At 52.5% G+C, this 141,832-nt stretch overlaps 2 protein-coding genes across 3 annotated transcripts; one reads left to right on the top strand and one right to left on the bottom strand.

Annotated features, from left to right (window-relative positions):
* Positions 1-19,528: 19,528 nt before the first annotated feature.
* On the top strand, positions 19,529-36,658 carry DEGS2 (delta 4-desaturase, sphingolipid 2; the record flags this gene model as incomplete). Its single annotated transcript, XM_080707549.1, has 3 exons — positions 19,529-19,610; positions 35,089-35,831; positions 36,512-36,658. The coding sequence occupies 3 exons, from the start codon at positions 19,529-19,531 to the stop codon at positions 36,656-36,658; spliced, it is 972 nt and encodes a 323-aa protein (XP_080563675.1).
* Positions 36,659-38,746: 2,088 nt separating this feature from the next.
* Positions 38,747-95,845, bottom strand: EVL (Enah/Vasp-like; the record flags this gene model as incomplete). 2 transcript variants are annotated; one of them, XM_080707848.1, is made up of 13 exons in its annotated part: positions 95,681-95,845; positions 87,728-87,905; positions 55,929-55,992; positions 53,533-53,594; positions 51,955-52,184; positions 51,249-51,370; positions 49,099-49,159; positions 44,864-44,927; positions 42,604-42,670; positions 42,455-42,517; positions 40,355-40,421; positions 40,023-40,080; positions 38,747-38,784 (listed from the first exon to the last, which is right to left on the bottom strand). In XM_080707848.1, exons 1-13 carry the CDS (start codon positions 95,813-95,815, stop codon positions 38,747-38,749), a joined length of 1,209 nt encoding a protein of 402 aa, XP_080563974.1. In that variant the 5' UTR covers positions 95,816-95,845. The 2 variants fall into 2 exon arrangements, with proteins under 2 accessions (XP_080563974.1, XP_080563975.1); XM_080707849.1 differs by lacking the exon at positions 42,455-42,517.
* Positions 95,846-141,832: the final 45,987 nt, after the last annotated feature.

Below are 141,832 nucleotides of genomic sequence, written 5' to 3'. Positions count from 1 at the left end.
TTGCTTCCTTTGCAATCCCCAACTCAATTTCAACATTACACCTGGTACACAAAACCCAGGAGGATTTTTTAAAAAATTTTCTCTTTTTTTGTTTCTGTACCCCTCCTTGAGCCCCTGTGACTCCCCTCAGGAGCCCTCCTCTTTACTCCCGTAACGCTCAGTTCAAGAAGTTCCCAAGACCACCAGGGAGACCGTCACCATATACAAAAGCAAAGAGCCTTTATTTGGGCTTGAGCTCGGACTCTCAGACCCCACCGACCCAGCAGATCCGTACTGGGAGCCCCGAGCAGCAGCTGGACAAAGCTTTCATGGTGATTGGGGTAGGGTGGGGGAACCACTTAGCTACACGATTGGGTGACTTTTGAGCAAGGCTGGTCTGGCGCCAGGGGATTGGGTATACTGTCTACATCAACTTAAACTTTTTAAGCGCAGGTGTTTGGGTTTTAATAGTCAGCATTCAGCTGAGCTGACAGCCAATTCTTGGCTGACCAAGGTATGTCCTGGCTGCAGTTCTTGGCTGATAGCTTAGAGACGGAGAGAAGGATTTTGTTCTGCCTGAGTAGAGTTCTCAGGGTTGTTCATTCTCCCCTTCTCTTGTAGCAAGGCCCAATCATGGCTCTTGGATATCAAACGTCTCTGAGGGTTTGTATTGTGACTGCAGAACCAGTAGCTGTACTGCGTTTACTAGTGAATTCTTTTTGTTAACCGGATTTTTAGGGGATTGGTCGGGTCTTTGACGAGCTGCCATCGCTGTAGGTTGTCTGCCTCGGCGTGGGGGTCAGCAGGTCAAATGTGGGTATGATGAACCCAGGCAGCAATCCCGTCGACTTTGACTGCGGTGGGTGTGCTCAGGATCACAATGTAGGCTCCTTTCCAATGTGGCTTGAGGGTTTCTCGGCAATGTCTGTGTACAAAGACCCAGTCTCCTGGCCGATAGTTGTGAGGGGTAGCAGGAGGTGCTGCTTCATATATAGCTTTAGGACGTGGCCACAATTTTTTTTTTGGCATGAGCTATCTTTTTTTTTTTTTTTTTTTGGTGGTACTCGGGGTAGAACCCAGGGGCTTTCTACCTCTGGGATATACTCCCAGACCTATTTTTTTATATTTTATTTGGAAACAGAGTCTCACTAGGTTGCTGAGAGCTTCACTAAGTAGCTGGGGCTGGCTTCGAGTCTGTGCAATCCTCCCGTCTTAGCTTCCCAAGCGCAGGGATTAGAGGCGTGCGCCACCACGCCTGGCTATGATCTATCATCTTGAGAGAATCAAATAGTTGTTGATTACCAAATTCAGCAACCAATTCAGCTTTTAGGTTAGGCAAAATGGGGGGTGTTCTCCTGAAAATAATTTTATAAGGAGTTAAACCTAGTATATAAGGAGTATTACGAACCCTGTATAAGGCATAGGAGAAGAGCCACCCAGTCCCTGCCAGTCTCCATGGTTAACTTAGTAAGGGTCTCCTTTAGAGTTCTGTTCATACGTTGTACCTGTCCTGAACTCTGGGGCTTGTATGCACAATGTAATTTCCAATCTGCCCCAAAAATTCTGGCTAATTTTTGTGTTACCTGAGAGGTAGACACTGGTCCATTGTCTGAGCTCGAGTGTAGGCATACCACACCTTGGGAAGATTTTTTTTTTTTTTTTTTTTTTTGGTGGTACTGGGGTTCCTGGAAGCCCTTCTGCCTCCGGGCTACACTCCCAGACCTATTTTATTTGTGGAAACAGGGTCTCCTAAGCCAGCGCGGCTGGCTTCGAACCTGCGCGATCCTCCTGTCTCTGCCTCCCAAGCGCGGGGATTACAAGCGTGCGCCACCACGCCCGGCCTGGGAAGATGTTTTCTAGTCTTTTTTTTTTTTTTTTTTTTTTTGTCATCGTCTGAGCCGTCTCCTGTTTGGTCGGGAAGGCCGTGGTCCATATTCAGGCAAGTCTGGCAGGGCAGGGGCACCTGGGTCTTTAGTGGCTACATCTGCCCTTTGGTTTCCCTGTGTGAGCACGCCTTCTATAGCTCCAGTCAACCACCAGTCTTTCTTAATTTCAATGAAGTCCATCTCCCAATGGGCTCCAGGCTTGTGCCAACCGGCTGGGCAAGATTATCATGGGGTGGTGACAATAACAAGTTCTTGGCCCAATGTCAGCTTATCAGCATCTTTGACCAGTGAGGCAGTGGCTGCGATGATTTGCAGACAAGGGAGCCACCCAGCTGCCACCAGGTCGAGCTTCTTTGAGAGATCGGCCACGGGCCTGTTCCAAGGCCCAAGGGTCTGAGTCAGGACTCCCGTGGCTACTCCCTTCCTCTCATCAATAGACAGATGGAAAAGTTTTGTTAAGTCCGGAAGTCCCAATGCCGGGGCCGACAGGCGAGCCTGTTTAATCTGGGAAAAGGCTTTTTCTTCTATCCCAGTCCACTTAAATGGCTCTTTTTCCTCGGTGGCCTCATATAGGGGTTGAGCCCAATTCAGCAAAGCCAGGGATCCATAGACGGCAGAATCCTGCCGAGCCCAAGAATGCTGGGAAGTGGGAGTAGGGATCTTTAACACATTCTCTTTTCTGGCTTCAGACAACCATCTTTGCCCTTCCCTTAGTACATATCCCAAATAGGTTACCTCTTTTTGACAGATTTGTGCCTTTTTAGCAGACGTCCTGTAGCCCAGTGCTCCGAGCATGGCGAGCAGGTCCTCTGCTCCCTTTCGGCAATCTCTGGCAGTCTCAGTATCGGCGGCTATTAAAAGATCATCTACATACTGTGGGAGGGTGACGTGGGATGTTCTTGCCAGCACTCGCCCAAATCCTCACGTAAGGCTGACGGAGGACCAAGCCTGAGGAACGAAAGGTTCCGAAGGAGTTGAAGGAGATTCTACGAAAGGTGGAATCCTCCAAAACTCTGGGTGTGACTCCTGTCCTCTCCAGAATTTGCCCTCTAAGGCCCACCAGTGAGGGCAGGGGCTGATCTTAACCACAGTTTCTATAATGTTTCACAAGGTCGCATTGTCCTGCTTCATCCTCCCCCATTGTATTTTGGTATTTACTCTTTCCCAGGAAGATCTGATACTTAACCTAACTGGAGAAGGGTATAAAAAACTTAGTTTTAGAAAATAAAGTTGTCAGTTGCACGAGAGGCAATTGTCAGAGTCTTATTTCAGGCCTCTCCCTCCCAAGTCCCGGAGAGGAATCTCCACAAAGGCTTCGTCAAAGATGGTAGGCACATTTTTGAATCCTTGAGGTCGTCTTGTCCTGTTGCTCGGCGTCTCTCTCTCCCGCTGTCAGCGGTTGCAGCCAGCAAGGTCCTCACCACATTGTGAGTCTGTTTCCCGTTCGTTACAGTTATGGCCCTAACCGGCCTACCCTCAGGACTTTCTCTATTATTATATACGTTTTTGGCCACTGTCAGTAATTTCTGTAAAGTCTTATCGCCCAATCTATCTATTTTCTGTAATTTTTTCCTAACATTTGGAGCGGCCTGGTTTACAAAGGCCATAATAACTGCAGACTTATGTTCCAGAGCTTTCAGATTCATAGACGTGTAGGCTTGGAAGGCCTCCATAATTCTAAGAAAAGCTGCAAGGAGACTCTGTCTTTTCCTGTTGTATATTATTTACCTTAGCCAAATTAGTGGGTCACCTGGCTGCAGCCCTGAGACCCCCCCATTAGAGTCTGGCGGTAGACCCGGAGCCTCTCCTTACCTTCTGCCGTATTATAGTCCCAGTTTGGTCTGATCAAGGGAAAGCCTTCATCTATCGAGGCTTGGTTGGTTGTTGGGGTCCCATCAACGCCTGGAACCAATTTCCGAGCTTCAGTTGAGATTCCTTCTCTCGGGGTGGCACACGCCTGTAAGCCTATTTGGGAGGTTGAGGTAGGAAGATGATTAAGTTCAAGGCCATCCTAGGCAACTTATCAAGACCCTGTCTCAAAATATAAAAATAAAAAGGCTGGGGATTTAGCTCAATTTTAGAGCATTTGCTTAGCATGCACAAGGCCCTGGGTTCAATTCCCAACCCCCAGTACCACATAATAAAGAAAAGAATGTTTATTTTATAAAGTATTTGAAAGCTGGGCATGGTGGTGCATGCTTGTAATCCCAGCATTTGGGAGGCTGAGACAGGAGGATCATGGTTCACGGACAGCCTCAGCTACTTAGGCCCTCTGCAACTCAGTGAGACACAGTTTCAAAATAAAGAATAAAAAATAGGGCAGGGGGTGTAGCTTGGAGGTCAAATGCCCCTGGGTTCCATCCCCAGACCTGCAAAAAAAAAAAAAAAGTATCTGAAATGAGAAAATGTTATTGAGAAGCTTTACTATTCATGCCTTTTCTCTCTCTCTCTTTCTCTCTCTCTCTCTCTCTCTCTCTCTCTCTCTCTCTCTCTCTCTCTCTCTCTCTCGGTTTTGGAGAGAATACCAGCCACTAGAAAGTATGCCTCATTACATTTCTTCTTAATGGAGAGTTAGTCTGAATATTTTCATTGTAAGTTGGACTATAAGAAGTCTAGAGATTATCCGCTTGTTTCACATGCACCGAAAAATAATCTTGGAAAACATTTGAAACTGTCCTTTTTGTATATGTATAACTTTTGCCTAGCTAAAAAAAAAAATATATATATATATATAATTAAAACATTTGTTCTTTCTTTCTTTCTTAATCCTTTCTTAATCTTTCTCTTTCTTTCTTTCTTTCTTTTTTTTTCTTTTTTTTTTTTTTGGTGGTATTGGGGTTTCTAGAAACCCTTCTACCTCTGGGCTACACTCCCAAACCTATTTTATACTTTTATTTTTTAAATTTGGAAACAGGATCTCTTAAGCCAGCAAGGCTGGCTTCGAACCTGCACGATCCTCCTGTTTCTGCCTCCCAAGCGCGGGGATTACAAGCGTGCGCCACCAATCCTGGCCATTTGTAAATTTTAACAAACAAACAAAAAATATTCTTTCTTTCTTCTCAGTGGTGAAAAGAATCTGTAAGAGCTGCTGACAGTTATCCCAAGTGGGCTGGTGAGTAAACACTACAGAATCTAATAAATTTATTAACCCCGCTGGTTTTTTTCAGAAAACTTAGGGATCTGTCATGGTAAAGAAAAATGCAATAAGTGGAAATGATTAAGGATTTTCTCTAGTAAATAGTTTAAATAGTATCTATTAGCTGTGGGGATGATGAAATAACACTATTCTGAAACTGGATGAACACAAAGTTGAGAATAGAGGTTCTTAATATACTGGCAAGATTAAGACTGCTTGCACTAAGGTCTCTTTCCCTGAACATGCGACACTTGCAGCCCTAAAAGAAAACAAATCAAAACAAGAAGGAAAAGTAGAGGAAGCCCCACTCAAGTCAGCCTTTTGAGTCAACCTAACAAAAAACACCTCCATCAACCACAAAATCTCAAGCTTATAAAGGCTAGAAATTTGGTGAAACTCACTCCCTCGTCAGGACAGCTAAGTGTTTAAAAGAAGCGGTGAGCTGACAAAGTACAACTTAAAATATGCCATCAAATTGTCAGTGAACACAGCCGGGCGTGGTGGCGCACGCTTGTAATCCCCGCGCTTGGGAGGCAGAGACAGGAGGATCGTGCAGGTTCGAAGCCAGCCGCGCACGCTGGCTTAGGAGACCCTGTTTCCAAATAAGAATGTAAAAATAGGTCTGGGAGTGTAGCCCGGAGGTAGAAGGGCTTCCAGAAACCCCCGTACCACCCCCCCCAAAAAAAAATTGTCAGTGAACACATTTCAGACTCTGGCAGGATAGATGTGGGTATCCTTCAGAAAAGAGGGAAGGGCCTAGGGAAAGACCAGACATTACCAGCACTACTTTTCCACAGACACAGCTCTTCAAGTGAATCCCAGGACCCTCACTGACACTTTTAAAAGAATCAAACCTTTAAATACCAGGTTTAGAAAGTGACAATCTAGGGCCCATGAGTCCTCTGCTGGTGTGAGTCACACTAGGTACCACTGAGAGAATGCGCTAGAGATTGAAAGAGGCTGGAGAGGACGCCTCTGGGAGGCCAGACCCGGCCCCCTAAGACACCTCACCACAGAACTGCACTGAGAGGGAGGGGCTCTCATAGAGTGTATTCAAAATAAAATACTTTACAAATGCTTACTTTAAAATAGCATTAGAAATTCATATAATCCCATTCAAATTTTGTCAAGAAGTACTTCATTTAGTAAGTATGCAGGGTTTTTATCCCTTAAAGTAACTAAAAATGTCTAAAATCAGGAGAGGAACACAGAGGCAAGGGGAGAGGAGGTGCTCTGCAGGCGCAGGCAGAGAACACTGGAGCCAGCCCACCACACAGGTCCCAAGGAACCAACACAACCGAGGTCAAGTCCCCGAGACCATTCACTGGAGGCCATTCACCACCGCGACAGCGCCACCCTGTGGGAGGGGACACACAGCACCAGCAAGGCTGAAAACCATCGCCGAGCAACACTGGTCCCCTGCTCTCCCCTTCCACAGACACTCAACAGCGGTACAGACGCAGAAAGTAAGGCGAAATAACCAATCCTCCTGGCACCCAGAGGAAATACCTGAAATGAGACGTCGGCCTCTTGCTGCAGCACAGGAGTGACCCGCTTCGTTTCCTACCAAACCGAAAAGGGACCTGTTTCCTACCGAGTGGGTCAGGATGTCTCCCAGATCCCACGGCCTGGTCCGCCTAAACCACCTACAGACAATTTCCAAAAGGGCCCGACAAGCCTCCTAACCCGGGAACGGAACCTGCCGAGGGGTTAGGGCGGTGCTGGGGCCAACGAGGCTGGCATTGGAGCCTGCCGTGAGGCTAGGCCGGTGCTGGGGCCTCCGAGGCCGGGATTGGAATCCTGCCAAGGGGTTAGACCGGTGCAGGGGCCAATGGCCAGCATCGGAGCCTGGCGTGAGGCAAGTTCACTCCTGCGGCCTCCAAGGCCGGGACCGAGGCCAGCTTAGGGGTTAGACCGGTGCAGGGGTCAGCGAGACCAGAACTGGGGCCTCCCATGAGGCAAGGCCGCTGCTTGAGCCAGCGAGGTCTGGATCAGTCCACTGAGTAGCCAGGCCACTACTGGGACCATCAAGAGTGGGATCGGTACTTGCAACGCAGCATGCACAGAGAAATATCGCAGAAAATATAAATCAGACGCTTCTCTTAATCAGCAATAACTAGGAGGAAAAGGGCAACAGGAAGAGGTTGAGCTATAGAAAGGGCCCTATAGTGAAGCAACTAATGTGACCAATCAGAGGGTATGTAATGCTGGAGGACGGAGCCTCTTTAAAATGCAGGAGGTACATAAACAAATGTATCGAAGTAAATCACCAAAGAAGCGTGGGATGGAGGGAGGGGGAGGGAATGGGATGGGGGCTGGAGGAGGGCTAATTGGATGATGTGTGCTTGTATATCCTCTCAAGTCTTGTACTCCAATGTGATTGATATATGACTACAATGCACCAATTTAAAAAATAAATTAATAAAAAAAACAAAAAACAAAAAAACAAAAGGGCCCCACAAGAGAGAAGATAATTTAGTCAACACACCATCAAGACAGACAACAAAACAAGTATCCTTACCGGTCGGCAATAGGCTCCATGGGTAGGGGGTCCTGGGGAGGGGTCTTGGGGATCCTGTAAGAGCCCCCAAATGTAACACTCAATTCAAGAAGTCCCCAAACACCACCAAGAGACTGTCACCGTATGCAAAACCAAAGAGCCTTTATCCGAGCTTAAGCTCAGACTCTCAGACCTCACCAACACATGTGGGCTGCTTCCCATAAAGTGGTTAATTATGATAAACTTAAGAAAATCACCCAAGGTCCAGATGAAAACTCAGCTGTTTTTCTTCATTGGCTTCAGGAGGCTTATACCCACTTAGATCCATCTACTGAGGCAGGATGTGTGGTGTCGGCAACCCATTTCATTGGGCAATCAGTCCCTGATATTCAAAAAATTAAGAAAGACTGAGGATGGCCCTCAGACCACTATCCGAGATTTGGTGAACATGCCAGTTAAAGTCTTTAATTCCCGAGAGACTGAAATGGAGCGTACGGTCCGACTTTGCCAAAAGGCAGATCCTTGGTAGCTGCCCTGTGGCCATCAGTGTTGGCTCAGCCCTCTGGAGCGCCACCTAGGGGCAGATGTGCCGCACCCTCCTGAACAGAGCCTAGATTTTCTGGAATCCCCGGTGACAAGACCTGTGTCTCACCACCCAGGAGGCTCCACCAAGACACCCACAGCTCCTGCCACAGGTGGACACCAGAGGCTTCTGCAAGAACCTGAGGAGGGCGAGGACTCTGCGGGGTGCTCGAGCAGCCAGGGACTTGGGACCCAGAGGGATGAAAGCCAGGATGTCCCTCAACTCCTTCTCAACTATGATCACTGCTAGACCTTGGCAGAGAGCCGGGGATGAGAGTATCTCATTTCCCTTCTCTTTCTTTCTTTCTTTCTTTCTTTCTCTCTCTCTCTCTCTCTCTCTCTCTCTCTCTCTCTCTCTCTCTCTCTCTGTTACTGGGCATTGAACCCAGAGGTATTCTACCTCAGCCCAATTTTTATTTCTTATTTGGAAACAGGGTCTCGCTAGGTCTTGCTAGAACCTGTGACCCTCCTGTCTCAGCCTCCCAAGTACAGGAATTACAGGCATGCACCATCTCACCCAGCAGGCAACTCTGTTTCAAACTAAAAATTAAGAAGGGATGGGTGTGTAGCTCAGAGGTAGAATGATCCCCAACACACACCAAAAAAAATCATGTTTGATACCATCTTACTGAAGCATTCCGGAAGTTTTTTCAGCCACCTTTGTCCCAGAATCCCAGAATTCCTATATGAAACCAGCATTGCCTGCTGCCATCAGGGATAATCCTGGATCCCCAGTTGAGCCTCCTCCAGTGTCCTGGGCCCAGCCCAACAGGGAACCCAGAAATAAACCAAGCCTGTCACTCCTCACCCAAGATGGGAATGGCTGCTGCTGTTTTTCTGCTGGGGATGCCATCGGAACCTCCAGGGCGTGTGTGTGTGTGTGTGTGTGTGTGTGTGTGTGTGTGTGTGTGTGCGCACGTGCGCACTACTAGAGATTAAACCCAGGGGCATTCTACCTCTGAGCTATACCTCAGCCCCTTTTCATTTTTATTTTATTTATTTTTATTTTATTTATTTATTTGGTGGTACAGGGTTCCTGGAAGCCCTTCTACCTCCGGGCTACACTCCCAGACCTATTTTTTATATACTTTTATTTGGAAACAGGGTCTCTTAAGCCAGCGCGGCTGGCTTTGAACCCGTGTGATCGATCCTCCTGTCTCCGCCTCCCAAGCGCGGGGATTACAAGCGTGCGCCACCACACCTGGCGCCTTTTCATTTTTAATATTTAAATTTTTATTTTTTTGTGGCACTGGAGATTGAAACCAAGGGTGTCCTAACTCTGATCTACATCCCCAGCCCTATTTTTATTTTTATTTTTATTTTTGCGGTAATGGAGATGGAACCCAGAGGCATTCTACCTCTGAGGTACATCTCCTGCCCTATTTTTTATCATTTATTTTGAAACCAGGTCTCACTAAGTTGCAAAGGCCCTCACTAAGTAACTGAGGCAATTCACAAACTGCAATCCTCTGGCCTCAGTCTCCTGAATGCTGGGATTACAAGCATGCGCCACCACGCCCAGCTCCTCAGCTCTATTTTATTTCTTACTTTGAAATAGGGTCTCATTAAATTGCAGAAAACCTTGGTAAATTGCTGAGGCTGGCTGCAAATCTGTGATCTTCCTTCCCAGCCTCTCAAGTACTGGGATCACAGGCATGTGCCACTGCAGACCGGCTTCAGCTTTTTTTTTTTTTTTTTTTTTTTTTTTTTTGGTGGTACTGGGGTTCCTGGAAGCCCTTCTACCTCTGGGCTACACTCCCAGACCTATTTTATACTTTGTATTTAGAAACAAGGTCTCTTAAGCCAGCACGGCTGGCTTCAAACCTGCGTGTTCCAACTGTTTCTGCCTCCCAAGTGCAGGGATTACAAGCATGTGCCACCACGCCCGGCCTGGCTTCAGTTTTTACTGGTCAAAAATTCAGAGACAGCTGGGCGTGGTGGTAATCTCAGAGCTTGGGAGGCTGAGACAGGAGGATCGCACAGGTTCGAAGCCAGCCTCAGCTACTGAGTGGGGCTCTCAGAAACTTAGTGAGACCCTGTTTCTAAATAAAGTATAAAACAGAAGCAAGATGACTCCCGCCACATTGAGAGTGTCACAAGAAAAGTGATATCTGGAAGAACACCCCAGAAGACATTAGAGAAAAGACCGCTTCAGCCATGCATGCTTGGGGACTCTTCTTAATAGCACACCTTGTAAGAAAAATAATCCTGGCGTGGTGGAGGGTGCCCGGCAGCGCCGGGCAGGAAGCTGCACTGCGTGTCCCGGGCAGCTCAGCTCAGGGACGGGAAACCCAGCTACCACCACTCACGCTGGGGAATTTGGGACAACATGCTGTGTGAATAAGGTGCTCGGAAAAGAACCGAGAAGGCTGTGGCAGCGGCAACTGTGGTTAGTATTGGGTAGAGGCAGAGATTCAATCCAATCTGCCTCATAATTTTAAAGAAATACGCTCAAAGCTATACTGCTACTGCCATACATGCTCGGGAATTCTGGAAAACAAACTGTGTGGGAAAGGTGCTCAGGAGAGAACCGAGATGGCAGTGGCGGCAGCAGCGGTGGTGGTGACTAGAATTTGGAGGGGCAGACAGATCCAGTCCAGTCCACCTTGAACTTTTGAGGAAATCTCCCCAAAAGTAGACTGCTCCTGCCACACATGCTTGGAAATTCTGGACAACATGTAAAGTGGTAAAAGGGTTTGGGGGGTTTCAGAGGGAGCCCCGCATAGTCAGGATGGGCCGCCACACTGCATGTTCTGGGAGTCATCAGCCCTCATGGCCACCGTGCTCCTCTGCGCAGAGCGGGAGGCCAGGGTGCATGTGGAGCAGCAGAGCCTGCTCTCCAAAGAGAAGCTGTGGACCTCTGCCTTTGGAGGGAAGGCAAAATTCATTGACACTAAGTATTTGAGGTCACAGCTTTCGCAAAAGACATATACTGCTCTCTCATATTTAAAAAAAAAAATTGAAGAACACCGGGTGTAGTGGCGCACGCTTGTAATCCCCGTGTTTGGTAGGTGGAGACAGGATGATCGCCCAGGTTTGAGGCCAGCCTCACTGGCTTAAGAGACCCTGCTTCAAAATAAAAATATATTTAAAAAATAGGTCTTCGGGAGTGTAGCCCGGAGGTAGAAGGGTATCCAGGAACCCCAGTACCACCAAAAAAAAAAAAAAAAAAAAAAAGGTAGAAAAAGGGAACATCTGTAGACAACCTGCTCATAGTTACAGAGACCAGAGCCCGATACACAGCAAGGCCAGTGCCGGGGCCTCTGAGGCCAGGATAGGAGCCTGCCAGGTGGCTAGGCCAGTGCAGGGTCCAGAGACGCCGGGATCAGAGCCTGCCATGAGGCAAGACTGGTAATGGGGCCTCCGAGGCAGGGATCAGAGCATGCCAAGGGGTGAGGCCTGTGTTGGGGCCAGTGAGGCTGGGATCAGAACCAGCCTTGAGGCAAGTCTAGATCTGGGGCCTCCAAGGCCGGGACCAGAGCCTGCCGAGGGGTAAGGCCAGTGCTGGAGCCAGCTAGGCCAGTGCTGGGGCCTCAGAGGTTAGGATTAGAGCCTACCCAGGGGTGAGGCCGGTGCTGGGGCCAGTGAGGCCGAGTTTGTGGCCTACTGTGAGGCTAGTTCAGTGCTGGGGCCTCAGAGACAGGGATTGGAGCCTGCCGGGGTTGAGGCTGGTGCTGGTGCTACCGAGGCCGGGATCGGAGCCTGCCATGAGGGAAGGCAGGTTCTGGGGCCTCCGAGGCTGGGACCGGAGCCTGCTGAGGGGTGAGGCTGTTGCCAGGGCCAGTGAGCCCGGGATCGGAGCCTGCCGTGAGGCAAGGCTGGTGCTGGGGCCTCCAAGGCCGGGATTGGAGCCTGCTGAGGAGTGAGGCTGGTGCCAGGACCAGCAAGGCTGGGATCGAAGCCTGCCATGAGGCAAGGCCAGTGCTGGTGCCTCAGAGGCCAGGATTGGAGCCTGCTGTGAGGCAAGGCCAGTCCTTGGGCTTCCAAGGCTGGGATTGGAGCCTGCTGAGGGGTGAGGCCAGTGCCGGGGCCATCATGGCTGGGATCGGAGCCTGCCATGAGGCAAGGCCAGGACTGGGACCTCAGAGCCTGGGACTAGAGCCTGCTGAGGGGTGAGGCTGGTACCGGGGCCATTATGGCCGGGATCAGAGTCTGCTATGAGGCAGGCCTGGTGCTTGGGTCTCCAAGGACAGGATGGGAGCTTGTCAAGGGGTGAGGCTGGTGCCAGGGCCACTGAGGCCAGGATTGGAGCCTGCCAAGGGGTAAGGCCGGTGCTGGGGCCAGCGAGGCCAGGATCGGAGCCTGCTGTGAGGCAAGGCTGGTGTTGGGGCCTCCGAGGCTGGGATTGGAGCCTGCCGAAGGGTGAGGCTGGGGCTGGGGCCAGCGAGGCTGGGATCGGAACCTGCCATGCGGCAAGGCTGTTGCTGGGGCTTCTGAGGCTGGGATTGGAGCCTGCCTAGGGGTGAGGCTGGGGCTGGGGCTAGCGAGGCTGGGATCGGAGCGTGCCGTGAGGCAAGGCTGGTGCCGGGGCCAGCGAGGCCGGGATGGGAGCCTGCTGTGAGGCAAGGCCTGTGCTGGGGCCTTGGAGGCCGGATCGGAGCCTGCTAAGGGGTAAGGCTGGTGCTGGGGCCATCATGGCCGGGATCGGAGCCTGCCATGAGGCAAGGCAGGTGCTGGGGCCTCCGAGGCTGAGATTGGAGCCTGCTGAAGGGTGAGGCCGGTGCCGGGGCCATCATGGCCAGGATCGGAGCCTGCCATGAGGCAAGGCCGGTGCTGGGGCCTCCGAGGCTGGGATTGGAGCCTGCCTAGGGGTGAGGCTGGGGCCAGGGGCAGCGAGGCTGGGATCGGAGTGTGCCATGAGGCAATGCTGGTGCTGGGGCCTCGGAGGCCGGTATCAGAGCCTGCTGAGGGGTGAGGCCAGTGCCAGGGCCAGCAAGGCCGGGATCAGAGCCTGCCGAGGGGTTAGGCCAGTGCTGGGGCCAGAGAATCCAGGATCAGAACCTGCCATGAGGCAAGGCCGGTGCTGGAGCCTTGGAGGCCGGGATCAGAGCCTGCCGAGGGGTGAGGCGTGTGCTGGGGCCAGTGAGGCCCAGATTGGGGCCTGCCATGAGGCATAGCTGGTGCTGGGGCCTCCAAGGCCAGGATCAGAGCCTGCCTTGTGGTGAGGCTGGTCCTGGGGCCAGCAAGGCTGAGATCAGTGCCTGCCTTGTTGTGAGGCCGTAACTGGAGCCAATGAGACTGGGATAGGAGCTTGCCTTAAGGCAAGGCCTGTGCTGAGGCCTCTGAGGCCAGGATGGAGCCTGCCATGAGGCAAGGCCAGTGCTGGAGCCAGCGAGGCCGGGATTAGAGTCTGCTGGGCAGCCAGGCCAGTGCCGGGGCCTTCAAGAGTGGGATCAGAACTTGCAATGCGGCATACACAGAGAAATATCACAGAAAACAAACAAACAAAAGAATCAGGTGCTTTCCCTAATATGCAAAAACGGAAGAAATGGGTAATAGGAGGAAATCTGATTGAAGAAGAGGCCCTATGGAGGAGCAATTAAGGTGACCAATCAGAGAGGATGGGATGGGGAAGATGGAATCTCTTTACAACACGTGATGTATGTAAACAAATATATCAAAGTCAATCACTAAATCAAGTGTGGGATTGAGGGGGGGAGGGAGTGGGATGGGGATGGATAAGGGCCAATTGGATGATGTGCTTGGAAATCCTCACAAGTCTTGTATTCCATTGTGATGTTTGACTACAATGCACCAATAAAAACATATAAAATAAAATGAACCAATAAATAAATAAATAAAACAAATTAGATAAGGTGGGCATTATCTACCCAGGGGCCTTCTACCTCCGAGCTACACTCCTAGACCTATTTTATATTTTATTTGGATACAGGATCTCTTAAACCAGCAGAGGCTGGCTTTGAACCTGCGCAATCCTCCTGTCTCAGCCTCCCAAGCGTGGGGTATTACAAGCGTGCGCCACCACGCCCATAGACCGCAAGGACACGCTGATGTCACAAAGGTGGTTCCTACCCTGGGGGCTTTGTAAAACTGCCTGCAGCACCGAGCTCCCTACGCTGTGTTTTTACTAATGATTTATTTTGGCACTGGATATTAAACCCAGAGTTTTTCTACCTCTGAGCTAAACCCTCAGCCCCATTTTTTTTTTTTTTTGTAACAGGGTCTCACTATGATGCCAAGGATCTCGCTAAGTTGCTGAGGCTGGCCTTGAACCAGCAATCCTTCTGTCTCAGCCTCCCAAGTGCTGGGATTATAGGTGCGCGCCACTGTGTACCTAAGTGGATGCCACCTGCCAGTTGCTGCAGGTCTTGTTCTTCTGCTGTGAGGTCTTCCAAGAGGCTGCCCTCTGCTGTCAGCCCTTTTCCCTGTCCTGGGTTTAATTAGTGGCAGGAAAGCAGGCAAGGTCTCTGGGGTTGTACAGCTGAGCTCAGGGGTCTGTGGGTCTCGGCCATAGAGGTGCCTGGTGGAAGTGCAGGCAGACTCTTGGGTGACGCAGCCTGTGGGGCACACACCGGTGAAGACACCCGTCCCGCCCTGCAGTAGTGAGCCAATGTCTGGGTGGTGTGTAGCCTCACTGGGTGAGTTTTCATTCAGTGTGTGTGTGTGTGTGTGTGTGTGTGTGTGTGTGTGTCCTGGGAATTGAAATCATGGGCATTCTACTTCTACCTTCTACCCCCAGCCCTTTTTATTTTCTATTTTGAAGCAGGGTTTTACTGAATTGCTGAACCCAGGGGCATCCTACCTCTGAGATATACTCCCAGCCTATTGTTTATTTCTTTCTTTATATTTTGTGGTACTGGGGATGGAACCCAGGAGCATTTTAATTCCAAGCTACACCCCCGGCCCTATTTTTTAAAAAAATTCTTTATTTTGATACAGGGTCTTACTGAGTTGCAAAGGGCCTCACTAAGCAGTAGCTGAGGCTGTCCTCGAGCCGCGATCCTCCTGTCTCAGCCTCCTGATTACAAGAGGGCACCACCCCACCTGGCTGTTTGTTTGTTTTTAGAGGAAGGGCCTCACTATGGTGTATTTTGCCTGGAGACTCTTGGGCTCAAGCGATCGTCCTGCTTCAGCCTCGCGAGTAGCTGGGACTACCCTGCCCTCTGCTTCGCAGTGATTACGTTTACCTCTGTACACTGCTGTTTCAGACAGGTACAGGGCCGCTGTTTATCCGTTTTCCCGCTGGGGAACATTGGCATTCTCTCCAGGGTCCGGCTCCTCCCAGTTACGGCACTATGCCCGTTGTTGCAGATGTCTTTTGGTGGAGCACACGTGTTCATTTCTGTTGGTTGCAGACCCTGGAGTGAGATTCCTGGGTAAAAGGCTCAAAGGCTATCGCTGAAGAGTTTCCCAGAGTGGTTGAAGCAAGACTCGGTGTTGATACCCTTGGGTATCTCAATCTGCAGACTCAGGTCTCTCTACTAGCTAGCATCGTTATTATACATTCCTCCTCCTCCTCCCCCTCCTCCTCCTCCCCTTCCTCCTCCTCCTCCTCCTCCTCCCCTTCCTCCTTCTCCTCTTCCTCCTTCTCCTCCTCCTCTTCCTCCTCCTCCTCTTCCTCCTTCTCCTCCTCTTCCTCCTCCTTCTCCTCTTCCTCTTCTTCCTCCTCCTCTTCCTCCTCCTTCTCCTCTTCCTCTTCTTCCTCCTCCTCTTCCTCCTCTTCCTCCTCCTTCTCCTCTTCCTCCTTCTCCTCCTCCTCTTCCTCCTCCTCCCCTTCCTCCTCCTCCTCCTCCTCCTCCTCCTCCTCCTCTTCCTCCTCCTTCTCCTCTTCCTCCTTCTCCTCCTCCTCTTCCTCCTCCTCCCCTTCCTCCTCCTCCTCCTCCTCCTCCTCCTCTCCTCCTCCTCCTCCCCCTCCTCCTCCTCCTCCCCCTCCTCCTCCTCCCCCTCCTCCTCCTCCTCCCCCTCTTCCTCCTCCTCCCCTTCCTCCTCCTCCTCCTCCTCCCCCTCCTCCTCCTCCCCCTCCTCCTCCTCCTCCCCCTCCTCCTCCTCCTCCCCCTCCTCCTCCTTCTCCCCTTCCTCCTCCTCCTCCCCCTCCTCCTCCTCCCCCTCCTCCTCCTCCTCCCCCTCCTCCTCCTCCTCCCCCTCCTCCTCCTCCTCCCCCTCCTCCTCCTCCTCCCCCCCCTCCTCCTCCTCCCCCTCCTCCTCCTCCCCCTCCTCCTCCTTCCCCTCCCCTTCCTCCCCCTCCTCCTCCTCCTCCTCCCCTTCCTCCTCCTCCTCCCCTTCCTCCTCCTCCTCCTCCACCTCCTCCTCCTCCTCTTCCCTTTTCTTTTTTGCAGTACTAGGGATAGAACCCCGGGCCATTCTACTTCCAAGCTACACTCTCAGCCTGATATTTTTATTCCTTACTTTGAACAGCGTCTCACTAAGTTGCGGAGGGCTGGCCACAAACTTGCAGTCCTCCTGTCTCAGCCTCCCAAGTACTGGGATTACCAGCGTGCGCACCACCACGCCCAGCTGTACCCATTCTTCTCTAGCACATCACTATTAGAAACACTTCCTTGGCCAGAAATTGTTCTAGGCATTGGGGATTCCAAGGATGATTCCCAGAGAACGAGAGACCCCAGGGAAAGGAAAGTATTATCAGCAAGCACCAGGGCATTTCACTGCAACCGTGGTCCCATTCGATTTGAATGGAGCTGAGAAATTTTTATCATCTGGTCAGGTAGCTGCTATAGTGTTAGATCAAAAAGCATGACTCACCTGTTTGTGGTGACGCTGGTATGGGCAAACCTCTATTTCCAGTTGCATAAAAGTGTAGCACATATAATTAGATTCCATGTGTATTACTTGATAATAAACCATTATGTGACCAGGGGGGTGGCGAACACCTGTAATCCCCGTACTTGGGAGGCTGAGACATACCTGGATCACAGGTTTGAGGTCAACCTCAGTAATTTAGCAAGACCCTCGGCAACTTAGCAATATCCTGTTTTTTTTTTTTTTAAATCTTTTATGTAGTACTGGGGATGGAACCCAGGGGCATTCTACTTCCAAGCTATATCCCCAGCCCTTTTTTTATTCTTTATTTTGAAATAGGGTCTCACTAAGTTGCGGGGGGCCTCACTAAGTAGCTGAGGCTGTCCATGAACCACAATCCTTCTGTCTCAGCCTCCCCAATACTGGATTACAAATGTGTGCCACCACGCCCAGCTCCCTGTTTTCAACCATAAACAATAAAATAGGTTCTAAATTGCCCAGGCTGAAGCCAGGCATGATGGCACACGCTTGTAATCTCAGGATTCAGGAGGCTGAGATAGAAGGATCGCGGTTCAAGGACAGCCTCAGCTACTTAGTGAGGCCCTTCGCAACTCAGTGAGGCCCTGCTTTAAATTAATAAAAAATAGGGCTGGGGTGTAGCTCGGAGGTAGAATGCCCCTGGGTTCCATCCCCAGTTCTGGGGGAAAAAATGCCTAGGCTGGCTTTGAAAATGTGTTCTTCCAGTGTCAGCAGCCCAAGTCCTGGGTTCCAGGCATGTCACCTCAGCCAGCTGAGTGTCCTGGGTTGCACGGAGAGGCCGGAGACCTCTGCCACTGAGCGCTCAGGAGTGTTGCTGAGGTTAAGTAATCCTGACTGTAAATAACAACTCGCTGGTACCAATTTGTATCAGATAATGATAGCCATAATTCCATATAATTAATTACAATTAGAACTTCAGTGAGATGACTCCATGAAAAATGACACTGGACACGGACGTTCACGTCGCCTCTCCTCCCCTGACGCCTTGCAAGCCAGTTGTCTGGGCTCTAGAAGCCGTCCCCAGCTCTCTTCTCTCCCGGGCCCTTTCAGGAGAGGGATTCCTTCCTTCCTTCCTTCCTTTCTTTCTCTCTCTCTTTCTTTCTTTCCTTCCTTCCTTCCTTTCTTCTCTCCCTTCCTCCTTCCCTCCCTGCCTTCCTTCCTTTCTTTTTGTGGTACTGGGGATGGGACCCAGGGCCATTCTACCTCTGAGCTGCACCCCCAGCCCTATTTTCTATTTTTTTTTCTTTATTTGGAAACAGGGCCTCACTCAGTAGCTGAGGCTGGCTTCAAACCATGATCCTCCTGTCTCAGCCTCTCCAGTGCTGGGATTGCAAGTGTGCACCACCATCCCCGGCCGGTGGTGTGAAATCGGGGTTCCATAGGGCCAGCTGCCCTGGAGTTTCGCCGACCTCCAGGAGAGGGCACAGAACCTCTGCCCACTCCCTCTCCCCCACTCCGGTGTGCCCTGCATCTCACGCCCTCTGGGGTCTCCATTTCCTCATCTGAAGAGTGAGGGCCTAGGGTTAGCGTGCACACAGGCCGTTCCCAGGAGAAGCGTGTGGAGGGTGTTTGGATCCCTGTCCTGGGGCAGAGGGATTACAGCTGGGACCCAGGGACAACGTCACAGTGGAGATCTTTGGGCTGCCGGGTCCGAAGCCTAGGGCAGGCTCTGTTCCAGCAGTGCCCTGGCTGTTTCTGGCCTCAGTTTCCTCATCTGCAAGGCGGCAGCTGGTAGGTGGCTTCTGAGAGCCTTGGGCTGGGAACGGAGCCGGCTGCCTGTGGAGTCGTGAGCGTCCTGTCTCTGGAGGTGTGGAAGTCCAGCCGGTGCCCCGTCTTCTGCACAGGGGTGGCACCGCTGGCTCTGTGGTTGGCCTGCTGAGGGGGACACCAGCCTCCGCGCCCACCCCCTTCCCCACACTGACTCAGGGCCCGGTCCTGTGTCCCCGTGCAGGCCAGGCCTCCCTTGGGCTCTGGGCTGCAGGAGGCCGGCCAGGTGGGTCCTGAACTTGCCGGGGAGAGAGGGAAGCGCACTCTCCAGCCCAGCCCGGGGCCTGCCTGGCAGGGCAGTGGAGCCAGCCTCTGGTCTTCAGTAGCTGTACACCCTCCTGAGCCCCGAGGGGGCTGGAGGAGGAGGTGAGGGGCCCTGTGAAGGGGACGAGCAGACGCCCCCACCTCTGGAGCCCCAAACTCACCTCCCACCTGGAGAATGCCTGGGTCCTCCTTGGTTCTCAGCCTTGACACCGGCGTCAGTTCCCTACTTTTGTTCCCGGCTCTTGAACTCCTACTCATCCTACGCGGCCCCATGCAAGCCCGGCTCGGCTCCTACCTGCAGGAAGGCCCGGAATCACTTCCCTAGTCTGTCTTCATGGACACCTGGCTTCCTGAAACCCAGGCGGTCTGACTCACCTGCCCTGCCCCTCCCTCGGCCCCACTGCCAAAGGGCGGTGCGGGGGAAGGCGCCCACCTCCCCAGTCCTCCGCGTCGCCGGGCTCAGGGCCGGGGCCAGGCACGAAGGTGTGGCCGGAGTCCCCGCGCGGGGCGGGAGCCTGGCCCCGGCAGGAAGAACAGGTGCGCCGCCATCCCGGCGGGCGCCGCCCGTCCTGGTCCAGCCAGCGCCGCCGCCCCGCCCCGCCCCGCCCCGGACCCCAAGTAGCCGGCCGGGCGCGCAGGGAGCCAGCGAGCCCCGCCATGGGCAACAGCGCGGGCCGCACCGACTTCGAGTGGGTCTACACCGACCAGCCGCACACGCAGCGGCGCCGGGAGATGCTGGGTGAGCGGGGCGCGGGGAGGGCGCCGCGGGCGGCGACGCGCGGGTTCGAGCCCCCGGCCCAGCCGGTGCCCCGGCCGAGCAGGTGCCCCGGCCGAGCAGGTGCCCCGGCCCAGCAGGTGCCCCGGCCGAGCAGGTGCCCCCAGCCGAGCAGGTGCCCCCGGCCGAGCAGGTGCCCCCGGCCGAGCAGGTGCCCCGGCCCAGCAGGTGCCCCGGCCCAGCAGGTGTCCCGCGGGCTCCGGGGCTCCGCGGCCCCGCCCCGGGCCGCCCACCCGGCGTTTGATGTTTCGCCCATCTGCCCGGCTGAAACAATACTGCTTCCTGGCGGGCTTAATTTGCTTTTATTTCATGTGTTGTTTTCAAATTTTAGTGGGTCAAACAGCCAGAAGTTATCTTCTCTCTTTTTACTGAGGGTTGAGCCCAGGGGCGGTCTACTCCGGAGCTATACCCCACCCCCCAGCCCTATTTGATTTTCTATTTGGAAAGAGGCCCACCGAGTTGCCGAGGCTGGCTTTGAACCCGCGACCCTCCTGCCTCAGCCTCCCAGGGGCTGGGAGACAGGCGTGGTGTGATTTGTCTCTTGCTATCGTAGAAGCGTGCATATCGTCTCGATTCAAGACGACCCAGTCGGCCTTTTATTCTTTTAGAATTTTTCACTTTGGTGTCTTCCTGGCCCGCTCCAAGACTAGAAATCCTCACCCAATGGATTTCAACCCTTTATTTTAATGAGCACGTGGTACTGGGGGTGGAACCTAAGAGCAGTCTACTTCCAAGTTACACCTGAGACCTGTTTTATTCTTTATTTCAAAAGACAGGGTCTCACTAGGTTGACGAGCTTCTCACTACTTGCTGAGGCCGTCCTCAAACCTGTGATCCTCCTATCTCAGCCTCCTAATTACCAGGATTACCAGTGTGCACCACCGCACCTAGCTTGGACTTAAACCTTTTAAACACATGGTGCCCGAGACAGAGTCCGGCTGCATTTAGGGGCTGGGGTGCTGGGAATCCCTGTATGAGTTTGTGACCTTACCTTGGGAGGGAAGCAGAGCCACCCTTCCCTACACCTTGAGCCTCCCAGCCTGCACCAGAGCCCAGAGTCCTGCTCGGGGGAGCGGCGGTGCGGCTGAATTGTGATCGCAGATGAGGAGAAGCCCAGTGTGGTACCTGGGACTCCAGGACGCGTGGCGGGGTCCCTTAGGGACTTTCTTCCCTGGAGATTCAACCCAGGGGCCTTCTACTGCTGAGCGCCACCCCAGCCCCCTTTCTTTCTTTCTTTTCTTTCTTTCTTTCTTTCTTCCTTCCTTCCTTCCTTTCTTTCCTTCCTTCCTTCCTTCCTTCCTTTTCTCCTCCTCCTCCTCCTCCTCCTCCTCCTCCTCCTCCTCCTCCTCCTCCTCCTCCTCCTCCTCCTTTCTTTTTGGTACTGGGGATGGAACCCAGGGACATTCTACCTCCAAGCTACACCCTCAGCCCTATTTTTTATTCATTATTTTGAAACAGGGCCTCACTGAGTTGCAGAGGTCCCACTAAGTAGCTGAGGCTGTCTGAGATCCGCGATCCTCCTGTCTCAGCCTCCCAAATGCCGGGGTTACAAGCGTGTGCCACCAGGCCTGGCTTCACCCCCAACCCTTTTAATGTTTTATTTTAAAGCCGGGTCTCACTAGGATACTGAGACTGACCTTGAACTTACGATCCTCCTGTCGCAGCCTCCCAAGTACTGGGATTCCAGGGCTGGGCCACCTGGCCGGGCTCCCGGGCTGGGGAGATTGGAATGCACCGAGCTCCTGCCCCTCTCTTCTGCTCGGCCCTGGCCAGCTTGGTTCAGCTCCAGACCCTCCAGAAGCCCCGGCTGCCTCCTGGGCCCTGGCCCAGCTGAGGAGGGCTGTCCTCTGGGCTTCCCCTACAGAGCTCCAGCCCATCTGCCCCGGGCTCTGGGGCAGAAGTCCAGGGCCCGCGGTGGCGCTCACGCCCCAGCAAGGACCCAGCGCCCATGTGTGGGCTGTGGAGGGGGCTGAGTCTTGGGCAGGTGAAGAGCGAGGGCAGGAACGTGAAGCCCTGGGCTCAGGCCTCCCGAGGGTCGGGGGCGATGGCATCCGGGGCATCTCACAGATGGGCCTGAGAGTCCCTGAGGATGCCCACCCGGCCCTGCCTTCCTCAGGCCTGTGCCGCGCCCACCCTGGGAGGAAGCCCGTGTGTGAGCACAGCATGGAGAGGCAGCGGCAGAGTGCGGCTCAGAGAGGGAAGGTCACTTGCCCGGGATCACACAGCAGGGCGCAGTGGTGGGCTTGGTGGTCAGGTTGGCTTTTGCCCTACCTAGCTGACTAATGCAGCTGGTGCCAAGCTCCTGGGGACCAAGCAATGTTTGGTTAAGATCCTAATCTCACAGTCAGGTCCCAGGAAGTCCTCGTCAAGAGCTGACTCCAGGTGCGCTGTGAATGGGGCCAAAGTCCAGCTCCGGTTCCTCGGGGCTGGGAACAGGCTCCCAGGATGCAGCCTCCCAAAGAAGTATCCCGGGCCGGCTCCCTGGACCCAGGGGCGGGGAACCGAGTCACCAGGACAGGTCCCAGCTGAGGCCAAGCTGGGCGCGGCCAGAGGAACCAAAAGGAACATTTGGTTTTTTATTTTATTTTTGAGAACAAATAGCTTTGTAACCTTGTTTGCTTTTAAAAGAAAGATCGAGAAAACAGGGGACACACAGAATTAAACAGCAAATAAAAAACATTTTCCCTCCAAGTAACCAGAGGAAAACAAAAGAGGAAAACCAGGAAGTAGAACTCTTGGCAAATGTTGGATTATTTTAGGAAAAGGCTTGGCAGCCATCTCTCCATGCCAGGTGGGAAAAACCCAGCCGCCGCAGGGTGGTGCCCGCAGCCGGGCCCCTGCCCCCTTCCGCCCTTGTGTCTGGGGAGGGCCCTGGGGCCGCTTTGAGTCTGCCCTGGAGCTTGCTCATTGCTGGCCAGAGCTCTGCGGTTTCGTGGTCTGTGGGTTAGGGATGTGATGGCACGCTCCCAGCAACACGTAAGGGCAATGAGGAGCTGCTCTCTAGGAAAGGCTTGTGGGGGCCGGGGGGGCACAGGGGGCCCGTGGGGCCGGTACTGGGTCCTATTTGTCCTGATTGTGCTCCCCCTGCCCGGTCTGCAGAGTGTGCCCCGCCCCTGCCCTCTGCCCGCTTTGGCAAACATTGCTCTTTCTGCTAGAATTCTTTCCTTTTTTTTTTTTTTTTTTGGAGGGGGTACTGAGGTTGAACTCAGGGGAATTCTACCTCTGAGCTACACCTCCATCGCATTTATTTATTTTTCCTTTGGAAACAGGATGTCTCTAAGGTTGCAGAGTCTCACTGAATTGCTAAGACTGTCCTCAGATCTGCGATCCTCCTGTCTCAGCCTCCCAAGTACTGAGATTACAGGTGTGCCTCCAAACCCAGCTTCTGCTAGAATTCTTGTTTATTTATTTATATTTTCCAGTGCTGGGGATAGAAAACAGGGCTTTCTGCATGGCGGGCAAGGCTTCTGGCCCAGTCTCCGCTGCTGGGATTCTCTTTCCTTACTCTTCCTCTATCAGATCCCTGGGCACCTCCTTCGGGTCTCGGTCTACGTGTTCTTTCCAAAGAAACACTCTCTGAGCACACACACACTCGCACACACACTCACACACGCTCCCTCCCTCCCCGCGCCCTTCTCCTTTGGCCTGGCTGCGGTGCCCTCTGAGTTGCGGGGTGCCGGTTTTCCTCTGCCCGCTCCCCACGCTCACTCTGAGGCTCCTCCACGTGCCCGGCCCACCGTGGCTCCTCGCGGGGCTGAGAACCCAGGAGGCTGTCACGAAGGCTTTGCCGTCTCCTGCCATGCGCCGCCACACCGTGTCCTGGCCAAGCCTCGGCCCGTGGTGCCATATTTGGTAGCTGGCGAATGACCATTTCCTTGTTCACAGTGTGTGTGTGCGTGTGTGTGTGTGCGTGTGTGTGTGTGCGCGCGTGCGAGATTGAGCCAGGGGTGTTCTACCTCTAAACTACATCTCCAGCCCTTTTTATTTTGGAACAGGATCTCAACTGGGCATGGTGGTACAGCTAGTAATTCCAGTATTTGGGAGACTGACACAGGAAAATTGTAGGTTCAAGGCCAGCCCTAGCCTTGTGACTCTCAGCGACCTAGTGAGACCCTGTTTGTAAACAAATAACAACAACAACAAAGATTCTCAGCATCTTAGACCCTGTCTCTAAGTAAAATATAAAGAGGGCTGAGAGTATAGCCTGGAGGTAGAAGGCCCTTGGGTTCCATCCCTAGTGCCCCCCCGTCTGTCTGTCTGTCTCTCTTACACACACACACACACACACACACACACACACACACACACACACACTTAGACTGTGCTTGGTGCCCCTCCCCCGCTCCCCTTCCCCCTCCCAACAGTGAGCGTCCAGGCCGACCACGCTACATTCATACTTGTACTCATATTCGGGCGTAGCTCCTCCATTAGTCAACGTCGGCCTCTTCCTCTCCTACCCTTCCTTTCTAGCTTTGCTGAGGTTTCCCCTCCATTACCTGGAGTCCCTCTGGTATCCCCAATGCTCCCTAGTTTGGGCATTTTAGAGAACACATATGCCCCTTCTCTTTCTGTGCCTGGCTGACCTCACTTAACATACTCTTCTCCAGGTCTTTCCATCTTCTTGCAAATGGCATGATTTTGTTCTTCTTTAGAGCTGAATAGAATTCCATTGTGTGTATTTTCCATAATTTTGCAATCCATTCATCTGTTGATGGGGACCTAGGTTGGTTCCATATTTTGTCTATTACTAATTGTGCTGCTATGAACATAGGTGTGCATATGTTACTGTAGTTCTGATTTCAACCCCTTTGGAAAGATACCCAGGAGTGGTAGAGCCGGATCATATGGTGGATCTATTCCCAGTTTTCTAAGGAATCTCCACACAGATTTCCATAGTGGCTGAACTAGTTTGCATTCCCACCAACAGTGTAAAAGAGTTCTCTTTCCCATATCCTCGCCAGCATTTGTTGTTTTCTGATTTCTTTATGCTTGCCACTCTGACTGGGGTTAGATGGAATCTCCGTGTAGTTTTGATTTGCATCTCCCTGATGGCCAATGATGTAGAACATCTCTTCATGTATCTATTGGCCATTTGTATCTCTTCTTTTGTGAAGTGTCTGTTCAGTTCAATTGCCCATTTCTTGATTGGGTTGTTTGTTTTGCTAGTGTAGAGTCTTTTGAGCTCTTTGTGTATTCTGGATATTAGCCCCCTATCAGAGTGGTGGTCTCAGCCCTATTTTTTATTCTTTATTTTGAAACAGGATCTCACTAAGTTGTGGAGGGCCTCACAAAATAGCTGAGGCTGTCTGCCCTCCTCCTGTTTCGGCCTCCCTGATGCTGGGATTACAAGTGTACAACACCACGTTTAATTTTTAAACACTTTATTGAGGTATCATTAACATGCCATGCAATCCACTCGTTTTAAAGGCACAGTCTGATGCTTTTTATTAAGTTACATAACCCCATTTTAGAGCCTTTCATCACTCAGACCTCAGAATTCCCGGGTTCCTGAGTGGGCAGGTTTCCGGCAGAGTGTCCGGCGCGCTGGGCGTCCCTCTCCCCTGGACAGGCAGGCCAGGCAGGCTGGGCAGCCCCCCCCCCCATCTCTGCAGACCTTTAGCACATGTGCGTCCCTAGGGCGAAAAGCAGGTCCAGCAGGTGGCGCTGTGGAGGTGGCGCAGGGCCCCCAAAGCAACACTGGATCATTCCCCACACTTGCTGGACCCACCCGGGCCCCCAAGGTGCCTCCCACTCTCATGGGGTCAGGCTAAGGCTTGTATTTTGGCTGAAAGCGGAGGAAGCCGGTTCCCACAGCATTACTAGGCCAGAGGCGGAGTAATCTTAATCCTCTCCCTCCAGGGAGGAGGCGGCCCAGGAGGGAGAGGATTGAGAGAGCTTCACCTCTGGGAGAGGCTGCTCTGGGAGAGGCTGCTCAACACCAGGCAGGAAGGGCCAGGCTGTGCTCCCTGCTGCGGCCACCAGGTGGCGCCGCCAACACTGAGCAGCTTGGTGGCCTTGCCGGGCGCAGGTGAGTCGCAGATGGAGCAGGGGGATGTGGGAGCACCGGGGTGATGACCGGGGAGGTGAGGCCACCTGCCTGCTGCCAGCGAGCTACTGACATTTGCCCCCCCACCCCGTAAGTGGTAGGAGAATCCAGTTCTAGATGGTTCAGGTGCCGGGCCTGGGGGTGCAGAGGGGACCGGAGCCATCACAGCCCTGTCTGCTGCTCTGCCCCCTTATGAAGGGGTCCCCTAGCACCCTGGCACCTGATGTCCCTCCCTATTCCCACCCTGGGAAGGCCCCACCTCCATGCATCTTGTGGTCACAGCTCTGGGGCTGCCGGAGCCTTCAAGCTGGAGAGCAGCTTGGGCGAGGGGCAGGGCTTGCTGGGGCACAGAGCCATCTCTGAGCGTTATGCTTCAATGCGGCCCCCTGAGGACTGACCAAGGCGCTCTGCGGAGTAGCACTCCGCCCTCCTGTCTGGAGGGGCCAGTGGACATTAGGTGACATCGTTCCACCTTCTGGCAGCACCTTTGGGCATAGTGGTGCACTCCTGTAGTCCCTTGTACTTGAGAGGCTGAGACGGGAGGATTGCATGTTTGAGGCCAGCCTCAGCAGTTGGGCGAGGCCCGCAGCAACTTAGTGACACCCTGTTTCAAAATAAAAAATAAAGTAGGGCAGCCGGGCGTGGTGGCGCACGCTTGTAATCCCTGAGTTTGGCAGGTGGAGACAGGAGGATCACGCAGTTTCAAAGCCAGCTTCGCTGGCTCAATAAGAGACCCTGTTTCCAAATAAAACATAAAATAGGTCTGGGCCAGGTGTGGTGGCGCACGCTTGTAATCCCCGCGCTTGGGAGGCTGAGACAGGAGGATCGCGCAGGTTCGAAGCCAGCCTCAGCTACTTAGTGAGGCTCTCAGCAACTTAGTGAGACCCTGTTTCCAAATAAAATATAAAATGGGCCTGGGAGTATAGCCCGGAAGTAGAAAGCCTCTGGGTTCCACCCCAGTACCACACACACACACACAAATAAAATAAATTAATTAAAAAATAAAGTAGGGCTTGGGTGTAGCTGAGAGGTAGAGTTTCCTGGGTTCCATCCCTTGTACCAAAAATGTAAATAAAAAATAAAATAAAAAGAGGGGCTGGCCACCTGCTGGGCAGGATGTCAAAGCCTGGAAGAGGGGCTCAGGCTCCAGGTACTTAGTTCCTGCTCGTGTGGCTGGAGTCTGCACAGGGCCTGTCTCAGCCGCATGCAGTCTGGAGGCGGGGCCGAGTCCCAGTCTTGGTGCTGTGGGCCTTGTGTGTTGTTGGGCCCTTCCTGGAGCTCCCTGGGCTTCATGGCCCCCCTTTCTGTGTCATGCCTGGACAGAGTGACTTCTTTTCTTTCTTTCTTTCTTCTTTCTTTCTTTCTTTCTTTCTTTCTTTCTTCCTTTCTTTCTTTCTTTCTTTCGGTACTGGGGATGGAACCCAGGGGCATTCTACCTTGGAGCTACACCCACAGCCCTATTTTATTTTGTATTTGGAAACAGGGTCTGGCTAGGTTGATGAGAGTCTCACTACTTGCTGAGGCTGTCCTTGACCCTGCGATCCTCCTGTCTTGGCCTCCCAAGTACTGGGCTTACAGCTGTGCGCCGCCTCCCCTGGTGAACAGGGTCACTTCTAGCAACTGCTGCTGTCTGAGAGCTGCCGTGGCCCCACCTGGGGCCTTTGTTAGGAAGCCACTTGAATGGGTCTGTTTGTCTTGGGTTCCGGGTGGCTGTCCACATTGGGCTCCAAGCCACCAGAGCCTTTGAGGCACAGATGTAAGTCCATTGGCTGGAGGCTGAGTGGACACTGCACCTGAGGTCGGGCGGGCCGCCGGGCCGGCTGGGTGCTGCGCACCTGGCTTGCGATTCCCAATGGGGCTGCGTGTCCCTCTCCTCCTCCTCGGCCTCCTTGGACTGCCCGCCCCTCCTGTGGCTGAATGAGCCAGAGTCTGGGGCCACGGAGCCAGCGGCCCTCCCGAAGCCCACCCTGGGTCCCTGGGTCTCTCCCCTTGGGCCCCTGGAAGAGTCCCCGTCTGGAAGCCAGCACCCCTTTCCTTTTCTGTGATGCCAGCTCTGCTGTTTCCTGGCTTTCCCCTCTCCCAGTGTGTGTGAGTGTGTGTGTGTGTGTGTGTGTGTGTGTGTGTATGTGTGTGTGTGTATGCGTGTGTATGTGTGTGTGTGTGTGTGTGTGTGTGTGTGTTACATGGGATTGAACCCAGGGGCATTCTACCTCTGAGCTACACCCCCGGCCCTATTTCATTTTCATTTTTATTTATTTTTTATCTTTTTGTGGTACTGGGGATGGAACCCAGTGGCTTTCTACCTCCGGGTTACACCCCCAGCCCAGTTTTATATTTTATTTGGAAACAGGGTCTCACTAAGTTGCTGAGAGCCTCACTAAGCTGCTGAGGCTGGCTTCGAACCTGCACAATCCTCCTGTCTCAGCCTCCCAAGCGCAGGGATTACAAGCGTGCGCCACCACGCCCGGCTTTCATTTTTATTTTGAAACAGAGTCTCACTAGGCTGATGAGAGTCTCACTACTTGCTGAGGCTGTCCTGGAACCTGCGATCCTCCTGTCTCAGCCTCCCAAGTACTGGGATTACAGGCATGCGCCCTGTGCCTGGCTAGCCCGTCCTCTCTTCTTATGCCTGATCCTCCTTGGCCCCCAGTAGCAGGACACCTCCCACCCCGGTGGCCCAAGAGACCTCGGCTGACCTCTCCCACACTTGCATCTGCACGCTCCATGCAATGTCCCTGGGATGACCCCAGGCCTCCCACACTGGGGCGCTGGGAGTCTGCACCTGCAAGTGGGGGGCCCTGGCAGGACCCCACGGCGAGGGTGCAGTTCTTTCTAATGCGCAGTCCGCTGACTGCCCTGTTCCCTGGTGCGGTGGGTGCAGGGTAACCCCGCTCCTCAGGTGGGGTCTCCTTTAGAGGCTGTGGTGCTTGGTGAGGTTTTTCTGCCCAGCCCTTGTTGCCCCCAGGACCTGGTGGCTTTTCAGCTCCCGGGAGCCTTCCCTGCGTTCTCCTGGAGTCCTTGAGGGCCCACGGCCGCGAGTGGACTCCTCCTGCGCAGGGCAGGCGCGGGGTCTCCCGAGGCCTTGCTGCCTGCTCAGCTTCCTGGAGCTGTGGGACCCTGCCAGGGTTTCCTCCTCCTCCTCGGTCCAGCAAGTGCCCCCAAGCAGGCGAGAGGACCTGGGGCTCTCGGCGCGTCCCCCTCCTGGGGTCCACGATGCCCGACGTCCAGCGGCAGGAAGGTCCGTCTGTGGCACCCGACTCAGGAGCGTTGGGTCTGCTCTGGCCAGAACAGGCCCCGGGCAGACAGTGCTCCAGGACCGAGGTTGGCCTGGCGGGCCACTGCTGTGATCCCAGCACTTGGCTGAGACAGGAGGATCACAGGTTCAAGGCCAGCCTCAGTAACTTAGCAGGACTGTCAGCAATTTAGTGAGATCCTGTTTCAGAATAAAAGATAAAAAGGGCAGTGGGGGTATAGCCCAAGGTAGAATGTGGCTAGGCCTGAAACGCAGCAACACACACACACACACACACACACACACACACACACACACACACAATGGGACTTGTACTCTCAGATAGAAGGCTCAATGCGTCTGGTTTGTGTAAATGAGCGCTTGCTCTCGGGCCCAGGCCCGCCCACGGCCTCCCACGCCCTGATGGACACGCTAGAGTATTACCCGACTTCCCAGCTGAGGAGGCTTGGGCTGGGGAGGCACTGGGACGTGGGCGCAGGAGCCCTCGCCAGCCTGGAGGCACGCCTGGGCTCTCTCTTGAGCAAGGCCCTGCCACCCGTGCCGGTGCTGGGCCAGGCTGGACACTGCCCAGGGTCCAAGGGGAGAGTAGAATGGCGGCTGGGAGCTGGGCCCGTTTTGCCCCCGAGGTAAGGGCAAAGGCTACTGTCGGGCATAGCCGAGGAGGGCGACCTGGGGAGGGGAGGGAGCCCACAGGTGGGATGTATTAGCTCCCTTCAACTGATGGGGCAACTGAGGCCCACTGCCCCAGCCCTGGCTTCTGGGCTCTGCCGTGGCCCTGTGCCCCACATCCTGCCTGCCTGCGGAGGTGTGGCCGCCCCACCCTCTCCCCTGGGGCTTGGCCTCCTTCCAAGGGGGAGCAGGGGCCACTGGCCTTGGGCTACTGGGTCTGGGGGGGGGCTGCCCGCACAGCCTGCCCCTTTGTCACCAGGACCCCTCCCCAGTCCACCTGGCTGTGACTGCTGGACCCCCAGGGCCCCCCGCCTGGCCTCTCCTGCCGATGCCCACAGCTGGGCCGCCACCGGGCTGCTTCAGTTTCCTGGAGTTGCTGTGCCAAAGTATTTGGTGACTTAGAACAACATGTTTATTTTATTTTACCTTTTTTTTTTTTTTTTGGTGGTACTGGGGTTCCTGGAAGCCCTTCTACCTCCGGGCTACACTCCCAAGCCTATTTTATATTTTTATTTGGAAACAGGGTCTCTTAAGCCAGCGTGGCTGGCTTTAAGCCTGCGCGATCTTCTTGTCTCCGCCTCCCAAGCGCGGGGATTACAAGCGTGCGCCACCACGCCTGGCTATCTTTTTTTTTTTTTGGTACTGGGGAGTGAATCAAAGGGGCATTCTGCCTTTGAGCGACATTCTTAATCCCTTTCATTTTTTTATCTTGAAACTGAGTCTAAGTGGCTGAGGCTTTGTGAAGCTGCGGAGGCTGGTCTTGAACCGGTGATGCTCCTGTCTCGGCCTCCCAAGTGCTGGGATTACAGGCAGATGCCACTGTGTCTGGTACAACAATATGTTTTTTATTTTATTTATTTTTTTTGTGTTACTGAGGATGGAACCCAGGGGCCTTCTACCTCTGAGCTCCATCCTCAGCTCTATCTTATTTTTATTTTGAAACAAGGTCTTGCTAGGTTGATGAGTCTCATTACTTGCTGAGGCCGTCCTGGAACTGGCAATCCTCCTGTCTCAGCCTCCCAAGCACTGGGATTGCAGGCGGATGCCATCATGCTCTGCAGGACAATGTGTTTATTATCATCAGGTCTAGGGCCCAGGCGTCTGACGCGGGGTCTCACTGGTCGTAAGTCAGGGAGTCCGCAGGGCCGTGGGGATGGGGGGGGGCTGGAGCGGACTCCATCTCCTGCTGTCTTTGGTTTCTGGAAAAGCCACGTTCCTCTGAACGCCCCTCCCTCTGTGTCCTGAGCTGGCCGTGGCAGGACCAGCTGGCCTGTGCCACAGCGAGGTGCCCTCTTCCTTCTCCCTCTCACTCTCCTAAGGATCCTGGAGACTCATCTGCTATGGATGACCCAGGAGTCTCCCCACCTGGACCCCCTGATGAACAACCCCAGTGCCATGTGTACCTCGTTCCCCTCGCCCGGCAACTGACACGGCCACGGACTATGGGCTTCAGACGTGGACATCCTTGGCTGTCTGGTCTCCTCGCCTATCTTGAGAACACAGGTCCTTTGCCTGACCTCCTGTCTTCCTCAGCCTGTCTGGTGCACTTCTTGGGGATCCCTGGAGGCAGCCCAGAGCTGGCCAGACCTCCTCTCACGACCCTGCTCACCCAGGCGCCCGGTGGCCCTCCCTGTGTAGTGCTCACTGGAACAGGCCCATCACTGTGATCTCCGGCACCTCCTCTTCCTGGACGCACCTTGGGCAGCTGTGGGCCTCTGCAGGCCGGCTCCGGCAGCCTGGCCCTCAGCCTCGCCTCCTCCCTGCAAGCTAGCAAGGCCCCGTGGACTGTATCTCTTGGAAGCTAGGTTTTTTTCTTGGTGGTACTGAGGATGGAACCCAGGGGCATTCTACCTCTGAGCTACAGCCCCAGCCCTATTTTATATTTATTGCATTACTGGGGATGGAACCCGGGGCATTCTACCTCCGAGCTACACTCCCAGCCCTATTTTTCATTCTTTAATTTGAAACAGGGTCTCACTTAGTAGCTGAGGCAGGCTAGGGACCTGCAATCATCCTGTCTCCGCCTCCCAGGACTTCAAGCGTGCGCCACCACGCCCGGCTCTTTGTCCATTTTAAAATCTTTGAGTTGTTGGGGTTTTGTGGCCACGGAGGTGTAGGATTTCTTTCTATGTTCTCTGGATATTCAGCCCTTCTCTGGGGCTGGAGTGCAACCCTGGGCTGGCCTGCACCTGGTCTCCATCCCCAGCTCCTTGACTCTCACTTCCCTTGAGCGTCTCGTGGACCCTCCAGCCCTGCCTGGCCGGCTCTTTCCTGAGTTTACTTTTTTTTTTTTTTTTGGTGGTACTGGGGTTCCTGGAAACCCTTCTACATCCGGGCTACACTCCCAGACCTATTTTATACTTTTTATTTGGAAACAGGGTCTCTTAAGCCAGGGTGGCTGAACCTGCGCCATCCTCCTGTCTCTGCCTCCTAAGCGTGGGGATTACAAGTGTGCGCCACCATGCCTGACAATTTCTTTTGGTTTTTTTTAGGCCAGCTCCTGAGGGCAATAACTTCCGGGGTCAAAGGGCCCTGGCAGTTTGATGGAGGCCTGTCTCAGGCCTGGTGCTGGCCCAGGGGCAGGGGCCAGGGACACTGCTCTCCCCAGCTGCAGCCCTGGGGATCAGACCCAGAACTAGCCTTGAGGGGCCGATGGGGCCCTTCAGGCCGCCTCGAGAATGTCCTTGGGCTGCCACTCACTTGGTTTGGGGCCACAGCACATCAGTGCTGGTCATACTGGGTCATGCCAGTAATGCCAGGACTTGGGAGGCTGAGATAGGAGGATGGCAGGTGTAAGGCCCGCCTTGGCAATTTAGTAAGACCCTTAGCAACTTAGTGAGACCCTGTTTCAAAATAAAAAATAAAAACAAAAGGGTTTGAGAGTGTAGCTCAGAGGTAAAATGCATCTGGGTTCAATACCCAATACCAAAAAAAAAAAAAAAAAAGATGAGGTGCTAGCTTCACGGAGCTCCAAAGAACAGACTGGCAGGGGTGAGCTGCCACTGTGGTTATAGGCTGTGGAAAGCAATTTCTGCCTAACCCAGCACGGGCTGCCGAGGTGCAGCTCACCCTGTCATCTTGCACTGGGGATGCCAGGGGCCAGAGGAAGCTGGTATGCATCTTGACAGTGAAGGCAAGCCCCAGCGGGTTCCTAGGCCTCTCTGAGCTGGTGCGTGGCTTGGCAGCTCAGCAGAGGGTGTCAAGCCTGGTCTGCTGTCTGGGGCTGGGTCCCTCTGCACCTTTGCTTGAGCCGTTATTCCTGACAAGTTGTCTGTCCTCTTGGCACTGGAGAGCATGTCTGTAGCTTGCTGGCTGCTGTTCCGCTGGCCTCGGCCTCTGGCAGGTCAGGCCCTCAGGTGAGGTGAACTCAATGTCACCCTGGGTCCAGTCTCCTCACGTATAACTGGGCATGCCGGCGTGTCCCAGGCTGAGGAGGGCACAGGGCTGCTCTGGCCTGTGGACACATCACATCCCCATTCTGAGAGGACAGTGACTCTGGGTCATACGCAGGAGTTGGGGCAGGAGTCTACCTTGGCCTGGCTGGTCCTGGTCCAGGGTTCCAGCCCTGCAGCTGCTCACAGGGAGGGGGAGATGCAGGAGATCCTGGAGACCCTGCTTGCACCCTGGCACCAGTCCTTGCCCTGCTGGCCTCAGTTTCCCTGTTTGCTTGACAGCAGTGGACCTACCTCTGAGGGCCATAAATTCCTGCCAGGGGATGGGGGAGAGAGCAGAGCCGGGGCACCCGCTTCTGCTTGTGTGATGACCTCTCCTGCTCTGGGACGCAGCACCGCCCTTGCCCCAGCCCGAGCAGCTCTAGGTTTTCAGAAGGCTCAGCTCCTCCCGCCGAGTGTGCGGCCTCCCCTCCCGCTGCCTTGCCAGCAGGGCCGGCCGTCCTGGCCTCATTTCCTGCTCCTGGCTGACCCGCCTCTCCCACTGTTTGTTTTTTTTATTTCTGTCAAACAAAATACAGAAAAGTACAAAAATACTATACAAATACCTACTGCCTACAACAACGACATTCCACGTCTTATCTTATTTCCTGCAGTTCTTATTTATTTATTACTTAGTGTGCAGAGGATTGAAACCATAGACATTCTACCTCCTGCTACACTCTCAACCCTTTTTATTTTGAAACAGGGTCTCGTTAAGTTGCTGAGGCTGGCCTCAAACCTTTGATCTTCCCGTCTTAGCCTCCCAAGTATTAGCAAAACAGGTGTGTGCTACCATGCTTGGCTGTTGTGTGTGTGTGTGTGTGTGTGCGCGTGCGTGCGTGCGTGCGTGCGTGTGTGTGTGTGTGTGTGTGTGTGTGTGTACTGGGGAATGAACCCAGGAGTAGTTGCAAAAGGATCACAAGTTAAGGCTGGCCATTAACCTGCTATCCTCCTGTCTCAGCCTCTCAAGTACTGGGATTACAAGAATGTGCCACAGTGCCTGGCATCCTCGGTACTATTTTATTTTGTTTTATTTTTGTGGTACTGAGAATTGAACCCAGGGGCATTCTACTTCTGAGTTACAACCCTAGCCCTATTTTTATTCTTTATTTTGAAACTGAGTCTCACTAAGTTGCGGAGGGCCTCACAAAGTAGCTGAGGCTGGCGGGGAGCCTGCGATCCTCCCACCTGGCCTATTTTACTTTATTTTATTTTTTGCGGGTCTAGGGATGGAACCCAGGGGCATTTGACCTCCGAGTGGCACCCCCAGCCCTATTTTTTTATTCTTTATTTTGAAACAGGGTCTCACTGACTTGCAGAGGGCCTAAGTAGCTGAGGCTGTCCACGAACCGTGAACCTCTAGTCTCAGCCTCCCGAATCCTGGGATTACAAGCGTGTGCCACCACTCCCGGCTACTTTTTATTTTGATACAGGGTCTCACTAGGTCTCCGAGAGGCTAAGCTGCAGAGGCTGGCTTCGAACCTGTGATCCTCCTAGCTCAGCCTTCCAAGTACTGGGATGACGGGCATGTGCCTCCATGCCCTGCCTGGTTTAAGAACTGAAACATCTGGCCCCTCCAGGCACTTGATGAGTTTGGGGGTGGCTTCTCGTCCCTCTTGGGCATATCTGAGCGCCCAGCAGGGACGTGTGTGCTTAGCGGGCGGCACACTTGGGGCCAGGCAGCTCATACCTCTCAGCTGCCTTGATTGTAGCCTTACGTCTACATCTTTGTGGTGAGACGTGCTCTTCCTTTAGGCTGGTGGTGAATTCCCTCGCTCAGGGAAGTCTCCCCAGACCCACTCAGGTGAGGGGCAGGCGGGCCAGACGAGGCTCTTCCCAGCTCAGCCTCAAAGTACAGCGGCAGGTCTTAGAGGGTGACGTGTCCTTCCGTACAGATGTTGTGTGACAGGCGCTGGGTAGGAGCCGAGTTCATTTTCCAGGTCACTGCTGGGGACGTAGAGATGGCTGGTTGGGGGGTGGGAGAGGAAGACGCACCTGGGGGTCCCCGTGGCGCAGCTCACTCGTCTCCTGTCTCCCCTACAGCCAAGTACCCGGCCATCAAGGCCCTGATGCGGCCGGACCCGACCCTCAAGTGGGTGGTGCTGGGGCTGGTGCTGTTGCAGCTGCTGGCCTGCTGGCTGGTGCAGGGGCTGGCGTGGCGCTGGCTGCTTTTCTGGGCTTACGCCTTTGGCGGCTGCGTAAACCACTCGCTCACGCTGGCCATCCACGACATCTCCCACAACACTGCCTTCGGCACGAACAATGCTGCCCACAACCGCTGGTTCGCCATCTTCGCCAACCTGCCGGTGGGCATCCCCTACGCGGCCTCCTTCAAGAAGTACCACGTGGACCACCACCGCTACCTGGGCGGCGACGGGCTGGACGTGGATGTGCCCACGCGCTTCGAGGGCTGGCTCTTCTGCACGCCGGCCCGCAAGGTGCTCTGGCTCATCCTGCAGCCCTTCTTCTACTCGCTGCGGCCGCTGTGCGTCAACCCCAAGGCCCTGACCCGCATGGAGGTGTTCAACATGCTGGTGCAGCTGGGGGTCAATGCCATCATCTTTGCCCTCTGGGGCATCAAACCCATCGTCTACCTTCTGGCTAGCTCCTTCCTGGGCCTGGGTCTGCACCCCATCTCTGGCCACTTTGTGGCTGAGCACTATATGTTCCTGAAGGGGCACGAGACCTACTCCTACTACGGGCCCCTCAACTGGATCACCTTTAACGTGGGCTTCCACATGGAGCACCATGACTTCCCCAGCATCCCGGGCTGCAACCTGCCCCTGGTAGGTGCGAGGGGCCCAGGCGGGGCTGGGGCGGGCCAGGGCTGCATGGGGCATGGGCGTGGGAGGAGCTGGGGCGGGGGAGGGCCCCGGCTGCACCCAGGTCGCTTCTCCCCTCTGTGCGAGTCAGTGGTGGCCATCTTCACTTGTGTGGTCCCCGGGTGCTGGCTGGGAGAGGCACCTGGAACATGCCAGCGCAGGGCTCCAGGATAAGGGGCAGACCCGGGGAGGGTGTTTGGCTGGAAGAGGAGCCGCTTGAGCCCGCTGTGACATTTCCTGGCCGTGTCCTTTGGCAAGCCACCTGCCCTGTGTCTCAGCTTCCTCTTTTGCAAAATGGGGCATCTACATGTGAGGAGCACGTCTTCCTGTCTTACTCCTCTGTCCCTGCTCACGACTTGTCAGCCCCGTGTTGCAACAGGGGCCCCCTCCTGGCCCAGAGCTGGCCAGACAGGACAGCGTGTGCTTGGCCTGGCTCAGCTGCGGGGGAGGGAACCCTGGGTAGCATCCCTGCCTGGCAGCCCTGGGGCTCTGGAATTGGAGGATTCTGAATGAGAGAGGAGGAAAGGGGTGGAGGAGGAGGTGCCTGGGCGCTTTCCCAGCTGTCAAGGGCGCCTGCTCCCTGCCCGTGTCCCGCAGGTCCCCACCTCTGCCCGAGGTCCTCAGCTGTCCCACCCTCTCCACAGGTGCGGAAGATTGCGCCCGAGTACTACGACCACCTGCCGCAGCACCACTCGTGGGTGAAGGTGCTCTGGGATTTTGTGTTTGAGGACTCCCTGGGGCCCTACGCCAGGGTGAAGCGAGTGTGCAAGCTGGCGGAGGATCGGCTGTGAGCCCGCACCTGGCTCCATCCGAGGCGGCAGCGCCAGCCCTGTGCTGCTGGCTTTCGTGTGCCAAGCTGCCGGCCAGCGAGCGCCCCACAGCTGGTTTGGCTGCACGGATTCCTGCCCCCTGAGCTGCCGCTGTGTCCCCGCCGCAACCTGGTTGTTGCCATCAGCAGCCACATCTGGTGGCAGCTGGTGAAGGCCATGGCAGAAGCAGCTGGGTCTGCACGTGGACTCACTGGAGGCCCCTCTGGGCCTCACTCCTCACTGGTCCCCACGGACCGCGTGCTCTGGTGTTCTTGTGTCCTGATTAAATCCGGTGACCCCCAGTCTGTGCCTGGTCTTCTGGGGTGGGTGGTATCAGCCAGAGCCTGGGCTCCCAGCGAGTAAGGCCCCAGACCTAGGCAGGTGGCATCCAAGGCCTCGGTCGCCCCCTCTGGCCAGCCCCCAGTCGCACCCCCTCTTTGCTCAGGCACTTTGGGAGGGCAGCAGCCCCCAGGGCCCGGCTATTGTTGGTGGTGGCCTCAAGGGGAGGTCACCATCCTGCGGAACTGCCTCCCCTTGGCCTCCCAGGCTGCGGGATCTGCCTCCACACCAGCTCAGGAGAGCACCCCCAGATCTGGCCCCAGCTGGATGGCCAGGTGAGGCACAGGTGAGCTACAGCCCAGAGGGAAGCAGGCTGGCTGGCCTTGGAGCTGCCCCATAGCCGGACCAAGCTGGGGAGGACGCCCCCAGGTGTGGGTGGCGCAGCCGTCTGCTGGCCTAGGAGACCCAAGGAGGTCGGGCTGCAGCCCCAGCCCCTGCCTGGGGTGGTGTCTTGTGGTATCGCATGGCTGTCCCTGAATGATGACTGGGGGAAGAGGCAGGGACAGGAGCAGGGCTGCCGGGAGGGGAGGACTTTGCACCTGGGTGGCCCGTTCCTGCGCACACAACTTATCCTGGGCCCAGCACCCTGCCCCACCCACGCTGTCCCTCCGGAGCGCCTGGCCCCACAGGCAGTGCCAAGGGTCATGTCCAGGCCTGCAGGGCCCAAGGGCGCGTGGTGCGGATGGAGCTCCCAGGCCTCCTGGGCCTCTAGCCCTCGACAGGTAGAACATTCTCATCCCACTTTTAGGGCTATTGGGAACACTCAGTGTGATAAGCAGGCCGGGCCAGCAATGGCCGTCAGAGGCCAGCGCCTCCACCCTCCCACGGCCTCGGGTCACGTGGGGCGACGGGGCAGACGGCACACCAAGGCTGGCCGCAGTGGGGCTCCTGGCCACAGACAGTGGTTCACGAGGCCAACGTCAGACCCTGCTTCTGGCTCCAATGGAGAAGAGTGTCAGGGTGCCACAACAGGCCAGGGTCCTCGTGAGCACGCGAGGGAGTCTGCGCTGGGCAGAGAGCCCCCCCTCCCCCGGCCCGAGCCCCCGCAGCTGCAACACACAGGAGGCCAAGATGCTCTGCGGGCTCTGCCACGGCCCCCGCCGCGTCCTGTGTGTGTGGCTCCCTACGGCGCATAAACGGCAGGGCCAGAGCCTGCCCAGTGGCCCTCCTGGGTGCCAGGAGGCTCCGATTAAGCCCAGGTGCCCATGACAGGGCCCTGCCTGGCACCTACGACTCCGCTCAGGGTCCTAAGTCCTTCCCTGAAAAGGGGGTTCCCTGGCCAGGGCAGCCAAGAGCCGGCGCACTAGAGAGCCAGAGCCGGTGGTGTGGACAGTAAACGGTTTATTACTGTGTGGACATAACACGTGTTGTGTGGACACTGTTAACACCATGGTCGTCAGGGGCGTGGAGACGCCAAGCCCCCGGCTGCCTGCTGCCAGTTCAGGCGCTGCCAGCGGCACCTAGGAGAAATCTTGGAACCATCTAATGAATCAGGTGATCTGGGGGAGTCCTCTCTGAACCAAAAGAAACATACACTTAAATAAGCAAATATAAAATACAAAGAGAATAGACCTGGTCTTGTATCAGAGAGAATCTAAAAAAATCCAGGAGTTGGACTTGGTTTCCTCATTTTAATATTTCACAGGTTAAGATGTGAGCCAGGCGCGTCCTGCTTCGGCGGCGGCGCTGGGTGCTGGCTCCTCGTGCCCTCCGCCCTCCGGTGGCGGCGCTTCACGTGGTGCTCACCCCGCTCAGCTCCTGCCTGATGGCTGGGGGTGGTGGAGAGGGACAGCACAGCCGTGAGGAGGCCCAGGGCGCATCGCAGGGTGTGGGCGCTCTGCCCGATGGAGGGGTGGGTGCTGGCGCTGCCGACCACCCGGGGGGGGGGTGCCGGCCTTCTCTCCCTTCTCCCAGCTCTTCTCTCTGCTGCCCCTAGCGTTCCCTAGATCTGGGCCTCTCTCCTCCCTCAGGCTGCGCTCTCTGCCAAGGCCTTGGGGGGCCTGCTCTGGCTTGCTGACACCCCGCTTTCCCTGGCCTCTCAGCTGCCTGTGAAGCGGACGCGGTGGGCCTGCATGGTGGCCAGGGGATGTGTAGCTCCACCATACCTACCTCCTCCCAGCTGCCCCCTCTGAGGCTCTGAGACAGTCTGGCCATAAAGCAGGCACCTCAGTATTAGCTGCCCTGTGCCCTCTCCCAGCCAGGCCAGAGTCCTACTGGCGGGGAGAAGCCTGGCTCCCGGCAGGCCCGTCCAGGGACCACCCTGACTTCAGGGGACTGTCCTGCCTGGGTCAGCACGATCCCTGGGGGCCAGAGCCAGCCACAGGTGTGTGCTCCCCCTCCTGGGAGGGCTGATGTGGGAGGTGGCAGCAGGCTACACTTTGCAGCCCTGCCCAAACCTTCCCCTTCCTCTGGCTGGAGATCTGAGCCTGCTCCTCAAAGGCCCTGCTGGGAGCGGAAGGAGGAGGTGGCCGGGGAGCGTTCTGCTCTGGAGCCAGGCGCACTCTCGGGGGAGCATGTCTGTCCTCAGCCAGGGACAAAGCAGGTTATGAACAAGCTTATCTCTGGCTCTCCTGGTTCCCCTGCATGGCCAGGAAGGCTGTCGCCAATCAGAACTCAGTGACAGGTCAGAAAGGCAAAGTAAAGCCTGGCGTGGGGGCGCACGCTCGTAATCCCAGCATTCGGGAGGCTGAGCCAGGAGGATCGCGGTTTGCAGACAGCCTCAGCTACTTAGTGAGGCCCTCTGCAACTCAGTGAGACCCTGTTTCAAAATAAAGTATTAAAAAAGGGCTGGGCTGGGGGTGTGTAGTAAACCATCAGACATGGAGAAAATAACTTCAAAGACGCCCCGCCCCTCCACACCTCGCTCAGGGCCGCACTGCGAGGTGCAAGCTAGTAGGCAAGTTAACAAGTTCCTGAGCTTGAGAGGTGGTGCTGTGGGGGCCTGGCCAGCCGCCTCGCGCTGCCTGCCCGCAGGACCCCACCTGGCCGCGCGGCTAGGCCCACTCACCGTCGATGATCTCCTCCTTCACCTTGTGGAGCTCCCGGACCACCTCCTCCAGGATCTCCTGTGGGGCAGAGCCTCCGGGTGAAGGGGCAGGCAGCGGGCAGCCCTGCCCTCACCCAGGCTGCCGATGGCCTCAGCACCCTCCCCTGCTGGGTCTGGGGTGCCTGGGCAAGCCCTGCTCTTGCCGCCCCCAGGTGCACACTGGTGAATCCAGCGAGGGGGCTGCCCAGACGGGGAGGGGGAGAGGGCCCCAGAGCTCCTGTGTTGGCGCTGGCCGGCACCTCTCCTCCACTGGCCACTCCGGCTGCTCCTGAAGGAGGGCGGGATCCACTCACCTGCTTCATCCTGTCCAAATCGAAGACATCCAGGGCCACGTCGTTTACGCTCCCAGCCGGCTTCACCCTGGGGAGGGAAGGGCAGGTGTGGGAGGCAGGCGCGTGGGCAGCGCCAGTGCGGGCCACCCGCGGCTCCTGTGGCCTTCCTACCTATGGTCACTCTTAGGCTGCTGGGGAGGAAGCTGAAGCCTGTCAGCCTCAGAAGGTCCCGGTAGGTAGCAGACTACGTGTCCCGGCCTAGGAGCTGCCTCTGACTGAGCCTCGGAGGTGGTGTGAAGCCACCCTGCCTCCCCCCGGGGTGCAGCAGACAGCCTGCTCCTCAGCGCGGGGACTGCCCCGAGCGTGGTGACCCCGCGGCGTGGTGTGTAACAAGGCACAGCGCGGGGCCGTCCTGAGGCACCCCTTCCTCCCCTGGGCTTGTGACCGGCCCAGGTCTTAACTCCTAGAAACCACCCTGGACGTGGCTTTGCTGTTTGGAGGCGGTTCTCATGGGCTGTGTGCCTTCGGCAAGTTTCTGGACTCAGGTTAACTGACTTGGACTCAGTGCCCCTGGCACAGGCCTTCTCCCTGCGAGGCGTGGCTCGTGCGAGTCCAGGTGTTGGGGCTGCTGGAACATGATCATGATCTGGTGCCGCAGGGTGGACGTGCGGTCTGGACCCCGCCTCTCTCCCCTGGGGATGGAATGGCTGCTGGAGCCTGTGCTTTCAGGGCTCCAATGGGGCCGAGCCAGGTTCAGGGCTCATGGGCCGGGCTGTGGGGCTTGGCCTCAGGTTCCCCTCGGACGGGAAACCAAGGACTGACGCTCTCCGTAGCTAAGAACAGGGGTAAAAAGCGCAGTCCTGCCTGACTGCGCTGTGGTCCTGAACAAGGTTGTAAGCAGTGCTGGGTTGCAGGCTCCGCCTCTGGGCCTCAGCCCCGCCCGCCCCCATGCTCAGTGAAGGCCACGCCTGAGGGATGGTTGGAACATTCACTCTTTGAGGCCATCTACGAAAACTGGAGAACACATCTGTCCTGGAGCTGGACCGAGGCCTCATTCCAAACAGGCCTTGACTTGCCGCCTGGGGAGGGAACTGCCCCCCCCCCCCCAGCCCAGCACTTTCCCTCTCAACTTCTGGTCTGGCCTGAGTGTGTCTACCCTTCAGCCTGGGCTGTCTCCGCTGCCCGCCAGAGGCCTGCGCCCCCAAGCCCGTCCGTCCTTGTGCAGAGCCCGTGGGCCCGCAGCTGGCCTGTGAGCGGCGCTCTCCGGGCAGAGCTGGCGTCCTGGGACGCTGCTCTCCACCTGCTGGCCGGGGCCAGGCTGGAGCGCTGCCCTTCACCTGGCTTCTACCTGTGACGACAGCTGCTACCTTCAGCCTGGAGGGGACAGAGGGGGGCTCCTTGAAGTGGGTCTTAGAGGGCCTCAGACTCAGGCACGCCTGGGCTGTTGTCTTTGACGGGCAAGCTCAGTTCCAAATGTCCTGTCATATCAGCTTTTGTCACTTTTTTTGTGTGTGGTGCTGGGGACTGAACCCAGTGACATTATTCTACCTCCGAGCTACACCTCTAGCCCTACTTTATTTTTATTTTGAAACAGGGTCTCTCGCTAGGTCGATGAGAGTCTCACTACTTGCTGAGGCTGGCCTTGAACCTGCCATCCTCCTGTCTCGGCCTCCCAAGCACTGGGGGTTACAGGTGTGTGCCCCCATGCCCAGCCATACCACTTTTGATTTGGGATAGATGGTCAGCGAATCTGTGGGGCGCTGACGATGTGTGCTTTGCACAGAGGAAGGGGACGGAGCTGGTGCTGGAGGGTGGGCTGCCGGCTGCTGTGGGCACCCACGTGGCAGGGACTGAGATCTCACCGTGGCTCCCAGTTCCACGGCCCTGCCTCCCCGGACAGTAACCGTCCTCCAGGGCCTCAGTGTCTCCTTAGGGAGGAGCAGGAGCTGGCCTGCACCCCCCCAAGGTCCCTCAGGCGCCACGGTCCCCAGGCCTGAAGGAACAGACCACCCTTCCCAGAGCAAGGTGTTAAAGGCCACGACATGAGACGGCTTGGTGTTAGTCATGGGACAGGAGAGGAGGCCGCAGAGCTGGGCACGTGGGCAGGAGGCGGTTCGGTACCTAGAGTGAGGCTGCGGCTGAAGGGGGCTCTTAGCTTCGGGGCTCTGTGCCACAGACGGGGCTCTACAGCGTGGGATGAAACAGACACGTGAGCCCGCGCCGGCGCCCTCGGCTGCAGGCTCGCGGCGCGGCTCCCCGGGGCGGCTCACCTGGACAGCAGTGAGGACACGGGCTTCTCCACCGAGTTGCTCCGCTCCCAGGGCTTCCGGGCAGCCTCTGTCAAGTCATTCACAGATGAAGAGCCAGGGGCTGAGAGGACTCGGTGGTCTCCCAGCCTCTAAACGCCCTTCAGGAGGGTGGAGCCCCCTGCCCTGGCCCCCGATTCCCTGGCCCCTGTGGCCCAGGGCAGGCTGGAGGCTGAGGAGGCTCTGCTGCCCCCACCTGCCGCAGGCGAGGACTCGGGCCTCTGTCTGGCCCCTGCCATGACTTGGCCTCCCAGCTCCTCTCTCGGGCTGGCGCAGGGAACCAGCCAGGACCGCTACAGGGACGCAGGCGGGCCCTCCCGATCCTCCCGCCGCTGCTCCGGGCCGGGCACTGTTGGTGGGCAGTCCTCCCCACGGGCGGCTTCTGCTTCCCTCCCACCCTGGGTGGAAAGCTGGTTTCTTTTTAGAGCCAGCAGTACAGGTGGAATATCCTTTATCCAAAATGCTCAGGCCAGAAGTATTTCAGCTTTCAGGGTTTTTCAGATTTTGGAATATATGCACAGACTTTATATGAAACTTGTAAAAAGGCTTTGGATTTGGGAGTAGGTGGACTTCAGATGAGGGATGCTTGACCTGTATTAATTACAATTCTTGTACAAGAGTTATTTTTTGTGTATGTATGTGTGATACCCAGAGGCATTCTACCTTTGAGCTGTACCCCTAGCCCTTATTTCTTATTTTGAAGCAGGGTCTCACTAGGTTGATGAGAGTCTCAGTACTTGCTCAAACCTGCGGTCCTCCCGTCTCAGCCTCCCAAGTACAGGGATTAAAGGTGTGTGCCACCATGGCCAGCACAAGAGTTGTCGCTGAACTGAATTCCTTTGTTTAACAGAATAAGCAGAGACAGAAGACAAAATCCACGGGGCTGGGGATGAGGCCTCTGGGTCCTGAGCTAGATCACTTGGGTCGAAGGTACCTGTCCACCTCCGGGATGTGAACTGGGCCTGCAGACAGAGGTCTGGGAGCATAGCCAAGCTGCAGGTGCACGACCTCAAGCAAAACACTTTAGTACAGGCAGCCTCAAGCTTGTAGCCTGGGGAAGCACTTTACCTACCCAACAACTACTGTGTGTAGGCCAAACAAGGGCAGTGCCAGCAATTGTGTGCTCCAGCCAAAAACCTGCGGCCCCTGGTCAATCAACACCAGAGGCAGGGACCTAGAGGGAGAGGACCTGACTGTGCTCTCAGGGGGAGGCGGACACGCCAACATGTGCGCCGGCGCAGGCACGCAGCCACGAGTTCTGAAATGGGCATGCAGCTGGCAAAGCCGGGCGTGGTGGCGCACACCTGCTATCCCAGTATGTGGAAGGCTGAGACATGAGGATCGCAGGTTTGTGGCCAGCCTCTGCAACTTAGTGAGGCCCTGTTTTTAAAAACAAATAGGGCTGGTGGTATAGCTCTGCGGTAGAATGCTCCTGGACTCCATCTCCAGTACTAAAAAAAACCAACCAACCACCAAACAAACAAACAAACCCAGCCGGCAAGAGCCTGGGTGCGGGCAGCCCGGCGCCATCCACCTCTCTCTGCATGCTCCTGAGCCCAGGCCTCCCACACGGCAGGACAAGCGTCTGCCCAACACCGAGCCCCAGAGCCTTGGTGTTCCCACCTCCAAGCCCCCGCCCTCTGGCTGCAGAAGCCTGGGCAGGCGCGGGGGCTGCACTTCTGGTGACTCAAGACTGACAAGTATCTTTACACTGCCAACCTGGCATGTTAAGCTGGCACAGGACACACAAATTCTGATGGTTAAACTTTCTTCTTGGGCAGGAGTGTGGCTCAGTGGTACAGTGCTTGTTTAGCATGCGTGAGGCCTTGGGTTCCATCCCCAGCACTGAAGAACCCATGTAAAACAACAACAAACCATTCCTTTTAAGAGTGTTGGCCCAGCCTGTGTCCCAGCCCCGGATGCAGTTTCCAGCAGAGACTGGCGCCACGGCAAGCGCCTTTCCTGTGTGGGACTTGGGGATCTGCGGCAGAGGGGCTGGCCCGGAAGCTCCGATGCCAGCGAGGTCAGCTGGCTCTAATGGAGCCTCGCTCTGCTGCCTGACCGCCGGGCTCTGGGGCAGGCGTGGGGCTTAGGAGCCGGGCTTCCTAGGCCTGGCTCTCTTGCTTATACACAGAGTGAGGTAGTGGATCAGAACGCCTTCTAGGAGCCCCTCCCTCCCGCTCTAAGGCCTTGAGCCTCTTGGCTCAGACTGGTGTCTCCTTACCTGAAGAATTGAGTGGCTGGCTGGTGACTCGGGTCCCAGGGGATGGGGAGGTGCTAGGATCTTCCTAAAATGGGAAAGAAAGGTCCCTTCCAGTAGTCTGCTCAGGGAGTTGCTCGGGGCCAGGGCAGGATACCTTTGGCCATTGTTAAAGCCTCTTTCCAAATGTTCTCAATGAACACATATTAGTTTTACAATCATTGAAAGAGCACACATCATTCAAGAAGACGGCCTGAAGTCCCCAGAGGGAGGCAGTCAGGGAAGGAAGAGACTGCGGGCGCGGGCTCTCTGCAGAGATGTGCAGAGATGCCTTTGGGCACCCAAGCCCCGCCAGGTGCTGCCTTGTGGACATTTGGCCGGCGCCCTGTGCAGTGCCCACTGCTGCTCATGGGGAGCTCCGGCCCACCCACTCCCAGCTCTCCCTGGTGCTGAAGCCTGGGGGACCCACCTGAGGGTCCTGGCCCCTCCTCTCTGAGGCCCAGCCCCATACTCTGGTGAGTGGCAGGCCCACCTTCTGGGGGCTGGGGCGTAGAGCACATGTCCAGCTGACCAGAGGGCGTCCTGTGGGTGTAGTGGCCTGCGGTGGGGCTGAGGGTCACTAAGACCTGGCCTCAACACAGCCAAGCTTCAGTTTGTGGGAGACCCCAGGAATACTTCATTTCTCTTTCATCAAGAGAAGAGGAGCTGGGTGAGGTGGTATACACGTATAATTCCAGTACTTGGGAGGCTGAGACAGGAGGATTGTAGGTTTGAGGCTAGCCTCAGCAATCTAAGGAGACCCTATTAAAAAAAATAATAGGGCTGGGGGTATAACTCAGGGGCAGAATGCTCCTGGGCTCAATCCCCAGTACCAAAAAAGGAAAAAAAAAAAAAAAAAAAAAAGAAAGAGCAGAAACAGGGCTTGGTGGTACATGTCTGGTCCTAATTATAGACGTGCAAGTAGAGAGGCTGAGACAGGAGGATTGCAGGTTTGAGGTCAGCCTCAGCAACCTAGCAAGATCCGTTTCTAAAGTAAAATGTAAGCACTGGGCATGGTGGCACACACTTGTAATCTCAGTACTTGGGAAGCTGAATCTTAGTGAGAACTTATGAGAACCTGTTTCAAGATAAAGAATAAAAATAGGTCTGGGGGTGTGGCTCAGAGGTAAAAGAATGCCCTTGGGTTCAATTCCCAGTACCACTCACACAAAAGTGCTTGGGGGTGTAGCTCGGAGGTAGACTGCACCTGAGTTCAATTCTCAATACCAAAAAAGAAAAAATAAATAGAAAGAATAAAAAGGGTTCAATTATGGTTTATGTAAATAAACACATGTGCTTGGAGCCCAGGGCCCTGAGAAACCAATAAGAATGAAAGTTATTATAGGTACAGAGTCATTACAAATTAATATTATTCCCCCTCCCTGTATGAAAGAGAGCCCCGCGTCGCTTCCAGCTGGCAAGAGGCTCCGCTGCCGCGGCCCAGCCTGTGAAGCTGGGGCCTGCCGAGCCAGGCAGCTCTGACGCAGGGTGGAACAGGTCCTCAGGCTGCTAAGAGGATCGCTATCACCCGCACGTGGCAGGGTGCCCACCTGACTCCAGTGTCAGGACTCTTTTTTTTTTTTTTTTAAAGACTTTTTTTTTTTTTTTTTGGTGGTACTGGAGTTTCTGGAAGCCCTTCTACATCTGGGTTACACTCCCAGACCTATTTTTATATTTTTATTTGGAAACAGGGTCTCTTAAGCCAGCGAGGCTGGTTCCAAACCAGCCCGATCCTCCTGTCTCTGCCTCCCAAGTGCAGGGATTACAAGCGTGCGCCACCACGCCTGGCAGGACTCCTTTTTTTTTGAATAATATTTGTTTGTTCTCTGTTAGTTATAAGCCTAGTGCATGTTCACTGAGGGGAGTTTGGAAAATATAGGAAGGTGGGAGATATAGAAAGTCCAAGCAGAGCCAGGCGTGGTGGCGCACACTAGTAATTCCAGCATTCGGGACGCTGAGATAGGAGGATCACAGTTCGCGGACAGCCTCAGCTACTTAGTGAGGCCCTCCGCAATTCAGTGAGACCCTGTTTCAAAATAAAGAATAAAAAATAGGGCAGGGGGTATGGCTCAGAGGCAGAATGGCCCTGGGTTCCATCCCCAGTACTGCGGGGGTGGGGGGAAAGAAGCCAAGCTTAAGTGTTTCTGCGCACGGCAGGTGTCTGCTGGCCGGGGCCTGTGCTTTAGAGGTTAGCCCTGGTGTGAGCAGGGTCCGGGAGGACAAGAGACCCAAGCAACAAGGCCTGTTTAAAAGGAGGAGGAAGCTCAGCACAGTGGCTACTCCTAGGTAATCCTAGCTACTCAGGAGCCTGAGGCAGGAGGGTCGCAAGTTCGAGGCCAGCCGGGACAACTGAGTGAAACCTTGTTCAGAATAAAATTTAAAAAAAGGGCTGGGGACGCAGCTCAGTGGGAAGTGTCCCCGGCCTCAGCTCCCAGTGCCACAAAAACCGAACAGGGAGGAAAAGATGAGGCCTGAGGAAGAGAGCTCGGCCCAAGCCGCAACTCTCCTGGAATCCCTGTGGCATGAAACCCCTTGTCTTCTTGTGAAGCAGTAGGGGCTGCCTCAAGGGCCTACTGCTGCGGCCAGAATGGGGCCACCGGGTCCTGCCCACATGCAGCTCCTGGCCACGCGGGCCTCTGCCATTCCAAACATCTGTGACAAGACGGTTGGCTGAACGCCCGAGAGGGTGCAGGCCTGGGGCGAGGGCTGCGTCCCTGGGACTGCCTGTGGGACGCTGAGGCGCACGGCTGTGCCTGTAAGAAGGGCTGGGGCCAGGCCTGGCGGTCCCGGGGGCTGCACCGTAGGGAGGGGGCTCAGGCAGAGAGCACAGGCCAAGAGGGGCTGCTGGTGGGCAGAGGGACTCACGGCAGGAGGTGCAGTGTGGAGAGGGTGACAGCCGGGGACACCAGGCGGCCTGCACGTGTACACGCGTCCCTGGCAGCTGGGCTTCTGCTGAGGTGTAACCTTTAGGCCATCTGTACTTAGGGGTCTGCCTAATTATTATTTATTTGTTTGTTTATTATTTATTTTGTGGTACTGGGGAACTGAACCCAGAGCCATTCTACCTTTAAGCTATACCCCCCAGCCCCATTGTTTTTTTTTTTTTTTTCAGTACTGGGGATGAAACCCAGGGGCATTCTACCTCCAAGCAACACTCCCAGCCCTATTTTTTATTCTTTATTTTGGAACACAGTCTGAGTTGCAAAGGGCCGCACTAAGTAGCTGAGGTTGGTTGTGAACCCGCATCCTCCTGTCTCAGCTTCCCAAACGCTGGGATTATAAACGTGCGCCACCACGCCCGGCTTTTTTCTTTTGAAACAGGGTCTTACTAAGTTGCAGAGGGCCTAAGTAGCTGAGGCTGGCTGTGAACCTGTGATCCTCCTGTCTCAGTCTCCCAAGTACTGGGATTACAAGCATGCGCCACAATGCTCGGCTTATTGTTTGTTTGTTTGTTTGTTTATTTATTTATTATTTATTTATTTATTTTGCATGACTGGGGATTGAGTCCAGAGGCATTCTACCTTCGAGCTACATCCCCAGCCCAATTTTATTACTTATTTGGAAACAGAGTCTTGCTAGATTGATGAGAGTCTCATTACTTGCTGAGGCTGTCCTTGAACTCACAATCCTCCTGTCTCAAGCCTCCCAAGTACTAGGATTACAGGCGTGTGCCACCATGTGCGGCTCTAGGAGTCTATTTTTATAAGAGAGCTTAACACAGAGGAAAAGAGAATCAGCCACGGTAAGAGCAGGTGGACGTGGAGTGCCGTGTGCTGCCAGACGAGGCTGAGGCCGCCCCCGGGTCAGGAGCCTGGCTCGCCTGCAGCTCGCACTAGACTTGATGGTCTCAAGTACAATCCTTTGGATTGCAAATAACTTGAAAATGCAAACCACACCGGGTGTCCACCAGACTCCCTACAGCAGGTGCACTCGGAACCCCCAGTCCCTGATGAGGCCTGGATTGGGGCAGGCGAGGGGCTCTCGGGCTCCCCAGGGCTTAGGGTCCCCTCTCAGCACTCCTGGGCAGCTCCGGCTTTCTGCCCGCTCTCTACCTGCAGGGCCGAGGGCCCGCCCAGGAGGGCGGGTCTGCCTGGACCCGCGCCAGCCCTCCTGCACTCCTACAAGTCACCCAGCAAAGTACCCAGCACATGTACAGGCAAGCCAGGGCCCGCAAGGCCTTCCTGGCAGGTTGCTAGCTGGGCCCGGGGAGTGGTACCTACCGTCTGACTTTCATCTTCCTTCCGATCAGTGGGCTTGTCTGTCTGGGAGGCTGCTTTCCTCCTAGACAAGGAAAAGAAAAGATGCCCATCAGCTTCCTGAGGTCTCAGGTGACACATGGTGCTGACTGGTCCCCAGTCCTGAGTGCCCTGTGGGGACCAGGGTGCGTGTTCATGGGAGGAGGCCACTTGTCTGGCACCTGCTGGCGAGGCCACACCTGGGTGAGTGTGCAGGCCGTCTCTGATCACCTGGGAGCCAGGCTCTAAACTGATCTGAGAAGACGGGTGGAGGGTGGGATGTTCCCACTCTCCTTGGCTCAACTCGGGATGGTCACGGGGCCTGAGGGGTGGCTTGCCTGAACGGCAGCTATACTCCCAAGACACTCCAAGCCTGGCTACACGGGAAAGAAGTGGTTCCGGGTTGCAGCGTGTCTCTTGGCTGGGGTCATGGGAGCATTCTGTTGCAGACTGGCTGCCGGGAGAATAGACCCCAGCACCTTGCAAGAGGAGGAAGACAGTCTCTTGTAGAGGCCCTGTGTAGACCTAAGTTAATCTAGCCATGCCCTTCCAAATCTAGACCCCCCCCCAAGAGCGTAGAAAGGCCCAAAGAGCCGGGCGTGGTGGCGCACGCTTGTAATCCCCGCGCTCGGGAGGCGGAGACAGGAGGATCGCACAGGTTCGAAGCCAGGCGTGCTGGCTTAAGAGACCCTGTTTCCAAATAAAAATATAAAATAGGTCTGGGAATGTAGCCCAGATGTAGAAGGGCTTCCAGGAACCCCAGTACCACCAAAAAAAAAAAAAAAAAAAAAAAAGAGAAAGGCCCAAAGAGTCTAGTGGGGCCCTGAACTCAGTCCATGCATCTCCCCCATGGGCATGAATTCCTTTTTCACATATTCTAAATCCTCTCTCATATTTCATGCTCTCAATGGTCCTGTTTCCCTGGCCGCCTCTGAGTACCCTTGATAATTCCCAAAGATATGCTCCTACAGATTTTCAACTCTGTAGCCATCAGAGTATTTAACTCTCATAATTTGGGGTGAGCTGCCCATCAAGAATGAAGACCCGCCACTTGGAAGGCGGCTGGTGTGATGGCGCATCCCTGAAATCCTAGGACTTGGGAGGCTGAGACAGGAGGACAGCAGGCTCACGGACAGTCTCAGCAAGTGGTGAGACTCTCATCAACCAACTGAGACCCTGTTTCAGAATAAAAATAAAATAGGGCTGGGGGTTCAGCTTGGAGGTAGAGTGCCCCCGGGTTCAATCCCCAGTGCCACAAACAAGTAAACACACAATAGCTTGGCAGGCAGCGGAGGGCAGGAGAAAGGATGCAGGAATGGCACGGAGCAGCCAGGCACCTGCCCCGCCTCATCTCTGCTGGGCTTTCTCATGGCAACAGGGCGCATCCTGGCACCCAAGGCCTGCTCCTACACTTCCGGTGCCCAGGTCATCAGTGGCCTTGGGAACTCTGTATCAGCACATTCCTGGGATGGCCCACAGTTAGAACGAAAACCCAAGCTGGGCTTCCCTTTCAGTAAGGTTGCCGTATGAGCTTTCTGCTGTTCTAGTTTCGGCTGGGGAACAAAAGAGTTCGGCTGCCAGCCTCAGGCAGGCGGTAGCCACACCAACAGGTGTGGCTGGGGAGTGGATGACCAAGCCTGGCTCCAGGCCCAGGCCTGCCCATGGCACGGAGGGAATGTTCTCTTCCCGTCTCTCAGGGGAGACATCCTCTGGGGTCCCACCACTTCATAATTCCTTTTCCTGCACCCTCCATGATAAGCCCTGGAAAAGTGAGTACCTTCTGCCTGAGCCCTCTGCTCTGAGTTCGCCAGAGCTCTCTGCGAGTTTGGGGTTGTATCTCTGTTGGGATCCCAGGTGTAGGGACCAACCCCTTCCCCCTCCGAATGGGCCTCTGAAATCACCCCCATGCTTCCCTGCCCAGGCCAGGGCTGGTGGGCAGCAGATGCTTTAATACTTACGGAGCTAAAGTGACTTAAGGTTTAGAGGACCCTGACTGGTTGACGCCTCAGACGGACCCCTTGAGGGCAGATTGCAAGCAACACTTTCACCTGCTCGGCTCGAGCTGGCGACGGGGACCCTGCGTGATGGCGACATCCACGCAGGCCCGTGGGCGGGCCGGGGAGGCGGGGACCCACCTTTTGGCCAGCAGCTTGTTCATCTCCTCCATGAGTCCTCCCCCGCCGCCCCCACTACTCGCCCGGTTGGCGTCGGACTTCGTGGTACCGCTGGGACTGGAGCCTCCGGACGCATCCTCTGGCTGCGGGTACAGGAGGCCACGCGTGAGCTCCAGGGACATGGGGAATGTTTGGGTGGGCGAGAACTCCAGGGTGGGCGTCTAGCCCCATACCCCCCAGCCCCACAGGAGAGAAACGCAGAATCCAGAGAGGCGCAAGGCCAGCCCAGGTCACAGAGGTGACACGCTCTCCCAGGCCCACAGGCTGGTGTCCTGCCAGACCAGCTGCGGCGTAGGGTAGGGAGGAGGGAAGCTGAGCCAGAGGTCTGCGTTGAGGCATTGTATGTACGGCCACAGCTGTGCTGAGCCTCACTCCAGAGCTCACATTCAAGGGCTGTGCCAGACAGCGGGCGCAGTGAGGGACGGGCTCGGGAGGCCTGCAGCCCACCCCGCCCCCACTTATGGACGCTGCCCGCAACATACTCCACCTCGGTCTCCCCGCCTAGAGGAGGAAGGCGTCTGTGCCCCGCTCATGAAGGCCCACGTGGGGACCAGCTCGTGGGAGCAGGCAGCTCAGTTTACAAGCGCCATCCTGTACTTTCCTAGGGGCCCTTGGCTGAGGCTTGCCGCGCGGCTGTAGTGCCCGCCCGCCTGCCCGGAGCTCTTACCCGCTGCACTCTTCTGAGCTTGGCCCCAGCCAGGGCAGCCGCCAGTCCGGACACCGAGCTGTCATCGTGGCTGGCCCCCTGGGCTCCTCCAGCGGGCAGGGGAGGTGGGGGCGGGGGCGTGGCCCCTGTAGGTGGAGGCGGGACAGGGGGAGGGGGTGGGGGCGGAGGCCCACTGCAGGAGAGGGGGGCACCAGCTACAGATGAGGGGTGCCCTGGTGGGAGTGTGGGCCCTGAAACGCAAGGCGACTCAGTCAGCCTCCGCCCCACTGCTGCTGGTACGCCCGGGCCCAGAGGGCAGAGGGCTGCCAGGTCACGGCTGCCCCTTCCTGAAAGCCGTGGCCCTGCTGTGTGTAGTGGTTCTGGCCTCCTTAGCATCAGGGCCTGGCTGCAGCCATGATGTGCACACACACGTGCTCAACACCTGTGGTCATGCCAGGGGTGGCACAAACTATGCCTTTCTTCTCCTCTGTCCCTTCTATGCCCTTAGCTCCGCCCTGGGCGCTGGCACAAGTTGGTACTCAAGAGGTAACTGGGGCTGCCTTGGGGGCTGCGGCAAGAGAGTGCGGGGCCCAGGGCTGACCAGGGACGGGTGAGGGAGCAGCACCGAGTGTTGATGGGCTCACAGTGAGTCCGGTCAGCCGCCCTCTCCCGATGCTGCCCAAGCCCTGCAGTGTGCCGGGCGCTGTGCTGGGGTACTCTGCTCAGTGCTCAGAGCTCTGCGGCAGCGGCGATGCCTTGAGCAGCACACAGCCGGAGTCGTGAGCCTGCCTGGTGGAGCTGGGGCTGGACAGAGTGAGGAGAGAGCGCGGCCAGAGGGAGGGGCGGGAGAAGGAAAGGAGGGGCAGGTGCGCTCCAGCCACAGCGGGCCCCAGCAGTGGTGGGGAGGGCTGGCGCCAGCCAGGCTAGACCTGCAGGAGGAACGTGGCCCGGGTGGCGGGAGGCGCTGCCATGGTACCTGGGTGAGGCGGGCATAGCCAGCCTCCGAGCCAGCCAGGCTCCATCTCCTCATCCACAAAACAGGACCGTGCTCTCTTGCTCACTTTGGAGGGCGCTGGGGCAAGTTCAACAAGATGGAGGGTGCCAAAGCACTTGCCAAGTTGGGAGCCCGGCGGCTGCCAGTGAATACGGCATCCTCTTCTCTGCCGTGCTGAGCTGGGGTCAGCGCTCAGGACCCGGGCCTGGCACCCTCCGCTCTGGGTGCCCCACCCGATGCGGGAGCTCTGGCCTTCCTTTGTGCGCCACCTGCCCCTGTATTCCCTTAACATTGGTGTTGGGCTGAGCGGTGGCTGGACACTGGGCTCCTGGGGGCCAGCACGGGCTGCCTTGTCTGAGGCGTGCCCCAGCCTCAGCGTGGTGCCGGACATGCAGGAGGGACTCCCTGAATGTCCACTGAGGGACAAATGACGGGAAGGCCAGAAGGCTGGCGGGCAGGGCCAGGCCAAGCCGAGCACCTGAGCGCTGTCTCTTGTCCCCGCTGGCTGAAATGCTGGCGCGCTCTGAGGACGTGCGGGCCCTGGCCATCTGGGTGGGGCAGAGCTGTGGATGCAGACGCGGGGCAGCGGGGCGCAGGACGCTCACCTGTGGCTGACGTTCTTCTCTCCAGAGACTCCTGACGGTGCTGCTGCTGGTCCATCACTTGTCTGAAAGGCAACAGGGCAGGCAGTGACCTCTGTGTCCAGGCCCCCGGCTCGGGGGGCCTCGGAGCCACGGCTTCAGTGAGCGCCGGCTGCAACTTGAGCTCAGGCGCAGGGGCTCCGGAGGCGTGGGACCGAGTGTGTCCAGGCCCGCTCTGGCTCGGGGGGAGGGCGCAGGACGCGAGCTGTCTCTGAGCGGCAGGGAGGGCCAGTGTCTGCTGGCCACAGAGCCGCAGTCTTGCCGCAGTGAGCTCCTGGGTCCCTGATACAGCAGGCGCTAAGGCAGTGCCGTGTGGAGGGCAAGCGGGTGACCCGGCCGGGCAGGGAGCTCTCGGGCTTCTCTTCTGAGATGCATGTGACCAGGGGCCAGTCATTTCCCTTTCAAGGTGTTGTCTCTAAAAGGAACCCAGCGCCACCTGTTCTGATTCTTGTAAGGGGGATGCGCGTTGCCTAAGGGAGAGTGGGAAGCGCCCGAGGGTGCTGAAGGTATGTGACCTGCGCCTAGCAGCACCCACCGCAGCAGAACGAGAATGTGAAACGCATTGAAAAATGAGCTATGAATAAAGAAATCAAGTAACGAAAAATGCTGGTGAGGACATGGGGAAAGAGGAACTCTTTTACACTGTTGTTGGGAGTGCAAACTAGTTCAGCTACTATGGATATCAGTGTGGAGATACCTTAGAAAACTGGGAATAGAGCCACCATACAATTCGGCTATACCACTCCTGGGTATTTGTCCAAAGGGGTTGAAATCAGAGAACTACAGTAACATATGCACACCCATGTTCATAGCATCACAATTAGTAATAGCCAAAATATGGAACCAACCTAGGTCTCCATCAACAGATGAGTGGATTGCAAAATTATGGGAAATACACACAATGGAATTCTACTCAGCTATAAAGAAGAAAAAAAAATCACATTATTTGCAACAAGATGGAAAGACCTGGAGAACATTGTTAAGTGAGATCAGCCAAGCACAGAAAGAGAAGGGACATATGTTCTCTCTAATAGGCCCAAAGTAGGGACTATTAGGAATACCAGAGGGACTCCAGACAATGGAGGGGAAACCTCAGCAAAGCTGAAATGAGAGGAGAGGAGAGGAAGAGGCTGAGGTTGACTAATGGAGGAGCTACGTCCAAATATGTGTAAAAGTATGAATGTAGCGTGGTCGGCCTGGACGCTCAGTGCTGGGCAGGAGGAAGGGGAAGGGATGGCACCAAGCAGTCTGGATGTATGCCATTTTTAATGTCCCACATAAAAAGAAAAAAAGAAAATAAAAGCGAGCTATGAAGCAATGACAGTGTTGGTGTGCAAAGCAAGCTCCCTGTGCTTGGACTCACGACTTCTGTGTGGCCCAGTCAGTCACCTCTTGCCAGGCCTCCCAAGTCTGAAATGACCTGCAGCCCGGCTGCGGCAGTTCTCCACCTGACCACCAGGGGCCGCTCGGGCCAGAGCCAGCCCTCTGGCGCCCCCCCCACCCCCCCAGGGTTAGGGAAGGCAGCCGAAGGACTGTGCAGCAGCACCTGCCCCTGCGCTCGCTGCTTCCCAGGTGCTGGGGCGCACTCCTGCCTCCTCTAGGGGAGGCACTGGGGCCGAGCGGGCAGCTGTGGCTGGAGTTAGACTTGACTGCCAGCCTGGCTCAGGGTGGGCCGTTTCTATTTGGAGTTTCAGTTAGCTCAATGGGAAACGGGGTTAGTAAGGAGTGAAATGAGCCCGAGCGCGTAAAGGCCTTCCTAAACTGCAGAGGGCTCTAGGCTTGAAGAGCCAGTAGCCAGGCCTGTGGGTCAGTAAATACTTGTGGGTGACAAGAGTAGATCTCACACCCGCATGTGCGCTAAGACGCGTGTGCCCATCCAGTGCCTCTGTGCCTGAGATCAGGTCGAGACCATTTTCAAAGGGGGAAACGGCTACAGTAAGTTGCCCATGGCTGCAATGCAGCCTGCACCTTAACACTCCCTTGAAGACGCTCAGTTTGTGCCTCTGGGAGCGGCCTGGGTTTGAGGGCATTTCTTGGCAGTGTGGCCTTGGGGCAGCCACGCTGCTGGGATCTCTTCTGTGGACGCTGCTGAGGACAATGCGGGGCCTCCCAGGGCAGTGGACGCTCATTCCTGTCTTCTGGCCTTTGAGCCACAGCCCATGGGAGCTGCACCATAACTATCTTCTACCACGGTGGGAGGGTTAAGTTAAACTATGGGTGGCCAGCATGCAGGACGGTGCCAGGCTCGTCCCAAGGGCTGTATAACAGGTCTCAAAAACTGCCACCCGTAACTGCACATGTGTCCCGCTCGATGAGGGGTGCTACCAGGAGGCCACGGCCGCTGCTGGGTGTTGGGTTACCTTCTCTGGATGTCCATCTCCTCAGGAGAAGGGCCATTCTGCACCTGACGCTGGCTGGAGGGGCCTATGGAGCAGAGAAACAGGGTGGTCAGTGGACAGAAGAAAGGCCCAACAATGTTTTTTTTTTCTCTCTCTCTCTCTGTGTGTGTGTGTGTGTGTGTGTGTGTGTGTGTGTGTGTGTGTGTGGTATTAGGGACTGAACCCAGGGGTGTTCGACCTTTGAGCTACATCCCCAGCCATATTTTATTTTTATTTGAAAACAGGGTCTTACTAAATTGTGGAGGGCCTGGCTGAGTTGCTGAGGTTGGCTGCAAACCTGTCATCCTCCTGTCTCAGCCTCCCAAGTATGGGCATTACAAGTGTGTGCCACCATGCCCGGCTTATCCCTCTTTTTGAGCCAAGGTGTGACACAGCTGGTGGGTGTCAGAGCCACAGCGGAAACCAGGTCTCCATGTGTGGAGGGTCGTCTCTTCCTAGCCCTGTGCCTATACTAGGTCTCTGCAGGGTCCTGCATTGCTCAGGACTGACCTGGAGCCTCCCAGGTCATACCCGCCCTGTACCCTGCAGGCAGGCCGGGTGTGGGCGAAGCCTGTGGTCCAGCCTGGCATTCAGATGAGGGTGGGTACTGAAATCTGCATTAGTGAGCCCGTGGTACACTCAAAAGGAAACCCAGGCTACACCCCTAGCCTGAGAAAGAGTTGACTGTTCCCTTTCGTTGCCAGCTCAGTGTCCCCGGGACCTACAGAGTCAGGTGGCCAGGGGAGGGACTCGGGGCAAATGACCTTGCCTTCACCCTCAGGTAGGGCAACAGCAGCACACGGGCCACAGCATCACCACTAACACGGGGAAACCTCTGCCTCTCTGTGCAGAGACCTGCGCCCTGCCCTCCTGACGTGTGAGCACTACGGTACAACATCCAGGCATTTTTCTTTCTTTCTTTTTGAGGAAATGGAGATGGAACTCAGGAGTGTTCTACCTCTGAGCTACACCACCAGCTCTATTTTTTTCTTCTTTATTTTGAAACAGGGTCTCATTAAGTCGCAGAGGGCCTCACTAAGTAGCTGAGGCTGTCCGCGAACCGTGATCCTCCTGTCTCAGCCTCCCCAGTACTGGGATTACCAGTGTGCGCCACCACGCCCGGCTGTCCAGGTACTCTTCTTGAGATTTAATTCTAATTTGCACAACTCTTATGACAGCTCTCATGAGGACTTCAAAGAGCTCTCTGGAACCAGGCCCAGAAGGCTTGAGTGACTTGTTCAAGGTCTTGCGAACACCGAGTGTCAGAGCGGGACACACAGTTCTTGCAGAGTGCCACTCTAAAATCCTGATGAGGAGTGAGCGTGGGGTCTCACACGCCCACAAGAACCCAGAGCTGCCCTCGTGGTGCCGACACTGCCCGGGGTCCCCACCAGCCCTGACGAGTCGGAGCTTCTGGGGTGCACCACATCAACGTCCCGAGGCTCTGCTGCTAGCCTGGCCTGGGCTCTGAGTGCTGGCTCGGACAACTGGACTTCTGCCTTGCTCTAGGACCTGGGCTCAGCAACCGAGCTCTCGCCTGAGTCAGAGCCGAGTCCCTGCCAGGGCAGCCTTGTGCAGCCCTGGTATGGGGCCCGGTCCCTGTGCTAGGCTGAGGCTCAGGTGCCTGGGTCCTGCTGGTTGCTCCAAGGTCCTGGGTCCCAGCCTGGCATCGACCCCACATGATGATCTGTTTGGGCATGTCCTTTGGATGCCTCTTCCCACTGTGGGCCTCCTCCCAGCACCTTCCAAACCTCTCCTCCAGAGAGCGGGGAGGCCAACAGCAGCCCTGTCCTTCCCGGGGCCCCACTCCTATGCCCAAGACACGCTTCCTGGTAGCTGTCACCTTAGATGCCACAGAACAGGGAAGGAACACTTCATTGCCCGAGGCCTGTGAATGTGCTGGGTCATTTTGAGTTTTCTAACATCATGAAATACTGTTCTGGGGTGGAGAGCTTTATGGTCCAGTGGGAGGACAGGCTCTGTCTGCCGTCACCCAGGGCACATGTGCAGATGTGAGACCCCCACTGTCTCCTGACCCCTTCCACTCACGGGCGCACCTGCCCCGTGGCAGAGTCAGGACAAGAAGAGGGGGCGCATTTCTCCAGAATGGTGCTCCTCAGGCGGGGGCACTGTGCAGTGGGTAGTGCTGGCAATCAGACGTCCACCTGTCCCGGGGCTGGGCGGCTGCGGAGGACCTCCCTGCGAGCTGGGCCCAGGGGCCCCGGTGGAGAACGCAGAGTCACCTCTCGACTCCTGAGATGAGCCTGGGACCCAGGGCGGGAGGAGGGGGCCCTGGTGCTCCTTCCCCACCTCCCACAGCATGGTGCTGTCTGATGCCCGCGGGCCCCGCCCGGCCTCTCCGGCCTCTGTGTCTCCTGGACGCAGGCTGCGGGCTAGCAACAGGCTCTGCCTCCACTCCCTGCCCTTTCTCTCCCCTGACCTGAGCCTAACTGACCTCCGGGCACAGGGCTCTCGTCCCTGGAGGTCAGGTCCGAGGTCCCCATGCCTCCCCAGACCTCCCGTGGCTGCTTCGAGGTCCCCATGCCTCCCCAGACCTCCCGTGGCCGCTTCTCCTGGACACACCACGGCCGCTCACCTGCCCCTGCCACGACTCCCAGGCCCAGCCCAGTCACCCCGCGCCAGGGGCTGTGTCCAGGTCTTCTCACGCCTCCACGCACACAACGCTCACAGAAGCTCACTCCTAGCTCTGGGCTGCCTCTTCTACCCCAGGCCCAGCTTCTCCGGGGCAGAGAGCACGTCCCGCCCCCAGCTCACGGCCTGGTACCCGCGGGGGCACCGCAGGTTTTACTGAGTGAGGGAGCCCATGGCCACCCACCCTGGGTTGGTGGGTACAGCCCAACACGAGCGCGGGCAGGGGAACCTCACCCAGCTGCTGAGATGAGAGAACGAGCTGAACAGAAGCACTCGGGGGACTGCGGACGAGGCAGAACGTGGGACTGCGCAGCGGCCGGCTGGCTCCCGGGAGCCAGACAGGAGGCGCCTGTGCACCTGCAGGCCAGGCGGCCCGGGGCCTGGTGAAGGGCACTTTCCTTTCCCATGGAGGGCAGTGGCTCTGAAGTGGAGGGGCTTGCCCAAAGCCACGGGGCCTGGCCCGGCCACTGGGGACACCACCTAGGGCAACCCTGCCCCTCTCCCCCTCGCCTCACGCAGGTTTTGCCAAAGTAAAAATGAGGTGCATTTGTGTACACCTGAGATCAAGAGGAGGAACTTGAACTTGGAGCCTCCCACGGGCCCGGGGAAGGCGGGGAGCCGCGCAACGCTGGTGCCCCGCGGGTCCAGCCCACGATGCAGAGCTAGTCCCCGCAGCAGGCCAACCGGAGGGAGGAAGGGCAAACTCGGGCCTGGCCCCTGAAGGCCCTCCTCTCTGAGGGCAGAGCCTGAGCTCCACTCCCGGCCACTGGGCCACGCTGCTTCTCAGGGAGGAACTGACCTCTCGTCTTGAGGCCACTCCCAGGCCCAGGGCTGCCCAACAACTGGGCCTCGCAACACAGCAGGGATGGAGGAGGCCCTTTGTCCCCTGGATCACAGGCGGGGGTGGAGCGGGGCCTCCTGCTGGAGCCACTGGACAGGGAGCAACGGTGAGGACTAAGGAAGTGGACCAGGGCGGATGCGCTGGAGGACCGGCAGGCAGGGAGCCAGGAGGCGGAGGCCCTCAGAGGTGCTGTGGGCACTGGGAAGGGCAGATTCCGCCCAGAGTCACTGAGGGCGTCCGTCCCTGTAAGCAGGGAGTAGCGACCGCGCGGCCCTCCACAGGCTGCTCTGATGACGACGGGGTGGGGGTGGCAGCTGCCCTTCCTTTGCTTCTCAGGGACCTGGAGGCCACTTCTGTTGACCCCACTGGCCCGGTCACGTGGGCCTGTGCAGGTGCGCACGGTGGTCTTTTGATGTCAGAGGGCCAGAAAGTCCACCCTTGGATCCTGTTAGCCCTATTTTCTGAACATGGTTCCATAGAGCTGTAAAATGAGGCTGTCATTCCCATCACCCCTTCCCGCCTTAAAGCACCCTGCTCATAAGGCCGTCAGCGAGGCGGATTTGAGGCCTGTCCCTGTCTCCACACTTGGCGACCATGTACATAAACTTTTTGCTTCGTAAAATCCCTACCGCTGCATGGCAGGGGATGTGGGCCTGGCCAGGGCCGTCCACGCAGCAGCGTGCGGCACCTTTCCAAAGGGCTTCTGTAGCACCTTTTATTGACTTATTTTTGTGGTACTGGAGTTAAATCCAGAGGCATTCTGCCTCTGAGCTTTGTCCCCGGCTGTTTTTCTTTCTTTTGTTGTTGTTGTTTTTAAATAGTCTCCCTAAATCGCTGAGGTTGGTCTTGAATCTGCGATCTTCCTGTCTCAGCCTCGTAAGTACTGGGATTACAGGCATGTGCCACCATTCCCAGCTCACAGCACCTGTGTTTGACAGGAAGATTTGAGAAGACTCCAGTGTAGGATACTATCAACTCTAAGAGCACTGTCCTTGTGTTTTGGGAAGGGGCAGGGAGGGCAGAGAAGAGGGGAAGAACTTGCTATCAGTTTCAGGCAGAATGAACCAGACACAGCCAATACATCTTCTCCCCCATACCCTTGCTGCTTGGCCTGGGTGTTGAAACAGAGTATCACAGAGTGCGACTTGGGCCATGCATGGCCCAAGTGTGCAGGACTCTGTTCATGACGGACTTGTGTTCACTAGCACCTGTTACGTACACCTGTACACAGCTGGACAGACAGGAAGCAGAGCACAGGCAGCTGAACCGTCAGACTGTGCCTGCAGGGATGGTACGGCTGTGCTCACCTCCTGTTACGGTTTGGCTGCATGTCTCCTGGAATAGCTGATATCTTGGAGCCGGGGCATGCTAGAGGAGGCTGCCACGGGGACATGACTCTGAGGACTCTCTGTCCCTGGATCACACCTCTCTTACTTTCTCTGCTTCCTAGGGCCATGAATTTGGTGCACGCTTGTAATCTCAGCATTTGGGAGGCGGAGACCAGAGGACTGCGGTTTGCGGACAGCCTCAGCTACTTAGTGCGGCCCTTCACAACTCAGTGAGACCCTGTCTCAAAAATAAGACTGAAGCCAGGCGTGGTGGCACACACTTATAATCCCAGCATTGGGGAGGCTGAGACAGGAGGATCACGGTTCGTGGCCAGCCTCAGCTACTTAGTGAGGCCCTTTGCAACTCAATGAGACCCTGTTTCAAAATAAGGAATAGAAAATCAGGCTGGGGGTGTAGTTCAGAGGTAGAATGCCCCTGGGTTCCAGCCCCAGTACTGAAAAAAAAAAAAAAAAAAAAAAAAAAAAAAGAGCGGGAGCTGGAGAACTGAAGCGACATCCTCAAGGTCTCCGCAGTCAAGAGTGGAGTGGAGGACTCGGGACTAGGCGTGAGACCCAAGAGGCAGGGAGGAAGGGAGCCGCAGCCATGGTTTGAGGGCGGGGGGCGCCGCCCGCAGCACCCGCTGGCCTCTCGCCCCGGTGCCCCGGAGGAAGACGCCGTTCATAGGCACCGAGGGGTGCGCAGACCTCACGGGCCACGGACTCCGATCTCCAGTGCCGGGCTGACTTGTGTGCTGGCCTTAGTGGGCTGCTCTGAGTGGCAGAAAGTTTTCTTTCTAGTGGCCAGCACTGCCCTCACAGGTGCACAGGGCCAGAGCGGGGCTCACAGGCTGGTCTGCTGCTCAGGCAGGGCAACTGTGCTCCGTGCCCTCTGGCCCATCCCCGCTTCCCAGCCCTTCCCCACAGCTGGACTAATCCCTTTGCAGTCTTTGCTGGAGCTCTGCCACTACCTGGGTAAGTGGGTGGAGTCCTCTCTCTCTGGGCCTTGGTTTCCTATAAAGCAAGGGGAATGGAACCAAGGACCACTTAGCTCCACAGTTCCTCAATTCTAAAGGACAAAGAAGGAAGTATGCACAATGTCACTGGTGGCTCTTCTGGGATCCTGGGACCCGTAACTTCCAAGTCGTGTGAGTAGCAGGCACTACCTTTGGAATGGAGAACGGCCCAGGGTCCCCCTGCTCTCCACGCCCTGAGGCCTGGCCGGCCCTGACTCACACGCCCCAAGAGGGCAGATCTGGAGCACAGGCCTGCCTTCCGCCCGCCCTGCATAGCCGCGAGGGCTGGGGTACCAGCCTTCAGCTCCCCGGGGACAGAGGGACAGGCCAGGTTTCTAGTTCATCTGTCTAGGAAAAGCATCCCCTGGCCTCCTGAAAAGAGGGAACCTGATCCCAGGAGTGCCAGAGACAAAGGACCCAGCACCTGCTCGGTGACGCTTGATGGGCTTTCTGGCCAGAGAGCGGCGGCCACCTGTGTAGGAGCGGGCAGAGTCCCAAGCCTCCCGAGCTCCCCTCCCTGCCCTCTCCACCGACTCTCTGCTGGCTCCATTTCCTCTTCCCAGGCAGTGCCTCCATTTTAGAAGGAGCCTGGGCGGAGTCTTCCCAGACCAGGTCCCCAGCATGCCTTCCCGCCCAGCGCAAGGCCTTGCTCTCCAGGTACCATTCCTCCTGCCAAGCTGGCAGGCGTCTACGTGGGATGGAGTCTGAGCCCTGTTCTGGCCATTATCCTTAGAGATAGCTGGCCAAGGCCACACAGGGATGGGTGGCAGAGCTGGAACCAGAGCCCAGGAGGAGGTCTCCCAGTGCGGGCTCTGTTCCCACGGCGTGCCGATGCTCAGCCCTGGTAAACAAGGCGCTCCGCCTTTATGCTTAGAAAACAAAGGCCAGTGCCCCCAGCTCCCAGGCTAGGCTCAGACAAACATCTGCGGCCCTTCCTATGTTTTTTTTTTTGGTGTGTGTGGTACTGAGGATTGAACCCAGAGGTTCTCCCTCCAAGTTATACCCCCAGCCCAACTTTACTTCTTATTTGGAAACAGGTTCTCACTAAGTTACCAAGATTGGCTTTGAACCTTTGAGCCTCCCAATTACTGGAATTACAAGCGTGCGCCACCATGTCCGGCCACCCTTCCTATTTTAATGCCGGGTTGGTTGCCTGCTTAAAGGAACGCTGTGTGAGCTGTCCAGCCTAGTCTTTACTACGTGAATTTGGACTCACAGCAGTACAATCCACTCTGTTCAGATCACCAGCCCCTGCTTCTCGGTCAGCCCCAGGAAGCTGGCAGTCGACCCTCACCCTGAGCCCAGGCTGGGCTGTCACAGCCCGCTCCTGGGTGCCAAGATCAAGATGCCAAACACTGGGGAGTAGAAGGGCGCCACTTGCAGATACTCTGAAGGCGGAGGATGTCAAGGCCACACAGGGAGAGGCAACCATCAGCCTTTGCGATTACTCGCCCAAACTCCTAGGGCTGAGAGCAAAGGCCTTCTTCCCATGCTGGAAACGCTGGCCGGAGGCCTGCTGCCACTGAGCGGCACCCCGGCCCCGCCCCCTGTACGGAGGGCTCCTGAGGCCCAGGGTCAGGGCAGGGTGTGCCAAGATCACACTTGCTCCAGGGGAAATGGAGGGCGGAAGCCCACCCCACAGGCTCGGCGCTGCTCAGGCTGTCTCCTCAGGCGAGCTGTTCTCCTAGTAAAGTTGCTTTCCCCAAAAAACTTATCTTGAAATAAACTTCAAACGATAAGCTGCAGTGATGAGCTAGCACGCCTTTATGGTCTACAAAACATCTCTGCAGCACTTCTGGAGCCTAATCCGCCCAAATGTCCAGGGTGGGGCGTATTAGCCCACTCTACCGGTGGGGAAACTGAGGCTTGGGCCGGCTGACTGGCTCACGTCCAGCAAGCAGTGCAGATGGGGCAGCAGCCCAGGCCTCCCTCCACCCTGCCGCCCCCGCTGCTGCTTCTACCAGCCCCTTCCGGGACCAGACCGCACTGCAGGACAGCCTGCAGCGGGCAGTGAAATGCTCACCCGGCATCCCCGCCCGCTCCCGCCCACCCAGGAGCGGTGGAGTGAAAGGAGGCCCCGAGCAGGGGCAGGAAGGGGAGGGAGGGCGCCGTCACCTACAGGTCACTCTGCAAAGCACGGTGCAGCCACAGTGGCAGAAGCAGAGACAGTGGAAGGTCCACTCCCTGCTGACCATTACGGGCAGGGCTGCCGGGCACAATCCGTGAGGCGCCTCTCGCATCCTGGCCACTTACCTCTCCTCCTCGCTGCCTGGCAGGCGCAGTGGTAACTGATATGCCGCCCAGCCATCAAGTGGGCTTCTCCATGTCAATCTTTAATGAAGCTGCCCGGGGAGCCTATCAGAATCGTCTCACACGCTGACTCCAGCGAGCCCTGGACGACCGTCTGGGTCCCTTGTGGGGGCTTAGCCTGCAGGCCTTGGGGACACCAGGTGTCTTCCAGAGGGGCTCCCCACATGGCTCTCCATCTACCCCGTGGGGGACGGGACAGGACCAGGGTAGGCGTGCAGGCTCAAGGGAACAGGTGACCAGCCAAGGACTCCCGGGGCCTGCGCAGCCTCCTGCCTGGGCCCCTCTCTTCACCATCACAGTGGCTCTCCGTCTCTCCTGGCCTGTACCTGACACTCCCACTTTCTTTCCCCCCTCCCCGGCAGGCTCCAAGGCCTGCAGATTGCCCTCTGACCTGCCAATCAGCAGATCCCCATCCTGGCCCCCCTCCAGCGCCAGGCAGCACGGCTCAACCATGCCCCAGGCTCAGTGCTGCCCACCGGTGCAGTCGCCATGTCTTCTGGAGGGCCAGCCTACGCGCTGCCCTGGCCCGCCAAGTCCCGGGGAGCAGCTTTCCCCTGCGGCGCCCCTCGTGCCCCGTGGACATGGTAGCTGTCCCCTTTTCCACTGCAGCCCCGCATGCAGCCAGACTCGGTGCTCGCTGAGTTTGCTTTTGGGCGCTCATCCCTCTCTGAACTCTGGACAGTGTGGTCATCCCCAGAACACCAGAAAACCAGGTCAGTACTCTCACAGGAGGAGTGCCCCTCCCATCCTGACCTCGGTATTTCCTGCTCTTGGTCTCTACAGTTTTTTTTTGGGGGGGTGGTACTGGGGTTCCTGGAAACCCTTCTACCTCTGGGCTACACTCCCAGACCTATTTTTTATATTTTTTTAAAATTTGGAAACAGGGTCTCCTAAGCCAGTGCGGCTGGCTTCAAACCTGTGCGATCCTCCTGTCTCTGCTTCCCAAGCGCGGGGATTACAAGCATGCGCCTCCACGTCTGGCTGTTTCTACTGTTCTTGAGGATAGGCTGTCTCTCCTGAAAACTCTCTAGGGCCTGTCTGGACCTGAGCTTCACGGGCTGTTTCTTGGAGGACTTCCCATCAGCCCCCAGGGTCTCTGTGCCTCTGCTTGTCCTCCTCAAAGTTCTCTCTGCCATCCCTGGGTTACGGGTCCCCACTGGCTCGCATGGGAAATCCATAGTTGGGATGCGAGGCCCCTGAACTCAGCTGCCTGGCCCAGTCTCAACTGTCTCCTCTGCCTTGCGCTTCCGCTCCTAGTGCCCCTGCCAGGGCCAGGCACACGGCCACACTGAAGTCTCCCCGTCCCTGAGTGCACTGACTTACCAGAGTCTTCCCTCTGGACTTGCTGGAGCAGAAGGCAAGTGCGCAAAGTATGCTGGCATCTGTAAAGCGGCCCGCTGGACTTCACGTTCTCAGCCTGCCCGCAGCCGTTGCCCAGGAGGGGCCCCGCAGCTGCCCCGCTCGCCCACCCAACGTGGCGCTCACAGCGTGCCTGGCTCAGTCCTTCCCGCGGTGGCAGACTGAGCCTTGGTCCTTGCTTCCCACTTCCTCCTGGAGACTTGGTTTTCCCACCACAGGGGTGAGAGAAGCCAGAGGGAGGGGCGCCGGCTTTCACCAGTTACCCAGCGTTCACTCCCTGGGCTCTTGGTGTCTCGAAGCCACCACGTTGAATCTGAACCCTGGCTGCCAGGCCCCGGTCCAAGCCCTGGACCACCACACTCAGCCAGCCCACCTCTTCCTCAAGCCTCACCTGCATTCCGCCAACACCTCCCTGGCACCCGTGGGTACTCTTTCCTCTCTTTGGACTACTCTGCTCCTAGCCGGCAAACTTGTAGCTGCCCTCAAGACCCAGATCCATGTCCAAGCCCAGGTCTCTCCAGGAGCCTGCCTCTCCTCGGCCTGCCTTCCCAGTGCCCTTCTTGGCTCCTTTGGCCCACGCATTTCCCTCCATGGCGGCCCAGGACACCTCTTCTCCACCAGGCCGTGATCGTCCCTGTTCACCGTGAGCTGGTGCATAGACCAGAGCAGATGCGCAGTGACTCACCGATGCCCTCCACTCATTCATAAAAAAATATCGCTGTGCGGGCACTGGGGATAGAGGTGTGGACACAGATTGCTCTCCTTGAACTTAGAATCTAGAGAAGACAGGTGGGCAAGCAAGGACATACAGAAGAGAAAAATACAGCAGAGAGCAAGCAATACGGTGGCCTGCGTGTGCGTCCTGCTCGAGACAGGTTGACGCTGTGAGTGCCGGGGGATGCTGGAGCAGAGGCCTGGGGAGGCGAGGGGGCCGTGAGGTCGTCTGGGGTAAGGCCGTCTGGGGCACAAGGGGCACTAGGGCTGTGGCCCTCAGCCAGGAGTTCGCATGGCATGTCTGGAAAATTCCAAGAGGCCAGAGAGGCTAGAAGGAAGTGGGTGGAGAGGGAAGAAGAGGCAAACCTAGAGACAGCTCGGAGCCGGACTCAGCACTGCACCCCTGCTATCCCAGCTGTGCAGGAGGCCGAGGCAGGAGGACGGCAAGTTTGAATGAGCACAGCCTTGGCCACATGGTGAGATCCTGTCTCAAAAAAAAGAAAAAACCAAAAAATAGGCTGGGTGTGGTGGCGTACGCTTGTAATCCCTGCGCTTGGCAGGCGGAGACAGGATGATTGCGCAGGTTCAAAGCCAGCCTCGCTGGCTTAAGAGACCCAGTTTATAAGTAAAAATATAAAAAATAGGTATCTGGGAGTGTAGCCTGGAGGTAGAAGGGTTTCCAGGAACTCCAGCACCATAAAAAAAAAATAGTTTGGCAATGCAGCTGACCGGCATGGCACTTACCCAGTGTGTGCAAGGTCCTGGGTTCCATCACCAGTACAAAGACAAAGCAAAACAAAACCCCACGGTCAGGGCCAGAACGTGCAGGGCCATGCAGGCTTTTTGGGTAGGACAGAAGTCTTTGGCAGCCCTGAGCAAGGGCCATCCCTGTGCAGAGGTGCGAAGGTCCTGTACATGCTGTGTGGAAAGGGGCGCGGGTGCAGGCGAATTGAGTGGATGGCTGCAGGAAAACCCCACCTGTTTTTTGAATAAGTGAATAGAGGTGAGGGCCAGGTTGGCGGTGCCTCGGCGCTCATGGCCACCCACATTAGAAATAGAATGTTCGGACTTCCAGGAAGATGGCGACTGAGAAAAGCAGCATTTACGAGTCCTGCTAACATTCGATCTCTATTGCCACAAAATCAGCACTTTTCATAGCCAGAAAACACTATCAGCAGAGAAATAAAAACTGTAAATATGCCGGGCGTGGTGGCGCACGCTTGTAATCCCTGCACTTGGGAGGCAGAGACAAGAGGATCGCGCAGGTTTGAAGCCAGTCGTGCTGGTTTAAGAGACCCTGTTTCCAAATTTTAAAAAATATAAAATAGGTCTGGGAGTGTAGCCTGAAGGTAGAAGGGTTTCCAGGAACCCCAGTACCACCACCAAAAAAAAAAAAAAAAAAAAAAAAAAGTAAATACAAGGGACAGAGAAAAAGAAGACCAGAAGAACAACTAGAGACCAGAAAACAAACCAGCCCGCATTGTAGTGGCAGAGCCACGCTGACACCATCTTGCTTCACAGCACCAGGCTCCAGAGAGGAAAGGTAAACAAGGAGCTGAAGTGAGCAGCTGCGGATCATTTGGGTGTAATTCAGCAGTTTTTTCAGTGCAAAGAACGCCTAAAACTCCCAGTGGTCAAGCTCATCATGCCCTCCAGGGACTTAGAACAGAACTTAAAATCAGAAAAGAAATATGCCACCCTCACGGCCGAGGGCGTGACAGTGGGGCCATATTGCCAGCAGCTGTGGTGAGTTCACCACGCCTGCAACAGCGCCAGATCAGCGTGCACAACTGTAAGAGAAATTGCGACCCCTAAAGGAGAAATCCCAGCATTGCACCCCCAGGGACTTGCGCAGCTTTGATAATCTCCCTGGGTCTGAGATTTTGCAATCCAACCCAGTGAAGGAGTAGTGGTGGAAGAGATACCACAACCTAGTCGCAGCTCCCCGTGGGAAAACACCTAGTCCAGCACCCCACAGTTTCACTCAGCCTCGATTAACTCTCTGGGTCTGAGACTTTGCGATACAACCCAGTAAAGGAGTAGTAGCAGCTGAGATTACCACAAACTCGAGATCCTGAACACTCTAAGTGAAGTCGTGGTGACCCGGGGAAGAACCCAGAGAAGGCACAAACTTCTGAAATCATGAAAGGAGGAACAACAATGGAGCAATGAATGTCCACAACCCCACAATGTCAGAACCTGATAACACAGAAATTCAGAGATCTCCAGAAGATCAAATCAGTGATATAACTGTAGAAATAATACAGGACTTTAGAAAAGAATTTAGAGAGAGTCTAAAAGAAATAAAGGATGCAATCATTGAAGTAAAGGCATCAATTCAAACTATAAACAATTGATTAGACCACATGGAGAATAGAATCCCGCTCCTAGAAGATGATCACTCCAAAAACAAATGCATAATTTATAACTTAGAAAAAAATCTGACAGCAGGAATTTTACATTGAAGAAATATGGGCCAATTTTAAGAGAGCTAACCTAAGAATAATTGGAATAGAGGAGGGAAAAGAAGGTGAAACCAAAGGGATCAATAATCTCTTCAAAGAAGTCATAGCAGAAAATTTTCCAAATATAAAGCAAGAGGTCGATACACAGGTCCAGGAAACTTATAGAACTCCCTTTAGACAGGATCAGAGAAAAGGTTCACCACGCCACATAATTGTCAAAATGACCAATGTAGAAGCCAAGGAGAGAATCTTAAAGGCAACAAAAACAAAAGGCCAAGTGAAATTCAGAGGCAAACCAATTAGAATCACTCCAGACTCTCCAAACCAAGTCATAAAAGCCAGAAGGGCTTGGAGTAACATATTCCAAATTTTTTTTTTTTTTGGTGGTACTGGGTTCCTGGAAGCCCTTCTACCTCTGGGCTACACTCCCAGATCTATTTTTACATTTTTTTTATTTGGAAACAGGGTCTCCTAAGCCAGCGCACGCGGCTGGCTTCGAACCTGCGTGATCCTCCTGTCTCTGCATCCCAAGCGCAGGGATTACAAGCGTGCACCACCACGCCCGGCTATATTCCAAATTCTGAAAGAAAAAAATTTCCAGCCCAAAATTTCCTACCCAGCAAAACTATCTATCAAATTAGATGGGGAAATAAAAAGCTTCTATGACAAACAGAAACTGAAGGGATTTATGTCTTCAAAACCAGCGCTAGAGAAAATACTCAAAGAGATTAACTACAAAGAAGAAATAGGTAATACACACCAAAACCAGAGAAACAAGATTTTCCATCCAGCAGACAACTAAGCAAAGAAGAATAAACAGTATCTCAAACAGAAATAAAATCTTAACATGTTAGGAATTAAAAGTTATCTCTCAATAATCACACTGAATGTAAATGGCCTCAATTCCCCAATAAAAAGACATAAAGTGGCAAAATGGATTAAAAAACAGAACCCATCCAACTGCTGCTTACAGGAAACACACCTTACAAGTAAAGATAGTAACAAACTCAAGGTAAAGGGCTGAAGCAAGGTAATTCATGCTAACAGAACTCAAAGGCAAGCAGGAGTGGCAACTATGATATCAGACAGGTTAGACTTTAAACCCAAACTTATTAGAAGAGACAAAGAAAGTCATATTTTACTGGTAAAAGGAATAATCCAGCAAGAGGAAATAACAATAATTAACATTTATGCCCAAACACAGGTACAGCTACTTTTATAAAACAAACTCTTTGTGACATTAAGTCACACATAAATCCCAATACAATAATACTGGGAGACTTTAACACACCTCTAACGACATTAGACCGTTCTTCCAGACAAAAGGAGAGTAAAGATGCCTCAGAATTAAAGAACACCATTAATCAAATGGACCCGTTGGACACATATAGAATATTTCACCCAACTACAGCAGAGTTTACATTTTTTCTCAGCTGCTCACAGAACTTTCTCCAAAATAGATCACATCCTGAGATACAAAATGAGCACTAGCAAATTCAAAAAATGTTACATACTTCCCTGTGTCATTTTAGACTATAATGGAATGAAACAAGAAATCAACTACAAGAAGACCCAGAGAAACAACATAAACATGTGGAGACTGAACACCACACTTCTGAATGAAGAAGGGGTCATCGAAGAAGTAAGAGGTAAATCAAGAAATTTCTAGAAACAAATGAAAATAAAGATAAAACATATCAAAACCTCTGGGACACTTTGAAGGCAGTATTAAGAGGAAAATTTATACCACTGAGTGCTCACATAAGGAAAACAGAAAATCTTCGAATAAATAACATAATGACACACCTCAAAGCCCTTGAAAAACAGGAACAATCTAACCACAAAGCTAGTAGCAGACAGGAAATTATTAAAATCAGAGCAGAAATTAACAAAGTAGAGAATAAAAAAAAATACAGAAAATCAACAAAACCAAAAGCTGGTTTCTTGAAAAAATTAACAAGATAGATAAACCACTAGCCAACCTAACTAAAAAAAAAGAGAGAATGAACCCAAATTATGAAGATAAGAGATGAAAATGGAGATATTACTGCTGACAGTGTAGAAATCCAGATGATTATCAGAAACTACTTTGAAACACTATACTCCAACAAAATGGAAAATCTGGAGGAAAATAAATACAACCTTCCTAAACCGAGTCAAGAAGATATAGAACACTTAAGCCAACCAATAACAATCAAAGAGATTGAAACAGCAATAAAGAGCTTACCATCAAAGAAAAGTCCAGGACCAGATGGTTTTCCAAGTGAATTCTATAAAACTTTTATAGAAGAGCTAACCCCAATACTCCTCAAACTATTTTGTGAAATAGAAAAAAGTGGGACTCTCCCCAAAAATTAAGCCAACATCACACTAATACCCAAACTGAACAAAGTTCAAGGAAGGAAAACTACAGGCCTATATCTCTGATGAACTTGGATACAAAACTATTAAAGAAAATACTAGCAACATGCTTTCAAAACCACATAAAGAAAATCATACACCATGACCAGGTAGGGTTCATCCCAGGGATGCAAGCCTGGTTCAACATATGAAAATCAATCCATGTAATTCATCATAAAAACAGAATCAAAATGCCGGGCATGGTGGCACATGCTTGTAATCCCCGCACTTGGGAGGCGGAGACAGGAGGATCACTCAGGTTCGAAGCCAGCCACTCTGGCTTAAGAGACCCCCGTTTGCAAATAAAAATATAAAAAATAGGTGTCTGGGAGTGTAGCCTGGAGGTAGAAGGGTTTCCAGGAATCCCAGTACCAAGCACACACACACAAAATTAAAATAAACAGAATCAAAGACAAAAATCAGATGATCATTTCAATAGACACTGAAAAAGCATTTGATAAAATCCAACATCCATTTATGATAAAAACACTGTAGAGAATTGGAATAGAAGGAACACATGTCAATATCATAAAGGCAATCTACAATAAGCCCACCGCCAACATCATATTAAATGGGGAAAAACTTCAAGAATTCCCTCTAAAAACAGGAACAAGACAAGGATGTCCATTATCACCACTTCTCTTCAATATAGTACTATAGACTCTAGCCAGAGCAATAAGGCAAGAGAAGGAAATCAAAGGAGTACAAATAGGAAAAGAAGAACTCAAACTTTCACTATCTGCAGATGACATGATACTATATTTAGAAAGCCCAACAAAATCAAACAAAAGGCTTATAGAACTGATCAACAAGTTCAGCAAAGTGTGTGGATACAAAATCAATCTTAAAAAATCAGAAGCTTTTCTGTACACCAACCATAAATTCACTGAAAAAGAAATTCAGAAAACTCTTCCACTCAGGATCTCCCCCCCAACACACAAAAATACTTAGGGACAAACTTGACCAAGGAGGTAAAAGATCTCTACAAAGAAAATTATAAAACATTGAAAAAAAAATAGATCTTAGAAGATGGAAAGATCTTCCATGTTCATGGATAGGCAGAATAAATATCATTAAAATGGCCTTCAAAAAAAGATCTACAGATTCAACACAATGCCCATTAAACTACCAAGATCATGCCTCACAGACATAGAAAAATCAGTCCTTAAATTTATTTGGAATAACAAAAAGCCCAGAATAGCCAAAGTAGTTCTCAGCAACAAAAACCATGAAGGAGGAATCACAATACCTGACTTTAAACTATACTACATGCTGGGCGTGGTGGCACATGCTTGTAATCCCCGTGCTTGGGAGGCGGAGACAGGAGGATCACGCAGGTTCAAAGCCAGCAGCGCTGGCTGAAGAGACCCTGTTTCCAAATTTAAAAAATATATAAAAATAGGTCTGGGAGTGTAACCCGGAGGTAGAAGGGTTTCCGGGAATCCCAGTACCACCAAAAAAAAAAAAAAAAAAAAAAAAAAACACCAAAAAACAAAAAACAAAACAAAACAAAACCCCCCCCCCAAAAAAAAAAAAACCCTATGGTACTGACACAAAAACAGATACATAGACCAATGGAGCAGAATAGAAGACCCAGAAACAAGCTCACACACTTTCAGCCAATTGATTTTGACAAAGGGGTCAAAACATACACTGGAAAAAAGATAGCCTGTTCAACAAATGGTGTTGGCAAAACTGGTAACCATATGCAGAAAACTGGAAATTAATCCCACTTTTTCACCTTGTACAAGAGTCAGTTAAAGATGGATCAAAGACTTGGAAATCAAATCAGAGACCTTGAGGTTCCTTGAAGAGGACATAGGCCCAACACTGCAACACACAGGCACAGATAAACACTTTCTCAACAAGACCCCAAAGGTATAACAAATTAAAAGGAGAACCAATACGTGGGATTGCATGAAACTGTGGGATTGCATGAAACTGAAGAGCTTTTGTTCAGCAAAGAAAACTGTCAGGATCCTCAGCCGAGAGCCAACAGAATGGGAGAAGATTTTTGCCACCTACACCTCCAGATGGAGGATTAATATCTAGAATATACAGAGAACTCAAGAAACTCAACACTAAAAAAATAAATCATCCAATAAAAAAGTGAACTAAATAGACACTTAACGAAAGAAGAAATCCAAATGGCCAATAAATGCATTATAAAATGCTCAACATCACTGGCGATCAGAGAGATGCAAATCAAAACTACCCTGAGATTCCACCTAACTCCAACTAGAATGGCAATCATTCAAAACACAAACAACAACAGATGCTGGCGAGGATGTGGAGAAGTGGGAACTCTAAGACATTGTTGGTGGGATTGCAAATTAGTGCAACCACTTTGGAAAACAGTATGGAGAATCCTCAGAAGAATGGGTCAAATCTACCATTTGATCCAGCAATACCACTTCTGGGTATCTACCCAAAAGAAAGGAAACCAAACTACCAAACTAATGCATGTGTATCTATGTTCATAGCTGCACAGTTCACCATAGCCAAACTATGGAACCAGCCAAGATGTCCATCAACAGATGAATGGATTACAAAACTGTGGGATATGTACACAATGGAATTTTACTCAGCTATTAAAAAAACTCAGTTACATCATTTTCAGGGAAATGGATGGAACTGGGAGATATTATGCTAAGTGAGATTAGTCAGTCACACACACACAAAAAGAAATCAGATGCTTTCCCTTGTATGTGAGAGCTAGGGAGAAATGGGTCATAGGAGGAACTCTAGATGAAAAAGGAAATCCTATAGAGGAGCAAACAAGACAACCTAAATGAGGGGATGGGAGGGGGAAGAAGGAAATTCTCTAAAACACACAATGTACTTAAACATATCGAAGTCAACCACTAAGCCAAGCAAGGGAGGGAGGGATGGGGAGGGAATGGGGTGGGAATTGGGTGGGGGCTAAATGGGCGATGTGTACATGTATGTACACACAAGTTTTTTTTTTACCCCAATATGATGTATGAATATAATGCACCAATAAAAAATTAAAAAGAAAGAAATAGAATGTTCAGTCTCAAGTAGAGCTCTTGACTTTCTGAGTCCTGGGGATGGTTGTTTACTAAAATATTTGCGATAAACTTGGCAGAAGTCTACTTGTGAAATTACCATTCATCTTATTTATACTGGGGATTGAACCCAGGGGCATTCTACCTCTGAGCTACACCCCAGACCTCTTTATTTTTCATTTTGAGACAGGCTCAGCTGGACTTAAACCTGCAGTTTGTCAGGCTCAGCCCCCCAAGTACTGGGCTCACGGGTGTGCTCTCCTGGCCTTTCTCTAGTCTCAGGACAACTCTGTGAGGTGGTTACAATGTCTGTCTTAAAGGTGAAGGTTCAGCATGGGAGAAATGGCTTGCTCAGGATGCAGGACCTGCCTCCAGTCTGTGCCCCTCCGTCAGCCATCTGTGCCGCCCGGCTGGCCCCCACTGGCCTCACTAGGAGCACACCAGACAGACCCTGGGGCGGGGCAGCCACACGACGGCCTGCCCAGCATCTCACGGCCTACTGGGTATGTGGTGTTCAGGCCTATCTAGGGAGATGCTTTGAAAAGGCCCGAAGGGATTTTGCCATTAGTTAAGGAGATAGCCTAGGGCTGGTGGAGGCGGTGGTTTTTTTCCTTTCAGATGTAAGCTGCAAATGAGGACAGTGGTGGCTGGAGGCTGCGGGGATGCTCAGGGACACGGGCACCCAGTACTGCCAAGTGCAGGTGGAGACCCCACGGGCCAAGCAGAGACTCTTCTCAGACCTTGACCCGAGCTCCCAAACCCGACCACTCAGAGCTGGGCATGGCACCGCGCTCACCCACGGCCTTGTGCCAGCTGCATCCCTCCGGACGCCCAGCCACCCTGTCCCCGCCCTCGGCACTGCCATGGAGTGAGGGCGCAGTTGCCCCTGCAGGTGGCGAGGAAGGTCCACACCTATCATCTCAGGCCATCCCATAACATCCCCGCGAGGCAGGCGTGAGGACCGGAGCCCAGAGACGCGGCTCAAGGCAGCCACGTGGGAACCAGAGCTGCCGAGTCTGCGTCCGAAGCGCCCACAGCACGTCCCTCATCAAGCGGAGGGGTTTCCACGGGCCGCTGATGCGGGCACCAAGGCGATGGGTGCGATGTCTGTGTGAGACAGCTCACTGGCTATGTCCCTCAGTCACAGGCAGCACCCCTCACCTTGAGCCCAGGTCGCAGGCTGCCGTCCAGGAGGTCTGTCTTGGTCTGCAGAGGAGGGTGTGAGGGCAGCAGGCGTCGGTGTCAGGCATGGTGACAGTAAGCGGCAGGCTGGCTCACGCACAGGCCACGCGGTTGAAGGTTGGGTGCAAGTAACAGACATGGCAGCCCCGAGGAGCTCAGAGTCCAACCAGCCAGCCAAGGGTCCCAGCCAGCTGCATGTCACAGCCGGGGCCAGCACCCGAGCTGCCCTGCTCCATGGACACAGCGATGTTGAGGAGGAGCGGGTCCCCAGGGCACAGGCCAAGGAACCAGCGCAGAGCGCTGATGGCAAGAGCCCCGAGGCACGTGGCCAGCAAAGGCGGGCAGGGCCAGCTGAGGGCTTTGCTGACTGCACCGCTTCAGAGGCACCGGCGAGGAGGCCACACTGAGGGGCGAGGAGGGTGACCAGCGCCCCACACGGGGATGTGGTGGAGGCGCCCCAAAGCTGCCCAGCACACTGCCTTCCCCACCATACAGTCGGGTACATCTGGAGGCATTGGGGCTTGGGCCAAGGGCCGGGAGATGCGCTGCAGGCCCTGCCCCTATCCCCAGGTCTTGGTTTGCCGCAGCCTGGCAGAGGTATCCCAAGGGCTCTAAGTCAGGCTGCTGTTTTGAGGGTCTAGAGTTAAAAAGGACACTTGAGCCGGGCGTGGTGGTGCAATCCTGTAATCCCTGCGCTTGGGAGGCATTGACAGGAGGATCATGCAGGTTCGAAGCCAGCCTCACTGGCTTAAGAGACCCTGTTTCCAAATAAAAATATAAAGAAATAGGTGTCTGGGAGTATAGACCAGAGGTAGAAGGGTTTCCAGGAACCCCAGTACCACCAAAAAATAAGGACGCTTGGAATGTGTACTAGAACAAGAAGGTGTGTTGAGCGGTGTCCACTGTCAGGACACGGGTAAGAATATAGCACTGTTGGCTGCCGCGCAGGGAGCACACCCGCGCTGTGTGTGGTCTCACTGTATGAGAGCTTCAGCCGAGGAGTCCCGTGCTGGAAGGATTTAGAGTGTGGGGAAGAGAGAGGAGGGAGGGGTCAGGAGCATTCCAGCCACAGCACAGCGGGCAAAGCATGCTGGGTGACACCCCAACAACTGGCGTAAAAGAGTACAAAGGTGCGGCCACTTAGTCTCTGGGCACCATCTTTCTGTCCTCCACCAGGGGACAGCGGGAGGGGCCAGGAGGTTGGCAGAGTAGCCAGTCCCCTTCCCTCAGGGGGGACCACGGGGAGCCTGCGATCCCTGCTTACACTAGGCCCAGAAGAAAGCGTCATGGCCTTCAGCCAAGGAGATGATTATGGGTATTTCTTTTTTTTTTTTTTTTTTAAGGGAAAAAAGTGGTAATTGCCAACAAATTGAGTTTTTTAAATTTTTTTAATTTTAGGTACTGGGGATGGAACCCGGGGCATTCTACCTCCGAGCTACACCTCCAGCCCTATTTTATTATTATTATTATTATTATTATTTATTTTGAAACCGGGTCTCACTGAGTTGCAAAGGGCCTCACTAAGTAGCTGAGGCTGTGCTTGAACCGGGATCCTCTGGTCTCAGCCTCCCAAATGCTGGAATTACAGCATGCGCCACCATGCCCGGCCTCAAATCGAGGTTTTTGAGAGGCAAAACTTAACCACTCTTTGGGAAGCTCCAAGACTTCATCACGTTCCCCTCCTTCAGTGAGTAAACAGAACGGGGTCTAATTCTTCGTGCCAGGTCTGTCTAGAAGCCCCCTTCTCGGCTCTTTCCCGTGACTCTGCTTGTGTTGCAGCCAGTGGGCTCCTGGGCACCGATTAGGAACACAGAGAGCTGGGAATAACATTCCCAGCACCAGGAGAGCCCTCCCCCGACCTTCCCAATGACGTTATCACAAGCAAGCCAAGCACGGAAAGGGGGTGCCATCATGTTCCAAGAGGCCAGTAAAAACCAGCACTTCAGTCCTCTTTTAATCCAGCCAGTGTGGATTTTCATTAAGCTACCAGGTTTTTCTTCCTCCTTCCATCCATCACTTTCTTTCATTCTTTTTAGAGTTCCACTACCTAAGGCTGGGAAAGCAGAACTGTTCTGGTATCAAAGTGGAGCCCTAGGTACCCTGCAGGGCCCTGGAGTGCTTCAGAATAGCTGGTTGGAGATCCACTGCATCCAGCCTAAAGCCGAAACTACATGTCGACTAGACATGATTCTGCTCCTCCCGCCCAGCCCTCGGGACCAGGCCCAGCTTTCCCGCGCTTTGGCTTATGGTAGCAGGTTCATATCGTGTCCATGGCTTTTAAAAGGAAATGTACGCTGGGGCATGATGGCTTGGGAAGCTGAGACAGGACTTGGGAGGCTGAGACAGGAGGATCGCAGATTTGAGGAAGGCCTTAGCAATTTAGTGAGGTTCTCAGAAACCTAGTGAGACCCTGTTTCTAAATAAAACTGGTCTGTGGATGTAGCTCAGAGGTAGAGTGCCTCTGGGTTAAATTCCAAAAAAAAAAAAAAAAAAGATAGAGAGAGAAAAGTAAAATAAAATAAAAAATGAATGTATGCTCCCGCACTGAGCTTGGCAGCGCCAAGTTGCCAACTCCTGCTTCCAGGGCACTTGTGCTGAGGCTGCTGTGGTCCAGCTTGTCTTTAGAAGGCCATCAAGTGGGCGTGGTGGCACACACTTGTGATCCCAGTACTTGGGAGGCTGAGACAGGAGGATCACAGGTTTGTGGCCAGCCTCAGCTATTTAGTGAGGCCTTCTGCAACTTAAGACTCTATTTTAAAATAAAAAATAAAATCAGGTCGGGGATGTAGCTTGAGTTAGAATGCCCCTGGGTTCCATCCTCAGTACCACAAAAACAAACAAAACCAAGAACTCCTGCTGTCAGCCTGAGCGCTCTGGGCCGAGGGCTTTCACCCACAATCTCATTTCAGGGGCCCCCCTCCAGTGTTCCAAGACGCAGGGTGCTAGGGCTCTGGACAGCGTCCTTTCTCTCTGGGTCTGGTTCTGGACGTGGTAGTCTGCCTGACAGAGGTGAACGTTCCCGAGCCTCACAGCCTGCCTACTGGGAAGGTCAACTAGATTTCACTAGTGAGAACAGAAAGGAAAGACGGACAGAATCTTGTTACCTCCGACTCTGCTTCTCACGCGCTTCAGCCCTCTTCAAAAGCCCCACCTGGTCCTAGGCCTCAGGTGATTGTGTGTGTGTGTGTGTGTGTGTGTGTGTGTGTGTGTGTGACTGGAGATCGAAACCAGGGGCATTCTACCTCTGAGCTATACCCCCGGTCCTATTTTTCAATTTTTATTTTAAAACAGGGTCTGGCTAGGTTGACGAGGCTGTCCTCAAACAGGGTCTGGCTAGCTGCTGAGGCTGTCCTCAAACCTGCGATCCTTCTGTCTCAGCCTCCCAAGTATTGGGGTTATGAGTGTGTGCCACCATGCCTGGCTCCCAGGTGATATGTTTTTTTTTGGTGGAGGTGGTACTGGGGGTGGAACCCAGAGGCTTTCTACCTCTGGGCTATACTCCCAGACCTATTTTATATTCTGTTTGGAAACAGGGTCTCACTAAGTCACCGAGAGCCTCACTAAGTAGCTGAGGCTGGCTTCGAACCTGCGATCCTCCTGTCTCAGCCTCCCAATCAGGTGACCTTTTACGAAGGAATCGTTGCTTCACACCTAGGTTGCCTGCAGTAGTGGGAGAAACCTCAGGTGTGGTCGTAGCTTTATCCCTGATCACGGTGTGGCCCTGGGTCCCTCCCCTCACTGGGTCTTAGTTTTGTCATCTGCAAAATACAACTTGTTTCATGACCTCCTTCCCTCGTTGCGCTCCCCGGGCCTGTCACAGAGCCAGTGAGCTGCTCCCCCGCCACTCACTGTGGTTGCTGCTGCCACATGGGCTTGCTGAAGGACAGTGGCCCGGATGGCTGAGAAGTCCTGAGTGATAATGTAGGAGACTGGGTTTTCCCAAACAAAGCAACTCCTGGTAAAGTTATGAACAAACTCAGGTATCCTTTCTCTTTTTTGATGTATGTGTTAGTTCCATTCCTATAAAATTCACATACTAAAACTGGTTTAAAAAAAAAACCAGTGCCAGCTGGACGTGGTTGTAATCAATCCCGGTACTCGGAGGCTGAGACAGGAGGATAGCTGGTTTGCTGCCAGACTCAGCAACTTAGTGAGGCCCTGTTTAAAAATAAACAATAAAACAGGGCTTGGGGTGTAGCTCAGAGATAAGAGCCCCCCTGTTCCATTCTCAGTGACACACACACACAGACACACACACTCAGTACCTAAGGCAGCGGCACACGTGTACACTCCCAGCTCCTAGTGAGGCCAGCGTGGGAGTATCACAAGTTTGAGGCCAGCCCAAGCAACTTAACAAGACTGTCACAATGAAATACAAGTGTCTGAGGATGTAACATTAGAGTGCCCCTGAGTTTAATCCCCAGCACCGCACCCCCCCCCACACACACACGTACTTGGTGGGGCATGTAAAGCAATGCCCCTTGCACAGAGCCGCGCTGGCACTGCACGGTGCCCAGCCAGCCCGAGCCCGCCTGCTGTGCCAGCACACACCTTTCTGTTTCCACACTGCCCTGTTGAGAGCTCCTGGTGAGGGCGCCCCGCTGCAGGGTCTGGAACACCAGAGAAGACGGAACATACCTGAAGCCGCGTGCCAGGCAGTGTCGAAGTCAGAGCGAGCCAGCCCAGGCTCCTGACTTTCAGGCCGCGCGCGCTCTCTCGCTGGTTCCAGGGAACTGCTGAGGGCCGGCTTCCAGAAGCTTCGGGCATGGCACTGTGGGAGGCACCTCCTTATTCAAACGAGACCTGGCCAAGCTGCTGCGGCCTCTGCTCCTACTCCGGCTCAGGGTCACGGGCCTTCCTATCTGTGCTACGTGGCGCCCCGCGGGCCCCTTGTCTCCTTGGGCTCGAGGAGTGAGCGTGTGCCCCGGGTAATCACCCCATGTTACTGGTGAAGAGGCCCAGGCCCAGGCTGTGATTTGCCTGAGTCCCGTGTACGTAGCGGCACACCAGGCCTTGTGCCAGTCCTGTGCCAGTTCTCGTGCCGCGGCCTCTGGATCCCTGAGCAGATGGCCGCCCAGCTGGTACTACAGAGAAGGGCTGCCAGGCTGGTAAAAGTCTGCGGAGGATGTCCTCACTCCACATCCCAGGCCCACAGAGTTCCCTGGGTCTGATGGAGGCTACACAACCCGCGGATGGCGGAGCTAGACCAGGGCCAGGCCTCCTGAGGCCTGTGGCTCCTGAGCCTGGAGTGCCGCGCAGATCCGCAGGCCAAAAGCACGGCTTGGTGGGGCTCTCCTGGGTGTTCACACACATCTCCCTCGCGCTCCCTGGGAGGTGGAGGGCACCCAGAGAGCAGAACCCGGCCACCTGCGGGACAGGCAGGCGGGGTGCACCCGAACCACCAGCTGTCTGAGGGGAGCGCCAAGTAGCAGAAACAGGGCAGGGGCTGAGGCTGCTCTGCTTGGCCCCACCTGAGGGCCAGCGGTTCTCAAAAGCCCGCCTGCTGCCCTCCCTTCATCCCCTGCAGCGAGAGGAGTGGGTCCAAAGGTCCAAGGAGAGGTGTGTGTGCGGACCGGGTTGGACATGGCCGAGTGCCTTTCTGACTTGCAGCCTGTTGGTAAATGGAGCTCAACAGCAGGGCCGACCTGGCGGCAGGGCAGCCATATTTCCTTATCAGGTGATGGCAGTGACTCTTTCTGGAACCTTCCTCAGAGCGGGCAAGCCGACTTCAAAAAGGCCATCAGCATCGTTACTGTTCACGTCAGAAGTCTTCAGCACATGACTTGCTCGTCGTCACCACGGGCTCTCCAGGGTTTAGCAAACGAGAGGAAGAGGAAGGAGAGGAAGACGCCGACAGCGAGGAGCGCGCAGGCGAGGATGGAGCAGGGCACGTCTGCCCGCGGCCCCTGTGCTTGACTTCAGCACCAGGCTTCTCGGGTGCCCAGAGTGAAGCAGGAGCTGCGGGGTTAGGAGGCGTGGCTCTCGCCAGACCTCGCTTTGAGGCAGGGATCTCACTGATGATGGGCTTGACGGAGAGGAAGGAGGAACAACAGCTGTGACCCGCAGTGCCCTAGCCGCCCTCTGAGGACAGGCAGCGCCGCCGGGAAGGTCATGGTGAGAAACAGAGGGCCAGGCTTTGGAGAGAAAGCCTAGATGTCGATTCTCTACTTGTCCTGTTCGTCATTCACCAGGCCCCAACTTTCCACCCGAGCCACGGCACCATTCTTGGCCCTCATGCCTCGCCACGACACGTGGCACCAAGGAGAGCGGGGGCCAGCCAGCCAGGGGTGGCCCGACAGCACAGTATCCACCCATGAGCACTCCAGAGCCACCCGCACCCAGAGCTCCTTCCCCATGCAGCAGAGCCCAGAATCAGAACCAGACAGCCCCTCCTGGCCCCGACAACCTCCAGATGATGATTTCTGTAGAGAGAGCTCCAGTAAGCCAGAGTTCAGTGTCTCCGTCCGCTGAAATAGTCCTGAACCCAAAGCTTTGCTGGGACCCACGAAAACCCTACGATAGCTCTTGTACAACTCTCCTCCACCTGGGCAATTAAAACTACCAGGCGAGAAAAGCGGGGCTTAAGAGCCCCACTAACAACCAATCTCCATTACCACAAAATCAGCGCCTTTCATAGCCAGAAAACACCATCACCAGAGAAACAAAAAAATCACCAGGCTCCAGAGAGAAAGCGGACTAAGAACAGAGCTCAGAGCCACAGAGGAGATACACCAGCCTCACACCTGAGGACGCGGCAGCAGCGCCATACTGCCGGCGGCAGCGGCGAATTCACCGGGCGGCTACAGCAAGCCGAGGTAAGCCGTTGCGGAACAGCCAGGCGGGATCTTTCGGCGCAGGGAGCATCTAAAGCTCCCAGTGGCTGAACTCAGCACACGCTGCAGGGACTCAGAGTGGAACTCAAAACCAGAGAAGAAAAAATACGCCAGCCTCATGGTCGAGGGCATGGCAGCGGCGCCATATTGCCACTGGCTGCAGCAGCAGTGAATTCACCGAGTCCAGTACAGCTACATCTGCGAACTCAGGAACAGTGAGTCAAATTGCGGGCCACAGAGGAGAAATCCCAGTACTGTACTCCCTGGGACTTGACCCAGTGGGGGAGTGGCGGTGGCAGAGATATCACACCATAGGAGAACGTGCAACCTGGCACCACCCATAGTTTAAAGCAGCCTCTATCGACTCCCTGGGTCGGAGACTCTGTGATACAACCCAGTAAAGGAGTAGTGGGGTCTGAGATGCTACAGACTCGAGATCCAGAGCACCTTAAGTGAAGTCATAGTGACCCAAGGGAAGAACCCAGAGAAGGCACAAACTTCTGAAATCATGGGAAAGAGGAATAACACTGAAGCAATGAATGCCCACAACCCCACAACATCAGAACCCGATAAAACAGAAAATCAGAGATTTTTAGAAGATCAAATCAGGAAAATAACTGTAGAAATAATAGAGGTGCTTCGAAAAGAATTCAGAGAGAGCCAAAAAGAGATAAAGGATGCAATTAATGAAGTAAAGGCCTCAATTCAAAGCACAAACAACCGATTAGACCACATGGAGAACAGAATCTCGCTCTTAGAAGATGATCATTCCAAAAATGAACGCGTAGTTTCTAATCTAGAAAAAAATATCCGACAGCAGGAATCTGACATTGAAGAAATATGGGCCCGTTTTAAGAGAGCTAACCTAAGAATAATTGGAATAGAGGTGGGAAAAGAAAGTGAAACCAAAGGGATCAACAATCTCTTCAAGGAAGTAATAGCAGAAAATTTTCCAAACATAGAGCAAGAGGTCGATACACAGATCCAGGAAACTTATAGAACTCCCTTTAGACAGGATCGGAAAAGAGGATCCCCACGCCACATAATTGTCAAAATGACCAATGTGGAAGCCAAGCAGAGAATCTTAAAGGCAACAAAAACAAAGGGCCAAGTGACATTCAGAGGCAAACCAATTAGAATCACTCCAGACTTCCCAAACCAAGTCATGAGAGCCAGAAGGGCTTGGAGTAACATATTCCAAACTCTGAAAGAAAACAACTTCCAGCCAAAAATTTCCTACCCAGCAAAACTTTCTATCAAATTAGAAGGAAAAATAAGAAGGTTCCATGACAAACAGAAACTGAAGGAATTTATGTCTTCAAAACCAGCACTAGAGAAAATACTCAAAGAGATTAACTACAAAGAAGAAATAGGTAACACTCACCAGAACCAGAGAAACAAGAGTTTCCATCCAACAGACAACTAAGATTGGTTATCTGTGGAGATTCATTATTTATGTTAGTCTTTTACCTATTTCTAAACTGTATTGTTTGCCTTTATTGTTGTTAATTTTTAGGATTTCTAGTTGGAATATTAATATACCTTCAGATATAGCAATTGGAAATATTTTATCCCATTCTATTAACTGTTAACTCTGTTTACATTGTCTTTGGATATACAATATGTTTTTTATTTTTTAGGGAGTTTGTATATTCTTCTGTTGCCTGTGCCATTGAAATCATAACCAAGAAATCACTGCCAATTTCAATGTTGTGAGGTTTTATGACCCAGATTTTCTTCTAAAAGTTTATAGTCTTAAGATTTATATTTAGGTCTTTTATCTATTTTGAGTTAATACTTGTATATGGGATTAGGTAAGGGTCCAATTTTATTCTTTTCCATGTAATTATTATTTTTCAACAATATTTAGTTAAAAGATTATAATTTCCACCACCAAATGTTCGTGGAAACCTTGTCAAAAATAACTTGACAATATAGGGAAGAATTTAGCTCTAGGCTTTTATTTAACTCCAATGGTTTATATATCTGCCTTTAGAACAGTACTACACTGTTTCAATTATTGTAGCTTTATATGGTTTGAAATCAGAAAATATATATCTTCTAGCTTTGTTCTTTTTCAAGATCGTTTTGGGTATCTAGAACCCATATTCCATATTAAGATAGATTTTTTTCTGAAAAATAAATGTATAAATATATGATAGTTTCACCTAAAAAAATAGAAAAAAAATATTCTCTGGTAAGAAAAAAAAAAGAAATATTGAAATGTTATCTTTAAGTCATCAAAAGCTTGGTATCAGACAAATGAAACTGTTATGTGAGATTATCATTTTTAATTTTGGATAAATTGCTATAATACTAGATGTCAACCACTAAGCCAAGCATGGGAGGGAGGGATGGGGAGGGAATGGGGTGGGGATCGGGTAGGGGCTGACTGGGTGATGTGTGCATGTATGTCTACAAAAGTTTGTATCCCACTATGATGTATGAATACAGTGCACCAATAAAAAAAAATAAAAAATGAAAAAAATAAAACTACCAGGCTTCACGACTGTTGTTTTATTTATCTATTTTTTTTTTAATTCACTAAATTGACTTTAAGTTCCCTAGGCTGGTACTGTAGTTGACGAATGAGTGCACTGTAGCAAGAAGGCAGACTGTATAAGATACTGAGTAAATACGTCAGGAAATCAGGCATTTCAAGGCTCACATGCTGGGCATTTCTTCCATGTAGAAGTTAGGTAGCAAAAATATTACTTCACTGTGCCCACTCCCCCTCCAGAATAATGCTAAGAATCCCAGGCCAACAGTGGGTTCTGTAGAGAGAAAAGAACAAAAGAAATCACACCGATGTGTGGCCCTCTGCCCTGCTTTGGCACACAGACAGCACAGACCATGAGGACAAGAGCTGGCCGACCTGCGGCTGACTGTGGCGGCAGGGTGACAGGAGAGTTACTGCCGCTTCCCGGCCCAGAGGACGTGTCACTCCCCAGGAATGCGGGGAGGCAAGCCAAGATCACAGGGATGGGAACAGCCTGGTGTGAGCAGGGCCAATGTGGTTTGCTTTGAGGTCTTGTATCAAAGCCTCCTGCATGCCAGACCTGGAAGTCCCAGGAAGAGTCCAAGCCGTTGTCCTCACACGTACGGAGAGGTGGGAAATGCCGAGCCCGACCGAACCTGGGCAGATGCTGCCTCTTAGAGGCCTCTCAAGGTGGCCCCTAGAGGGCCCCAAGAACCAAACACCTGCCTCAGAAAACGTGTCAGCAGGGAGGAGAGGGGTCGGGGTGGATCCAACCCCCAAGGCCGGAAAGTAGGACTCAGACCCCATGTTACAAACAGCCTGGTGATTCCACACACCTAACACACTATGATCATACGAAACTCCAAAACCACTACAACAAGGCCGCCATTTGGAAGTGGACTTTGTGACTGCCGAGCCTTTTGGTGCTGCCGACGCTCTGTCGGATCTGAAGGGGTACTGGGGGTGCACATATGCAAAATCCCATCAGCTGCAGGCTTCAGGTCTGTAGGAGGTATGTCGGGAGATTCATTCCTTGGCTGAAAACAGCTGAATCATCGGGGCGCCCCGGGATCTCCCGCCTGCACAAAGGAGCCCAGCCAGAATGGGCAATTTTTATTCCTAATGAAAGCGTATAATCAGGCCACGTTCACACTGTGTCCACACATCAAACTATCTGGTGACTCCCACACCCACTAAGGGAAGCATTCATTCTTTCAACCCTCAGGAGCAGAGCCTGGGTTTTGACTTGGACTATCTGACATTGGTATTTCCCCATGATGCATCATGGATCTGACCTGAAAACGAGGTTTTGTATTAGCTTTATTAGATTTACAATGTGATAGCTGGTTGTGGTGGTGCACGCCTGTAATCCCAGTAATTGGGAGGCTGAGATGGGAGAATCACAGGTTTGAGGACAGCCTCAGCAAGTGTGAGGCCTCATCAGTATAGTGAGACCCTGTTTCAAAATTAAAAAAATAGGGCTGGAGGTGTAGCTCAGAGGTAGAATGATCCTGGGTTCAATCCCTAGTAAAATACACACACACACACACACACACACACACACACACACACACACAAATTATGATGTGATAAATAAAATGCCTAGTAGTTTTCATTTGATTTAAGCACTAGCTTTGAAAGAGCTACACATCTGGCTAAATTTAAGCCCCCTATTTACCCTTACTGTACCCATATGTACAAATAAAGAAGTCCCATATCGTGGGGCTAGGGAGGTGAGTTCAGATTACAGACATTAAACTCAGCTAATTTTGCCATGCAGCTCAAGGCTCTTGGGTGGAAAAAGAGGCACATTTTTCTTGGGTGGAAATACACATTTTCTGGGTTCCTACAGTACTTTGGCCCTATGCCCACCACTCAACACTACTGCCACTGAGCTCCCTTACTTGGGGCCTGTCATGATAGAGACGGCATCCAAGCACCCAAGTGGCCTTCAACCTATGGGGGCGCTTGAAATACGGTCTTCATTAGCTTCTAAATACTCTCCCAGGGTCTCAACTGGGCCCCAAAGCTCCAGTGTACTGAGCCTTCCCTCTCTTGGGCCCCGGCACCCCAGTCCCCACTCCCCCCTTCAGTTGGTGGTGGGGCAGCGGCAGCTACACACAAATGCTAATAGTGAGCGACTAGAATGTAAACACACCCTGTATGTCCCGGCTTCACGGTTAGACAGCGAGGCACAGAAAACGCAAGCCCCCCCGAGGGTCCCTCAGCTGGCAGGTGGCAGAATCAGGACTCAAACCAAGCCGTGTGACTCCAAGCCCAGGTCCGAGCCACCAGCCGCCAGCCAGGTCAGGTCCTAGCTACCATGGCGAGTGTCCAGGAGAGGCCAGGGGGCCTTTCTGCTCTCAGACTCTTTTGCTTTAACTCTCTGCACAGACATTTTTGCCTGCCCTGCTCTGGCCGCCCATGCCAGGCACGAAGCCTGCGCCCTGCCCTGCAGGTGCCCAGGCCTTTCACGGCACAGGCCGCGCCCTCACAGTTTCCTTCACACCCCAGGCCCAGATGCAGGCGGTGTGCCTGCCAACAGCTCCTCCTCTACCTGGGACGCCTGCTCACGCCTGTCTCGTGAGTCATTCCTCCTCAGGACTCCAGTTCAAACACCAGCACTGCTGCCGACGCCTCCCCTGGCAGCCCACAGGGGTCCGCCCACGTTGTGTCCGCGCCGTGGAGGGTTCTGCACACACCTCTAATGGCACACTTGCTGACATACACACGTTAGCTGCTTGCGAACCTGTGTCCCCCAACCCAGTGCCTTGAGGCCCGGGCTCCTGCACTTCTTACCTGCTCGGCCAAGCCAGCTTCCTGCAGTCAGTAGGTACTCATCCGGGCAGTCTTTGTTACACATATGAATAACTGGATTCAGGAATAAGTTCTATCTCATTCCTGCCAAAACTGTGTTCTAAAATACCTAAGTAGGATCTGGACTCAAACATAAATCAGACCTGGCGCGCAGCTTTAGGAACATGCCGGTACAAACTTGTATCTCAAAAATGCCCAAAAGATGCCGCCTTGTTCTCCCCTCCTTCACACTGTTAACGACCCTCTACACCTAGGCAGGCGGCCCCGAGGTCTCATACGATACGGCTCAATACGGTAGCCGTGCTAGGCGCGGGCCGAACAGGCGAGGGGCCAGCGCCGGGCCAGGAAGCCCCGCTTACCTCCTTCTTGGGAGTTCATGATGCTCAGGGCGAACAGCATCGCGTTGGAGAACGTGGTCGCCTCCTCCTTGCTCGCGAAGTTTAAGCCGTAGACCTGGCGGGCATCGCGCCACTGGTGGAAGGTTGGCGTGGCCTGATTGTACTTCAGCCCCTTCACGATTGAATAATTGATCACAACCTGCGAGAGAAAAAAGAGAAATGCGTGTAAATAAATAAACTGTAAGTGAGCTGCAGGGAGCTGTGGCGAGGAAAAGACACTGTGTCCCCGAGGCGACAGGGGTGCAGTGGGGTTCACACAAGGGGACACACGATCAGGCACATTTTCAGACCATGATCTGCATAATGGTGAGAGTTTGACAAACTCATTGTTTTGTTTAACTAATAATGCCGTGTAGTCACAGCGTCTAGAGAGGAAGGCTGAGCGGGGCTCAGGTTCCATCAGTTTCTAGCTCAGGCCCTGCATTGAAGCAGTGCCTCTCAAAGCTGCCACTCCCCTTCTATGGGGCTTGGTTTCCCCAGCTACAAAGCAGGAATGATACTGCTTTATCAGCCGGGCATGGCGGTGCACACTTGTAATCCCAGCATTTTTTTTTTTTTTTTGGCAGACAGTCTCAGCTATTTAGCTAGACTCTGTTTTAAAATAAGAAGTAAAAATAAATAAATAAAATAATAATAATAGCTTGGAGGTAGAATGCCCCTGGCTTCCATCCCCAGTATTGAAAAAAAAAAAGTTTTATTAACAGTGTGGGGTTACTGTGAGGACCACACTGTGATTCATATCTACAGCTTTTTAAATACCTTATCTTCTTGATATAAAGCTTTTTAAGTCAATTTTCTTTTGCAATTCTTATCTATCCTTCCCAAAGACCTCTGAATATTGTCTGGTACTTAGAATGCATTAGTAAGTAATTAGCTAAAGGATCACTTGGAAAGTTCAACTACTGCAAAATACGCAGCATTCTTATCTTACAGAACTTTTTTGACACAGGTTCATCCATCCTTCCTTCCTGCTGGGGATTAAACCTGGGGGCATTCTATCTCTAAGCTGTATCCCCCAAACTGATTTTATTTTTATTTATTTGGAAAAAAGGTCTTGCTAAGTTGCTGAGAACCTCATTAAATGGCTGAGGCTGGCTTCAAACCTGTGATCCTCCTGTCTCAGCCTTCCAAGTACTGAAATTACAGGAATGAGCCATCATGCCTGTCTTTTAATGAAGAAATTTCTAAATTTTAATGAAGTCCAACAACTCTTTTGCATCTATAGTTAATGTTTCTTGTAGCCTATTTAAGATTTTCTTTCTTTTTTAAAATTTATTTCTATTAGTGCGTTGTAATCATATATCACATTGGAATCACATCATCCAATTAGCCCTCATCCAGCCCCCATCCCATTCTCTCCCCCTCCCCCATCCCATGCTTGTTTGGTGATTAACTTTGATACATTTGTTTATGTACCTCCTGTGTTTTAAAGAGGCTCCATCCTCCCCTATCCCATACCCTCTGATTGGTCACCTTAGTTGCTTCACTGTAGGGCCCTTTCTATAGCTCGAACTCTTCCTGTTGCCCCTTTCCTCCTAGTTATTGTTGATTAGGAGAAGCATCTGGTTTTTATTTTCTGTGATATTTCTCTGTGCATGCCACGTTGCAAGTACCGATCCCACTCTTGATGGCCTCAGTAGTGGCCTGGCTACCCGGTGGACTGATCCAGACCTCGCTGGCTCAAGCATTGGCCTTGCCTCATGGGAGGCTCCGATTCTGGCCTCACTGGCCCCCACACTGGCCTAACCTCCAGCTGACTCCGATCCCGGCCTCGGTGGCCCTAGCACCTGCCTAGCCTCAAGGCAGGCTCCCTCCCACCCTCGCTGACCCTGGCACCGACCTAACCCCTTGACAGACTCCTCTCCTGTCTTCGGAGGCCCCAGCACCGGCCTTGCCTCACAGCAGGCTCGGATCCTGGCCTTGCTGGCCTTGGCACCAGCCTAACCCCTCAGCAGGCTCTGATCCCGGCCTTGGAGGCCTCAGTAGCATCCTTGCCTCACAGAAGGCTCCGATGCCGGTCGCTGGCCCCAGCACTGGCCTCACCCTTCAGCAGGCTCCGATCCCGGCCTTGGAGGCCCCAGCACTGGCCTTGCCTCATGGCAGGCTCCGATCCCAGCCTCGTTGGCCCCAGCACCAGCCTAACCCCTCGGCAGACTCCGATCCCAGCCTCGGAGGCCCCAGCACTGGCCTTGCCTCACAGCAGGCTCCAATCCCAGCCTCGCTGGCCCCAGCACCGGCCTAACTCCTCAGCAGGCTCTGATGCCGGCCTCTGGCCCTGGCACCAGCATAACCCCTCAGCAGGCTCCGATTCTGGCCTCGGAGGCTCCAGCACCGGCCTTGCCTCACGGCAGGCTCCCATCCCAGCTTTGCTGTGTCTGTCACCAGCCTCACCCCTTGGCAGGCTCCAATCCGAGCACCCTCTTCGCCCAACCATTTGTCCCACATTCTCGAGGGTGCGTGGTGGTGGCATTCTGCCTCTGAGGTTATTACTTTAAAGGTTCCAGGTGTAATGCATTGGATCTCTGCCTCCCCTGAGTACTGGCCACTGCCATTGCCACTGCCTCCACCATTTCAAATCTTTCCCAAGCTCTTTTTCCACTCTGAATGTTGTCCAGTGTTCCTAAGCATGCACGACGGTAGCATTTGACGTTTGGTGTAATTTCTCAAAAAAATAAGGTTGGTAGGATATGATTTCTGCTTCTCCTGAATACAAGTCTCCACTGCCATCGCAGAGACCACCTCCAAAACCGCCTTTCTCCTAGGTCTCCGCTAAACTCTCTCCTTACAGGTGATGTCCAAGATTTTTAAGAATGTAGAAAAGAAGCAGTCCTCCTTCGTGGCGAATTTTTCCAAAGTTCCAGTTCATTTGGATAAGTTTTGTCTGTATCTCCAGTATCCTGGTATCCACCATGGCCTTCTTGACCCCTCTCTGATGTTTTTCTTTTTTCTTTTCCTTTTTTTTTTTTTAAATAAGAGAAGACAGTATGTATGGTTTGAGGAGGTTGTGGGATCAGGCACTCAGTAGCACTGTGACCCGGACCCGGTTTCCCCAGGGGTCCAGCGTGCTCCACACGACTCCACCTGAGGCCTAGAGTCCTGCGACCCGGGCCCCGGCTCTTCCGGGGTCTGGCGTGCTCCGCCTGACCCCCGCCCAGGGCCCAGGGCCTTGCGACCAGCCTGGTTTCTCCAGGGGTCTGGTGTGCTCCGCGCGATCCCACCCGGGGCCCAGAGTCCTGCGACCTGGGCCCCGGCTCTTCCGGGCTCCGGTGTGCCCTGCCTTACCCCCGCCCGGGGCCCAGGGCCTTGTGACCGGGCCCCGGTTTCTCCAAGGGTCTGGTGTGCTCCGCGCAGTCTGGCCTGGGGCCCAGAGTCCTGCGACCCAGGACCCCAAGATTTTCTTTTTTGATCATACTGGGATTGAGCCCAGAGTCACTCTACCACTAGACTCCAGCTCTTTTTATTTTGAGACAGAGTCTTGCTAAATTGTCCAGGCTGGCTGCAAAATTACGATCCTCCTGCTTCAGCCTCCCAAGCAGCTGAGATTACAGGAACCTGCCACCACCCCAAGTCCTGTATTTTCTTCTAAAAACTTTACTGATTTACTTTTTCTTCCTCTTTTTGTTACGGGGTCTCACCATGTTGCCCAGGCTAGTTTTTAGCTCCTGGGCTCAAGTGATCCTCTTGCCTTAGTGTGTGCCCCCTTGCACCTGCTTGGTTTAATCTTTTTTAACTTGAGATTTGCTAAATTTATATGTTGCACATGGTGTATTTTGGTCAGTCTTACCTCCACTTGAGAAGACTATATATTGTGCAATTGTTGGCTGTGGTTTCTACAAATACAAATTAAGTCAAGTTGGCTAATAATATTATTCAAATTTTCTATGTCTAGCTAGGCAAGTTAGCACATGCATGTCATCCTAATACTTGGGAGGCTGAGACATAGGGCATTGCAGGTTTGAGGACACAGCAAGGCAGTGAGACGCTCAGCAATCTAGCAAGACCTTGTTTCAAAACAAAAACGTAATAAGGGGGCTGGGGGTGTAGCTCAGAGGTAGAATGCCTCTAGGTTCAATTCCTAGTATTCCTCAAATCTATCTCTTTAGTTATTTCTATCTGCTTGTTCAGTCTATTACTTAGAGGTACGATTGTAATTTCCAAATATAATTTCGGAATGTCTATTTCTCAGAGCATTTAGAATGGCCCACTTTTTTATATATTAGGGACATATATTATTAGATGCATACAGATTTAGGGTTTTTTGACTTCTCTTTCAAGTGACCCATTGAGGTCAGTCTCTTTAGTAATATTTTTGCCATTAGGTCTATGCAATCTAATGTTAATATAACCATGCCAGTTTATTTTGGTTAGTGTTGGTGGGTTTACCTTTTTCCAATTTTTTACTTTCAAGCTCTCTTCTAATCAAGCTTTATTTTTAAAAATAATTCTTCAAGATTTGGCAGGACAGATCTAGATACTTATTGAAGGATACGCTTATTTTAAAATTCGCACCTTCTGAATAGGAGCCCATAATCACAATGTTTAGACATGTATTATTTTGGGGAGTGTAGGAGTAAGTGGGTGCCTTTCCTAGTCTTTTAAAGGAAGCCCTTGCAACTCTAAATACTGTCTAACATATTTTTGAAGCCTCTGAGTAAAAATAGCCAAGAGTCCTTTACAAAGAAAGAAGTTGGATGGTAGCGAACTATCTTCCTGACCTTAAGTATTTACTTGGATCTACAGATTGGCAAAGACTTCTAAAGTCTGGTCTCATCGAAATCTCTATCTAACGATAAAATATCCAGTTAGCCTCATGGGCTTGCAGTGCAACATTTCATCTCTTTCAACAGTCTGCTTGTGTATTATTTTTCATTACTGTAATGAAATGCCTGAGGAAGGCTCAGTTTGTGAAGAAAAGAGGTCCACTTAGCTCCCAGGTTCAAGGACCCACATCCAGTGATGGCCTTCTTGTCGAAAAAGACCCTAGATGGTACAGAGGACCCCATGGCAAGAGATGGGGGGAATGTGGCAAGTCCATTCTTGCCCTTCTTTCTCTTCTTTTAAAGCCATGAGGATTCAGTCATAGGGGCTCCACCCTGATGGCTGACATCAACTCCCAAAGGCTCAACCTCTAAACATCATAGTTAGCTTAATCCCCCAGTACCTCATGATGGGGGCTACATTTGAACACAAGTAACCCTGGGGGCCACTGCAGCTCCAGGACAGGTCTTCTGAGTTCAACTCTTGTGTGGTAGCATCTGCACAGTACTGCCAGTTCTGTACTCTGGGGTGCAGGTAGACACAAGGTTTTCTGCTACGTGGAAGCCCTTTAGGGATCTGATGAATGTTGCTCTGCCCGCTTCTTTTTTCTCTTCTCTTGCTATTCTTTTACTGCTCCACTTCACGCTGCTCTCGGGCCTCGTGCCAGTTAGCTGTCCTCCTCCCGTGGCCTCCGGTTTATGGCACTCAGGTTTGGCAGGGTCCCGGGCGAGGTATGGTCAGGGCAGAGTAGGACCCTCCCCTCCCTTCTTCTGGACCACTCTGCTCATTCACACTGCTACGATTCTACTTCTACAGTTCACTAATCTTTTTTATACCACGTGCACTAATTCAGCCTGAGAACTCATATTTTGTTGGCCACTACTCAGTCTACACTAAAATTAAAATTACCTGAGCTTGAGGTCAAATGCCCCTGGGTTCCATCCCCAGACCCGCAAAAAAAAAAAAAAAAAAATTACCTGAGCTTGCCGGGCATGGTGGCGCACGCTTGTAATCCCCGCACTTGGGAGGCGGAGACAGGAGGATCGCGCAGGTTCGAAGCCAGCCGTGTTGGCTTAAGAGATCCTGTTTCCAAATAAAACGTATAAAATAGGTCTGGGAGTGTAGCCTGGAGGTAGAAGGGCTTCCAGGAACCGCAGTACCAAAAAACAAACAACAACAAAAAAAACCCTGAGCTTTTCCACCCTCAATATGAAATTCAGGTCCGACTTCGGCTACGGTACTAGAACTTACTCGTCCTTTTCCCCACAAAGATCACATGGTTTTATATCTACCTATTTAACAAACTGGGGATAATAATTCTTGTACTATTATCCTCACAGAGTTATTGGGAGAGTGAAATAATTGACACAAAAGTGCTCCGTAAACCACAAAGCATGTAAGACATATGAGATATCCCTGGTTAGTTACAAGACTAGGAATCGCTGTCTCTCCTAAAACATTTGGCCATTTTAAGATGGTAGTTCAGACTAACTAGAAACACGTGTGAAGACCGATCTTTTTCTCTCCTAATAACCGTAGGGTCCACACTTCCTGGCTTTCTTGAACGCCTTGCTTCACGACAAATGGCTTTTACATTCTTAGCCAACATGCACCATCCATTCGGGGCGATGGTTCCAACCACATCCGAGGGGCCTGTCTCTTAACAGGCGATTCCAAGTGGAAGGCTCATCTGTAACTTCTCAACCAGACTCTAGCGGCCAAGTTACCATCAACATAGCCGGGGCCTCCCTGCATGGGAGGAGCGTCTTTCCCTCAACATCCGGTTTCCTCTAAGAGGGCAGCGAGGTGTCAAGGCTCCAAAGGACAGGTGCATTTGGGTTTCAGGGAGCCAAGCTCTCAAGTCTGGGGCCCTTCCCAGCATGCAATGTTGCCTTCCCAGTATGCCCTGAAGGAAAAAGAAGCCATAGTATAGGGAACACCCAGCACGATCCAGAAACTGTCCAAGGAAATGGATTTTACACCAAAACCTCCTGACCAGGGGGCTCTGCCCTACTCCACTACCACGAGGCGGTCTAGAAATCTGTGCCATGTTTTCGGTTGTCACTATAATTAGGACCAGGGATGTCATATGTTCTGTAACATGAAGCACAAATGGGCTCTAAAAGGCAGATCTAGAAGTAATGGGTAGGAAGAACGGCAAAGCAGCTTCTGGAAGGTTTCTAGAAAAGCCTTCCACACCATGAAGGGCCGACAAGGAGGAAAAGCATGCCTCAAAAGGTTCCGAGAGTCAGGGCTAGACGATCTCACATCAGGGGTCTCGAAGCGGATGGATGCCCCTTTCAGACATGTTAATCTGAAACCTAGTCAGGCTGTGTTGGCCAAAGCAACGGGCAACACCTAAAAATTGTGTTTTCTCTTTTCTAATTGCTAACACTCTGATTCTTTCAGAGATAGCAGGCGGACTCCTGCTCAACTCAGCCAAAGCTTGACCATCAAAGGCTGCCAGGAGATGCTGCTTATGTTGAGTTTCCTGCAGATGCTGAAACCACAGACCTGCTATCTAACTTCACTACCAAAAATGCCCCGGCCAATGGCTAAGAAGGCAGCTGGGGGAGAGCCCTGCAGTACTTGCCGGCGGCACTGTGGCGGGGCAGACAGTGTTTCCACGCCTAGACGAGTCTGTGTCATGTCAGACCGCTCTGCCTCGGCTCCGTATCTGTGGCACAGTTGACGTGGGTGTGCATGGCGATGGCCTTTCTATTTGCACAGACATTTATTTACCAGGTGCACTCACAAGCTACTTCATGTGATTTGCCTAGGATATATTATTAAGGCAGATAATGATTTCTAATCATCTTGAATATCTTCCTAAACTAAGATTTAGGGACTGGTAAATCAAAAATAGCCACTTACATATGGATATGCAAATACAGAATAAAGAACAAGACTAAGCTGTGTGTGCACTCTATTTTTCAAAGCTTTTCCACATCTACTATTTTATTCTATCTAACCTACAGTAACACAGTGAAGTAGGCAGGGTGTGAATGACTAAAACTGAAGTTTAGAAAAGATCGTTTAAGGCCTCACATCTTAAGAGTACGAGGTCCTCAGATTCCAAATACCCCTCTTTTCCCGATCTCCTTCTAGGGCATGAGGACACAGTGCCCGGCCGTGAGCCGGGACTCCGGCACTCACCTGCTGGTCCTGTAACTTCACTCCAACAACTCTGAAGGTGTTGCTGGCAGTGTTGTGGTAGATGTTGATCCGGCTGAAACCCTGCTGGCCGGGCTTGATGGGTACCCATTTCTTACTGGTGTCATCGTAGACCATCACGGAAGCCCGGGCTTGGCAGATGCTCTGTTCACTGCAGAACAAGAAAAAAATAAATAAATAAATGGAAGCGTCAGCCTAGGCTATGGCGGATGGAGGCTGGCCTCACCCTTTTCTGAAATAGAGGCCAAATGCTCCTTGACATAAAGAAACTTTCTTTTCTTTTTTTTTTTTTTTTTGGTGGTACTGGGGTTCCTGGAAGCCCTTCTACCTCCGGGGTACACTCCCAGACCTATTTTTACATTTTTACTTGGAAACAGGGTCTCCTAAGCCAGCGCGCGCGGCTGGCTTCGAACCTGCGCGATCCTCCTGTCTCTGCCTCCCAAGCGCGGGGATGACAAGCGTGCGCCACCACGCCCGGCTAAAGAAACTTCCTAACTGCCAGAACTTCCAACTGCCTGTGGAAGGACTATCCTGAGAGGCGACGAGTTTCATTCTTTAAAGACCCTGTGGAGTGGAGAGGAGGGTCTATGTGAAATTATGAATAACTCAGAAAGGACTCCCAGCTCTGCTTCCAGGGGAGAAGGCACTCGAAGGAGAGAGGAATTAGTACAGGTTGGCAATTGTCGACAATGCTCTAGACACTGTGTGAATGAAATAAAGCATCAAGGTACCTTCACTTCACAACCTACGAAGTAGTGAGACTCGAAAAGATCTATGTCCGTTCACATAGGTATTCACTGATGCAAAATCTGGGGTTCCCAACCAGTTCTGCCCGGCGCTAGAGCACAACACACAGGGAACATTCTTTGCAACAGCCAACAAAAGGATTTGTTTATGGGATTATGACAGGGTAGCAGCAGGGAAGCTGTGTAAACAGCGAAATGGTCAGGTAATCTAAGGAAGAGAACGGTATAAATGGAGAACGGTATAAACGGTATACACAGGTGGCTGCTCAAGACGTTTACCTGGCAGAGCAGCTTCACCTGGTCAGAACGTGATGGGAGTCCAGGGAAGAAGCATAGGAAAGCCCTGGAGGTGGAGCCACCAGCTGCACCGCTGCATTCAGACATTCTTTCAGAGTCTCTGAGTCTTGACACAGCCTCGGTATCCCCCACTAAAAAGGAGTCACGTGGTTGTTAAAGGCTGACAATTACACTGTGGGAAGCAGGCAGTTATCAGAAAGGCTAGAGTATCAAAATGAACTGGAAACAAAGTTTAAAGCCCAATAGTAAGCCGACGTGGTGGGCGCGCTTGTCATCCCAGCACTCGGAGCCTGAGACCAGAGGATCGCGGTTCGCGGACAGCCTCAGCTACTTAGCGAGGCCCTCTGCAACTCAGTGAGACCCGGTTTCAAAATAAAGAATAAAAAATAGGAAGGGGGTGTAGCTCGGAGGTTGAATGCCCCCCCCCAAAGTCCAATAGTCCAGGTGCGATAATACAGAGACGAAGTGTGCACAATAATGGGTAATCACTGGATGAGACCAAGCAGTCGAGAAAGACCCTGATAATATTCAATTTGACATTTCTTTTCCTTTTATGTGTGTGTGTGTGTGTGTGTTTCTGGAGATTGGATTCAGAAGTAGTCTACCTCCAAGCTATACTACCAGCCCTATATATTTTTTTAAATTTGGAAACAGGGTCTAAGTTGCTGAGGGCCTCGCTAAATTGCTGAGGCTGGCTTTGAACCTGTGATTCTCTTGTCTTAGCCTACCAAGTACTGGGATTACAGGCATGCACCACCATGCCCAGCTGATTTTGCCATATTCATGAGGGCAGGAAAGCAAAATATTTGGAAAAGGGCTCTATCCTCAGCCCTGTGGTTACTGGGTGACAAAAATCACATTTTTTTTTTTAAATAAGTCTTCAGTGGCTCAGAAATTGAACGTGGCCAACGTGGTCTGTTCTAAGTGTTCCAGGGCCTGAGCTTCCTTAGGACCGCCTCTGCTGCTCAGAAATTACAGGTTGCCACAGTCGCCAACATTTCTGGCAGAGACCACATGGGCCTGCCCTCCTTCACTTTAAATGAGCCCCTACAACGCACACTCGGTGGCTCCGAACGCCTACCCTGCTGGGTCTCCAGCGCTCCCTGGCTCGCCCAGCTCTGGGCCCGGGCTGAGCAGCAGAGGGCAGCTTGTCGTCAGCCGTCTGGACCTGTGCGGAGTGCTGGGGCTCGTCTGGCAGCCGTGCCGGCGGCTGTGCTGCGTCCTCCTTCTCCATGACTCACCACTCATCCCAGGGATGCCTTAAAAGCACTTGTGCTTCTGTTCTAAGAGAACATGGCTAGAAGGAGTCGCTCCTTCCCCTGCTGGGTCTCTGGCCATGGAGTGTAGTAGGAGCGCGAGTAAACTACACACAGCCAGTCAGACGGTGGGTCAAGGCATCCCACAGAAGCCTGCCACGGATGGAGTCTGGACTAGGCTTTGCCACTTCCTGCTCCTGACATGCTCGGCTGCTCGAGTGACACTGGCCAGTAGGTACTGTTCCAGGTACTTCTCAGGGGCTGGAGAGCACCTCAGATGCAGCACGGTATCAGTCAACAAAGCGTGACTTTATTGAGTCACAGGGATCTGAGTTGGAATCCCTGCTCCGGCATGTGAACACGAAGTCCCGTGGTGGTGGGGGAGGGGCACAGCGGCACACACCCTGCAGGGAAGCGCCTCGAGGTCTCAGCGGGCGGCCAGGAAGTGCGCTGACCTCCTCCGGGAGAATCTGTTATGGGAGCAGAGCTGTGCAGGGAAGCCATGCACATCCCAGGCTGCTCCTGGCCAGTGACCAAGCAGCAGGGGCAGCATGGCGGCCTGAGCCTGCCCAGCTCAGGACCCTTCCATGGGGGAAGACTTGCTGCGCGGACTGCCTCTCAGCTGGGCCCAGAAGTTCCCAGGATACTTCTGCTCGCACGCCCCCCACCACTGCATACTGATCACAGCCTGGGCTCCCCTGTCCAGCCTGACCCAGCCTTTCCACCATGGTTGTCTGGTAAATATTTTATGTGCTAACTGTCCAGCTTTGCCATCTACTTCTTGGAAGATCAAAACTGTACGTTCTGCTGCAGTGCAGGTCCCCCGAGGGCATGCCTGTCTCACTCTCTCCGCGTGTCAGGACCTGGTACACAGTAGGTGCCCCACAGCCGCACACTGAAGGCTCTCAGAGCTGAGAAGGACCCTAGATGACCCACTCTTCTCATGTTTAATGAAGCAGCCTGACCAGAGCACACAGGGAAGGTACTGCTCTCCACAGCAGCCCACTGGCTGTCAGTGGTTTTAATTTAGACAGACCCTCTGTGTTCTGGGGGACAGTCTACTCTGCTCTCCACAACTACAGCAGGCGTTCTGGACAGCAAATGACGATCCAGTGGACAGCTGAAGGAACAGCTTTGTCCTTCCAGAAACCTTTCCCAGGACAATGCCACCCGCCCTTTCCCAACCCCGTGACTCTCTTCTACCTAATTCCCAATGTGTCACGTTCTCGTCTGGTGTCGAGGTCCTCATGGTGGGGATGATATTTGAGCCTTAGCCTGATGAGCACAGATGCTAGTGTTGAGAAACATTTAGCCAAGAAACAGAAGGGCAGGCAGACCCTTTCCTCAGGGAGCCCGCGGCTGGTCAACAAGCCAGGGAGACTTTCTGAAGAAAATGCTTTGTGGGCGTGATGAAGACATCACCCCCTAGCTGAAGTCAGGAGGCGGATGTGGATTCTAAGCGGAGCAGCAGACCCTGGGGGGCGGGGGGGGGGGCGACGTGCACCTGGGCTGTCACACAAGCCTTTCAGGGCTGTTAGCAAAGAGAAAACACAACTCAAGTTCTGCATACTGGGCTGCCACCTTCTGGATTCTTCAACGCCAGTAACTATTCCAGTTACTGCAATCATGGCTGCAGCAGCTTCCTCCTCCTCCTCCTCTTCTTCTTCTCCTCCTCCTTCCGTCTTCATCTTTTTTTTTTTTTTGCTGTTGTTTTTAATACTTTAGGTTCAAATTAAACTTGTGGTTAACCAAAACCCATGGAGTTCTCCCTCTAACATCTGAGTAGTGCTTGTCTTTCTCTACTTATTTTATTCATTAACAAACCCTAAATGCAAGAACAATAAGCCCAAGTTAACAAGACAATCTCTACACAGAACAAATGCATAGAGTTTGTCTTGCTATCTTGGGCTTATTATTTCTTCAGGATTTTAAAAAATTTTGGACATTTTAATAAAATCTCCATTACCATCCAGATTAGCCACTGTTCCTAAGCTCTACAAGTTCAACTGCTTCTCCAACACCTTCTCTGGATGGACACTCAAGCTGTACTACACACACGTCCCAAGGCACTAGAAACTCATGCCTGTGAGCTGGCCATGGTGGCGCATATGCCTAGAAAACCCAGTACTTGGGAGGCTGAGACAGGAGGATCACAGGTTTGTGGTCAGCCTCAGCTACTTAGTGAGGCCGTCCACAACTTAGACCCTGTTTTAAAATAAAGAATTAAAGTTAGGGCTGGGGGTGTAGCTCAGAGGTGGAATGCCCCTGCATTCAATCTTGAGTTCCATAAAAAAGAGGGAAAAAAAACAAACCTCATGTCCAAGTCAGTTATACTTTGAGGACATTTAATAGACAACTTTTTTTTTTTTTTTTTTTTTTTTTTGCGGGTCTGGAACCCAGGGGTATTTGACCTCCGAGCTACACCCCCAGCCCTATTCTTTATTCTTTATTTTGAAACAGGGTCTCACTGAGTTGTGGAGGGCCAAAGTAGCTGAGGCTGTCCATGAATCTTTCCGTCTCAGCTTCCCGAATGCTGGGATGACAAGCGTGCGCCACCACGCCTGGCTTGCGTTTTAACCGGTATTTGTGGGCGGAACACATTCCAGGCCGTAGCTTCGCTCCCAGAGGCACGGACACAAACTCCTAACGAGGCTGCAGACTGCTCCTCCGTCAGCTTAGGAGAGCAACACCGCATGACTGGACCTCGGTGTGCTGGGCTGTGCTTGAGGGGCCTCCTCGGACCCTTGAGGTCTCCCAGGCAAGAGTCTCACCGAGCTCTGCCAGGTGCCCAGCACCCAGCGCGGCCTGGAAGGGACAGAGGGAGAAGGCACAGTCTCTGTCCTAGTGCAGGTGTGGCAGTTTTCTTTTTTAGACAATATGCCATAGGCAACACACACTTCATATTTTCTGCATACAACTCTGAAACCTAACTGTGGATTTTGTCATGGCCTTGACCTAAGAACTCACCAAGGCATTTGGAGATAAACCCAATGTACAGGGAAGGCTCAGCACCCCGAGGTGGCAGGCGCCTGCAGGCAGCCTCAGCCTCTTATTCTGTGAATGGGTCTGGCCAAATAAAGGTCCCTTTGCCCCGCACACCATGGATTGCTCGCTGTAGCACTCCACACGGCAGGAGTAAGTTTGATGAGTCTCACAGGCTGACATTCTGTCCTGGCCCTGTTCTTTCCTGTGCACAGCTGACCCAGAATCCCTTCTTGCCATAGGAAGATTTCTCAGGCCTACAGAAAGGAAGAGAGTGTAAATTCATGGCAGAAGGACATTCTATAAAGCATAGCAGAGCTGACCACAAGAGATGTGCTGGAAAATGTCAGAGCGAGTTTCAGGACACGGGCCGATCAGAGGACAGCCCTGCTCCTGCCTACATGCCGGCTTCTGCCTGGACAACCCCAGAACTTTTTCAGTGTGTCCTGCTTCTCAGGATCTGTCTCACAGGACTGTAATCTTCTTGAAGGCAGGGGCTCTGCTGTCTCCCCCTGGGTAGACCAAGTCCATTGCAGGCTGTTGACATTAATAACTGTGTATTCGCTCGGCGTGGTGGCGCACGCTTGTAATCCCCATGCTTGGGAGGCGGAGACAGGAGGATCACGCAGGTTCGAAGCCAGATGCGCTGGCTTAAGAGACCCTGTTTCCAAAAATAAAAAAGTATATGCCGGGCGTGGTGGCGCACGCTTGTAATCCCCACGCTTGGGAGGCTGAGACAGAAAGATCACACAGGCTCAAAGCCAGCCCAGCTACTTTAATGAGGCTTTCAGAAACTTAGTGAGACCCTGTTTCCAAATAAAATATACAATAGGTCTGGGAGTATAGCCCGGAGGTAGAAAACCTCTGGGTTCCACCCCCAGTACTGCAAAAAAAAAAAAAGAAAAAAAAAAAAAAGAAAAAGTATAAAATAGGTCTGGGAGTGTAGCCCAGACATAGAAGGGCTTCCAGGAACCCCAGTACCACCAAAAACAAAAACAAAAAACCCAACAACAACAAAAACTGTGTATTCAGCAAATGACTACAGGACTGAGGGGAAAAGTACATTTATGACTGTGCCCATGGGGACATTTCATTTATAACCCTACTCTGCTCTCAGAGCCAGAGCAGCTGCAAACCGACAGCATCTGTGGCCGATTACCATCAGTGCTCTGCTCACCAGAGCCTGGGATGGGAGTCAGGAAGCCACAACTCGAGGGCGGCCGCCGCCTGTAAGGTGTGCCTCAGCTCCCAGGCCCGGGAGAGCCCTGTGGGGGCTGGCGGCCAGGTGACTGCCGAGGCCCCGGGACAGCGCAGGCTTCCCTCCTCTGCCCCTGGGCGAGGGGGCGGCCTGGAGCCACGCTCTCGAAGCCTGCTCCCCACCCCAGCTGGCACAGTGGTCCTGCTCACCCAGTGCCCTGACGTGGTGGCCTCCTTCAGGTAGAAAGCTCATCCCACTCTGTCTTGGGGCTCAGTTGTCTCCCGGTCAGGACTGGAAACCAGCACTTGTCCGTGACTGTGGGCTTTCTGGGCAGTAGGGGATTCACATGCTGACGTGGGCAGTCCCACTCAGCAGGGGAGCGTGAGCTGGCGGACTTCTTTTTTCTTTCTCAGTACAAAGGATGGAAACCAGGGTCATTCTGCCTCTGAGCTACACACCACAGCCCTATTTTATTTTATTTTATTTTATTTTATTTTATTTTATTTTTTGAGGGCTTGGGGATGGAACCCAGGGGCATTCAACCTCCGAGCTATACCCCCTGCCCTATTTTTTACTCTTTATTTTGAAACCGGGTCTTACTGAGTTGCAGAGGGCCTCACTAAGTAGCTGAGGCTGTCGGCGAACTACGATTCTCCGGTTTCAGCCTCCCGAATGCTGGGATGACAAGCGTGCGCCACCATGCCCGGCTTCCTATTTTTTATTCTTTATTTTCAAACAGGGTCTCACTGAGTTGCAAAGGGCCTTACTGAGTAGCTGAGGCTGTCCTTGAACCGCGATCCTCTTGTCTCAGTCTCCCAGATGCTGGGATCACAAGCGAGCGCCTGGCTCCTGCTGGGCTCTCCTTGATCTCTGTCACAGCCACGAGCTCAGGGACATGCTATATGCCCCTGTGAGTGGCCTAGACAGCCACCCCCGCCAGCTCACGTGGCACTCATCAAGCCCCTGGCAGCTCCTTTCTCAGTCCCTCGCCCACACTCTGAGCCCCTGGCCTGGCTTCAGCCCAGAGGACGCTGAAACAATTCCAAGGGGGGCCCTGAGTTCTCAAGTCACCTGGCCCAGCTGGTCCAGAATCAAACTCTGTGGGGAACACGTGGCTTTTGGAAGCCTGAGCTGCCTGTCCACCCGTCTAGCGTGCGTCCTCTCCAGCCTCCTTCATAGGTCTTTTCCTACCCAGTGTTCTGTTGAGGGTTCTTAAGCTGGGTCAAGGAAAGGCTCAACGCGTCTATGGATCCTCTGAAATCCTTTCCACACGCAAGTGTGCAAGCTTCTGGAAGTGGGCCTTTATGGTGCTCTCCAACAGGTCTCTACTTCAACACTGACTGTAAAACCACCTTAAATCTTGGTGTTTCCTAAATGGGAACTACTTAGCATTCCTATTCTTGCCCATGGTTCTCAAAATTGCGTGCACTATAAAAAACCAGGTCAGGTAGCTATAAAACACAAGCTCTCAGAGCCTCTGTAGGAGAGTCTGACTTGGAAAGTCTCACGTGAGACCTGGTCTCCCTATGCTAATACACACTCTTGCTGATGTGACTTTGAAAACACTGGCCTCCAGGTCTCCGCGTGGGCTGTTTGATCTGTAGTCAGGGTTTCCGTGATCACCTATCTGTTGATGAACCCTATCAACAGAGCCTCTGATTCTGATCCTATTTGTAAACTAAGGAGCCATATTTCCAACGATTGGACCTGCCACGGACACCTTAAAATTCAGCGTGCTCCAACTGCTCGTTTCAGAGAACAGCAGCAAATGTGCTCAAGGCCGCACCCGAAGCCCCAGAGCGGCTTTAGATATTTCCTTGTACCTCACCCTTTATGACAAAGAGGCCATTCACTGGATGTGCGCGTGCACGCATGCCCACACCTCGAGAGTGCCTCCTGCGTGCTGGGCGAGCCCTGCCGTTGAGATACTCCAGCCTCCATTCAACTCAACCGCCTCCAGGTCTGCCCCTTTCCCTCCCTTCCTGTTGCCAATGCGCGGGCCTTGCTCTTTCTCCTCCAGACGGTAGTCTCCTGGCCGCCCCGCCCCAAGCTCAAGCCTCCTGGCCACCAACTCACGTTTCACAATGGCAACAGGACGTTCAAGGAAGCACGGGGACTGCTCCTCTCCCTCACAGGACTCGTCAGGTGGACGTGTGGGGCGCAGCCCCGGGGCGTGTGATCAGCGCCCAGCTCCTTGCGGGCGCTCAGGGCTGCACGTGTCAGCTCCTGCTGTCCTCGGCTTGCTCTCGGGGAGATGCTCATGGCTCTTCATAGATGTCCCTCTGTAGGGTCCTCTGCCCCAGCCCACTAGCCGTTCCCTCTGCCCGGGGCACCGTTTCCAGCCTAGCTGACCCGCTAATTCCTACTCATCCAGAAAGACTTCAGATACGTGACCTCATTTAGAAAGCCTTCTCGGAGGCGCTACACTGGGTTAGATAGTCCTGTTCTGACCTCTGTTAGAGGCCCCCCTGATGGAAACTGAGACTGCTGTCCATGGTGCGTCCTCTGCTGGCTAGCAAATGTGTCCAGAGCATGGCCTCTTTCCTCCAGGCATCGGAGTGCTGAGCCACAGCCGCAGTCCCCGTCCACCTCTTGGCCCTCCTGCCCTGTTGTCTTGGACCTCCAAAGGGTCTCAGATTAGGTTTCAGAGTCATATGAAGAAGATGTGAGGTGTGTTTTGCCTTTATTTATTTATTTATTTTTGGTACTGGGGATTGAACCCAGGTTCATTCTAACTCTGAGCTATAACCCCAGCCCTATTTTACTTTATTATTATTTTTAAAATTTTTGAAACAGAATCTCACTAGGTTGAAGAGAGTCTCACTACTTACTGAGGCTGACCTTGAGCCTATGATCCTCTTGTCTTGGCCTCCCAAAGTACTGGAATTCCAAGCATACATCACCATGCCTGGCTACCTTTATTCTCCCCCCCCCCTTCTTTCTTTCATTAATTTTTTTTTCTTTTGCAGTACTGGGGATAGAACGCAGGGCATTCTACCTCCAAGCTACACCCCCAGCCCCATTTTTTAATTCTTTATTTTGAAACCGGGTCTCACTTAAGTTGTGGAGGGCCCCACTAAGTAGCTGAGGTTGGCTGCGAACCTGTGATCCTCCTCCTCCTGTCTCAGCTTCCCAAGTACTGGGATTACAAGCGTGTGCCACCACGTCTGGCTTCCTTCATTCCAACAGATATTCAAAAGTGATTTAGGATGTGTGGTCTTAAAAAGAGAACTGCCAACATCAAAAGGTCAGAGACAACAGGGCCCACTCCTGGGCTGGTCCCAGGGAAATTCCCCTGGGACTGCTGCTGCCACAGCCCAGCACACTTTAGTGAGGAAGGCTGGCCTGTCTGCACAAGCCAAGCAGCAGCCAGGTAGAAAGGCATCCCCTTTGACTGCTGACATCACCCAGGTGATTAGGGAGGAAACTATTTTCCTAAGATCCCGCCTCCTTCCTACATCCTTCAAAGCTTCCCTCAAAGCTCATAGCAAGTACTGCTGCCTTCAGAAAACACCCACCTGTTTATTCCCATCCCTTTAATAGCTAGTAAGAGTGAGGTACACTGCTCTGACCCTGACACGTGTTTGCCCTGAGGAATATAAACTGGCAGGAAAAACAATTGCAAAATAAGGACCCAGGAGGAGGCACACTGGAGCCTGGGAAAGGAGTTTCTGAGTGTAAATCAGAGCTAATAAAAATGTCAGTGTTTGGCCGGGTGTGGTGGCGCAGGCTTGTAATCCCTGCGCTTGGGAGGCGGAGAGCCTTGCTGGCTTAAGAGACCTTGTTTCCACATAAAAAAAAAGTAAAAAGTAGGTCTGGGAGTGTAGCCCGTGGGAGTGTATCCCGGAGGTAGAAGGGCTTCCAGGAACCCCAGTACCACCAAAAAAAAAAAAAAAAAAAAAAGTCAGTGTTTAGCTGGGCATAGTGGCGCATACTTGTAATTCCAGCACTTGGGTGGCTGAGATCGGAGGATTGCAGGTTTGTGGCCAGCCTCAGCTACTTAGTGAAGCCCTTTGCAACTTAGTGAGATCTGCTTCAAAATAAAAAATAAAAACTAGGGCTGGGGGTGTAGCTCGGAGGTAGAATGCCTCTGGGTTCCATCCCCAGTATTGTAAAAAAAAAAAAAAAAGCGATTACTGACTTTTTCTCCAGTGGCTCAGGCAGTTGGAAAGGTCTGGGTGCTTAGCCGGTGTCCCTTCCCCGGCCCACTCCTAGGTCCCCAGTGCCTCTTCCCATCACGCTGACGCGTTGATGAAAGCTATTCAGAACCTGCCTGCCTCCTGAGAGGCCCTGAGTCTCTGAGGGTTAGCCAGGCCTCAGCCATCAGACCCCACCCCCACATCCTCCTGCGTGTAGCCCCAAAGCTGGTAAAGAAATGAGCAAGCCAGTGATGGTGGAGAGGAGTACCCGGAGACAAGTGGTCCCAAGCCGAGTGGAAAGAGAGCCGGACGCTCCCGACTTGTTTCCTATCGACACAAAGGCCTGGAAGCCCCGGGGTACAGGCAGCCTCTGCTGAGGGACCACAGTCCAGAAGCCCCTGGCTGGGCAGTCCTGGATGGGCTGAGCCGGTGCCCCCGCAGAGTCTGGGGATCAAAGCAGGCTAGAGGCAAAGGAGAGGCCTCCTTGCCAGTTCCAGTCCCTCCCGGAAGCGTACCACCCGCTCGCTCTGTCAACCCCTTGCAGCACAGAGCCGGCGTCGCTGCCCCATGGGTCCCCCTCACACACAGCGCCCACTGGCGTCCTGTGTGGAGGCCTCTCCTTCCGGCCCTCGGCATCCCCACTCACTCTTGCCACACCTGCTGCGACCTAGCACTACCTTGGCTCTTCTCTGGATTGCTCCTTTTTTTGACCATTGTCTTTCCCAAGGAGAGAGGCAGAGAGAGGGAGCGAAAAAGTTAGAGAAAGTCTGGCTGACTGGTCCCAGAAAACAAGGCCCAGGCACAGTCAAGTTTACACGGTCATGCACAGAGACAGTCTGGGGAAGGCAAGGGCGGTCACACAACTCAGGGACTTAGGGTCGCAGTTTTTGTAAGATGAGGGTTATGGTATTTCTGGACTATGTTTTAAGTTTGCTGAAAGACCGGGCGTGGTGGCACACGCTTGTAATCCCAGCATTCAGGAGGCTGAGACCGTGGGATCGTGGTTCACGGACACTCTCAGCTACTAAGTGAGGCCCTCTGCAACTCAGTGAGACCTGGTTTCAAAATAAAGAATAAAAAATAGGGCAGGGAGTGTAGCTCAGAGATCGAATGCCTCTGGGTCCATCCCCAGACCCGCAAAAATAAATAAATAAATAAATATGCTGGAAATCAGCCAGGCATGGTGGTGTAGGCCTATAACCCCAGTACTTGGGAGGACAAGACAGGAAGGTTACAGGTTCAAGGACAGCCTTAGCAAGTAGTGAGATTCTCATCGAACTTGCGCTCCACATGGCAGGCCTTTTGTTTGCTCTTTAAAAGTGCTGTTCATGTCTGTAGCTCCGGTCATGAGGTGCCGGTGACGGCTCAGACATGTTGGAATACATCCTCGCTTTCAGTTTGCCAGGTTTTGCTGAGGGCATTCTGTGCCCTTGGCGTGTCTCAGCACCTACTCCGGGGAAGGGAGGAAGCCCGCACCCACCCCTATGGCCCAGGCCAGCAGCTGAGAAATGGATACCGGCATCAGAGCTGTGCCAGAGCTGACAAACACCTGAGCAAATTCTCCCGATGGAGGAGACAGGCCTGCAGAAGGGGAACGCCTCGCCCCACATCCACGGCAGAGCGGCACGTTCCTTCCAAGGGTAAGTTAGTGGCTTGGGAAGGAGGGCCTGGCTCTGCCCAGCTGGCAGCCCTGATTCTCAGCCACTTGATGAGCTTGGGAGTAACTGCACGCTGTGTACCAGGCACAGGAGACAGAAATGAGTGGCACAAGCATCCCGCTCTCCCAGGGAGCGAGGCTGGCGGGCCTGGGACAAACAGACCATGGGGGAGCACGCGCGGGGCGCTGCAGAAAGAGGCCTCATTTGTCTTTCCAAGAACCCACAGCGTGCAGGGAGAGACTAACGGCGGGGATCAGTAGGCCCAAATCTAATGCTGACTGCAACTGTCGGTGAGCTCCTTTGAGAAGCGATAGATAAGAGGAGAGATTCTGAAAACACAAGAAACTTGGCTTCAGATCCCAGCTCTGCCGAGTGACAGCTGTGTCAATTGGAACAAGCACCTTGGGTTTGCTGAGCCTCATCTGGGGAATAACAATACAGCATCTCAGGGGCCAAGGACTACACACCGCGCGTGCGCGCAACACAACGAGCATTGTGTTCAACAGCAGTGCCCCAAAAGGAGTTACCAAAGCAAGGCCCTGGGCTAGACCAGCCCTCTACCATTTTCTGCTCAGCACCCCGAGGAACCTAGCACACTCTCATGAGAGTGGCCCAATCTTTATAGCTACATATATGTCTATACATGTCTCTCAACTTGGGGTGCATCAGATCTTTTGGGACAGAGGAAAGCAGAAGTTTCAGAAGCTCTCCCAGTGACATGGCTCTGTGTCTTAGGGAGTGCATCTGGGGAAGAGTTACGGACACCTGATTTCTCTTTCTTTTCTTTCCTTCCTTCCTTCCTTCCTTCCTTCCTTCTTTCTTTTTTGAGGTACTGGGGATTGAACCCAGGGGCATTCTACCTCCAAGCCACACCATCGGCTCTGTTTTTTATTCTTTATTTTGAAGCAGGGTCTCACTGAGTTACAAAGGGCCTCACTAAGTAGCTGAGGCTGTCCTCAAACCTCCTGTCTCAGCCTCCTGAATGCTGGGATTACAAGCGTGCGCCACCACGCCCGATTTAGGGGCAGATGAGACCTCAAAGACCAGACAAGACCAGTTGTTTTTTTTTTTTTTTTTTTTTAGGACAAGACCAATTTTTTTTTTTTTTTTTTTTTGGTACTGGGGTTCCTGGAAACCCTTCTACCTCCAGGCTACACTTCCAGATTTATTTTTATATTATTTTTATTTGGAAACAGGGTCTCTTAAGCCAGAGAGGCTGACTTCAAACCTGCACAATCCTCCCAAGCGCAGGGATTACAAGCGTGTGCCACGACGCCTGGCTGGATTTTTTTTTTTTTTTTTAAGCTCACCTTTCTAAACCTCAACAGGGGCACAAGTATGGGCAGGAGGGACTGGGTAAGCCAGGTGGTGTGAGACTTCTTACATCTTTACACCTGTGATATCTGCAGGCCAATGGGAGCAGCCGATGACTGAGCCCAGGCAGCCACAGACTGCACGGGGAGCGTGGTCCCGCCACCCGAGAGTATCAAGCCTGCTTTGGGCCTCTTCTCTGCCTGCAATGCTGAAGCTCCCCTGGGCAGCAGCAGTGGCGCTTTGGGAATATGCCAGTGATCCAGCTAAACACGAATCCCTCCTTCCTAAAACTTACCTTCTAGAGAGCAGAGACAGAGGACAAATAATAAAAATAACGCAGAGAATACACGAGTGTCAAGCAACGTGTCAGGAGGTGTCCAGGGCCTGAGAAAAGAATCCCCATACATGACAGACAATAGGGGACTAGCAGGGCCTGCACTTACTTGGTTTGCAGTGAGGGGCCACCAACCACTCCTGCATACTGTCTCCCACAGCTGGTGGTGGGACCAGCTGGTTCCGGCTTAGTCCAGCCCTATTTAGCCAGGTTTGCTGGGGCCTACTTGTGCTGAAGCCCCAGGCAGTTCTCCAGCCAGCCCTCCAGCGCCTGTGTCAAGTCTTGCTGGTGGTCAAAGGAACTACCACGACCACGGCCTGGGTCACAGCACTCCTCAAGGCCATTGGGAAGTCCTGCAGGCCTTCCGGAGGCTTCCCTCCCCAGCCCTTCCTGCACCTGACTACCTCTCTCCGCCTCCCGCTGCTCCGCTTCTAGCCTGAGCCCCAAGGGGCTCTTCCTGGACGGCTGGGGTGGCCTCCAGGAGGTCTTCCTGCCTCTGCTCGCTCTTGTCACACGGCTGACCATCATCCACACGTGGCCAGAGTTTTCATAATTAGGCTCCTTTCTGCCATCTTTCCCTCTGCTTGGAACCTTCCAAAGACTTCCCACAATATGAGTAGAATCTCATGGCTGGCTCCATGGACCAGGCCTGCCAACCTCTCTTCCCCGGCTCGTGTTGCAGCCTCGTCCCTATTCATTTTCTGGCTCGAGCCCACCAACTCTTCCCTCTCCCCGCTTGCTGCTCCTCTCGAAGCCCCCCTTTACTCTCCAGGTTTTGTATGGCTGCTTCATGTCACCCACGGGGCCTCAGAGTGAATGTCCCCACTAGGACGGCTAAGATGGCCCAGCCACTCTGGACCACACGCTCTGTTTGATATCTACAGCTCGTTTGTGATTTCTGGACGGTGCTCCCCACCCCGGCCCCCAGACTTTGAGGATGAGACTACCCATCCGACTCGCTCCTGTCTCCCCAGCACCCAGGGCAGTCCCTGGCTGAGTGCCAGTCCCTCTGGTAAGCCTCCGCTCGGTACTTCAAAGCCACCCCAGAGCCTGCTTTCTCTGCAGTCTGTCCTGCCAGACCCTTTCTGTCTACACTCTTACACCAGGGGTCTCCTCGCTTCTGACCCTCTGGGGCCTGAGGGCAGAGGCCAGCTGGAGCAGGAGAGCTCATTACACACTGGCCATGTTTCCTGTCACGTTCCTCTCTTTATCTTGGCTTCCTCCTCTATGAAACGAAGGGTACTTGTGAGCAGAACTAGTGAAGGAGTCCAGGAAGTGCCCATATGCCACACTGGTGTGCACACGACTGCCAACTGCAGGGGCACCCGATGTGCGACAGGGGCTGGAGCGTCGCGGTCCACTAGAAGCAGGTCCTTCATACAGGCCAGTCGTCACGACAACCCTCGGAATCCTCCACGAGGGCCATCCAACGTTCAGAAGCCACGAGAGGAAGCCACGAGTCTCACACGGGACTCGGAAGGTGTTACCGGCTCACCGAGGGCCTAGTCCTCTGTCCAGGCGCGTGTCTACTCCCCGCTCCCCTCTCCCCTGTGAAGATGACATAGGAACCTTTTGGCGCCACTGGGTTTTTGAGCGTTCGCTTTCCTTGACGCAATGCCCTCATGCACAGTAATAAATGTATATGCCCTTTCCTTCAGTTACTGTCTGTTGTCAGCTTATTGGGAGGTCCCTCAGGTGTCCGTCCCTGCTCCCAGCAGTGCCAGAGGCAGCACTTTGTGGACTGCCTGCCCCATGCTCAAGAAAATTCCAGCTCTCAATCCTTGGCCAGAGGCTCAGAAAATGTTTTTTTTTTTTTTTTAAATTAAAAAAATTTTTGTTGTGGTACTGGGGATGGAACCCAGGGGCTTTTCTACCTCTGGGCTATACCCCCAGACCTATTTTATATTTTATTTGGAAACAGGGTCTCACTAAGTTGCTGAGAGCCTCACTTAGTAGCTGAGGCTGGCTTTGAATCTGTGCGAGCCTCCTGTCTCAGCCTCCCAGGCAAGGGGATTACAAGAGTGCGCCACCACGCCCAGCTTCAGAAGATGTTTCTTGACTGATGGTGGCCAGACCCTGGGTCAGTAGGGTTCACTTTTGTGATAGGCTTCCCTCGGGGCCCACTTGAGGCCAGGGCAACGTAAGAGTCAGGATGCTCTGTATCAGCCGGGCGTGGTGGCGCATGCCTGTCACCCCAGTACTCGGGAGGCTGAGACAGGAGGCTCGGGGCCAGCTCTGCAGCTCAGTAAGGCGCTCGGCAACCTAGCAAGATCCTGTTTCAAAATAAGAAAGAGAAAAGGTCGGGATGTAGCGCAGAGGTAGAATGTCCCTGAGTTCAATCCCCAGTACCCCCAAATAAAAAGATGCTCTCTGTCTCCACGTGGCAAGGGTGCTACTGCTCCCGGGACCACTGGTGGACAAGTGCAAACAGCTCGAGGCAGGAGGGAGGTGCAGGGAGACCGGCTCTGTTGGAGTCTGGCCACTGGGCCACTCACCACAGCAAGTCCTACCCTGACACTGGGCCTGAGAGCTGTGCTGGACCGGTGCCTCCAGATGTCAAATCTACCTCAACAAAGCATCTTCTGCTCCTCGAAGAAGTAGGGGTACAGAGGAAGATGAAGCAGGGCTACTCCGCTGAGCCGGAGGGAGGAGGCCTAAAGCTCTGGTGATCCGGACGCTCCACGGGAGCCAGTCTCCAAGGTCTTTTCCAGATGGTGACTTCTCAGATTTCTAAATTTTAAAAGACCTTAAAACCATCTGCTGTGTGTCCACTGACTTCAGATGCTCTTTTCTCCTTTTCTCCCCACCTTCTTTCCCTCCCCCCTCTTTCTCTCCTTCCTTCCTTTCCTTTCTTCTTTCTTTCTTTTTTTGCAGTACTGGGTATAAAACCCAGGGGCATTGTTCCTCTGAGCTACACCCCCAGCCCTAATTTTTAGTCTATTTATTTATTTATTTATTTATTTATTTATTTATTTATGTGGGTCTGGCGATGGAAGCCAGGAGCATTCGACCTCTGAGCTACAACCTCTGCGTATTTGTTATTCTTTATTTTGAAACAGGGTTTCACTAAGTTGCTGAGGGCTTTGCTAAGTAGCTGAGGCTGTCTGCAAACAACAGGAACCTTGATCCTCTGGTCTCTGCCTCCCACATGCTGGGAATACAAGGGTGCACCACCACGCCTGGCCTTCTCTTTCTTTCTTGACATTCTATCTCTGAGCTATATCCCCAGCCTTATTTATTTATTTATTTATTTATTTATTTATTACTTCTGGTACTGGGGGTGGAACCCAGGGGAATTCTACCTCCGAGCTATACCCCCAGCCCTACTTTTTATTCTTTATTTTGAAACAAGGTCTAACAGAGTTGCAAAGGGCCTCGCTAAGTAGCTGAGGCTGTCTGCAAATCGTGATCCTCCCTGCTGTCTTAACCTCTCAAATGCTGGGATTACAGGCATACGCCACCGTGCCCAGCTCTTACTTTATTTTTTAATTTGAAACAGGGTCTTGCTAAGTTGCAGAGGGCCTCAATAAGTTGCTGAGGCCGGCTGTGAACCTGTGATCCTCCTATCTCAGCCTCCCAAGTACTGGGATTAAAAGTGTGTTCTACCATGCCTGGCCCCAAATCTACAACCTCACGGCCAGTATGTTTCTGGTCTGGTCAGACTCTGGGGCCTAGGAGGCCTTGATCTCAGGAACTTGGCAGAGGCCGCACAAGGGGGTGAGAGTCCAGAGGAGCACGGCCCGGGTCGGCTGACTTCACATGGAGTCAGTAACTCCCTGTGAGACCTGCCTGAGCCTGGCGGTGTCCTGGGAGGCTCTGGGCCAGCTCTAGATCCCGAGATCTAGATCCCGCCGCCCTCACCAGCTCTTCAGAGGCTAAGCAATCTCAGCCGTAGGCGGGTGCAGACACCTTCCTCGCCCACCCAGGGGGGAAAGGCGCAAAGGAAGCCGCCGCAGCCACTGGGCGTAGCACTTTGGAGACTGCGAGGTAATAAGGTGAGTGAGTGTTGTTTTATGCTAAGACACAGAGCTGTAAGGAGTTAGTCAAATACAAGCTCCAAGTCTCTGAGGATGGATGCTGTCCTGTACGGAGTCTTGGGCAGGGGCAGCTGCGTCCGAGCCAGTCTCACCGTCGGGGCGCTCTCAAGGAGGCGCACCGGGCGCTCACTCACATGCTCCGCGGCCACGGTCCACGGGACCAGCAGCCCGCGGCCCAGGCCCTCACGCAAGGCGGGTGTGGCTCGTGAAGTTTCTATTGTGAGACAGACCTCGGTCCTCCCTCGTGGCCCGCAGGCAGAGGAGACCACCTGTCCCAGGCCATTCCTGAGAGAAGGCCCAGGCCTCTCCAACCAGCCACACCTCCTGGTGAAGGACAATCTTTCAGGGCTTTTAGAAGGCTCTCTCCACTCCCTGAGGCAGGCGGCTAGCTTCTGGGTAAGTCCTTTGGCTCAGAAGCCATTCAAGGTCCCAGGCGAGAGATACGGGCCTGGGCATAGAAAGGCAGGCAGATGGAGAGGCCATCTTGCTGTGCAGCTTCCCGTGTGGGTAAGTCCCTTGCTCTCTGGTCGAGCACTGACACCACGCAGGGAGGGCGACCTGGGATGCCGTCTGCAGCCCTATCCTCTCTAGTGTTCTAGGCATCATCTTGACATCCCTCCGTGCCCTCGCCGCCCCGGTACTCACCCCGTGGCCATGGTTAAAGGCTGCTGCACAGGGGGGCTCTGAGGAGCTGGGTCCTGTCTTCCACCAGACTATGTGGATCGGAGGACCAGAGACCCGCTGGAGGCAGAGACTTGACTTTTAGACTCTACTTAAAACCAAACAGGAAAAGGAAGCTGAACTAGAGACAAAGGGGAAACAAACCCAAGTTAAAAACTGAAACCTGGGTAGAAAATAGAGACACAAGAAGCTAGCGGGCAGGGCCATCAGTGTGGGCGGCTGAGAGCCTGGCGCGGGCTCCAAGCCCTCGAGGCTGGCAACCTCAAGCTGCGGAGAGCTTCCTGCAAGGGCGGATGAGGCCTGCGGCGCAGGTGGGAGCCGGCTGGGGTGCTGGCTCCAACAGGACACTCGGCTCCGTGGGCCGAGTGAGGCCATCTGGGGTCCGAGCCTGGGTCCCAGAAAGTGCAGGGTCAGCGCAGACGACTTCCTACCAGCCTCTAGGACAAGGTTACAAGGGTTCAGAGGAGCCCAGGCTGCTCCCCGGAGAGCACGGGCTGCAGAAGGATGTTTTAATAGCCGTAAAATTTGCATTTCTACTGGGGAAACACTTCTCTCCAGTTGTGTTATTTTGATCAGCAATTTTTAGGCTGAAAGGGAACATTCGAGGAATACCAGAAAGTTGGCTTTGTGACTTATTAAGTGAGCCGTGGCTCCAAGCTCCTCCACTGCAGGGCGGGTCATTCTTATTTTGCTCATCTCCACAGGGCTCTCATGAAGATAAGATTCATTCCTTATCTTTCCTTTAAAATTTACCGACGAAGCTCTAATACTCATAAACTGTGCTAGGAACCAGAAACAAAAAGATTGAAAAGAGTAGCATTTGTCCTCAGAGGGGTTTTACCGTTTAGAAGGAAGAGACTGGTAAGTCAGCAAACAGATGCGTTAAAGTCCTATTTCTAGCTGGGCGAGGTGGCCCACACATGTAAGCCCGATACTTGAGATGCTGAGACAGGACCACAAGGTGGAGGTGAGCCTCAGCAACTTGGCAAGACCCTGTTTTAAAATAAGAAATAAAAAGGGGGTGGGATGCAGTTTGGTGGTAAAATGCTCCTGGGTTCAATTCCTAGTACAAAAAAAATTCTATTACTGAAATATTGATAAATAGCTATAGAAAATGTAGTACAGATAAAGATCAGTTTGAACGAAATGTCAGTTCTAACTGAAGAGATAAATGTATTTTAAATGTTGAAACCACATTTTTAAAGGCTTTTGAAGACACACGTTTCCGGTTCAGCACTGTGTTAGCTTCAAAACTAATTTTGACATGATGTGGTTTTCATTTTTGCCGCTCAAAGTTATTTGTTACTTTCCCTTATGATTTCTCGTATTACCCATGAATTACTTAGAAGGGTTTCGTTTAATTCTGAAATAGTTGGTATTTTCCTACTCTGTTGCTGTTTACTGCTAGTTCAGTTCCACTGCGGTCAGAGAACATAATCAGCGTGATGGCCTTTGTGTTCCCTGGCCTGATCTAAATCCTTTTACATTTGCAGACGCTTGCTTAACGGCCCAGCATGTGGTCTATCTTGCTGAATGTTCCCTGGCCACAAGGAAAGGATATGTATTCTGAAATCAGGTGCAGTGTTCTAAAAATGTCAGTTAGGTCAAAGTAGTTAAAAGCATTGTGCTGAACCTCGATGTCCTTACTATTTTTGTTGCTGGTTTTAATCGTTCTAATCAATTTCTGAGTGAGGTCTTTATAGCCAGGCATGGTGGCACACACCTGTCATCCTAGTACCGGGAGTCTGAGACAGGAAGCTCATAGGTTTGAGACCAGCCTCCACAATATAGCAAGACTCAGTAACCTAGTGCTTAAAAAAAAGTGATGGGGGGTGTAGCTCAGGTGTAGAATGTCCCTGCGTTCAATGCCCAGTACCACCACGACCACCATAACAACATCCCCCAACAAAAAACCAGCTGTGATTGTGGACTTGTCTAGAACCTGGGATTCTCCTGTCTCACACCCTAAGTACTGGGGTTACAGGTGTGGACCACCACATCTGGCTAAAATCCCTGTTTACATCTGTTAATTTCTATTTCTTACATTTTAAAGTTCCTATTTGGTATCTTTCCCATTGTGTATTGGTTGTTGTTGTTGCTACTGTAACAAATTGCTATGAATTTACTGGCTTATGATAACACATTATATTAGTTTTGTAAGATAACAGTAGGTCAGAAGTCCAGCGTGGGTGTCACTGGGCTAAAGTTTAGATGTTGGGTAAGTTGTACTTCCTTCTGGAGGCTCCAGAGAAGGATCATTTCCTCACCTGCTTCTATAAACTGCCTGTGTTCCCTGGTCCCTTCCTCCACCTTCAGAGCATGCAGTCTATCACCCGGACCTTTCTTCCACTGAGACATTTCTTTCTGATTAAAGCTGGGACAGGTTCTCTGTAAGGACTCAGGTGGTGAGACTGGGCCCGCTGTGTAATCCTGGATAACTGCCCTATCCCAAGGTCTCTTTGACCATGGAAGATAACAGAGCCATATATTCTGGGACTAGGGAGGGGTGCTGGCTACTCTGTCTGTGACGTAGCCTTTTACTTTCAACCTACCTATATCTTTGCATTTAAAGAGTATATTTTGTACATAGTAGATGATTAAGTCTTATATTTTCTCACAATCTAATAATCTCTACCTTTTAATTGGCGTACTTAGCCCATTTATATTTATTGATATGGCTAGATAGAGATCTACCATTTACTTTCCCATTTGTTTCATGTTTTTGGTTCCTTGATTTTCCTTTCCTGCATTCTTTTTGGAAAACAAAATACTTTTCAGAATCCCATTTGAATTTCTCTATTAATTTTTTTAGCTATCCCTCTTTATTTTTTTGGAGGTTAAGGATTAAAATATACATCCTTAATTGTATACATTAAATATGCTCTAATGCATTTAGAATAAATAGTGTACTCTTCATGCAAAATATAAGAACACTGCAACTGTATAGTTTCATTCTCCACTTTCCTGCTGTACAATAGTCATCATCATCAGGGCTCCATACTCAAAACATGTCACCTCTTCTCATTGCAGATGGTCACATATATATACATGTGTATTTTATTTATTTATTTATTTATTTATTTATTTATTTATTGTGGTACTGGGGTTCCTGGAAGCCCTTCTACCTCCGGGCTACACTCCCAGACCTATTTTATTTTTTTTATTTGGAAACAGGGTCTCTTAAGCCAGTGCACTGACTCCGAACCAGCGTGATCCTCCTGTCTCCGCCTCCCAAGCACGGGGATTACAAGTGTGCACCACCACGCCCGGCTATACATGTGTATTTATTTATTTATTTATTTATTTATTTATTTATTTATTTATTTATTTTTTACGGTACTGAGGATGAAACCCAGGGCATTCTACCTCTGTGCTACACTCTCAGCCCTATTTTTTTAGTCTTTTTTATTTTTTTTATTATTTATTTATTTATTTATTTATTTTTTGGTGGTACTGGGGTTCCTGGAAGCCCTTCTACCTCCGGGCTACACTCCCAGACCTATTTTATTTTTTTTATTTGGAAACAGGGTCTCTTAAGCCAGTGCACTAACTCCGAACCAGCGTGATCCTCCTGTCTCCGCCTCCCAAGCACGGGGATTACAAGTGTGCACCACCACGCCCGGCTATACATGTGTATTTATTTATTTATTTATTTATTTATTTATTTATTTTTTACGGTACTGAGGATGAAACCCAGGGCATTCTACCTCTGTGCTACACTCTCAGCCCTATTTTTTTAGTCTTTTTTATTTTTTTTATTATTTATTTATTTATTTATTTATTTATTTTTTGGTGGTACTGGGGTTCCTGGAAGCCCTTCTACCTCCGGGCTACACTCCCAGACCTATTTTTACATTTTTATTTGGAAACAGGGTCTCCTAAACCAGCGCGCGCGGCTGGCTTCAGACCTGCGCGATCCTCCTGTCTCTGCCTCCCAAGCGCGGGGATTACAAGTGTGCGCCACCATGCCCGGCTAGTCTTTTTTATTTTTTGAAACAGGATCTCACTGAATTGTGAAGGGCTTCACTAAGTAGCTGAGGCTGTCTGCAAACCACGATCCTCTAGTTTCAGCCTCCCAAGTGCTGGGATTACCAGCGTGCGCCACCACGCCCGACCTAAAAGAAATTTTAAAAAGGCCTTTTTTATTTTACTCATACGCTTCTCTTTTCTGTACTCATCATCCCTTCCTGATCTCTGAGTTTCCTGGCACCATTTTTCTTTAGCCTGAGGAATTTCCTTTAGCATTTCTTATATAGTAGGCATGCTGGCAATACATTCTTTTATTTGAAAAATGACTTTAATTGCCTTCATGCTTGAAGGCAGTTTATTTTTATTTATTTATTTATTTATTTATTTATTTACTTATTTATTTTGTTTTGGCATTCTACCTCTGAGCTATGCCCCTAGCCCTATATATATTTTCTTATTCTTTATTTTGAAACAGGGCCTTACTAAGTTGTGGAGGACCTCACTGAGTGGCTGAGGCTGGCTGTAAACCTGCGATCCTCCTCTTTTAGCCTCCCAAGTTCTGGGATCACAAGTGTATACCACCACACCCAGCTTCCTTTGGACATTTAAAATATTTTCTCTGGTGTTCAGCAGTGTGGCTTCCTTGTTTCATTCTCCTAGGCATCCACTGAGATTCTTGGATTTGTAACTTAAGAATTTTTACCAAATTTGGGAAAAAAAAACTGTCATTTCATCAAATATTTCTCTTCTGCCTCCTTTTCTTCCATTCCCCCTGGCACTCCAGTTGTATATATGCGGACCTCCTGATACCAGCTCAAATGTCATCGAGGTACTGTAGATCCTCTGAGGCAGGAGGATCTAAGTTCGCAGCCCGCCTCAGGGACTTACTGAGGCCCTCTGCAACTTAGTGAGACCCTGCTTTAAAATACAAAATCGAAGTAGGGCTGGGGGTATAGCCAGAGGTAGAATGCCCTTGGGTTTAATCCCCAGTGCCACACACAAAGAAAGAAAATACATATTTTTTGTTTCTCAGATTAGATTACTTCTACTGATCTGATTCCAAGCCCAGTGCCCTTTTTTATTGTTTCTAATCCACTTTTATTTCATCCAGTGAATTTTTCATTTCATGCCCAATACTAGATTATTTGGTACTATTTATTATTATTTTTTTGGTGGAACTGGAGTTCCTGGAAACCCTTCTACCTCGGGGCTACACTCCCAGACCTATTTTATACTTTTTATTTGGAAACAGGGTCTCTTAAGCCAGCGCGGCTGGCTTCGAACCTGTGCCATCCTCCTGTCTCCGCCTCCCAAGCGCGGGGATGACAAGCGTGCCCACCATGCCCGGCTATTTGGTACATTTTTACTTGTCTGCATTTCTGCACTGGGACCTCCCATCCGTTAACTCATTTGACCATATTTGCTAGAGCTACAGTTTCCTGTTCATTCCAACTCCAGGGCCATCCCAAGTTCCCCTTAAGTACTGGTCATATTTTCAGACTCTTTACAGTTCTACCAACTTGCAGTCAACGACGCACTGCCCAGAGTCTGGATCATGCTGTCTCTTTGGCGGCAGGAAGGTAGGTGACTGGAAGATCCTGCTGGGTTCAAATCTTTCTTGAGTTCAGTTTCCACTGTCAACATAGCCCGAGTGTGTGGCCCCATGCCCGTGGGCACAATCCTATTCCTCAGGGGTGGCTGTTCTGGGGTCTCAGCTGCACCCCCGCGGTGCTCAGTGAGGGCGTCTCCAACATCGCCCAGCCCCGCATGACCTCTGGCACCACCATTCAGCGCTCAGCCCTTCCGTGGTCAGTCTCTGCCTGGCCTCACCGAGTACATGCACGGCCCACGCTTAGCTAAGCCAGAGAGCGATGCGGGCGGAAAGCCAGGGCCACGGTGGCCTGTCATGGTCTTTCTTCTCTCGGGAATCCATACTGAAAGCGACAAGGATTTAGTATTCTGAGTGAGTTTCAGTGCCCTTTGCCTGTTTGGTTCATTTCTACGGTTGTTTTTATTGGGAGAGTAAGTCGCTGTTATTCTGTTATGGCCAGAAGTGGAAGTTGATGGTTATTACAGTATCAGAGGGTATTCTTTTTCATTTCCTGAGCCAACACCTTTCAGTTTCATCCCCTGCTTCCTCTCTCCTTTACACGCCGCTAATGGCTTTTACTGGTTTTGTTAAGTAGGTAGTAAAAGTGAACCTTTGTTTTTGTGTGTGATGCTGGGGCTTGAACCTAGGGGCCTTCTCTCTGAGCTACATCCCCAGCCCTATTTTACTCTTTACTCTGAAACAGGGTCTCACTGAGTTGAGGAGCGCCTCACTAAGTTGCGGAGGCTGGCCGTGACCTGCGATCCTTCTCAGCCTCTCAAGTAGTGGGATTGCAAGTGGGCGCCACCACGCCTGGCCTTGGGTATTCTTTTAATCCTAGCTTTAAGAAAGCACTTAAGTAGATTTTTTTTTTTTTCTTTTGGGTCTGGGGATGGAACTCAGGGGCATTTGACCTCTGAGCTACACCTTTATTTTTTATTATTTATTTTGAAACCGGGTCTCACTGAGTTGCAGAGGGCCTCACTAAGTAGCTGAGGCTGTCCGCAAACCGCAATCCTCCAGGTCTCAGCCTCCCGAATGCTGGGATTACAAGCGTGCGCCACCATGGCCGGCACTTAAGTAGAATTTTGAAAAGAAGCCAAAACAGTGTGAAGATTTGTGGCCAGCTGTTAGGAACGTGGGCTCAAGCCCTTGCTTCATGCCCTTTGTCCTGGGCACCCACGCCTGACCCCGGCTTTCTCATCTGTTCCCTGACAGGAATGGTCTCAGGGAGCTGCGCCGAGGACACGGCGTGGAATGCGGTACGCGTGAGGTGACCTGTGTCTGCACGAAGTATGCAAGGAGGAAGGAAAGGAGGCAGGGAGGGAGGCGGGCGCCACCGCAAGGCTTCTTAATATATTCCATCTCTGCTGCCATTATTCGAGTCTCAAATGTAGCTTCAGAAATCTAACTGGAATTGGATCTGCTGGAGGTCCTTATCTTCTTGAGGACTCTGCCGCAGAGGCATGCCTTACGAGGAACCTCCCAGGAAAGTGCAGCCAGCCGGAGATGCTAAAGCCTCTGCTCCCCTGCACAGCCCAGCTCCTGCTCCTGCTGCCCGGGCCTTCCGGAAGCTGCCTGGCTCTGGGAGGGCGATGGCATCCCTCACACCAGAGGCAGGTAAAAGGACCACACTCCAAACCATCTATTTGTAGCCTGGGGCTGGTCCTCAGAATATGCAGGTGAAGTCTGAGCGGTCAGAGATACCCTGGTGTCGCCTGAGTGACCTCCCAGGGCACATGCCACACAGCGTCTTCCCTGACACCTGTGACAGATGTCCACAGAGTCCGGAGGATATTCTGCTACAAGTTTTCTTCATAGGCACATAGGCATCTTTTGTCATCATATGGGGAGAAGAAAAGTAACAAAGGAAGGCTCACTCTAACCCCTGGGCTCCTGCTTCTCACACGCCCTGAGGTTCAGGCTTCTGTGACTGCACACGGTGCAGCCGTAACCCCTGAAATAACCTTCCACGCCCTCTGTACGCCGACCAGCCCGCCCTTCCAGGCCGCCGTCCGCATCACCTGTTCAGTGCGTGCACGCCCGGTGAAGTACAGAAGGGCACTCCTGTTACGTGCGGCTTCTCTACTTGCCCATTATCGACTCAGCTGCCACAGAACATTGTTCTTTATGTAGGGCCAACTGTTTTTATGCATCTTTTATAACCAACTGCTCCTAGCACAATTTATTATTATTATTATCATTATCATCATCGTTACTATTAACCTCGGAACTACCTTCCCAGCACTATTTTATTTTTTAGTTTGAAACAGGATCTCACTAAGTTGAAGAAGCTGGACTCAAACCTACGCTCCTCCTGTCTCAGCCTCTCATGTCCTGGGATTACAAGTGTGCCCCACTGTGCCCGGCAAAGAACAACTCGGTGTAAAATTGTGTTCAAATCTTGGGTAAGCTATTCTTCTGAAAGGACTGTGCTTCAAGAAGTGTACAAATGCCGGGCGTGGTGGAGCACGCTTGTAATCCCCACGCTTGGGAGGCGGAGACAGGAGGATCCGCAGGTTCGAAGCCAGCCGCGCTGGCTTAAGAGGCCCTGTTTCCACATAAAAATATAAAAAATAGGTGTCTGGGAGTGTAGCCTGGAGGTAGAAGGGTTTCCAGGAACCCCAGTACCACCACCAAAAAAAAAAAAAAAAAAAAAAAAAAAAAAGGTGCACAAGTTAGTAGCAGCACAGAGAAAGCAGGGCTATGGCTTTGGGTTCTTCATACCTCAGAGTGTGGAAGGCAACTTAGTGATACAAGAAGACAGTGATGAACTCCTGGGGGAAATGTCAACATCTCTGAAGAATGCAAGACAGACAACAAACAAGCAACCTGTATCGGGGAAACAAAGTTTCAACATTCAATAGACATAAGAATGCCTTTGAGAGATCAGGGAAGATAACTTGGGACATGTTTTGTTAGCATGAGTATGTAATTGCTGCAGCCAGGTGTGGTGGCGCTTGCCTGCAATCCTAGTATGTGGGAGGCCGAGTGGGGGCGGGTGGGTCACAGGTTCAGGAACAACATGCAATAACATAATGAAATCTTGTTTCAAAATAAAAAAGTAAACTGGGCATGGTGGTGCACGCTTGTAATCCCAGTACTTGGGAGGCTGAAATAGGAGAATTGCAGGTTTTGGCTAGCCTCAGCTACTTAGCCTCTGCTCAGCTTAGTGAGACCCTGTTTCAAAACAAGGAATAAAATATGGATGGGGGTATAAAATCAGAGGTTGAATGCCCCTGGGTTCAATCTACAGTACCAAACACACACACACACACACACACACACACACACACACACACACACACACAAAAAAAAAAAAAAAACCATCAGGGCAGGTGGCTCAGTGGTAGGATGCCTGAGTTCAGTCTCCAGTATCAAAAAATAAAATTAAACTGGGCGTGCTGGTGCACGCTTGTAATCCTCGTGCTTGGGAGGCGGAGACAGGAGGATCGCGCAGGTTCAAAGCCAGCCTTGCTGGCTTAAGAGACCCTGTTTCCAAATAAAATACAAAAATAGGTCTGTGTTAAGTTGGGTCCTGCACTCATGTGACTTTGTGTCACATGACCTCTGCAGGGCAAGGGAGGGGCTGAAACCCCCGCGAGAATTGGGCGTTCCCGCGAGTAAACCCCCATCTCGCGAGATGCATGCCTTTAAAAGGAGAGCCCGCGTCCTCTAGCTTCGGACAGGCGCACGGGCCCCACGGTGCCTCACCCTGATCCCCGGGAGAGCCGTGCCATTAAAACTTTACATGCCATGTGTACCGGACCTCTCTCGTGTTTTTCACACTCCGCCGTACGCACATTATTTTTATTTTACTCGCATTTAATTTTTTATTTTACTTATCATTTGGTGCCGAACCGGGAGAACTCTTGGGTCCCTCCCCATTTTTTTCCTTTTTTTTTTTTTTTCTGTTTTCTCTTTTTATTTTTACTCTCTTTTTGAGCCCCGGACTCTACAACCCGCCAGCAGCTCGACTGCGAGGTCCAACAGCAGCGCTCCGCTTGCAGGCGTTGCTCCCACCACTGCCGCCGCTGCCGCCCCGTGCCTGCGTGGACTACCTCCTGCACGGGCCAGGACCTCTGCCTGCCGCTTGGACCTCCTAAAACCGCCGTTCCCGCCTGCCCACGCCGCCCACCGCTGGAATGGGACCGCGCCACCCGCGGACTGCGCCACACCGCGCGCCTATGTCTTCTCCGCGCCTGGCGTTGCTTAGACCCGCCTGCCGGGGCCGCCTGCCTCCTCCATCTAGGTGGCCGCCACTCTGCTAAACAGCCCCCAGCCCGCCAAGTCCAGCCCGCGCTCCAGCTGGTTCCTCCACTCGGACTCGCGCCCTGGCGCCCTTCACCCTGTGCCTGCCCACCCCTGCTGCCTGGGCCTGGCCATTCCGGTAAGCAGCCACATGGGATTACTGGGGAGGGGGGGTCGCCAGCTTTGGCCCGCCATCTTGCACACGTGGAATCACTGGGGGGCCGCCATCTTGGTCCCACCATCTTTAACCCCTCCCACCTCATGGTCTCACTGGAGGCCTCGCCATCCTTAACCCCTCCCACCTCATGGCCTCACTGGAGGCCTCACCATCCTTAACCCCTCCCACCTCATGGCCTCACTGGAGGCCTCTCCATCCTTAACCCCTCCCACCTCATGGCCTCACTGGAGGCCTCGCCATCCTTAACCCCTCCCACCTCATGGCCTCACTGGAGGCCTCGCCATCTTTAACCCCTCCCACCTCATGGCCTCACTGGAGGCCTCACAATCTTTAATCCCTCCCACTTTCCACTCCTAACCAATCCTAGGAGTCGGCGGCCATCTTTCCGGCCCGAGCCAGGCAGCTTGGCACTTGCTCTGCCTGCCAACCGCCTGCGCGGGCCAGGACCTCTGCCTGCCGCTTGGACCTCCTAAAGCACCATTCCAGCTTGGTTCTCCAGTCACCGCCAGGACCTCTGGCCGGTTTGCCCCGCCCGCCCCGAGCCAGGCTCATTGGGCGGCGCACAGCCGGCTTCGGTGTCCGCCACAGTCACCCGCGCCAGGCGTAGCTCTACTTGCTGCTGCTGCTCCGTTTCACCCGCCCAAGCCAGGCTCACTGGCGGTGCTCCTCGGGGCCCAGCCTCAGTGACTGCCACGTGCCTAGAAGCCATTTTGTCTCCACGCCGCGGGCCCGGCAAGCCATGCCGCCTGCGCACCCCCACTGATCCTGCCTGCGCCAGCCGCCAGTGCCGTCCACACCAGCCACCGGCATCCACGCGCCCCAGCTCCACCACGCTCCCAGCAGCTTCTCAGCGCTTCTGTCGCAGCCAGCACTGGCTGGCAACACTTCACTCCGGTAAACTGCCTCCTTCCCTTGGTTAGCGGGTTCCGGACTTGGGTCTTCCGGTCCACTGGGACCCAAAAATCCAAGCGCTTGGTGACCCATTGTCCCCCGGTCCACTGGGACCACGCTGCGGATGACCAGGTCATCCTCCGGTTTTGAGAAGGAATGAAGACGTTCTTCCCTATCTCTTAACCTCTGTTTCCGAACGATTGAGCAGGGAAATCGGGGACGCCCATTTCCTGTTCTTCGTTTCCGCCCGCGAACCAATTATGGGGAGTCGAACCTTTATACTAGCAGATGCCCTGAGAGCCTGTCTGCCTTGATACGAGTTGGGAAATAGGTTGCGGTGGCCCAGGAATAGTTAGGAACTTTTATAAGCGGTCTGGTATCCTTCCAAATGCTCTCCCCCATCAGCTTCCATTTATTTTCCCGCCAGCTGCCATTTTGTGATGGCGCATAGTCACTGCCTGGTGATGTCACAGTCGCCATCTTGGCCCGCGCCAGACTGCAATTTTGCTGGGCGGCCCGCGTGGGCGCGCCCTAGGTGCTGTGGGAAACGCCGGGGCTGGGGCGACACCCTCTGCCCGTGCGGAGTCCGCGTTGTCATTCTTGCTGGACACCTGTCTCGGGACGTGCTCTTTGTGAGTATAGGTCCGTCGCAGCTGACAGAACCTTAACATGGCATCTAAGTTTTAATTCCAGAGAGAAACAGGTGGAGATGGAGCGTACACTCTTGACTTTGCCAAAAAGCAGATCCCTGGTAGCTGCCCTTTGGCTGGTGGTGGCGGCTCAGCCCTCTGGAGCGCCACCTAGGTGTGGAGGACTGCAACAACAACTACCTCCAGGAACCTGCCTCAAGTGGGGCAAAGCCACGCCCACCAATCAGACTGCTCCGTGTGTGGCCAGGAGGGCCACTGGAACAGTGCCCTTGGAAAAGGGTGGGCCCCAGGTGCCTCAACACAGGGGGAGCACCTTTCCAGACCAGGCCCCGCCGCTGGCCCTACTCAGCCTGGCTGAAGACTGATGGCTCCTGGATCCCTCAACCTCCATCCTCTTTGCCAGCTCAGGGTAGCTCTCCAGGTACTGAGTAAGCCAGTCTCCTTTTTGGTCGCCTGCTCAATCTCATGATTTGTTTTTTTCTTTAATAGCCCTTGCCTGTTCAAGCCTCCTCAAGTGCACATCACTAAGCTGTCCAGGGTAACCTCCAATTCGCACTGCAGCTATGCACCCACCCGCACCCCCTTCTGGGGAACTGGACTCCCGACTCCTCCCGGCCTGGGGCCCCCTGACGACGCCCCTTGACAGCAGGAAGAAGCTAGAGGGTCCAACGTCATCCATTATCCCTACCATCAAAAGGCCGGAATGTTAAGTTGGGTCCTGCACTCATGTGACTTTGTGTCACATGACCTCTGCAGGGCAAGGGAGGGGCTGAAACCCCCGCGAGAATTGGGCATTCCCGCGAGTAAACCCCCATCTCGCGAGATGCATGCCTTTAAAAGGAGAGCCCGCGTCCTCTAGCTTCGGACAGGCGCACGGGCCCCACGGTGCCTCACCCTGATCCCCGGGAGAGCCGTGCCATTAAAACTTTACATGCCATGTGTACCGGACCTCTCTCGTGTTTTTCACACTCCGCCGTACGCACATTATTTTTATTTTACTCGCATTTAATTTTTTATTTTACTTATCAGTCTGGGAGTGTAGCCCGGAGGTAGAAGGGTTCCATCCCCACTACTACTACTACTACTACTACTACTACTACTAATTTCAAACTTTTGTTTGTAGTACTGGGGAAGGAACGCAGGGGCATTCTACCTCCGAGCTACACGGCCGCCTTTTTAATTTCTTTTTGTTTTGAAGGGTCTTGCTAGGTTGACAAGGCTGTCCTTGAACCTGCAATTCTCCTGTCTCGGCCTCCCAAGTACTGGGATTACAGGCGTGTACCAAGTTTAAACTTTATTTAATAATAAAAAAAACTGTCATAAAGCCAGGTTTGGTGGCGCACGCTTGTAATCCCAGCATTTGGGAGGCTGAGACCGGAGGATCGCGATTTACAGACAGCCTCAGCTACTTAGCGAGGCCCTCCGTAACTTAGCGAGACCCTGTTTCAAAATAAAGAATAAAAAATAGGGCAGGGGGTATAGCTCAGAGGCCGAGTGCCCCCGGGGTTCCATCCCCAGACCAGCCCCACCCCCCAAAATAAACCTGTTATAATACTTAATTGGCAAAGCCTGTTTGTTCTGTCAAATCTTTCAGGCGAATCAGTCTGACCTAATTTTTCAACTCAAACATGGTTATACCCATCACAGGTAAAGTATATCACTTCTGAATTCTTAATTTTAGAGCAGACTACTACATGGGTAAGGCATGGGGTTGTGCCATGATTTGGTAGCCTGGGTGAAATAAGACATACTCTTCATTATTTCTTACACAAAATGTCTCTGCTTTGCTCTCCCTCTTGTTCAGGGCATAGCATTCTGGAATTATTCACGTGACTGGCCCACTGAGCTTATGATGTCCTGAGACAATGAATGGTTATGAGATCTGGAAGGAGTAGGTAATATACCTTCCTTCTCTACAGTGAAAGGGTAGTAATTAAGAAAAGTGATCTGAGAAAAGAAAACCAACACACAGGCAAATTTCCAAACAGACCAATACTAGTACAGCCCATAAACAGGAGCGAGGAAGCAGGGAACGGACTCCCCCTTGTGTCTCCAGTGTAAACACGCCCAGTCTGAATTCTGCCAGCTACTGCGTCAGAGTGAGGACCACACTCTACAAGGGTCTAAACCACGGGCTATGGGATAGCAATTGTTAGACTGAATAAGAAATAAGGATCAGAGTTATTCTGTCTACACAAGATAGTTAAAACAAGAGGATATGTCACGAAGGAAAATAAAAGAATGGGAAAGTTTTAAGGCAGCTGGAAGTAAAAAGAGCCTGGGCCTGGCATGGTGGCACACACCTGTGATCCCAGAACCTGGGAAGCTGAGATGGGAGCATCGCGGGAGACAGGAGGATCGCAGGTTCGCGACCGCCTCAGCTACTTAGAGAGGCCCTCGGCCACTCGGTGAGACTGTTTCAAAATAAAGAATAAAAATACAGGGCAGGGGGTGTAGCTTGGAGGTTAGAATGACCCTAGGTTTAATCCCCAGTTCCATAATAACAACAACAACAACAACAACAATAATAATCCTGTTTAGCAATTTTAATCAAACAAAGAAAAGCTAAGGGAGGAGGGAAATATTATTAAGGAACCAGAGGACTACTATGTATTAGAAAAATAATCATAAAACCGGGCGTGGTGGCGCACGCTTGTAATCCCCGCGCTTGGGAGGCGGAGACAGGAAGATCGCGCTGGTTCGGAGCCAGCCTCGCTGGCTTAAGAGACCCTGTTTCCACATAAAAAACTTAAAAAATAGGTCTGGGAGTGTATCCCGGAGGTGGAAGGGCTTCCAGGAACCCTAGTACAACCAAATAAATAAATAAATAAGCATGTGTGCAAATAATAGTTTCACTATGTAAAGCAGTCACTCGAATTATAATCCTAGTAAAGATTTTTGTGCATGTGTGGTATTGGCGATTGAACCAGAGGCATTCCGCGTCTGAGCCACACCCCCAGCCCTATTTTATTTTCTACTTTGAAACAGGGTCTCACTAAGTTGCTGAGTGTGGCTGGGAACCTACGGCCTCCTCTCAGCCTCCAAGTCCTGGGGTTTACAGGTGTGTTCCACCCTACCCAGACCTAGCATTTAAAAAGACGTAACTTGGATATTTAAGCCTTTTGTGTGTGGTGCTGGGGATTAAAGGGGTACTTTACCTCTGAGCTATACCCTCAGTCCTTCTTATTTTTTATTTTTAAGCAGCAGCTTGCTGAGTTATGGTGTGTTGGCCTCAAACCTGCAGTTCTCCTGTCAGCTTCCCAAGTCCTGGGATTATAGGCGTACACTAACACGCCTGGCTTAATTTAGTTATTTTAAAAATAGAGGTACTATTTTTAAGTAGGGAAGCATTACCTCCTCACTCAGATACTTCCTGTTGACATTTATTTTAAAGTTATATATGTTTAAAGTTCCAAAACTCAAACTACAGAAGGATACAGAAGCTAAATTAAAAGCCCTCTTCTGCCGGGCGTGGTGGCGCACGCTTGTAATCCCCGCGCTTGGGAGGCGGAGACAGGAGGATCGCGCAGGTTCAAAGCCAGCCGCGCTGGTGTAAGAGACCCTGTTTCAAAAATATAAAAATAGGTCTGGGAGTGTAGCCCGGAGGTAGAAGGGTTTCCAGGAACCCCAGTACACACACACACACACACACACACACACACACACACACACACACACACACACACACACACACACACACGGCCCTCTTTTCTCTCTCTAGAGATAGCCATTGTTAACCCTGGGGAGAACGAATTCACGGGTGAGAGTGGAGACTTCAGTTCCTCACCACAGTCACATTGCTGCTGCCTCTGCACCCCTGTGTCCCTGAGAGGCGGCCAACTCAAGTGAAGTCCTGCTTTGCAGAGAGGGTAGAAAGCTAGTGAGAATTAGTATCCCTCAAAGCGATGAAAACACGCTGCAATGCAAACTTAAAAACATTAGGCTGTGCCACTATGGTGGAACACACCTGTAATCCCTCTACTTGGAAGGCTGCAACAGGAGGATTGAAAACGTTTGAGGACAGCCTCAGCAAGTAGTGAGACGCTCATCAACCTAGAGAGACCCTGTTTCCAAATAAGAACTAAAATTGGGCTGGGGGTGTAGCTCAAAGCTAGTAGTATGTCTCTGGGTCCAATCCTCAGGACCACAGTAAATAAATTAAGTTAATTAATTAATTTTAAAACCCATTAAGCTAAAGGAAAGAAGCCACAAAGAGCTACGTGTTGTATGATTCCATTTATATGATGTATGCCCAGAATGGGCAAAACCAAACAGACAAAAATTGATTGGCGGCCGCCTAGGACAGGTGAAGAGGCTGGGGAGGGCTGGATGAGCTGGACGAGACTGAGTGCTAATAAATAGTTTCCTGTTGGGACGATAAAGTTCTCAAGTTGGCTATAGTGATGGCTGCAAAATTGTGGATGTATTAAAACCCACTGAGCTTGTAAAGGGCACATTTTATGGCAGGTAAATGATATCTCAATAAAAACTGTTAAGAAATGCCCCAAGCAGTGGGGCTCTGAAATTGTTGAAGAAAACTATCCCACCATTTTGGCTCACCCCAGAAAAGTCCTCCATAAGGCCTCATCCAGGGTGACAATTCTCAAGGTATTTTGGCTTTCTAGAGAGTAAATAGGAAATAAAGTATGGATGGGCCTTTGGGACAAGAAGGTGTCCCCGAGTCCAGTAGCCACAGTGCCCTCTGGCTTCCAGGCAGTCCCTAGGAATTCCAACTATGCTGGTCTTTAGGCTTCTCAAGATACATAGCCTTCTGCTTCCTCTCAATGATTTCTAGTGGGTTTAAAGAGAATTAAGAAGAGCTGAGCATGGTGGTACACAATTATAATCCCGGCATTTGGGAGGCTGAGACAGGAAGATCGCGACTCGAGGACAGTCTCATCTACTTAGTGAGGCCCTTTGCAACTCAGTGAGACCCCATTTCAAGATAAAGAATAAAAAATCAGGCTGGAGGTATAGCTTGGAGGTAGAATGCCCCTGTGTTCCATCCCCAGTACCACACACAAAAAGTAAATAATAAATAGCAAAAAATTAAAAAATAGAGAAAAAAATAGAGTCAGGCATGGTGGTGCACGCTTGTAATCCCTGTACTTGGGAGGCTGAGATGGGAGGATCACAGGTTTGCAGCCAGCCTCAGCTTAGTAAGGCCCTCTGCAACTTAGACTGTTTTAAAATAAAGAATAAAAAATAGGGCTGGGCGTGGTGGCGCACACTTGTAATCCCCGCGCTTGGGAGACGGAGACAGGAGGATCACGCAGGTTTGAAGCCAGCCTCGCTGGCTTAAGAGACCCTGTTTCCAAATAAAACTATAAAATGGGTCTGGGAGTGTAGCTCGGAGGCAGAAGGGTTTCCAGGAACCCCAGTACCACCAAAAACAAACAAAAAAAGAATAAAAAATAGGGCTGAGGTGTAGCTTGGAGGTAGAATGCCCCCTGGGTTCCATCCCTAGTACTGCAAAAACAAACAAACAAACAACAAAACACTAGTTGGATTTGGTTAACTACAAATAAATCCACAGGAACATGTACTGAGAAAGTATTTTTATCACTTGGGAATGGAATTGTTTCTAAGAGCTTCCCGTTGGGTTTGATTCGGCTTTTGCTCCATTTCTATGAATGTGGCAGGTGTAATCGGCCACGATCAGAAGGCAGGAAGGTTCCAAGGCCCTCTGCCTCTGCCCTGGAGTCATGCCCACCCCGCCCTGCCCCTCCAGTACCCACAGCGCTGCTCTCCACCTCCACAGCTCTGTTGCTGGAGTGTCACACCAGTAGAAGCATATAAGTAGGCACCTTTTAAAAGTGGCTTTCTGCCGGGCGTGGTGGCGCACGCCTGTAATCCCCGCACTTGGGATGTGGAGACAGGAGGGTCGTGAAGGTTTGAAGCCAGCCTCGCTGGCTAATGAGACCCTGTAGCCCGGAGGCAGAAGGGTTTCCAGGAACCCCAGTACCACCAAAAAAAAAAAAATAAAAAAAAAATAATAAATAAATAAAATAAATAAATAAAAGTGGCTTTCTCCGCTCAGGGCAAAGCCTTTGCGGTTCATGGAGTTGTGTTGCACTAATGGCAGCGGCCTGCAGAGTAGCAGGGCCACTCTGGCCCTGCTGTCCACAGAGGTGAGCTGCTGGGCCCTGCGCCTGCCGGCCTTGGAATGGCCAGCGCCTCGGCTACTCTAGCAAGTGCGCGGGGACCACGACTCGCCTCCCTCCAGTGCTGGGTGCTGCTGGTACCTTGCCATGGGCTCCTCTGCCTGTGTGCATCCTCTCTGTAATGTCCAAGTCTTTCACCCAGTTAAAGACCGAGGGTGCTCCTTACGGTTGTGTCTGAGAGTTCTTTACACATTCTCGAGATTAGCCCTTTGAATTCGAAAATATTTTCTAAGCTTGCCTCTTTTCACCCCCATATAAGTTAATTTTTTTTCCGGTACCAGGGATGGAACCCAGGGGCATTTTTAGGGGCATTTTACCTCCGCGCTACAAACCCAGACCTATTTTTTTATTCTTTATTTTGAAACAGGGTTTCACTGAGTTGCAGAGGGCCTAAGTAGCTGAGGCTATAAGTTAATTTTGATGAAGTCAAAATTGCTTTACTTTGATAAAGCTCAATTTATCTTTATTTTCACCAAAGATACTTTTGCTGTCAATATTTAATAACTGTTTGCCTAAATCCCAGGTCAAGGAAATTGTCTCAAGTTTTCTTCCAGAAGTTTTATAACTTTGTATTTTACACTTAGACTTAGGATCCATTTTGAGGATAACTTTCACATGAGATGTGAGGTTTGGGTCAAAGTTCCTTCCTTTTGGCATACGAATATTCAACCTGCTCATCATCGTCTGTTGAAGACTACACTTTCTCTCTGGCATCACCTCTGTGCTTTCTCAAACATCAGCTGACCTATCTGTCTGGTCATATTCCTGGGCTTCCTACCCTCTCACTTCTCCATGCGTTATCTTGTAAAAACACTAGGTATCACATACATGTAATATGACGCTAGCATCATCTACATGCCATATCATACGCTAACTCAGAATCTGTATGAGGAAGTGGCTGGTTATTTGACTCATTTATTCTGCAATCTAGGATAAAGCATAGAACTCCTTCTCTCTCTAGGCTAGCCCACACATGGTACACTGAGACCAGTTTTTGCTACTAGTTTTAATTTATTTATTTATTTATTTATTTATTTATTTATTTATTTATTTTTGGTGTGTGTGATATAGGGGGTCGAACCCAGGGAATTCTACCTTTGAGCTCTACCTCCAGCCTATATTTTGAAACAGGGTATCACTACGTGTCACAGGGCTCTGCTAAATTGCTGAGGCTGTGTGTGAACCTGTGCCCCTCCTGTCTCAGCCTCCCAAGTACTAAGATGACAGGTGTGCGCCACCATGCCTGGCTAAGAGGCTGCATCACGGGCAATTTGTAAGAATTCTTAGAGAGTAACTTGAATGATGAGGAGAGCAAATACAGTAACAGACAGAGACTGGCTGAGGACAGGGCTGTCCAGCCTGCGGTGACGAGAGAAGACGTGCCACCAGCTCTGGACCCATGGAGTAGCTTCACAAAGGGGAGAGGGCTGGGACCGGCGGCCAGCGCTGGGTGCCGTGCTAGTCACTGGAAGTCCAGAGATGGGTAGGATACATTTCCTACTGTCAGAGAGGAAGCCACAGGGAACACTCTGTTGGCTAGCTGATTTTAACTGTAGCACACATCTGCTTTAGGTAAGAGACCAGAGGGAATGACTTGCTTTAATTCTGATTTTGCATAGTTGCCAAAGATGGCCCAACAGCTCTGAGTGTTTTGAGCCAATGCCTGTTTCTGTCCTTGGGTTAACTGCCTCATGAAAAGACGAGGTCTTGTGAAAGTTAGCGATCTGCCCAAAGTCTCAAATAGTGGTTCCAAAATGGAGTTTGGAAACCAGTGTCTCTTTAGGTAGACAGACTGTCTCCTGAATTTTTCTTACTCTTTGAGTTTCAGTCTTTCAAACTTACTATCTCAGAGGCCTTTATAGAGAAAGGAATCTAACCATTTGAAATTTCAACACTTTTATTCAATGACAAAATGGAAAAATAAATCAAATAAACCAAACAGGTCTCTTCCTAAGATTTTATTTCTGCTCTGAGTTGTTCTGGGTGACCTACTGCTCTAATTAGGCTGGAAATAAATCTGGCTTTCATGAGATCAAGGATACAGCCAGAGGAAAAAGTTGTCAAGACTACTTAAGATCACTGGTGCTCATACCTAGCCTCAGAGCATTCCAAGAATTCACTGATTCATTCCATAATTCATTCCACCGATTAAACACAAATACACACACTCCGGGAGCACAGGCATCACTGGCTGATTTAGTTTTACTAATCTACTCATGACAGGAAAGAGATAAAAAAAAAAAAAAGTCAAGCACCACCACAGTTTCCTAATAGCTCCTCCCGCAGGCAGCCTGGCGGTGCAGAAACCAGCAGACCAGCCTCAGCCCCAGCCCTTCCTCTCTGGACTTGCGATCACCTACCAGAAGGAAGCGTAATCCTAACCCTTTCCCAGAGCTCCGAGGCAATGGATAGGAAAGTGCTTTGCAAACTGAGAAGCACTGTTTCCCATATAGGAGATCTCAGCTAACAAATATATGTTGGCCCCTTATTGAATGGCATGCTCCAAGTAAATCCCATGGGTATAAAGTGAAGTGTGATACAGCCCATCCCTCTAGGCCACCGATACATGAGCGGCGAACCCGACAGAGCGGAAGGGCAGGGCGATGGGCAGGGAGGCTCCTTCCCTTGGGCTGGCAGGGAGGGCTGTGACTGTTCTGCTGGGCAGCTCATAAGGCAGGGCAGTGTCTCTCTGAAAGGGCTCCCCTGTGCACCTGGGAGATGCCAGGCGGCTAGGTAAAGGGGCAGGCACTCAAGGCACCGGAGGCTTGGAAGGCAGAGGTGGCTGGCCAACTGAGGGATCCCCTGCCTCAGAAACAAACAAACAAACAAACAAACAAACAAACAAACAAACAAAAGGACTGGGCTAGAGCTCAGTGACTGAGCCCCCTGGGTTCAATCCCCAGGACTGCAACAAACAACTCCCCTTTCCCTCCCCCCACCGAAGCCACGGGAGGAGGAGCTAACATGAACCGTAGGGAGGGGAGCAGGGGATGCAGATGCGTGCACCGGGGCTCAGCTTTGAGGCTTTCGCCTGCAAGTGTGCTACTTTAGACTGGCCACCTGGTCTCTAGGCATCCCTGTCCCCCTCATAACAAGAGGACCCCAAGATCACAGTTACGAGCACTGTGTGCTCTAGAGTTGGTCTGTTCTAGGTGGAGGGTTTCCTGTAGCCAGGGCACTGCCTTCAAGTGTGGCCAGCAGAAACTGCTACCAGAGGCAGCTGGTACAGTTGAAAATGTACTTACTGTGCAAATGAATGACAGGGAAATATACTTATTGTGCTAATGAATTAATTTCCCCCAAAACTTTATCCTTTAAACATTTTGCTCAGACCTGGGGGGTGGGGTGGCACATGCTTGTAATCCCTGCATTCGGGAGGCTGAGACAGGAGGATCGCGGTTCGTGGACAGCCTCAGCTACTTAGTGAGGTCCTTTACAACTCAGTGAGACCCTGCTTCAAAAATAAAGAATAAAAAATAGGGCTGGGGGTGTAGCTTAGAGGTTGAATGCTCCTAGGTTCCATCCCCAGACCTACACACAAATTTTTTTTTTTTTTTGTTCAAAATTGCTGCTTACACAACCTTGCTAATAACCGATTTGATCTCCTTTCATGGGTCATGCACTGATGGGTACCGCGGTGGCCACGGGCAGCCGCAGCACGTGAGATGGACGTGGCCGTCTGGAGTCAGGAGATGACTTACACCTGTCCTAGGACCTCAGGCAAAACTGCCCGGTTGGCGCTGACCTTCCTCATCATGAGGATGCTGGGACTGGCAGCAGGCCATCTGAGCGCCCCAGCATCGCCTCTCAAAACAAGGAGCGGGAAAGATTCTTGAAAAGTAGAACATTTCACTTGTCAGAGAAGAGTGGGGCTTGGTTCACGCTTCTCTTTCTTAGTAATGCCCACACATCCCTGTACATGGATGCCAATTCACTCACAAACAGGAATTCAGCTAAAGAAGTCGGTATCAGGAGCAATCCTACAGAAGACGGCACTGCACAAAGCCAGCCTGCAAGAGTTACATTGTTCTCGTCACAAAGCCAGCCAAAGCTATCCCTAAAGCCTTATATGGCGACATGACTTTTTAGTGGCGGGATGAAATTATATGCCTTACAACCTATGTGTGCAGCCTGTAAGAGACTGCCACTGCCTGGTGGTTAATTCCTTATTCGGAGGATTCTCACTTCCACTGAATTCTACTTCAATTCAATTAGCCTGGATCTAGCTCATTAGTGAAAGTGCATGGTTTTAGTGAAGTTTTAATCCCATCACCCTGGAAACTAGGAATTTGTTTATTTATTTTTGTGGTACTGGAGATGGACCCAGAGGCATTCTACCTCCGAGCTACACTCCCAGCCCTATTTTTCATTCCTTATTTTGAAACACGGTTTCACTAAGTTGCAGAGGACCTCACTAAGTAGCTGAGGCTGGCTGAGAACCCGGACCCTCCTATCTCAGACTTCCAAGTACTGGGATTACAAGTGTGCACCACCATGCCCGGCTTGTATAGTATTTTTGACAAATGGCACTCGCCTCTTTCTATACTTGTAGCAGGCATGTGAACCCTCTGACCTTTGTCTCCCCTGGATGGCCACTTACCTGGCAGTTCAGCAAAACCCTCTCAATGCCACTGGCCTTGAGGCCACCTATCAGAGATGAGATTCAGCTGCTCCACTCCCAGAGCCACAGAGTTCAGAGTCCCAGCTCTTCACACGGCAGTGGCTCTTACTGAGAACTTTGCTCATACCACCCAATCTTCCTTTCCCACCCAACCTTAGTCCAAGAATTTTACTTTCTGAAGCGGTTTTAGGTTCGTTACAAAATTGGGAGGAACGCAGAGATTTCCCATTTACCCCTGCTCCCGCTATGATGATGGGTGTATGTCATTATACTTTCGTCCAAACCCACAGACACTAAGGTGTACAACACCAGGAGTAAACCATGGGTTTAACTCTGGGTGATCAGGAAGTGTCCACGCAGATCCATCCACTGTAACAAACGCGCCACTCTCGTGTTGGTTGGGTGTTAGCAATGGGGAAGGCTGTCTATGAGTGGGGGGAGTGGACACATGGGAAATCCCTACCTCCCTCTTGATTTTGCTATGAGCCTAAAAATGCTCTAAAAGCAATAAAATCATCTAAAAAAAAAGTGTCTGTGCTCTGGCTAATTCATTTCTAGCCTGCTCCCCCACCCCACAAGCACTGACTGCTGCGCTCTCCATAAACACTTCCTTTTCCGGAACCCCACGCAGTTGCAATCAGCCGGCTCGCAGCCTTTCCAGGTTGGCTTTTTACTTGGTTATGCACCAGAGGCTCCTCCAAGTCTTTTCATCGCAGTCTCCTTTTTAACCTTGAGTTGAGTGCCAGGAAGTCTGTCCTCAATCATGCTCTTGCCCAAACTGACTCAGAAGAAACATACCTGTAGGCCCTGGAAGAAATGTGAGGGGGCAGACACACGGCACTTAGGGCCTCTGTGAGGCCGGCCCAGCCTTGTCTGGCCCGACTCCCTCTCCGTCCTCGAGCTCCCGTGGCACCCACGTGAGGCTTCTGGCCAGTCCACGCTCCGTGGGATGTGCTTCTGTGTAAGGGGCTGCTCTGCCAACAAACCGAGCAGCTTGGCAGGGGCTGAGTTTTAGCTCTCCCAAGCCCAGGCCCAGAAGGCTGTGGGTGGAGAAAGGCCGACCCAGAGGAAGCGCCGCACAGGACCTGGGTGCAAGCCCATGCCCCGAGGGACTTGGGCCGGCCTCTCTGCTGCCCAGGGCCTCTCCCGACCTGCCCCTGTTCCATCATAGGACTGATATGGAGCCGGCAGGCCTAAAGACCGTGGGTATAAGCTAGTGCGGATGTGAAGGGCAATTTTCATTTAACAAATGCTTTCATGGCTTGGTATATGAGATAGCAGCTGTCAAGACCTTATTGCCGGATGCTTCTCACCCTATAAACATGCAGAAGGCCAGGCCAATCCCATGCACTTGCATGTTTCATGACATCTCACACTTAGGAAACGCTTGTTTTGTGACCCAAAGGACAGAATCCAACTGAGACTCGGGGCTGACAGTTTTGCCTCCCCTAGTGATCTTCTAGGGCTGCGCCTTCTTCCCAGTCGAGAACTGACCAAGGTTCGTTTCAGCAGGGATGTGCTCGGCAGACATTCCTTGGAACTGGCGCGCGGCATCTCCCTCTGGGGAACAGGATTAGGCATGGGGGTTTGGGGATTTTTTGGAATTGGCTTTGTTACCAAAAAGATACCTGAGACTTGTTATTAATGGCTTCAAATTGTTTAAAATAATTCAAGATTTACTCCCTGAAACTGTAACATTTATGTATGAGTTGCACCTAAATTTCCAAATGACCGATCTAACAAGAATTCTATGAAGACTCAGACAATAACAAGCAGAACAAGCCTTAAAGGCAACCGATCCTCCCCAGGCTTTTCCCAAGCAAATATTAACAATAAACCTAAAACAGAGCCAAGACAAGTTGCTCCTACCGTTATGAGTTCTAAAAGGCCAGCATGTTTACTCAGAGGTGGGCTATGGTAGAGTGGCTACCGACCCCCCAGTAACCCTGCCCCCTTTTGGTTGTACAATGGGTGCGTGGACAGCAGCAGAACAGATGGGTGCCCAGGCACAGCCTTGGGACATGGGAAAGTATGATGTAGCCAAAAAAGAAAGTATAAAATGCTTGCCCAAACCGAAAGTAGGGAGAGCAAAAATGTAAAGTAAATGGAGCCGCTTCACTCTCCATTGCATCTGTGAGCTTTTTCTGCACCGAACTTCACCGACTCCTCACTCCACCGCTCCCGGACCCCCGACTCTTGCTAGGGCTGGACCCCGGCATTCTAGGGCCTTTGGGGGCTCTCTCCCTATAAAAATAGTGAGGACACACTCTCACATCTGACTTCAGAGCCTCTTCTGTGTCCTGCCTCCAGGCTGACCAAACTAAAACCACTTCCAGCACTCTCCCTCTGTGGGCTGCCCTTCCCTGTCACCGGTCAGAGATGCCTGCCACTATGCAGAGTCCACGGGCGCTTGGACCATGCGCAGAGGGGCTCGCCAGCCCCGGGACAGTGCTTGGCATGCCGGCGCATGAGCTGTTGCCTCTTGTCTCTGCCTAACTTTCCCATCAGTATTTGTTTTAATTAATGCCACAACTTATTTGCCAGGTCATCTGGAAATGTCTCCCGTACCGTTCACTGTCTACAGCCAACTGATGGCAGGTTCTGGGTCCAGGTCAAACTTGAGCAGTCCTCAGTGAGCCTAATTCAGCAGCTTCCTCCCCGACTCGCACCGTGTCGCCATCACGCCCACCTTCCCATAGCTCTGGAGTAATCCAGACAATGTCACGGACCCAGATGCAGCTCTCTGGAGACCCATCCCCAGTGGGAAGTGGCACCCAAGTACCTGCGCTCCCCGCAGCCCTGCAGGCCTGCCTCGGCAACTCCACGCTACTCACAGCCCACTCGGGTGGGCGGCAAGGCTGGTCCCTGCCTCGGCTAACTCCTGCTGACAGGTGAGGTTGCCCTTTGGGCTGGGTCTTCTGCAGGAAGCCCAGGCCTGGGCACGAGAGACTCACACACACCCACGCAGGTCTGAGACACACCAGATCACTCTGCCATCACAAGGGTCTATTTCTGGTCTGACTTTCTGCCAGGGGCTCTTGGAGGCCAGACACCCAATTTTACTCTTCAGTTTCCTCCAGCCCTGCAGACAGCATTCAATCCATGTAGTTTTCTACAGCCTTGGGTTGGAGATTTCTGGGTACTTTTAACACGCAATTCTGGAGCAGCCATTTGTGGTTGGTGGTGCTGTGTGTTTAAGCCAAAACCTCTATTTAGCAAATGTTGCATGTCATGAAAAATTAAAATATTTAAAAAGAGCAGGAGCAAAGTATCTCCTTCCTCCCTTGAGTAGCTCCCTTGAGACAACTATTTCCCCTAGGGTTTTGTATATTCTCTCACGCTATTTTACGAGTGTGTACATGTGCCAAGTCCCCCAGGCCCCTTTCCTCACAACGGGCACACATTATCCATACTGCTTGACACTTAGAAAACCGGGGCCTTCTAAGCTGAGGTGCCCAGATGGGCTTCAGGGATCTATAAAACTCCAAAATCTTATGCAAGGTTGTGATTTAAGCACATTCTACTTTTTCAGGTTATCGTGTTAAGAACTACCATTCACTTATCAATGCAGCTCCTGACCGCTAAAAAAAGTCCCTTCCACCAAATAAATACATAAATAGGTAAATAAATAAAAAGCACATGAGCAGCACGAACCCAGAGAAAGCTGCAGAAGCGCCGCCACGGCTGCTCATCCCGGACGGAGGGCGTGAAGTCTGTGGGTGAGGGAAAGGGGAGGTGCCCTGCACAGCATCCTCGCTGGAGCAACCCGGGCATTTTGAAACTGCCGATATCAATGCAAATCTAAGGCAGGGCAAGGAACGCCTTGGCACCTTGAAGTCTCTTTGCTGAATCCACCAGTGCAGGAGGGAGTCTCTCTCTTAGTTACTTTCTATGACTTATTCATCAGGATGTCCAATCTGTAGCCTCAAATAACACGTGACTACTGAGTACTTGAAATGTGGCCACTCTGATGGAGAGGTGATGTTAGTATAAAAATACATATCGGGAGCCGGGCATGGCGGCGCACGCTTGTAATCCTAGCATTTGAGAGGCTGAGACAGGAGGATCCGAGTTCACGGCCAGTCTCAGCTACTTCATGAGACCCTTCGTAACTAACTCAGTGAGACCCTGTTTCAAAATAAAGAATTTAAAAAATAGGGCTGGGGGTGTTGTTCAGAGGTAGGATGCCCCTGGGTTCCACCCCCAGTACCTAAAAAAAAAAAAAATACATATCAGATGTCAAAGACTTAGTACAAGAAAGTAATATAATGAGTTGGTCACGGTGCTGCATGCCTGTAATCCCAGTACTCGGGCGGCTGAGACAGAAAACCACGGGTTCGCAGCCAGCCTCAGCAACTTAGTGAGACCCTGTTTCAAAATGGAAAATAGGGCTGGGGGTATAGCTCAGAGGTAGAATTCCCCTAGGTTCCATCCCCAGTACTATGCGTGTGCGCAGACACAGATACACACACCCATACAAAGTAATGTAATGAATTGTGTTAATTATACGTAAAAATTTTGATATTTTGGACACAATTGTTTACACAAATATATTAAGTGAATTTGACTAAATCAAAACTTTGGTTACTATTGCTATTAAACACGTAGGTCTCACTACAGCGTGTGTAGGGTTTCTGTCGTACTAGAGATGGCACCATTACTCAGTTTTCTGCTCTCTACCAATAATCGATTAGTTTCTACCTTAGATATGTTTTATTCTGCAAATCAAAGACAAAGCTTTCAAAAGGAATTTCTAAGCTTGGCATCTGCGTGTGCATGTGTATGCGCACACACACACAAACACACAAAGAACACATAGGAAAATATACTGATTTATGGGGTCTGAGTCTATGATAAAATCCATGGGGTTATCAGTCTAATAATATTCTCTTTAGAAACACCCTTACTCAGCACCTACCATGTGCTGGGGTTTTAACATTTATTATTCTTATTATTTTCATCTTAAATACAAGAAAAGAAGCTGAAGTTCAGTGGGTGGCTCCCGACAGTCACTGAGGAAACCGCAGGCCACCTAGACCCCGTGTCTGTGCTTCAGAAAACTGCCCCGTCCCTCTCTGCCAACCTTCTGCCTTCTTTCATGCTATTTATTTACTTACTTATTTATTTATTTACTTATTTTGCAGGTCTGGGGATGGAACCCAGGGGCATTCGACCTCCGG

Source organism: Muscardinus avellanarius, assembly GCF_963383645.1.
Source record: "Muscardinus avellanarius genome assembly, chromosome: 12".
Taxonomy (NCBI): domain Eukaryota; kingdom Metazoa; phylum Chordata; class Mammalia; order Rodentia; family Gliridae; genus Muscardinus; species Muscardinus avellanarius.
The sequence above is the reverse complement of the archived record's forward strand: the minus strand, read 5'-3'. Positions and strand labels throughout refer to the sequence as shown.